At 41.2% G+C, this 144,179-nt stretch overlaps 3 protein-coding genes across 4 annotated transcripts in view; 1 reads left to right on the top strand and 2 right to left on the bottom strand.

Annotated features, from left to right (window-relative positions):
- Positions 1 to 41,780: 41,780 nt before the first annotated feature.
- SMIM20 (small integral membrane protein 20) lies at positions 41,781 to 45,657 on the bottom strand. Its single transcript, XM_063459902.1, has 3 exons — positions 45,484 to 45,657; positions 42,965 to 43,021; positions 41,781 to 41,936 (listed from the first exon to the last, which is right to left on the bottom strand). The coding sequence occupies exons 1-3, from the start codon at positions 45,590 to 45,592 to the stop codon at positions 41,893 to 41,895; spliced, it is 210 nt and encodes a 69-aa protein (XP_063315972.1). The 5' UTR covers positions 45,593 to 45,657; the 3' UTR covers positions 41,781 to 41,892.
- A 1,513-nt stretch (positions 45,658 to 47,170) lies between these two features.
- Positions 47,171 to 105,922, top strand: SEL1L3 (SEL1L family member 3). The gene is made up of 24 exons (XM_063457852.1): positions 47,171 to 47,369; positions 52,198 to 52,753; positions 59,078 to 59,207; positions 60,785 to 60,906; positions 62,332 to 62,447; positions 63,605 to 63,663; positions 78,631 to 78,763; positions 78,884 to 79,016; positions 80,540 to 80,680; positions 81,467 to 81,666; positions 82,067 to 82,243; positions 82,494 to 82,613; positions 83,132 to 83,272; positions 83,891 to 83,953; positions 84,515 to 84,691; positions 85,130 to 85,257; positions 86,365 to 86,448; positions 87,683 to 87,773; positions 88,788 to 88,869; positions 90,167 to 90,276; positions 93,253 to 93,380; positions 97,437 to 97,539; positions 99,341 to 99,413; positions 104,572 to 105,922. Exons 1-24 carry the CDS (start codon positions 47,310 to 47,312, stop codon positions 104,799 to 104,801), a joined length of 3,357 nt encoding a protein of 1,118 aa, XP_063313922.1. The 5' UTR covers positions 47,171 to 47,309; the 3' UTR covers positions 104,802 to 105,922.
- Positions 105,923 to 141,032: 35,110 nt separating this feature from the next.
- The window catches only part of SLC34A2 (solute carrier family 34 member 2), a 19,390-nt gene continuing 16,243 nt past the window's right edge, over positions 141,033 to 144,179 (bottom strand). For both annotated transcript variants that reach the window (XM_063459901.1, XM_063459900.1), the window contains 3 exons: positions 143,595 to 143,711; positions 143,382 to 143,506; positions 141,033 to 142,342 (listed from right to left, as the gene is read on the bottom strand). In XM_063459901.1, coding sequence (XP_063315971.1) covers positions 141,767 to 142,342; positions 143,382 to 143,506; positions 143,595 to 143,711 — 818 coding nt within the window. In that variant the 3' untranslated portion in view covers positions 141,033 to 141,766. The remainder of the gene's footprint in view (positions 142,343 to 143,381; positions 143,507 to 143,594; positions 143,712 to 144,179) is intronic.

Below are 144,179 nucleotides of genomic sequence, written 5' to 3'. Positions count from 1 at the left end.
CCATCCCCAAGGCATTAGCAGCCTTCCATGAGAAGACTTCTGCCGAAGTCAATCCTACCGCACGTTTGCTTTCTGACTCCGAGGACTCTCAGCCCTCGGATCAGGAGGTTACACGCAAGCGCCCTTGGAAAGGGGATAGTAGGTCTGCGGGCAAGGGTAAGGCTCCTGCCAAGTCCCAAAAATTGACTGCCACTCGCCCCGCCCATGTTAATTCCAACCCCTTAGAGGGTTCTACATCCCACACAGGCGACGGGGTTGAAGATTATTACCTTGGCTATTCTGATGAGGACCCCTTGGCGAATGCGCTAGGGGATACCCCATCGGAATTTTTATTACACAAAAGAGACTTTTATTACACAAAAGGACGCAGATGCAAAGATACCTATACAGAAAGGACCCGATTCAGACATACTTCTGGATGCTTCGGGTGTCCCTTTTTTCGACCCCAGGGTCATCAGGCATCTACGGTCGGCCGAATGGGCCCCACCAGACCATATTTCTAGCTTCTGCAAGATGTGGTTACGTAAACCACTTGAAAAAGAAATCAGGGCGAAACTCAGAGCCGAGTGTCCTCGACCAACCATTCCAAACAAGGTGGCTCTCACGCCAGAGTTTGACCCACTATTTGTGACTTTTCTCACCAAGACGGGGAAAGACCCTCGCAAGGGCATTGAGCAGGGTCTTAAGACAGCCCAGGATAAACTCCTGGACATCGCTGGCCCCATCATTCAAATTTTCATATTAGCAGACGAAGCCATAACTAGTGGGGAATTTGACCCAAACACAGTCAGAGAATGGGCCCAAAGAGCCTTATGTTTCCTGGGAAACGCAAATGTGGCAATATCCACTGAGAGACGCAGGGCGGCACTATACAAGCTAGATGCTAAATTATCCGATCTGAGCTCCCGAGAACTGGGACCAGAGGCCAATGGATTACTGTTTGGAGACTCGTTTATGAGGGAACTCTCCAAACATGTAGCGCTGTTCACTACCTCAAATAAGGCCCAATCCTCCTTGCGCAGGGTTTTTCGTTCCCAGTCAGCTCGTTTTTCTGGGAGAGCTAGACGTTATAGAGGCTGAACGAACAGCAGAGTTGCCTTTACAGGCTACAGGCCTCGCCCTTCGGAGAATTATTGGCACTCGGGACAACCCCGACCCTATCACAGGCAATTATTCACCAATAGAGGATCTATCCGGGGACGTGGATCTGCCTCCTTGCGCGGACGAACTGCTCCAGGTAAAAAATCTACCTTTTTTCAATGTACCTATAGCAGGTCGACTAACCATTTTTTTCCAACAGTGGGAATTGCTTTCTCAGGATCTATGGGTCCTACACACAGTCCAGGGGTTCAAAATATATTTCCTTTCCATCCCCTTCCAAGACACACCACCTACACCACTACAGATGTCTGCATCAGACAACCTGACACTACAAACAGAACTGCGCAAACTAGTAAAAAAAAGGGGCGATAGAAAAATCCCCGTTCCCACATACATTTCTTAGCAACATTTTTCTGGTCCACAAAAAAACTGGAGACCTACGCCCAATTATTAATTTGAAAGACCTGAATCACTTTGTCAGGTATCGTCACTTCAAGATGGAGGGCATCCATCTGCTCAGGGACCTCCTTTGCGTGGGAGATTGGTTCTCCAGATTCGATCTCAAAGACGCATATCTCACAGTCCCTGTTTCTCGCAACCATCGAGCATTCCTTCAATTCCTCTGGCAAGAGGAAATCTGGCAGTTCACATGCCTCCCGTTCAGGCTATGCTCCGCACCATGGTGTTTCACGAAACTGATGAAACCAGTGATGGCGCTTCTCCAATCACAGGGGGTTCGGTCCATCATATATCTGGACGACATCCTGATAATGGGTCAAGACTCAGACCTTTTACGCCAACACACGGACATGACGACGGCCTTACTACAAAACCTAGTTTTTGTAATACATTTTCAGAAGTCAGCTCTGGAACCTTCCCAGAAGGTTCAGTTTCTTGGTTTTCTAATAGATTCCGTGCAGGCGATTTTACAACTACCCTCCGCAAAAATCAAAATCATAAAAGAAGACATTCGCAAATTGTTATCAGCCCACCAGATTCGCCTACGCGATCTGGCCCATACCATAGGCCTACTGTCCGCCTCTATCCAAGCCATTTACCCAGGACCTCTACATTACTGATCCATGCAACGGCTCAAGACATATTACCTACACCGTTCCACCTCCTACGATCAGTACATCTGTCTAACAGACGAAGTTCGTATAGAACTTCACTGGTGGCTTCACAATATGAAAGCCTGGAATGGCAAAGCCATTTTCGGATCACAACCAGACTTCATTCTGGAATCCGATGCCAGTCTCCTGGGATGGTGCGCCACGTGCGCCAAAGGGTCCACCGGGGGAATATGGTCCCCCTCCAAACAGGCACTGCACATCAATTGCCTAGAATTGATTGCATGATCTTTTGCGATTCGCAGTTTCGCAAAAGATTGTTTCAATTGTTCACTAGTACTGCGCATGGATAACGTCTCGGCAGTGCGCTATGTGAATCGGTTAGGAGGCTCCCGATCCAAGCTACTGTCCGACCTTACCAAGGAACTCTACCAATTCTGCCTAGAGCGGAATTTATCCATCAGAGCGGAATATCTTCCAGGCACGGACAACCTAGTCGCAGATTGGTTCTCTCGCCATTGGAGGGATGTAAGCGACTGGCAATTGGACCCCCGCTTGTTCTATCAAATTCATTGTCTTCGCGGGCCCCTCACACTGGACCTGTTTGCATCTCGGCTGAACCGCCAGACGGAGGCCTTTATCAGCTGGCTCCCAGATCCCCAGTCCTGGGCAGTCGATGCCTTTCTACACATTTGGCCGGAGACAGGAGCTTATGCGTTCACGCCTTTCTCCATGATCCAACGCACCCTTTACCGGGTCAAAGCCCTAGCAGTGACGATAGTTATTGTCACTCCACTATGGAGAGCCCAGACTTGGTTTCCAACCCTGCTAGAACTGTCTGTGAATTGTCCAATTCTACTACCTCGATTCCCCGACATCCTCAGGAATCCAGCAGGGCACTGTCATCCACTCGCCCTTCAGGAACGGCTCCAACTTTTTTCCCTTCTAGAAGCCTGGCCCTCTAATGAGAATTTGACGCTACGCCAACTCCGCCCAGGCCCCCCAGCTTCTGAGACCTCTTTAGAGGTGGCCACAGGTGTGTATAAATAGGAGGAGTTTTATAGTCATGTCACTTTTATTATTTTCTTCATGCAGCACAGATATTATTTGCAAATGTGAGTATACTCATTCAAGCACCAACACTTTAATTGTTTAGTTGTTACACTGTTTTTAATTGCTTTTATCACTCTTTATTGTATACTCACTTTGCTCTTACAAAGAAATTAATTTAATACACTGTTGCTTATGTTTAGCACTAGTACTATTTAATTTATCTCCCACATTTTTGTTATTAGCGTAGGACCCACTGATATTGGGGTACTTTGAAGCAGTAGTGGGCTTAACATCATATGGCCATATGGTGGAACTAAATCCCCATATTTATTCTCTTAGATAGGCGTTTTAGAGTAGCCTTCTTAGTTGTGAATTTTTACATGTCTGAGTGCGCCGTAACTAGTTTTTCTGTATGAATTTTGGTCAATGCGGCAGCACCTTTCATGCATAATGCATCTTTCGGGTGTGCCCCCAATCTCTCCTTTGTGCAAATATATTTGGAATCCAGACCAGATTCCTTTGGGGTTAAGCACCCCGCCCAGGCCCCCCAGCTTCTGAGACCTCTTTAGAGGTGGCCACAGGTGTGTATAAATAGGAGGAGTTTTATAGTCATGTCACTTTTATTATTTTCTTCATGCAGCACAGATATTATTTGCAAATGTGAGTATACTCATTCAAGCACCAACACTTTAATTGTTTAGTTGTTACACTGTTTTTAATTGCTTTTATCACTCTTTATTGTATACTCACTTTGCTTTTACAAAGAAATTAATTTAATACACTGTTGCTTATGTTTAGCACTAGTACTATTTAATTTATCTCCCACATTTTTGTTATTAGCGTAGGACCCACTGATATTGGGGTACTTTGAAGCAGTAGTGGGCTTAACATCATATGGCCATATGGTGGAACTGAATCCCCATATTTATTCTCTTAGATAGGCGTTTTAGAGTAGCCTTCTTAGTTGTGAATTTTTACATGTCTGAGTGCGCCGTAACTAGTTTTTCTGTATGAATTTTGGTCACTGCGGCAGCACCTTTCATGCATAATGCATCTTTCGGGTGTGCCCCCAATCTCTCCTTTGTGCTACGCCAACTCTCGGCCAAACTGGCCTTACTCCTATGTCTGGTATCCTTCCGTAGGGTCTCCGATATTCGAGCATTTTATTTCCACGCAGTAGTTTTATCGCCTGGAGGCGTTAAGTTTCACATCACCAGACGAACGAAGACTAATTCTTCCTCTGTATTCTATCCTTACTTTCCGAATAGACAATCACTCTGCGTGGCGCTCTGCGTAAGGCACTATATAGATACCACAACCACTCTGCGCCCCCCTACAGGACCCCTTCTCGTGTCCTATGTCAAACCACACAAACCGGTATCCGCCCCCACCGTCACACGGTGGATCGGATGGATACTAGCACAAGCAGGTATTGACTCATCTTTTGGTGCGCATTCCGTCAGAGGAGCAGCCGCATCCTCAGCCTTTCGTGCGGGTAGCTCCCTCTCAAACATTTTGTCGTCTGCGGATTGGTCCAGAGAGTCTACCTTCCGTACATTCTATTTCAAACCTATGCCACATGCTGCATCTTCTATCATATAATAGTGTTAAAACCGCAAATATGAAGCCTCCTGTCTTGCCATAAAATTAGGGATTACTCTAGCTTTAGTGACTGAATAATCTAAATTTTATTAACGACAGGAGGCGAATATTTTCCCTCCCTTCTTGTTTTCATAATCATTCATACCCCCCCCCCCCCTTGGTAAGTTGCTACATATTTTTTCTAGCCGTTTTGTTTCAGACACATTTACACATCATTTATACCACAACACTCTAACCAAGAGTTTGATATGCTTAACAGTCGGCTTCAGCAAGAAAGAGGATTTGGGAGGAGCTTGATGACATCATATAATACTGTTATACACTCTGATTGGTTGAATTGTTTTTATACTATTGTTAACTATCTCTTTGCTGCTGGGAGGATCAGTAAAGAAAGATAAGCAAATATTCGCCTCCTGTCGTTAATAAAATTTAGATTATTCAGTCACTAAAGCTAGAATAATCTCTAATTTTTAAATCTAATGTTTTGTGTGATATATTTTATTTTTTTATTAATGTTTGCTTAACATATTATTGAGAACACCAAGATGGCATTGATTTGTATTCTAACCATATTGGGGGTGGCAGTGAACGCATCCAGTTATGACCATATTTAGTGATGGAAGTGTATACTTTTAACATGTTAATTCATGTTGATTGTTAATATTCATATATATGTTTTACTCTCAGTAATGAATGTATTAGCACCTGAGGAAAACCCCTTGAAGGGTTGAAACGTGTTGTGTTTTATTATTGAATGAAATTTACATATATTTCTTTTAACTGTGGAGGTCCTGATTTTTGGTGATACCAGCGGGTTCCTGAATATCTGGGAGTCGCTATCATCTACAGCTCCATTCGATATCTCCCGTGGAAGATGATTTACATCATAAGTCCTGAGCCTACCTCTAACTGGCTCTAAAAAATGTTGCTTGTGGTAAAGTGTTTATTTTTCTGGAGACTGCATGACCCTGCTCGTCTCCACGTTCCCCCATCCCCCACCCAACCAATTTCTGCAGGAGCCCCTGAGAGTATCCACCCTATATAGCCCAATTTCCTTCATTGGTTATTATGTGTTATTATAGGTTATTTCGTTTGTGTAGGATATGTGTCAAGTGTTGTGGAGGTATTGTTATTTGTGGTGTTTTTTGTTTGTTTTTTGTTTTTTATGTTTGTTTCTTTTTTTATAATTTCTTTTTTTGGAAATGCACTGTTGTGAGTGCCCTTGCCCTGGAGCCTGTTCCCTAGCCCTGTGGCAAGTTCCTGGCAGCCAATGTGGGACCCATTCGGTTCAGGGGGTGCTGTATGGACATGTTCCTCATCTCGTGGTCTGGGGGGGCGCTTACCCGATACCCCCAGGCCCAAAAGTGTGCGTTCCCATGTCCCTGCTGCCCCACAGTACCTGTTTGGCCCGCTAGGCCCTGGCTGTGTACAGGAAGTTCCCTTCATGTATACCTTGCTTAGGATATTCAGCCGGTCCCTGCGATGCTCAGTGTGGTTCAGTTTTCTCTGGCTTTGTACCATTTGCGTGGTAGAGCTGGGATATCTGCAGATGGTGCCGCTCTGTGTCGCAATCCCCAGTGTGTTCAGGAACTGAACTGGATCAGAGCCCGGCTGTAGCACGTGGGACCTTCCGTCCTTGAAGGCCAAGAGCTTGAAGGGATGTCCCCAGGAACTGCGTTGATGCAGAGTATTTGATGGTGCCTTCTCTGCTGCGCCATAGAACTGCTTCTTTCATGTGGTAATAATGGAACTTTATTATTATGTTCCTGGGCTGAGTGTTATCTGCCCTTCTTATGCGGAGTGCCCTGTGGGCCATGTCCAGCAACCATTGTTCATGCGGGATGTCAGGCAGTAGTGGCTTCAGTATGTCAAGCACCAGGAAGATTTTGGAACCCTTATACCATCTCTATGCCATCATAGTCAGAGCCTGCTATACGTGGCTCTGAAGATTGAAGAGTTGCTAATTGTCCTTCTCACTTTTAATATTTATTTTTAACTGTATTATGCTATGAAATTGTTTTTACATTTTCAGACTAACTGTGAAGTCGACCACCTCTAAGTGATGGACAAAAGAGATTAAGTATTTTTTGTCACATTTACTATCTATTGTGGTGTGTTATTGCGCTCCCTAATCTGGTTATAAAACTTTTTGTTACAAAAATTCCATAAACCATTAGCAAGACTGATGTTGGAAGGCAGCCATGCATCTGCAGAAAAAAAACTGGTATTGATAACTATTACTATTACAAATGTGATGAAACTTTTGTTTTTCCACAAATAAAGAACACACAGAAAAATATTCTTACATTAGTACATTTCTGGTAACTAAAATAAATCAAACACCATCACATCAAAAAGTTACGTTTTCAATAACTGCACCTGAATACGTCTGTTCCTTTATTTCGATCTGTCTGTGTCTCAGATTTATGAGGAGACTGCATTTCTCAATACGTATCTTTGATCAAACATCAGAGAGCTAAGTTATCCCACCTTATTGGTGGATACTCTTTCATAGCCCTTTTGGGCAAATATTATTTGGCCTGAATCAGCCAGTAAAGTGAGGTCAGTAGTGGCTGTGAGTTTTAGGCTGATGTGTTGAGTAAGAATAACAATATGCACAGGAGATTAGGCAAAGTTCCTGGCAGAGTCTGACTAATTGGTTGCCAAGATATTCTGTACGCAGTTTGTCTTTAATTCTTGAAAGCGTTGTTTGCAACAAGTACCAGTATTCTATTTTTTTAAAGGCCTCAGACATATGTAGTAACTGCATGGTTATATAGAATGGTAAGAGCTTTACTGTATCAGGAAGTTTGTAGAAGATCCAAATATTCCTATGGATCCTACTATGTATGAATTTGTTTTAATTGTGGCTTAATTTCCTCTCTGGTGAACCACAAAAAAACAACAACAAAAATTTCTCTGCAAACTACATTCCCAATCACCTAAGAAATCTGGCAAACAAATATATGTGCCTATTGTGTATATGTATTAATATTAAAGTAGAGATTGTAGCCGTATGTCACAGTTCTCACCGCGACATCCAGACGGCCTAGATGAGGTCGCCCCAGAAGTGCCCGATGAGGGACTTGAACCTGGGTACTCTGTAATCCTGGACCTGCTCTCTTGCCTCGGAGCCACTATACAGCTCTAGAAATTGCCTGAAGTATAATCTTGCCTTGTATCCAGCACTGGGGGCTGGACGTTATTCTGTGGCTGCTCCAACATTCTCAGCACACCTGTGGCCAGTGGCGTACATACCAGGGTCGCAGGGGTCGCGGCTGCGACCGGGCCCGGCCCACCAGGGGGCCCAGCCGCCCCTGCGACCCTGTATGTACCCACTGGGCCAGCCTCTTCTCCTGGGTGGCCCTGAAGCCGGCCACCTCCGGGCCCCCCGAGGCTGGCCCTGCTTACACCCGGTGGGCAGTCAGGCTGGCCGGTGCGCGAGGGAGCACTCTCCCCTGAGTGCTTCCTCTTCAGCTCTCTCGTGCACCACACTGATACCGGAGCCGGAAGATGACGTCATCTTCCGGCGCCGGCATCCCTACGCGGCGCGCGAGGGAGCTGAAGAGGAAGCACTCAGGGGAGAGTGCTCCCTCGCGCACCGGCCATCCTGTCTGCCCGCCTAGGAGCCCAGCAGCACCACTGGACCCCAGGGAATCCCCTCAGCACTCCAAAAGGTAGGAGGCTGGGGGGATTAAATTAAAAAAAAACATGTGTAAGTGTGTGTGAGTGTTAGTGTGTGTGTGAGTGTTAGTGTGTGTGTGAGTGTGTGTGTGTGTGTGTTAGTGTGTGTGTGTTAGTGTGTGTGTGTTAGTGTTAGTGTGTGTTAGTGTGAGTGTTGGTGTTTGTGTTAGAGTGTGTGTGTGTCTGCTAGTGAGTGTCAGTGAGTGTGTTACTGTGTGTGTCTGTTACTGAGTGTGTTTGTGTGTGTGTGTTAGTGAGTCTGTTTGATGTCTGTTAGTGAGTGTGTGTTTGTCAGTGAGAGTGTATGTTTTGTAAGTGAGTGTGTATGTATGTCTGCCGCTGAGTGTGTCTCTGTCAGTAAATGTGTGTGTCTGTTAGCTAGTGTGTATGCATTTGTTCGTGAGAGTGTGTGTGTGTGTGTCTTCAGCACTTACCTTTCTCCAGCGCCGGACTCCCATGGCGCTGGGGATCCCTCCGCCTCTCAGCTCCGAATGTGCATGCACGGCAAGAGCTCCGAATGTGCATGCACGGCAAGAGCTCCGAATGTGCATGCACGGCTCTTGCCGTGCACGCATTCCAACCGCCCATAGGAAAGCATTACTCAATGCTTTCCTATGGACGTTCAGTGTCTTAAAATGGCGGAAGCGCCTCTAGCGGCTGTCAGTGAGACAGCCACTAGAGGCTGGATTAACCCTCAGTGAAACATAACAGTTTCTCTGAAACTGCTATGCTTTCAGCTCCAGGGTTAAAACTAGAGGGACCTGACACCCAGACCACTTCATTGAGCTGATGTGATCTGGGTGTCTGTAGTGGTCCTTTAAGTGTGTGTGCATCTGCATGCACTGGCGTACATACCGCGGTCGCAGCCCTGCAACCCCTGCGACCAGGTGCCCGCCGCCATGTGTTGCTGCCCCGGCCCACGCAGTGTAAGCGCGAGGGGGGGGCCCACGGATCAATTTTCGCACCGGGGCCCCATGGGTCATGTGTACGCCACTGCCTGTGGCTAATCACCAATCAGCCAGGTATAAGACACTGCCTCTCCCTGAGGGCAGTGTCAGTTCATTGACTCTGGTTCTAGAATTGCTGTTCCGTGTTCCAGTGTGCTCCTGACCTTGGATTGTTACTTTGTTGTACCCTGACTTCTGGCATCCTCTGACCTCGGCTCTCTACTCGCTTATCCTGATTTCTGGCACCCACTGACCTCTGGCTTACCCACGACTATTCTCCTGGTTTATCCGTTTCTGTACTGCGACTTAGAGCATTAACCTGCACAGCCCCCGTGCACAGACTCACAGGCCAGGTGAGTTCTTACCTGACCACCTTGGCCTGTGTTTAATTGCAAGGGTGAGCATATATCTGCGCTTCAGACTCCCAACCAAGGTAAGCCGTTACACCGTATTAGTCCAGTGATGCAGATGTAAAATAACAGATAAAATTTGTATCTTGAAATACCTTTTTTTTTTTTTTTTTTTTTTTTTTTTTGGACTAACAGAATTTTGTAATGAATTTTCTATGTGTTGTCTTTGCTCAGAAATGGTTTAGGCTTGAGAAATGGAGATTCTCCTGAAAGCTTGTCATTACAAAATTCTGTTAGTCCAATAAAAAAAGGTATTACAAGGTACACATTTTATCTGTTATTTTACATATGTATTGGTATACATTTATACAAGTTTATAAAACGTAGGGAGATGTAGGTGGATGTGTGTGTATAGGAGAAGTAGTACAAGGGCCAGGGCCAAGAATTTGTGAAACAACTCAGAAACAGCAACCAGAAACTGCTTGCACCATTACTACTACAGTGTTCTGCAGTGGATATGATGCATAGCGTGCCACTTTAACATAATAACGATGACCACGGCCTCCAATGACTAGTGTTAAAGGGACATGCATCACTTGACATTTTTTTGTTAAACCAGTAAACAAACACTTTTATACAAATATAAAAAGCAAAATAAAGCAAGTAAAACTTGTAAAAGTATGTAATAAATATTTATAAAATTAATATAAACTTGGTCAGATTGCATTGTTGGACACGCCCCTCAGCTTGGGGAAATTCTTCAGCCTCACCCTTCTTCCTCTTACCCACCGATCTCAGTTTCCGGACAGCCCCCTAATGACAGAAACAGGGCAGCATTGTAAAAAAAGCTCCTCTTTTTCACTGCAGGGACTAACACAGCAGGGAAAGAGAAACCCAAAACTGGATCCTGCTTTGAATGAATCACACTGACCAGACTCCCCCTCTTCTCCCACTGTCAGGATGTCAGAAGGTGAATAGACCTTGCAGCTGGACAATGCATTTTTCCAGCATTCCTAGGGATGCCTAATGCATTTTTCCAGCATTCCTAGGGATAGGACACTGGTTTGTTTGATCAGTGTTTCCCCCAGAGTTGGTGTGGAAAGCATAAGAAAGAAGAAGCAAGTAAATATGAAAAAATAATTATATTTACCTGCTTTTACAGACTGCAGAGTGAGGCAACTGTCTCATTCAAAGCTAAAGCTTATAATTGAGAGCGTTGTCTCAGAATGATTCATGTCCCTTTAATTTACACAAAACCCACAAAAGTAAAGTGGGCATGAGCTCTGAAAGTGGATTCGTTTTAGTAATACATTTTCTCTAATGTTTTGGAATACTGGCACTCACTGAACATTTTGGATTAATATCAGTATTACATATCATGGCCACAGCTGCAGCTTGGAACTCGTGGTGATAATATTAATCTATTTTAGATTCTGGGCTTCTTTAAACCATAGAACAGACAGAGAGATAAGAAAGATAAACTGGACAGATGTTATGTAGTTCTGGCTCCCTTTCACTTTGAGAATCCCTATCTAGAAAGTTAATGCTAAGCAGTCATATTGGCAGAGTGATGAAAATACAGCTTTGTTCGCTTAGGAAAGTCTCATGTTTTTTTCACCATTTCAGAGAGTTAAAAATATATAATATATAGCACTTCCTCAGCTATTTCGTTTTAGTTCTAAAATGCCATTGAGGGATATCTGGTCGAATGATTGAAGAAGACAAAAAAACAAGGTTCATCCCCGTTGTAGTTCTAGATTCAGAATTGAGGACTATAATCGCACATTTTAGAAGAAATTGAATACCTTACCTTGATTCCCTTACCGCTTACCCTATTAGTACTAACCCTTTACTTCTCTTCCTTGACTTCCATCTACTCTACTTCTCTTTGCATTTTTGCTTGTTTTATTATAGATTATTATAGATTCCTAGAACAAATAAGAGTGGGGGGAAGAGGGGGTGATTTGTGCTATAAAATGAGCCCCAGTTATGAGCTGTGTTATAGCTGTGTTATAGGTATACAGCTATCTGATGGAGATTTACAAATGTGAAGCAAGTGTCAAAATAATACGTTATGTTTTTGGCCCAGCAAAAATATTCACATGATAGGTACATATGGATAGGTACTTATGCAATGGTTATCACTTTGCCTAAGCAGTTTTATTTCAATACCAGTTTGCTTTCTCTGAATTGATATCCACAAGGCTGTAAACAGTACACAGCTGTTTTAAGAGTAAATGACATATTTATAAAGCTTGAAAAATAGCCACAAGTTCACCAAGATCACACATCACTCTATCACACATCTATTTAAGGCAGAAAACCAAAAGCATTAAAAGTGATAACCATTGTTTGACAGGGACCCAATGACGAGCTGTAAGAGGAATAGGTCCAATGGTCTTAGGCTTGAGGACCTGAGCTGAACAGCGTTTGGCCCTTTTCCTTGTCTGCCATGGGTCTATGCAGCAACCTTCAGGTGTTCTTCTATTACCTTGTCCACCGACCCTCAGTCATTCACTTATCGGAGTGTTGAATAGATCTCCCCAAACACCAGACAAGACTTAGTGAAGGCAAGAGCACTGAATTTTATATTCGAATGGACATCCGTCTATAAGACTATGGTGCAAGATATTCTCCCAAATAAAATCAATAAGTTGTTTAAAGAAAATGTCTAACAGTGTACTTGTAACCAATGTGTAAAAACTATATTGTAGGCATTGTTGTATTAAAATTAGTCATTAGCGTTCAATGTCTCACAAATGTTAAAACAAAATCATAAAACCTTGGCTAGAACACATTGGGTTGACAAACCAAAGGCATTTCCATAGTTTGACATCCGAATCCATTTTCCTAATGTGAAAATATGCCAAAACAACTTAGTCAGGCAAATACAGTTACATTGTTCATTTCTATGGTTTGGTTTTTGAAAAATTTAGTTTTTGGTTTTTTTTTAAAACTCCTTTTAACAAGAGCAGTCATTTTAAAAGAATTTGACGGGGCATTTCCTAACAAACATGTACTCTTACAATTATATATATTTTTGTGTCTACATATAAAACATTTTAAAAAGAAAAAGAAGATTCACAAAGGAACAGCCCATGTGTTATTAATCAATTCTACGTTGCTTATAAGGAAATGGAAATTTTGAGGGCTTGGATCGTTCCAAAGGAAATAAGATAACTCGAACATGAGGCAAATGAATAACATTACTTAGAAGAGTCCATAATTGGTATTATTTTTTTTTTTTTTATTTTGCCAACTTTAAAACACAATACAAAATAAAATAACTGGGTCATCACTGATTGGTTTAAGGTTACAAATCTCCACCGAACAAATATTCATGGAATTATTCACTACCATTAGGAACGTATTCGGCAGAGATGATCTCACAGGAGAGTATGTTGTGGTCGGGGACTTACTGCCTTGTGTAGACCACAATGCTTGAGGGACCCAACCCTTTAAAAATAAGAAACGTATAAACGAGAAAAAAAATCCCAGAACAAATTACTAGCAATATTGCACACTGGAGAGCTATAGAAACAGAAATGTAAAATGAGATTAGATTAATAACTAACTGGGTGATATGTTTGGGGACAAAATACACCCCAAAGTTGATGAGTAAGACCAAGCTTCAAGGCTATTTAATTGGTTTCCTTTTACATTTAACCCTTAAATGTTATAACTAATTGATTTTTATAACCTTACATTATCATTCCTTCCTAGCATTTTGTATCTATCTTATAAAGCATTTGGCTTACATTCCCGTATGAAGAAAAGAGTGTATTTTTCTATTCTAATTTTTCTTTATTTGCCTCTATGTGGTATTTTGTTTTGGGGGGGCATTTTTGTGACTATTAACTTAATTCTTGGAGTTCCCACATGAGATGATAATGTATTCTTTATTATTTGTATTTCTTTCCAAAAAATATATATAGATTCAGCTTGTATCACTTTATTCAATACATTTATTTCTCTTTCATGTATTAACAAAATGTTAAAATAAAGATTGTCTAAAAAAAAAGACCCCACACTTTCACTCAAGGTGCCCCATTAGAAGTAAAAATGTGAAAGCATACATTTAAGGAGAGACTCTTAAAGAAGTTTAAGCAGTAGCTAGACATGTTTATCTCTCATGTTAAGATTATTGCACAACCCACCAATATTGGAATACTTTAACAAGGTAGTGGGCTCAAGCACAGTGAGATCATATTGTGTAAATAAATATTTGTTTGCTGTCATGGGTGATTTTAAGTAGTCTTGTGAGATTTTATACTGTAATTTTCTATGTGTTACTCCGTTAATGTGCATTTTTCATGCAGTATATGTTGGTAGTTAAAGCTGTAGAAATACATGTTCTCTGTGTGTCCCCGAATTCCCTTTTTTTTCTATTTTTCGAAGAATAATCTGGATCCTGGAGAGGAGATAAAGTTTCCTTCGATTAAACATAATCTGATATTCTGCCAGGTTCAACAGAAATACAAATGAGGTCATGAGCTTCAAATGAACCTACTGCAATGTTAGTCACATGATTTGCTTTTTTATTATTTAATTATATGATGTCAACTAACATCTACGACAGAGGTTAACCTGGTAAACTGACCCACAAGTATGAGGTATTCACAGCAAAACCATTATTTTGTGTTAGCAGTATAGGGAAGAGCAGAACTGCACTAGCAGAATAGAGACCTTATTCTGAAACATTCCGATATGTACTCGTGATATGAAAACACCATTAACACTCTCATTGCCAGATTTATGCTTTAACTACAACCAGTCAACTTGTAAATCTAGTTCTAGAACGTTAGCTTAACGGAGACAGCCAGGTAATATATGGTTCCATTTAGAAGGGAATGTTCATCAGTCAATCACATAACAGTTTTCTTCTGTTCCAAACTTTGACAATTGGCCTTAAAAATGGCTAAGTATCATGGGTAATGTAGTTAAAAAATATCAGTGGTATCAACGTCAGCCGCAATGGCTTTTATCTCACATAACGACCTTTCTAATATGATGGCCTTTTTTCTACTTTTCATTTCCGTTAACGATAACAGTGGATGGCTACAAGAAATGTTTGTACAAGCAATAAAATATTTTTCAGCTAACTGTATATTTTTCACCGTCCAGCTTCAAATAAAACTTGTGATAACTTTTGCAAGACATTTTACACAAAATATATAAAACAATAGTTGGTTGCCATCTGGTGGACAAAATATTTACTGCACCTATTGCTTTAAAGAACCTCTAAAGTCAGTGGTCCTGCCATTCGATAACCATTGAAGGGTTAAACACACCTCCAGTAGCTGTTAAGATTTTGTCAACTGACACAGAAACTCTCCTAGGACAGCATTAATTCAATGCTGCCCTGTGGGGAAGCTTGGATACACCCACGGCATATCAGGTCCCCAATTCTCCTTTATTAGGAGCATTTGATTGGACCATGCTAAAGGAGACCATGCCTTCTCCTTGATGTTGAGGGAGGGGAGGAGGTGAGCGGAGCAGAGAGAGCCTTTGCACTGGAAAAATATACGAAAAAAGCTTTTTAATATATTTTTTTATGGGACGCAACGGGTGGGAAAATCTTTATAACTATGGACAGGTTTTTATCTCTAACGATTTAGTGTTCCTTTGACCATAAGGTCTCACAATTATATGTGTGCACATTACAAGAACACAAAGTTAGTACAAGTGTGGAAATCACTGCCCAAATGCTTCAAAATATGATAACAGAATGCTATTTTCTGGAAGAATCTAAAGATATAGCTCTGAGAAAGGTCTCTAGAGCTATCAATTATCAAATTTTTATTGTAGAAGACTCTTGATTTTGTCCCCTCCATTCTGCCTTCTTTTCCCCTCCCCTCTGTTGCTGAGAGGAAGTGACAGGCTCTAACTTCCTCCCAGGCTGCTGATATTAAAACGCCCTGACCTGGCCCTTGCTAACACATGCCGACAGGGTGGCCTTAAGTGCATGGGTCCACCGATGGCCCCCCTTAGTGTGCAAGCCCCGGTGCACCAGCACCGGCGGTAGCTCCGCCTCTGTGAAAGAGCCCAGCCGACCTGATACCTGTCCCACAGTGTATACACACAATCCCTGGGTTCACATGCAAAGCCGTTTTATTGTATCAAATGCAAGAAGCAACATTCAAACCTAAACAACGTTCATGTCAGCAAATGTTAGCTTGACGAAGACCTTTGTTTAGGTCAAACTATTGCTCCTTGCATTATGATCCAATAAAACTACTGCATGTGTTCTCAGTTAGCGCTTGATGCTTATTTTTGGATATTGCTCATACAAGGGATTTCAATGGTGTTGACTTTTGAATAAGTGGTAAAGCAGAACTACCAGCACAGGTGACATTTATAAAGTTTTCTGCTGCACCAGAATCGATTAAGGCTTTAACTGGAATAGTAAATTGTTTAATGTTCAAAGTGTCAGGAACAAAAATTCTGGATGACCTAGGAGAATGAGATAGCATAATCACACCCAAGGCCGGCCATCTGATCGGCTTTAGATGCGAGAGTTTTCCTACAAGGTTCCTTTTTGAGATTTCCTTTTTGACCACAGTATAGGCATCTTTCCCTCTTTCTAAATGTTTTTTTTCTGCTTTTGATAGTTAAGTCGCTGCATGCGTTCAGTAGGAGGCAGAGCAAGGAGTTTAGTTGAAAAAGCAGGACATATTCAATCGCCTTTGTCTGTCTCTGTGTCAGTGTCTCTCCCTCAGGCAATTGTGTATGTGTAAGAAAAGAAAAAAAAAACATAAAGCACACCATATTTATAATCTAGAAAATATGGCATTTATACATCCTTTAACCAAAATTAGCACCAATAAAGTGCATATTACAATTTAGCACCTTATAGAGATCCCACATAGCCACTACGGTAACCCACACGGTTGCACGCTCTCAATATTTATGATACAAAAGTATATTAAACCATTTAGGTAATCAAGAATGTATTTTGCTGCTAGCTTATTCAAGATGCAGTCTGATAAACCCTCCTGTGAAGCGGTCACTAGGGAATTATTAGAACACTGAATCTCAGATGCTTAAGGCCCTTAGCTCAATAACATAATCAGAAACAGTACATGAGCCCTGCTCGTTTTTTTTATTTTTTTATTATTAAGGCTTTTCCTACAGAGCTAGCACGGCTTGACGTGTCAAATGTTCTTCTGCATGCAGTAAGAAATTCTACACAATTATAAACCATAGAGATGTTAGATTCACAAAGAGGATTGACTCTCCCCCACCCCCTCACCCCCCCCCCCCCCCCCCCCCCCAAAAAAAAGCCAGCTAGAACCTTTATTTAACAAGACCGTCTTAAATAAAATTGGTTATGCTCTTGGAATGGCACTTCTTTCACCATCGCTTTTGTGAACTGTGAGAACTTATGAGAATATCATGTGAGGAGACATGCTTATGGAATTCTAAAGAGTAGTCTTCTCGTATGTTTTTTTTAGTACCCACCAGTCTTGCATAATCTTTAACCAGTTTTCCAGGGGATAAATCGTCTTTCTCCTACTGGTCAAGTATCATAATTACTTTACTCTGTTATTACTGGATAATTTTTCCTTTTCTTTGGATTTTCTTGAAATCTTTATTTTCCTGCAAATCTGGGATAGTATCTCCGAAATTAGTTCTTCCAGTAGGACTTTCTGTTGGAAAATACATTTCAAGGTTTTCTTTTTCTTGTGGAAAAGCCTTGTTGCCATCTGTTTAATAAGTACATCCAAGGCTAAACCAAACAGAGGACATGAGGAGAAATATACAGATTCCAAATTTGGATTTTCAATCTAAAAATTTTCTTTCCTTTACTTGATGAAAAGGAGATATTTGGCTGTTGGGAGACAGCCTCTAAATCAAATAAAGAGAGAATAAATAAATAACTAGGCCAGGGGTCAGCCAGATCGAATGCTTGAAATACGCAACAAAATATTCAAAATCCCTAATTTTGACCAAATTTGATTGGATAAATATTCTATATCGACGAAGTTCAGTCGACCAAATTCAGACAGGAATTAGCTTCTTTAAAATGGTGGGCAAAATTAGCCTATCCGGGCAAAAGTTAAAATGTTAATTAGCGTAAATATATTTTTCCTTAGGATTAGAGGCGGTGCACTACAATAGGAATTTCCTCTAATCTGCATCAGAAAGGCAGACAACCAATTTTTTATTCAGTAGACTCCTCCTCCTACAGGTATAAAACCACATGGGACCCCCAAAACCCCAGAAAATACAAAAGCAAAATAACTACAAAAATATCTTTGATAAATAGGGTGGGAATTATGTGCACTGAAACAGAAACCTCAGAGCCTAGTACGTCTAACCTATAAATGTTTGGAGAAGGTATGTAGAGAAGACCAAGTTGCATTGCAAATCTGGGAAAGCGATGCCAAAGCTCTTAAGGCCCATGAGGCAGCAACAGCCCTTTATTCTTTCCCTGGAAAAGGACAAACAATCTGTAAGATCTCTAAAATGATTTAGACTGCTCCATGTAAAATTGTAGGCAGCGTTTAACATCCAGGCAATGGAATTTAAGTTCCACAGCATTCTGAGGGTTCTGGCAAAAAGTAGGGAGAACAACTTCCTAAATTAATTAAGTTGAGGTGGCCACCTTAGGAAGAAAAGAAGGATGATGTTTCAGGACTACTTTATTGAGATGAAACATCAGGAAAGGAGGAGAAGAAGCCAATGCCTTAAGTTCACCCAGTTGTTTAGCAGAAGTAATTGCAACCAACGAAACACTGTCTTCAATGTAAGAATCAACTTATAGTGCAAACAAACTAAATTGAGTCTTTCTTAGCTGCTAATAGGATATCCACTACATCAGGGCTGAATCACCTTGGTCTCAGGTCCTGGCGTTCAGATACCAGGCTGTTAATTGGAAAGTGTGTAAAAGGGTGTTCAGCGGAACCAGATTGTGTTCCAGAATTTTCTCCGACATAGGAATTTTGCAAAACACCTTGTTGGATAGGTGCAGTAGAACAGAGAACCAACTTCTTCGAGGCCTGAAGGGAAGTATTGCTATCACCCTTGATCTGTCCTGGAAGTTTTTTTGTAGAATACATGGGATGAGGATAACCTGGGTGAATATGTAAGCCAGTGGAAAAAAAAAATCACACTGAAATCGACATCGCATCAAGGAAGTCGGGCTTGACTGTTGAATTTATGGTCGCAAGTTGGTCCGTCTTCTTGTTTTCCCTGGAGGCCATGAGATCTATCACTGGAATTCCAAATTTTACCATAATTTCCTGAAAAATTAGAGGAGAAAGAGACCAATCTCCCGGTTTCAGAAGATTCATGCTGACAGCGTCTGCAAACGTATTTCTTTCTCCCTTTACGTGGACTGCAGATACTGATAAAAGGTGTATTTCTGACCAATGCATTATGTTGGAGCATAACTGTTTCAGAAGAATCGAACGTGTCCCCCCTTGACGGTTTACATAATCCACCGCGGTTGAATTGTCCGACCTTATCTGAGTGTGATGACCCATAAGATGTCTTTTGAAGGAGAGAAGTGCCAACCAGATGGCTTTTAGTTCCCTGAAGTTTGAAGACTTCCTTGCATCTTGCAGATTCCAAATGCCCTTTTTCAGCTTTGTACCGATGTGAGCACCCCATCCCATACTTGATGTGTCTGTTACAAAAACAACATTTTTTTAATTGGAAGGAAAGGCCTTCTGATAAGAAAATGTGAAGTCATCCACCAATGGAAGCTTAGTCGAGCCGAAGAGCTTAGATTTATGGACTGGTCTAGGGATGCAGTTTTCCTATCCCAGGACGAGAGGATATTCTTCTGCAATGGTCTCATATGTGCCTTGGCCCAGTTTACGATTGGAATTGTGGCAGTGTACAGACCCAGAAGTCTCATAGCTACTTTTGTAGTGCAAAACATTCTTTTGCAAGCTGATAATGGTGACATTGATGTTGTTTATCTTCTCCTCTGGAAAGAAAATCTTTATCTGAATAGAGTCTAAAATTAGACCCCCAAAAAAAAGAATAGAACGAGATGGGGTTAGTTCTGACTTGTCTTCGTTTATAATCCAACCAGGTTTTTTGAGCATGATAAAAGCCCTTCTGACGACCTTTACTAGTTGTATGCCTGAAGAAGCTATGAGTAACAAGTCGTCCAGGTACGATACGATGTTGAGACCTCTTTTATGCAATTCTGCTGTGATGACCATGAGTATCTTGGAAAAGACTCTTGGAGCCGAAGAACGGCCAAAAGGACAAGTCCTCGAACTTGAAATGCAGAATTTGATCCTGATCTTGTATAGCAAATCTTAAAAACCTTCTGCTGTCTGCTGCTATGGGTATGTGTAGATATGCATCTTGAAAAATCGATGGAACACAGCCATGAACTTAGTCGCATTATGTGAGAGATGGATAAAATAGTTTCCATGCGAAATTTCTTCTGAAGCACAAACCTGTTTACTAAATTTTAATCCAGAATTGGACGTAAAGAACCATCTGGCTTTTTTACCAAAAGTATTCTTGAATAGGAACCTCAGAAATACTTCCAAAAGGAGAAGAATTCAATCACATTTTTCTCCAAACCTCTTGGAAAGGTAATGACGCAATATTTGTGGAATGTATGGTTGAACAAAGTAATTTGCTTGTAGGAAAGTCTAGAAATTATATTCTGTAACCTCTTTGAACCACTGACAGGACCCAGCTGTCTTTAGTAGTCTTCTGCCAGACTGAACTGTATAAATGAAGTCAGCCACCTACTGGAATGGCATCATGGTCTTCTTTGATTTTTCTTATACGAGAACTTATATAAAAAAATCTCTGTAAGAATGGTTTGTTCCAATTTTTCTTCTTTTCATCAGGCAAGGCTTTCCTACCTTCCGCCACACGTTTTAGCAGGTCATCCAGTTGCGAACCAAATAGTCTACCTTGTTCAAAGGGAAGATCACACAACAAATTTTTAGAAGCAGAGTCAGCAGACCAGCTTCTGAGCCATACTACACGTCTGGTTAAATTAGCAAGCCCCATCACTTTTGCTGAAAATTACACCACCTCTGATGAAGAGTCAGCCAAAAAATCCGCAGCCATCTTAACGTTCCTCAAAAGTTTAACAGGATCTTCTCTGGATTCACCCATATAAACTTTTTCCAAAGTACCCAACCAATATCTTTGAGCTTTGGCCACTGAAGAACCTGAAATGAGAGCCTTACTCTGGGCCGCTGCAGTGGGAAAAAAAAGCTTTTTAACCCTTTAGGGACTAAACTTCTGCAATAAAAGGGAATCATGACATGTCACACATGTCATGCGTCCTTAAGGGGTTAAAGCAAGATTCTGCTTGTTTGTTCATAGCATCCTGGAGCCCTCTGGAATTGATACCGGAGAAACTGACGGAAGCAAAGCACAGAGAGATGGACACAGGTTTCTTCAGGAAGGAAGAGATTCTTTATTGGATCACCGATCGGGACTCAGAGGGACTAGCGTCACCAAAATACAGCAAATTCTGAGCCCCGGACAATAGTGCAGGCTCCTTATATAGGCACATAACTCCTCCCATATTAAGCTCCACCTGCACATTCTCTTAACCAATCAACACAAATAAGAATTAACTTCCTGTTTGACCGCATGGCTTGTCCAGCACAATGGAGGAGGGGAATACTATATCCTGTATTCTTGCACATGCTCCGTACACTACTGATCGTATCTTGCCTCGTGCAACCAACTGATCGATACGTCAGCATATGCACGTACACATGCCACGTGGTAATCTCGGCCTACTAAATTTATTTTTACCGAGATTCCACCACATTCCCCCCTTTGATGCCTCTTGATATTTTACAATTACTTGAGGCATCACTTAACCTTAGTTTGCTTACACCGCAAGTTACCTTGAACCAGACCAGACTTATCTTATGATGTGAATCTTTTAACACTCATCTTCCTGCATTGGTTCTCCCTGATCTAAAGCCTTATACTTATAAATCGCCATTATCTGTGCAGCAGCCTTCCTCTCTGCTATATTTTCTATCAGGCTTTGCACAGACCTAACTACTAAGGGTATAAGACACGGCAGGACTAGACACAACATTAAAATCAGTAGGACTCCACCTACCACTGCCTTAAGCCCTCCAAACCACTCATACCAGCTACCAAACCAACTACTTTGATTATACCCTTTCCATACCTGAGTAGGCACATGCGCTAGTTTAACCATATGGCTAGTAAGCTCAGCTATTGCTTGCCCTTCGTCATCTATTTGAAGACAGCAATTGCTCAGGTTAAACTTCCCACATACACCTCCCTCTACTGCCAAAAGGTAATCCAAGGCTAATCTATTTTGGTAGACTGCTGTCCTCATCCTGGTGTTATGCTTCGCTAGAAGATTGAGCGCTTGTGATGTTTCGTTAGTGATAATCTCAACCACCGCCTGTAATCTTATAATGCGGTTGAGCATATAAATAGGGGTTCTATAACCAAAGGTACCATCTTCTGCCCACGTGGCTGGCCCATAATAATCTATAATACGCTGGGGAGGCCATTCATTATCTTCACAGGTGCCTATCTCTATGGGTCCCCTTTTCTTCCTATGATTCACATCATACACTTTAACACCTAAAGTCTCACCTGTTTCAATAGGTAACAAGAAGAAGGATGGTTTGAGCATACCCAACACACATGCCCCTTCCCAGTCCTGTGGCAGCTCCGAATAGGCTTTCTTACCACAGATCCAATACAGATTTGCTGGGGCTCTCCAGGTAGATGTGATAGATCAAACCACACATCCTTTAAATTGGCGTATCTAGCAAACGGGTTAGATGGTTCTGAGACATTTGAAGCCGACCACCAAGTTGTATTTTTAGTATCATCATCATAAGCTTTTTGCCCTAGACAAGTTAATTCTCCTACAGAAGTATTATACATTATTCCTTTCCTTGCTATGCAAACATAACCTATGATGGAGGTCTTTAATCTCCACTCAGATTTACCTCTAACACTCATATGATAATCGGCTTGTGTAGATATTAGTTGGTCAACTGCCTCAGAACCGGACATTACCTCCTTTGCTTCCCAAGGCCATTGGTCTCCCATGTTAGTACCTCCACACACATAGCAGTTGGTAACATTAAGACTACCGGCAATACTTTCAGCTAGGTCAATGAACAGGTTTTTAGCATTATGGGGGATCTTATTATCTATACTCATCTCTTCATAAAAGGAATGATATACTTGATGAGTTTGGGAGGATACCGTATCAGTCTCTATCCCTATAAACAATAATGTCCCAGGATCTAAACCCGTCCCGTATATCTGAAACCCAAATAAATTGCCATATTTGTCTAAGAACTTATCGGGGTTATTTATAAGTATATGGATGGGATTACATTCCATAGACTTACAATATGGGCTAGTCGGCAACTTAGTCACTATCATGTCTTTATCTACTGTCTGTCCCCAAGTCGCCCACCCCACACAAGACCAATATGGGCAAAAGTTATAGTCTTTATTTGGGCATCTAGGACTCACATATTTATTTTTACTACTGGGACAAATATATTTATCGTTAGATCCATACGTCCTCTCCCATCTAAGATCCCCACATACATTCCACGGCTTTCTACCACTTGATATCGCCTTACATGCATCAAATAGCAGAACACCCGAAGAATATACGGATTCTAACACCGTCTTATTAATTAGGGTCCCCTGAGGATCTCCATTCCTGAGAGTCAACCAAATTGTACGAGGTTGATACTCCGGACTGAAGCACTTAGGTTCTCCTACTCTTAAATGGCACACACTATAGTCTATATTTAAGTATCTACATCTTGATACATCTCCTTTACACTCGTATTGTGAATGCCAAATTAGGGTTTGGGAAATATGGTTACCTGTTCTCGTAGTCTTAATGCATACCTCACAGCTAGGAGTGTCGGTACCTCTACCTTCCTGAATATAAAAACACACACAAATAAGCACAATCAAAAGCACATCTTTCGCCGTCATCCTCAGTCTTCGTCCGTGCGAAGGCGCCTCAGCTTCCAGGATGTGAGGGCTGCAGGGAATGGAGTTCTGCTCGTCTTCACAGGTGTCCCTTCGAGACTTTCCTGGCTTATAAACTATGTGTTGGTAAGCGGACAGGCTTTATTATGGCCTTCTCACTCACGCACCAAATCCCTGTAACAATAAAATTTGTAATCCACAATAATTCCTCGTTACTCCGACTGAGTAGTGCGTTTCAACCGGATCTTGCAGGGATTCTCTGGATCTGCTGTAACTTGCCAAGAATCAACTGCTGCTGGTTTAACCCTGGAGTGATGTATCCACGGAGTCACTTCGGCTACTTTTATCGCTGTAGGGGTAGACAAAAGAACAACATAAGGACCTCTCCACTTGGGCCCTAACGGTACATTATTCCACTCTTTAATCCACACTTGATCTCCTGGATGATAACTATGAACAGGGGGATAAATATTCACAGGTAATCTATCTTGTACCCATTTCTGTACCTCCTCCATAGTCTTACCCAACTCTACAACCTGCTGCCGGGTAATTCCTTCTCCCAACTGACTCAAATCCCCCCTTAAGTTACCAAGTACGGGAGGTGGTCGCCCATACATAATTTCAAAAGGAGAGAGGCCCATCCTTCTGGTAGGGGTACTGCGGATTCGCAATAGAGCTATGGGTAAGAGAACGTTCCACTTAAGTTGGGTTTCCTGACACATTTTAGCCAACTGGTTCTTTATAGTTCTATTCATTCTCTCTACCTTACCAGAACTCTGGGGTCTATATGCAGTATGAAGCCTCCACTTTATACCAAGCATATGAGTCAGTTGTTGTAGGCACTGATGAACAAAAGCTGGACCATTGTCCGATCCTATAGAACAGGGTAGTCCATATCGGGGTATTATTTCTCGTAGCAGGAATCTTACAACTTCTCCTGCTTTCTCTGTACGAGTAGGACATGCTTCTACCCAGCCTGAATAGGTGCACACAATTACCAGCAGGTAACGATGTCCACCCGATTTAGGCATCACTGTAAAGTCTATTTGTAGATCGGACATGGGGAGTCCCCCCATAAACTGGACTCCTGGTGGCTTTACTGGTCCTTGTCTTGCATTATTTTTAGCACACGTTACACATCTACGTACAATGGCCTGAGTCAAGTTGGACAATCTTGGTATGTAGAAATGTTTCCTGAGAGATTCTTCTGTACTGTCTCTCCCAGAATGTGTCCCGTTATGATAGTTCTGGACAATTTCTACTGCTAGTGATGCTGGTATGACTATTCTTCCATCTTCTAGCTGATACCACTTGTTCTCCAAATACTTTCCCGGTTCAGTCTTTAACCACTCCTCTTCTTGAGTTGTATAAACTGGAGTCCATTGAGACAGTGGGGTTGGTATTAGAGCAGCTATATGCCCCACATACTCCTGTCTTCCTGATTCAGCAGCACGCTTAGCTGCACTATCTGCCATCCGATTTCCCTTGGTTACATCACCATCTCCTCTCAAATGCGCTCGACAATGTATAATACCGACTTCTTACGGCTCCCACACTGCTTCCAATAGTTGTAGGATTTCAGCTGCGTACTTAATTTCTTTGCCTTCTGAATTCAGTAGTCCTCTTTCTTTATACAAAGCTCCGTGGGCATGAGTGGTTAAAAACGCATACTTGGAGTCCGTATAGATGTTCACTCTTAAACCTTCAGCCAATTGTAACGCTCGTGTCAGTGCTATCAATTCTGCCTTTTGTGCTGATGTTCCTTTTGCCAGTGGCCGAGCTTCTATCACCTTGTCTATTGTTGTTACTGCATATCCTGCATAGCGGATCCCTTCTTTCACATAACTACTGCCGTCGGTGTAATATTGAACATCGGGGTTCTGGATGGGAAAATCACGAAGATCTGGTCTACTTGAAAATACTTCATCCATTACTTCCAAACAATCATGTTGACTTTCAGTAGGTTGTGGCAAAAGGGTAGCTGTATTTAAGGTGTTTACAGTCTCTAAATGCACTCTTGGGTTTTCACACAACATTGCTTGATACTTGGTCATACGGCTGTTACTAAACCAATGATTTCCTTTGTAATCCAACAACGTCTGTACTGCATGTGGGACTCGTACATAAAGTTCTTGACCCAGAGTGAGTTTATCGGCTTCAGCTACTAGCAGGGCGGCTGCAGCTACGGCTCTTAGACAAGGTGGAAGTCCGCTGGCCACTGCATCCAATTGCTTAGACATGTAGGCAACAGGTCTTTGCCATGATCCCAAGTACTGTGTCAATACTCCCACAGCCATTCTTCTTTGCTCGTGTACATACAGGTAGAATGGTCGTGTGTGATCAGGTAGACCTAATGCTGGGGCACTCATCAAAGCCTTCTTCACATCTTCAAATGCCGTTTGCTGTTCTTGGGTCCATAAGAAGGGGTCGTGCTCTGTACCTTTGATAGCTGCGTACAGAGGTTTTGCCAGTATCGCATAGCTGGGAATCCATATCCTACAGAAGCCTGCTGCCCCCAAGAATTCTCGCACTTGTCTTCTATTCTTGGGTATTGGTATTTGGCAGACAGCTTCTTTTCTCTCTGGCCCCATAATTCTTTGACCTTCAGAGATATGGAATCCCAGATATTTGACAGTTGGCAAACACAACTGAGCCTTCTTTCTAGACACCTTGTATCCTGCCTTCCAGAGAATGTGTAGTAGATCGTGCGTTGCTTGCTGACAGATTTCTTTTGTAACTGCTGCTATCAACAAGTCATCTACATATTGTAACAATACACACTCTCCTGGGATGGACTCGAAATCCAGTAGATCTTGACTTAGGGCTGAACCAAATAGGGTAGGTGAATTTTTAAACCCTTGGGGCAGTCTTGTCCAAGTCATTTGGCGTTTTGAGCCCGTTACAGCGTTCTCCCATTGGAAAGCGAAAATACATTGACTTTCTGCGGCAATTCGGAGGCAAAAGAAGGCATCTTTGAGGTCTAAGACTGTAAAGTAGGTAGCCCCGCCCGGAATTAAAGCAAGCAGGTTATATGGATTGGGTACAACTGGATGTATACTAACAACCGCATCATTGACTGCTCTCAAGTCCTGCACAGGTCGATACTCATCTGTACCGGGCTTTTGAACAGGCAGCAATGGGGTGTTCCAGGGGGAAGTACAGAATTTTAGGATACCATACCGTATGAACTTATCCAGGTAGGATTGGATGTTCTTCTTAGCCTTCTGCGGGATGTGGTATTGTCTTAGGCTCACTGGATAAACCCCAAGTTTTAGTTCAATTTTTATAGGTGGAATATTGCGGGCCAGTCCTGGTGGGTTGTTCTCTGCCCAAACTCCTGGTATGTTAAATAATGTCTCATCACTCCTAGGGTTTTGGCTAGTCAACACTGTATAAAGTCGCCACTCTTCTTCCTTTGGTACGGATAATGTCATGATACCTGAAGGTCCATTAAACTTTAAGGATGTTGTTCCATTTGGTAGGAACGTAATCTGCGCTTGTAATTTTGATAGCATATCACGTCCCAGCAATTGGACTGGACATTCAGGCATATAAAGGAATTGATGTTTTACTACGTGGCCTCCCAATGTACAGAGTCGACTTCTAAGAACCGGTTTTTCAGCACTTCTTCCAGTTGCTCCTATCACAGTAATAGTCCTTCCAGATGGAGGAGCAACTAGATTAGTCACCACTGAATGTTCAGCACCAGTGTCGATCATGAACGCACTCCTTTTCCCCCCTATTGATACATCGACCATAGGCTCCGCTCGACCAAGGGGGATGGAGCCCGGTCGGTATCAATAGTCCTCCATGACCGTGTCAGCCAATCCTACGAAGTCCCTACCTTCTCTATCGCGGGACCTTTGCGCTGCTGGGATGTATCTATCTTCCCTAACACTTCCTCTGTTCCCATTACTCCCTCTATTACCATTACTCCCTCCGGGGCCTCCTCTACCTCTTGCTCTGCCTCTAAAGTTTCCGTAGCCTGCCCTGGGTAGGTCTCTCTCGTACTGCTCTCTTTGCGGACATTCGTTCCTCCAATGCCCTTCTTCCTTGCAATACGCGCACTGATTCCTACTCAAAGGCTCCCTACTCCATCTACTATCGCCTCTATCTGGGTCCCGTCTATCCACGCCTGCGATCGCTACCGCTAGCATATCAGCCTTTTTACGCATCTTGCGCTCTTCCTCTTTCTTACTTTCTGTATCCCTATTCATATAAACCTTATTCGCTACCTCCATTAGTTGGGTGATGGACATACCTGCAAACCCTTCTAACTTTTGTAGCTTGCGCTTAATATCTCCGTAAGCTTGGCTGACAAAGGCGGAGTTCACCATTCGGGAATTATCTGCGTCTTCCGGATTAAAGGGGGTATACAAGCGGTATGCCTCCAATAATCGGTCATAAAAGACACTGGGCGCTTCATCGCTTTTCTGAATCACCTCAACTGTCTTCGACATGTTAATAGCTTTCTTTCCTCCTGCTTTCATGCCAGTAATTATAGCGTCTCTATAGGCTCTGAGTTGAACCATATCAGCACCATTTACGTTCCAATCGGGATCAGTGTTGGGATAATGTGTTGCGGCCCATGCTGATGGATTGGCTTGGTTTAAAGTACGGGCTTTATCCTCTAGTGCTTTAATGGCTGCTTGATTTATTCTTGTCCTTTCCTCATTGTTAAATAAAGTCATTAATAACTGCTGGCAATCAGCCCATGTCGGATTATGCGTCTGTACTATTGAGGTGAACAGATCAGTAATAGCTTGTGGTTTCTCAGTATACGAGGAATTATGGGTCTTCCAGTTTAAAAGATCGGTTGTGGTGAATGGGACATATACGAAGACTGGGTCAGCGTGTGCCATTTGACCTGCGGCATCGATATAGGCTGACCCGGGATTCAGGCGAAGAGGCATCTGATAGTGCTTTAATTGTTGGGTACCAGTCAACTGTCGGGTTTGGATGGGGCTACGTAGAGGGGCGTCAGTCATGGGTTCCGGTCGGGGAGAGATAGGGTATGGGGATGTGGGAGCTGGGTTTTGGGAAAAGGTTGTAAATAAAACACTTCGAGTCGAGCTAGATGAAGCTTGACCGGAAGTCTGAAGTGGCGCCAAATCAGGATATTCGTTTCTAATGGGGGTTGGTTCAGATTCCGGAAGGGGAGATTTAGTACGAGGGGGGGTGGATCCTGTACTGGAGGAGGAAGCGGAAGTGGATGGGGGTAATGAGGGGAGGGTTGCAGGACTTCCTGCATTTGCGTCACTTCCTCTTAACGGAAAGTAAGGGGGCGGCAAAGGGATCTCGGACTCAGGGGGCGTGTCCAAAATGGGCCTAACACCAGTCCTAGTGGACGAACAAGTCCTAGCTACCATGAGGCGACATTGCTCCTCGTGGCATGTCCGGAGCCATTTTGGCGAGTCATTTACGGCCTGTCTCCAACAATCAATATAAGGAAACTGGCCGTAAAGTTCAGGCCTACCTGATACAACCACGTGTAAGCGCTGTACCAGAGTTGGATCCAAACTGCCACGTGGCGGCCATGCCGCAACCAAAGTAGGCCACTCCCTAGTACACAAAGTGACCAAACGTACAGGAGACATTTTAACCCCAAAATCACAAGTTTTGAATCCCTTTTTAAAATTCTTCACCATACAACCTAAGGGATCCGGAATCGTTGACTGCGACGCACCCATACTTAACAATGGAACGTCGTCGACAACGAATACTATACACGCGTACTATTCAACAGTCACACCCGTTTCCTCTGGCAACAGCACCACGTGGTACAGTTACCAAGTGAAACGTACACAATAATACAATGAACACTCAGGGAATTCCCGTACACACACAGCTGTTACACCAGTCACTAGATAATCAATATTATGCCCTTTGGCGTAACTATACAGTCACCCACGCTATAATTCTCTATATACGAATTACCCGTCTATAACACACCCCAGTAACATCGTCTTTTACAAATAGCGGTTACAGTACGGTTAGCATAGGTCAAAGCACAAGTTAAGGTCACAATACAATTATTAGTGGTTATGGTGTTAAACATGCAATGGACGACAATGATTAGTACTTATATACAGTGTCAGTAAATATACAGGGTTATGGTACCGTGCACTATAATACAGCAACACACTATTAACACTCTCGCTAGACGGCTGAGCTCGCGCTATCTAACAAGATATACACTTTACTAAACAATCGTTAACACATTTACAATTCCCAACTAAACTATTGGCCAGTACCTTGATGGACTACCTAAAACTATATACACCCGTTTTGGTTAGCCACACTGCCCAATCACCACATATAGCGAGCTAGAGAACCGAATTTACACAGGCGCCGCTTAATCTCCCGGTCCCTCCGACCTAGCGAACGTAATATACACCCTAGAACGCTAGTCTAGACAAGACACCGGTGTCCGGCTAGGGCTATTTACACCAGGACCCCGCCTGACTAACAAAATCAAACGGTCTGACTAAAGAGCGTTCGATCGAGCGGTGCGCCTTCGCTCCTTCCCTCCAACAGAGGGGGCAGATACACAGATTCAAAACCCCTTTGGGCCTACCGCACAATCGGTATACCCCTAGTGGGTCCTGCCGTCTAAAACAGCAGTTGTCTTACCTCCTCGTTCCTGAACCTGAGTTCACACTCATCGACGGGGACACCCCAGCACTTCTCACGTAGAGGCCGATGATCTCCTGGACAACGGCCCAGTGGCGCCGAGACGAAGGGAGGTCCACGCAGAAGTTCAGCGGTGCAGCCGTAGAGAACGTGGGCAAAGATAGACCGTCTCACGCCTCTGCCTCTCAGCTACCGTTGAACGATGAGCTTCCCGGCCAATGCACCAAATGATACCGGAGAAACTGACGGAAGCAAAGCACAGAGAGATGGACACAGGTTTCTTCAGGAAGGAAGAGATTCTTTATTGGATCACCGATCGGGACTCAGAGGGACTAGCGTCACCAAAATACAGCAAATTCTGAGCCCCGGACAATAGTGCAGGCTCCTTATATAGGCACATAACTCCTCCCATATTAAGCTCCACCTGCACATTCTCTTAACCAATCAACACAAATAAGAATTAACTTCCTGTTTGACCGCATGGCTTGTCCAGCACAATGGAGGAGGGGAATACTATATCCTGTATTCTTGCACATGCTCCGTACACTACTGATCGTATCTTGCCTCGTGCAACCAACTGATCGATACGTCAGCATATGCACGTACACATGCCACGTGGTAATCTCGGCCTACTAAATTTATTTTTACCGAGATTCCACCACAGAATCTCCAATAGGAAGTGTGATTTTATTCCCCAGTTGTGCAATTGGTATATCCATTTTAGGTATGATCTGCAGCTGCTTACCAGGTTCTTCTTTAAGTGAAATATTGGTTTTGAAATGCTTGGATATAAAAGCTTTCTTGGCCGTAAATTTCCATTTTCTAAGCATGAACTGCTGTACAGAAGAGTGAATAGGAAAAGACTAAAGCTTTCTCTTTTCCTGTGTACCTGAAGGAGATTTCGCCAAATCCATGAGGCTATAGACTTCCGTGATGAGTTTATGTGGATACTGTTCCTGAAAGCAATATCCCTCGTCAGAGGAAGCACTGGATTCTTCGGAAGACTATTCATCAGAAGATGATTCAGGGCTTATTTCCAGAATTTCACAACCTGACTTCTTCCTTTTAGAAGGAGAACTTGGTTTGGATCTTTTCTTAGGGTTTGACTGAACAAACAGAGCAGCTTCCTTTATATCCACGAAAGTTTGCTGCAGGCTATTCTGCAACCATGACACGAAGGATGAAACTTCTGTCTTTTTAGCTTCATCTGAAGACTCTTTATAGCAATTGGCACTCATTTTCTTTTTGTAGCCATCTGGTAAAGGCTGGGAACAAGTGGCCAGGGCCGCCATCAGGGGGTGACAACCATAACGGTTGTCACGGGCCCGGCGGCCCTGGGGGGCCCGGCCGCACGGGCCCCACGTGTGGGGCCCATCGGGTGGCCCACACACTTAGGGCCACGCTGTGGCCGTGGTATAGCGCGAGCAGGCCCCTTTTAAAAAAGAAAAAAAAAAAAAAAACGGCATGTGCTGCTGGGAGGAAGTGGTTACTTCCTCCCAGCTCACGCACGCCACTGAAGAGGGAGAGCCAGGCAGTGAAGAGGGAGCCGTGCCGACTCCCATCATCCCCAGCCACCCTCCTGCAAAGAAAAGGTAAGAGACAGGAGGGTGGCTGGAAAATGAGCTGTGTGTGTGTGTGTGTCTGTATGCATGTATGTCTGTCTGTTTGCATGTCTGTCTGTCTGTCTGTATGTGTATGTATGTCTGTATGCATGCATGTCTGTCTGTCTGTATGTCTGTGTATGTATGTCTGTCTGTCTGTGTATGTATGTCTGTATGCATGCAGGTCTGTCTGTCTGTATGTATGTCTGTGTATGTATGTCTGTCTGAATGCATGCATGTCTGTGTGTATGTATGTATGTATGTCTATCTGTCTGCATGCATGTATATCTATGTATGTCTGTATATATCTGTCTGTATGCATGCATGTATGTCTGTCTGTCTATGTATGTATATATGTATGTCTGTATGTCATTATATATGTATATATGTATGAATGTATGTCTGCATATCATTATGAACGTATGTCTGTGTGTATGGATGTCTGTATGCATGTATGTCTGTATATATGCATGTATGTCAGTCTGTATGTATGTATGTCTGTATGCCACTATGAATGTATGTGTGTATGGATGTCAGTGTCTGTATGTATGTCAGTATGTCTGTATGTATGTGTGCATGGATGTCAGTGTCTGTTTGTATGTCGGTGTCTGTATGTATGTATCTTTATGTCCTCATGCATGTGTGTCTGTATGTATGTTAGTATGTGTCTGTCTGTCACTATGTATGCCTGTGTGTATGTCTCAGTATGTGTGTGTCAGCATGTATGCCTGTATGTCTGTTTCAGTATGTGTGTCTGTTAGTATGTATCTGTGTCCTATTGTATCAGTGTGTGTGTTTGTGTCTGTGTGTGTATTCCTGTGGGCGGTATTTGGAGGCGGACTCAGTGGGCGGTATTTGGAGGCGGTCCCCAGACCCTGAGCTGGGTTAGGGGCCCCAAAATTTCTGGTGGCGGCCCTGCAAGTGGCACACACCAAATGCTTCGTTTTGGCTAAGCTTTTCCCTTTTTCTCCAGGTTTATCTGTCTGCTCTAAGTTAGACATACTGGAAAGAGAAAAAGAGAGAAAAAACCCAAAACATCTATAATAAAAAAAGAAATTAAATCAGGCAAGAGACATTAACTAGAAAACTAGAGCAGTCTTACCTTACTGGCCTCTGAGTGTGCTGGAGGGCAGATGAGAGCACACTGCAGCAGGACTGCGAGCACCTGGCAAACAGGGAGTTGCTGCTGGGATAATATAGTGCCTAGGTCCTGGAACGCAAGGTTTTTTAAAATGTTGTGCCTTATTTACAGATCGCAGAGTGCTCTGCGATCTCAAGATGGAACGCAACACAACCTGCGCAATGCATTCCATCTCCAGGACCTCCCAGCACGTGCGCAAAGCGCACCTCCGGCAACAGGCTCAGAGAATCGGCGGTATAAAACCTGGTGGAATGCTGGTGCCCGGCTTGCATTCCACCACAATTAGGACAGAATTTGCCCTGAATACTCCTAAGTAGTGATGTCCCGAACGGTTCGCTGGCGAATAGTTCCTGGCGAACATCGAGTGTTCGTGTTCGCCATTGACGGCGAACATATGCGATGTTCGGTCCGGCCCCTATTACTGTTAAAAAAAAAAAAAAAAGGGTCCACCCTCCCTGAGCGGGTGGGGCCCTAAAGTAAAAAAAGGGGGAGGACCTATTGTGGGTGGGGGCGGACCTAATGTCCTCCCCCCTGGCCTCCACCCCTGAGCGGTGGGTGGGGGCCCTAAATACCAATAGGGGGGGACCTATTGTCCTCCCCCTGGCCCCCACCCATGAGCGGCGAGTGGGGGCCCTAAATACCAATAGGGGGGGGCCTATTATCCTCCCCCCTGGCCCCCACCCCTGAGTGGCGGGTGGGGGCCCAAAATAACAATAGGGGGGACATATTGTCCTCACCCTAGGCCCCCACCCCTGAGTGGTGGGTGGGGGCCCTAAATACCAATAGGGGGGACCTATTGTCCTCCCCCCCGGCCCCCACCCCTGAGCGGCAGGTGGGGGTCCTAAATACCAATAGGGGGGGACCTATTGTCCTCCCCCCCCAGCCCCCACCCCTGAGCGGCGGATGGCAGCCCTAAAAAAAATGTCCCCCCCGGGTGACTAGGGGTCCCCAAACCCCTAGTCACCCCCTCCCCCCCCAAAAAAGTATCCCACCTACATACCCCCCTCACCCTAAAAATAATGAGGGGGGGACATTTAACTAAGAACCTGTAAAAAAAATAATAACTTACCATTCGATGTTTTCTTTCTTCTAAAATCTTCTTTTTTCAGCCCCAAAAAAGGCCAAATAAATATCCATAATAACCGACGCAATAATAAAAAAACAAAAAACGAGCGCAAAAAAAAATAATCCATCTTCACCCGGCGAGGGCTCCGCGCAGACTGAGCTCTGCAGGGCGGGGGAAGGCTTATAAAGCCTTGCCCCGCCCTGCAATTAGGCTCAGAGCACTCTGATTGGTGGGTTTAAGCCATCCAATCAGAATGCTCTGACAGGTAAATGAAGAGACTGACAGGAAAGTCTCTACATTTACCTGTCACAGCACTCTGATTGGTTGGTTTGAAATCCACCAATCAGAGTGCTCTGTGTCATTTTACACAGCGTGGGAAAGTTCTGTGGAATTTTCCCACGCTGTGTAATTTGACTCATAACACTCTGATTGGTGGATTAAGTACAGGGGAATATTCACTAAATACCAAACATTGTTATACAGGGGAATATTCACTAAATACCAAACATTGTTATACAGGGGAATATTCACTAAACACCAAACATTGTTATATAGGGGAATATTCACTAAATACCAAACATTGTTATATAGGGGAATATTAACTTAATACCAAACATTGTTATACAGGGGAATATTTACTAAATACCAAACAGTGTTATACAGGGGAATATTCACTAAACACCAAACATTGTTATATAGGGGAATATTCACTAAATACCAAACATTGTTATATAGGGGAATATTAACTTAATACCAAACATTGTTATACAGGGGAATATATATTAAATGCCAAACATTGTTATACAGGGGAATATTCACTAAATACCAAACATTGTTATACAGGGCAATATTCACTAAATACCAAACATTGTTATATAGGGGAATATTCACTAAATGTCAAGCATTGTTATACAGGGGAATATTCACTAAATGTCAAACATTGTTATACAGGGGAATATTCACTAAATGCCAAACATTGTTATACAGGGGAATATTCAGTAAATGCCAAACATTGTTATACAGGGGAATATTCACTAAATGCCAAACATTGTTATACAGGGGAATATTCACTAAATGCCAAACATTGTTATACAGGGGAATATTCACTAAATACACTAAATACCAAACATTGTTATATAGGGGAATATTCACTAAATACCAAACATTGTTATATAGGGGAATATTCACTAAATACCAAACATTGTTATACAGGGGAATATTCACTATGTACCAAACATTGTTATATAGGGGAATATTCACTAAATGCCAAACATTGTTATATAGGGGAATATTCACTAAATGCCAAACAGTGTTATACAGGGCAATATTCACTAAATACCAAACATTGTTATACAGGGGAATATTCACTAAATGCCAAACATTGTTATACAGGGGAATATTCACTAAATGCCAAACATTGTTATACAGGGGAATATTCACTAAATGCCAAAAATTGTTATACAGGGGAATATTCACTAAATACCAAACATTGTTATACAGGGGAATATTCACTAAATACCAAACATTGTTATACAGGGGAATATTCACTAAATACCAAACATTGTTATACAGGGGAATATTCACTAAATGCTAAACAGTGTTATACAGGGGAATATTCACTAAATGGCAAACATTGTTATACAGGGGAATATTCACTAAATACCAAACATTGTTATACAGGGGAATATTCACTAAATGACAAACATTGTTATACAGGGGAATATTCACTAAATGCTAAACATTGTTATATAGGGGAATATTCATTAAATGCCAAACATTGTTATATAGTGGAATATTCACTAAATGCCAAACATTGTTATACAGGGGAATATTCACTAAATGACAAACATTGTTATACAGGGGAATATTCACTAAATGCTAAACATTGTTATATAGGGGAATATTCATTAAATGCCAAACATTGTTATATAGTGGAATATTCACTAAATGCCAAACATTGTTATACAGGGGAATATTCACTAAATACCAAACATTGTTATATAGGGGAATATTCATTAAATGCCAAACATTGTTATATAGTGGAATATTCACTAAATGCCAAACATTGTTATACAGGGGAATATTCACTAAATACCAAACATTGTTATACAGGGGAATATTCATTAAATGCCAAACATTGTTATACAGGGGAATATTCACTAAATACCAAACATTGTTATACAGGGGAATATTCACTAAATACCAAACATTGTTATACAGGGGAATATTCACTAAATACCAAACATTGTTATACAGGGGAATATTCACTAAATACCAAACATTGTTATATAGTGGAATATTCACTAAATACCAAACATTGTTATACAGGGGAATATTCACTAAATGTCAAACATTGTTATATAGGGGAATATTCACTAAATACCAAACATTGTTATATAGTGGAATATTCACTAAATGCCAAACATTGTTATATAGGGGAATATTCACTAAATACCAAACATTGTTATATAGGGGAATATTCACTAAATACCAAACATTGTTATACAGGTGAATATTCACTAAAAGCCAAACATTGTTATATAGGGGAATATTCACTAAATGCCAAACAGTGTTATACAGGGCAATATTCACTAAATACCAAACATTGTTATATAGGGGAATATTCACTAAATGCCAAAAATTGTTATACAGGGGAATATTCACTAAATGCTAAACATTGTTATACAGGGGAATATTCACTAAATACCAAACATTGTTATATAGGGGAATATTCACTAAATACCAAACATTGTTATACAGGGGAATATTCACTAAATGGCAAAAATTGTTATACAGGGGAATATTCACTAAATACCAAACATTGTTATACAGGGGAATATTCACTAAATACCAAACATTGTTATACAGGGGAATATTCACTAAATGGCAAAAATTGTTATACAGGGGAATATTCACTAAATACCAAACATTGTTATACAGGGGAATATATAAGGGAATATTCACTAAATACCAAACATTATTATATAGGGGAATATTCACTAAATACCAGACATTGTTATATAGGGGAATATTTACTAAATACCAAACATTGTTATTTAGTGAATATTCCCCTGTATAACAATGTTTGTCATTTAGTGAATATTCCCCTGTATAACAATGTTTGGTATTTAGTGAAAATTCCAAAGAACTTTCCCACGCTGTGTAAAATGACACAGAGCACTGTGATTGGCTTAAACCCACCAATCAGAGTGTTCTTAGCCTAATTGCAGGGCGGGGCAAGGCTTTATAAGCCTTCCCCCGCGTTGCGTAGCTCAGTCTGCGCGGAGCCCTCCATGGGTGAAGATGGATTATTTTTTTGCGCTCGGGTTTTTTATTTTATTTTAAGTTCGTCGGGTATGATGGCTTTTTATTTGGCCTTTTTTGGGGCTGAAAAATGAAGATTTTAGAAAAAAGAAGACGTCAAATGGTAAGTTTAATTTTTTTTTACGGGTTAGTTATTTTATTCCTCCCTCACTATTTTTAGGGTGAGGGGGGTAGGTAGGGGATAGCTTGGTTTGGGTGGGGGGGGTGACTAGGGGCTTGGGACCCCTAGTCACCTTGATTGGGGGGGATTTTCATTTAGGGCCCCCACCCGCCGCTCAGGGGTGGGGGCCGGGGGGCGACATTAGGTCCCCCCCTTATTGTTTTTTTAGGGCCCCCACCCACCGCTCAGGGGTGGTGGCCGGGGAGGAGGATGGTAGGTCCCCCCACCATTAATATCTAGGGCCCCCACCCATTGCTCAGGGGTGGGGGCCAGGGGGAGGACAGTAGGTCCCCCCCCTCTCTTTATTTAAGGCCTCCACCCACCGGTTAGGGGTGGGGGCCAGGGGGGACAGTAGGTCCCCCCTTATTGTGTTTTTAGGGCCCCCACCCACCGCTCAGTGGTGGGGACCGCGGCAGGATATTAGGTCCCCCGCCTTAATGTTTTTTTAGGGCCCCCACCCACCGCTCAGGGGTGGGGGCCGGGGGGAGGACGGTAGGTCCCCCCACCATTATAATCTAGGGCCCTCACCCACCGCTCAGGGGTGGGGGCCGGGGGGTACAGTAGGTCCCCCCTTATTGTTTTTTTAGGGCCCCCACCCACCGCTCAGGGGTGGGGGCCGGGGGGGAGGACGGTAGGTCCCCCCCTCTCTTTATTTAGGGCCCCCACCCACCGCTCAGAGGTGGGGGACGGGGGGGACGCTGCGGCTACTTGCATGGATAGCCCAAGGGTCTGCAGAATATCAGGAATTTCGGCAATGACACTGATTTTCAGGTCGACCATGTTCCTTCGGTATGATTAGGCTACTTGGCGCTCCCCAGCGGTATGGTATTTTATGGGCAATGAGTTTCTTTGTCAGTGGGCGCAGAGATCGTCGCCCCTCCAAGGTAACTCTGGACAGGTCAGAAAAAAAATGAGTGTTCCTCAAATTGAAAAGGTGACCTGTTACGGATGGCCGCCATAAAGATCAGACGGTCTTGACTCTGTTGGAAGCGGACAATGGAGTCTCTGCTAGTGCCCAGGGTGTCTGTAGTTGGTTTGGGGATTCTATACCATCCATCTAGAGGCATCCCCTTAGCTTGTCTGGAGGAGAATAGCACATTGAGTAACCTGCGAAACAGGTGTGGTAATTCAGTAGGCTCTAGACTGTCAGGCATGCCTCTCATTTTGATATTTTTCCAGCGCCTTTTATCTTCCATTGCCTTTTCTTCTGGGCCGGTGTCTGAGTGCGCTGTAGGGTTGACAGCTGTTTCTCCAGTGACTGTATGCGGTTCTCTTGGTCAGCAGAGTTCAGCTCTGTATGGTGCAAGTGTGCTGAGACTTCATTAATTTCTTCCCGGAATCGCCAGATATTGATCACAATGTTCCGGCATAGATCGTCTAGGACAGTGTTCCCCAACCCCCGGGCCGCGGACCGGTACCGGTCCGTGGATCAAACGGTACCGGGCCGCCCAGGGGTGTGCGAGTCTGCCGGCTAATGCAGGGCTGGCATTGCCCAAGTGCCAGCCCTGCAATGTGCCTGCGGACCGGAGGGGAGATCAGAGATCTCCCTCCCCTGTCTGCAGGCACTGTGCTGACAGCCGGCAGGGGAGGGAGTGAGAGAGGACCCGGGAGCTCTTACCTGCAGCTCCTCCGGGTCCACCTCTCGCGAGATTTGGAGCGTTGCCGCGGTAACCACGGCAACACTCCAAATCTCGCGAGAGTGAACTCTAGCCCTGTAACTGGGCTAGAGTTCATCTCACCACCGCTGGGACCACCAGGGATTCCCCACCGGACCACCAGGGACTAAGAAATGTCCCCCCTCCTCCCAGTAAAGGTAAGAAGGGAGGGGGGACATTAATATATTAATTTTAATTAAATAAAAAATATATAAAAAAGCCTCCCTACCCTCCTTACCCCCCATACACACACTGCCCCATGCACACACTACACACATTGCCCCACAAACACTGCCCCCATGCACACACTACACACATTGCCCCACAAACACTGCCCCCATGCACACACTACAAACACTGCCCCATACACACACTACACACACTGCCCCACAAACACTGCCCCCATGCACACACTACACACACTGCCCCACAATCACTGCCCCCATGCACACACTACACACATTGCCCCACAATCACTGCCCCCATACACACACTACACACACTGCCCCACAAACACTGCCCCTATACACACACTACACACACTGCCCCACAAACACTGCCCCCATGCACACACTACTGGCGCCATAACAAAGGGCAGAGGAGACTTGTGATCGGGCACCAGAGAGAAGGGGCACTGCATGGAAGCAGAGGCAGCTTGGGACAAGGTAGGTAGGAGACTGAAATACAGCCTTGAGTTCCCAGCCACAGAAACTCCCCCAGTCTGTGACTGGGAAAGAAGCTGCTGAGTATAGGTGGTGTTACATCAGCATTAGTCTGCTGGTGTAACACTACCTACCTATCCTGTCTGTCACATACCCTCATATGTACCCCATTTTTATTAACTCTCACATGAACATGCTATATACATTCAGTCTGAGTATGTGTGGGACCCTGAACCAACAATTTTGAGTCTATGTCTTTATGTGACTGTGTTTGTGATTTTCTATGTATGTGTCTGTGTGTTTTTTTTAATATATGTGCTCTTTTTTTTTTTGTCTTATTAAATCAAAACAAGTGGGCCACGGAAAAATTATCAAAGTTTACCGGTCCGCGGCGATAAAAAGGTTGGGGAGCACTGGTCTAGGAGGCTCAGTAGCGTATCCTCTGACTGGAGGTTTTGCAGCTGGCGTTGGTGGTGGAAGCATGGGTCTGATTGGTACCCTAATGTCATAGCCCTCCCAGTCAGCAGAGATCTCGTCGCTGGATGAGTGCCAGTCTGACATTGGTGCCATTTCAGGCCTCCGGGTTGATTTCGGCCTTCACAGGAGCTCTCCAATGTCGGCGGTTGCAGGAGGGTATATCAGCTTTGTACAGAACACTGGTGAGACCTCACTTGGAGTATTGTACGCAGTACTGGAGACCGTATCTCCAGACCGATATTGATACTTTAGAGAGAGTTCAGAGAAGGGCTACTAAACTGGTTCATGGATTGTACGATAAACCAAGGAAAGGTTAAAGGAACGACGAGACAGGGGTGATTTGATTGAACCTTTTAAATACATAAAAAGGAATCAACACAGTAAAAGAAGACTAGATTTAAAAGAAGAAAAACTACCACAACAAGAGCACATAGTCTTAAATTAGAGGGGAAAAGGTTTAAAAATAATATCAGGGAGTATTACTTTACTGAAAGGGTAGTGGATGCATGGAATAGCCTTCCAGCTGAAGTGGTAGAGGTTAACATAGTAAAGGAGTTTAAGCATGTGTGGGATAGGCATAAGGCTATCCTAACTATAAGATAAGGCCAGGGACTAATAAAGTATTTAGAAAATTAGGCAGACTAGATGGGCCAAATGGTTCTTATCTGCCATCACATTCTGTTTCAAAGTTTGTATTTTTTTTTTTTTTACTACGATGCCCCATGCCTTCAGAGAGGTATATAGCAGCTTTGTGTGCAGTAGGTGATAAAATTCCTGTGTTAAATGCTCAATATCGGCGTTTTTGCTCGAATCTCGCAGTATGGCCGCTGGCTCTGCCCCCCAAAAGTTTCACTCTTTACTGGTTAGTGACAAGTGGAGATTTTGAGCCCTGAGGTCAGTATTAACATTTTTAGGACTTAAACAATGTTTCTCTTGCTTTTCATTTGTATAATGTGCTACGGCTGTGTCTGGACCAAACAGGATTGTGAAGTCATTTTCTAAATCTTTAATATAAAATGTAAAATAAAACAGAGCATCACATGGCAAAACAAGAAGCTAGCGCAAATAAATAAAAAGGTTCCTCTTGAAAACTCTTAAACACACACACACACACGCATACATATACGTATGTGTGTTTGTGTTTGAGTTTTCAAGAGGAACCTTTTTATTTATTTGCGCTAGCTTCTTGTTTTGCCATGTGATGCTCTGTTTTATTTTACATTTGTGTGTATATATATATATATATACACACACACACGATTGTAATGCTGTTCATATAATAAAGATAGAACAAATAAACCAAAGTGCTTGTTTTATTTATATTTTGTACAAAAGCAGACAAAATAAAAGGATTTTCCATAATTTAGCATTTAGAGGAAAGGATTTGTCTTTATGTAACGCAGATTACTTTTTACTTCCTGCGAATGGGTCAGACCATACTTTCAGACCTAAAGGAGAAACAAACAAAAAATTGAAGTAGATGAAAATGAATATAAAACACAATCTTAGAAGAGAAATTATGCCCAGATAAGACAAGAGAGAGAATTTGTATAAAGCACTCATATGACAAGTGCTTCTTTAAAGGAACACAAATAAAAAATAAATTGGCACTATCCCAAATGTATTATTCTCACAGAAAAGCATTCATAGTATTTAGCATTTTTCCTTTTCAAAGGTTTTCACAAGGAAGTGCATGTGGTGTCTGTTAGTCTGATATCATACCAACCTAAACTTTGCCATTTTTCTCAAACTGTAATGTTTTACAAGGTCCAAAAAAAAAAAAAAAAAAAGGGGACAGCTTTTAACCGAAAGCAGTCTGGTCAGCAATAGACTGGAACTACTCCTGAAGAAGCAGCTGGTAAACCTGCATTGCAAATTCAATTATCTTTCATTGTATATGGTTGGCAAGGACAGAGACAAAACAGACACCTTTCAGGTCCTTAAAAACGTATTCAGAACGAAGATGAGAAAATTATTGATAGATTGATGGTCAGCTGTCACCAAAGAGCATTTCCCATATTGGCAGTCCAAAACTTAAATACCAGCAACATCCCATCAGTAAGAGATATAGCTGTTTAAGACAACAGTTTAAACTGTTCATAGACATTATGAAACAAGTCAGTGCATTCAACTTTTACATTTATTTATTTATTCTCTTTTTTTTCTGCTTGTGTTTTTTTTTTTTTACTAATATAGTGTGGGAATTACTACAATTGGATATATCTGGTGTCCACCCTGAATACAGACTTGGAAACAGTGGTGAGGTTGCAAACTAGGAGAAATCCAGGAACCAAACAGAAGGATATCTAACAGAGTTTTCTAAAGTCTGAGCCAACTATATGTGGCTCAGAAATATGTGAGTGAGACACTCGACGTATGTGACAGCCCTTTCATACATAGATAGGCATCACTTATACTAAAATTCACTATTTTTTTTTTGTTTTTTTTAAGAAGAAAAAATACAAGAACAACTTACCTACTGGCTGCACGTCTTCCTGAACCACATCAGCCCGATTTACAGCTTGTTCTTTCTCTGGTTTTAAAAAAAAAAAAGAAAACATTATCAGTTCCAGTTATATTTACAGCTTCTCCAGCTCCTACACTGACACAAATGTGCATGAGGATATATATAGCTTGTAATTTACCAGTTACTATATCATTACTTCAAAACAAAAGTATTCCACAACAATTATATACGGTATATAAAAAAAACAAAGCTATTATTAGACATATTTAATCACCAGCTCTTTTCAACGTGTGATTACATTTCTACATTTATTTTAGAAGATAAATGTGAGCATTTTAGGAGGCTCCTGTGTGTTGAAACTAAAATGTAGTTGTGGTCACTGCTGCTCCACCATTTTAGACAATGGTATAGTGCCACCATTTCATGCTAATCCATGCAGCCAGACAGGTCTCATTTATTAAACTTGTTATATGGAAGACCATAATGCGTGTAAAAACAGAGCAATGTGTGAAGCTGCTATGGTCATCAAAATCCCGGGTACATTACCAAATTATGTCATGGATGTTGAAATGATATAGAATTAAAAATAAATCTACTTGAACTGACACAAAACAATTTGAATTGATTAAATTTGAATGGATACCTTTATAGCTCAAAACTCAAAATCTATTAATTTGCTAGCATTTCTTGATGCTCACTTGGCTTTAAACTGTAAGCTTATTTGGTGATGGATTTTGTTAGAATTAAATGTTTGTTTTGTTTTACGCATTGTACAGCGCTTCAGAATAAGTTGGCGTTCTATAGATAATTGTATTTGTGGTGCTCACTATTCATCACTTTTATTGAATTAGTTCTTGGAGTTGCAGTTCAATTGTCAACTTTTGACGGTCAAAGCCAGCAGATGAACTACAATTCCTAGAAACCTAAGGAATGACACGGACAGCATCACTTTGAGCTAATACAAAAAATTGTAGGTTAGGGGAAGCAGCATAGAGGGTGGACTTTTATTAAGTTAATGTAATTTTATTAGAAAGAAAAAAAAAAGAAATTTCTTTGGACCACATTTAACAAAGTGTACTGTATTATAAGAGGTTGTGACTATATCTTGATATAATTATTTTGTATTGCTATTTGCTCTATTTTGTATATTTTTATATTCTTACAACTTGCCTCCACACCCCCCGCCCAAAAAAACAAACAAAAAAACAGCACACTTTTTTTTTTTTTTATTAACAATACAGTAATTATGCAGTAAACACTGTGATAAATAGAACTCTACATTTTTTGTTATTACATGATGTTGAAGTTAGCTTCTTATTCAGTGATAGCTTCTTATTAATCTAACGTTTTTATTCATTCAAAATGTATGGAAATATTATGAACTCTGCAAAATAAGTATTACTTGATTAATACAGTATTCATATGCAAGCCATATTTCTGATATAATAATAATGAAAACAATAAAATGAATAATCAATGTTATTAGCTACATAAATTAACTTCACTCATTCAAATTGGCTCTTGTTTCAGTAAATTAGTACATTGTACCTTCCGCCTCTAAAGCATCAAGATGCCACCTTCAAATCAATGCCATTTAAACTAAATCCATCTTGGATACGTTGGCATTGATTTCTGTAAACTGGGGACCCCTCTTGTCATACAAGAATATTTAGCGTGAACCAAACCACAATTTTGATTAAAAACTGGCATCAAAGTGGCACCATTAACTCAATGCATTTCAATGGGGATTTCTGAATAAGTAACCAAGGTTTCCCTATATGAAAACCATCTTGGCTCACCCAAAATTCTATTGATTTCAATACACTTGGGGCCCCTCTACATCATCCAACGACATTTGGCCTGAGCCAAACCACATTTCGTATCAAAATCTATCACCAAAGTGGCACCATCGATTTAATGCGGATTTCTGAATAATTAACAATTTTAATGTTTTCATTATTATATCAGAAATGTGTAAAAATATGGTTTGTAGATGAATACTGTATTAATCAAGTAATATTTATATTGCACAGTTCATAATATTTACAAACATTTTGAATGAATAAAAAAGTTAGATGAACAAGAAGCTATCTTCCATCACTGAAAAAGAAGCGAACTTCATCTGTATTACTACATCCTTTAGAGGTTGGATGGCAATATTTTAAATTTAGCTCCTTAAAGGAGAAGTTTGTTCACTTACAGAAAACAGATTACACATGCTGGTGTATCAGTTATTTAATATAAATTATTAAGATGTAACGTTTTAAGATGTTATGCAATTTTAAATATAAACAACTATTGAAAAAAAAATCTGTGCAGGATTCTATATTTTGTATTTATTGGTACATACTCAGAGTGACCATGCAGCTCTTTTAGCAGGAGATATTATTATTACTATTATTATTATAACAATAACCCCCTCCCAAACAGCAGTAGGGGGTTATATAATGCAGTGCAACCCAAGCCCTTCACCACCACTGCTGCTGCTGCTGCTGCTGCTGCTTTACATACATCCCAATTCCACTTACTGTATTCATCTATGTGCTTCATAGGGTAAAAATATATAGGGTAAAAAGCTGCTGCCACTGCAGTGATAAAACCCCCGAAAATGAGCACTATTCTGCTATTTCTAGACATGTCTGTCAATGGCTGCAGAGGGCACAGACCACGTGATTCCAACCAGGAAGTAATCGACACTCTGTGTTTAGAACCTCACCGGTGTATGATTGGCTGCTTAAAGAGACCCATAAAAGCCGTCCCCTTTTCGGTGACGTCACAAGGTTCTGGAATCTCACCCTTGCTTTACTCATGGCTAACATTATGTAAATAAAGCAGAAGTTGCCAGAGTTCCATAGAACCAAGAGACATACATTGCTATGATAATTACATTGCATGTTTTAGAACTACAACAGAATGTAAAAGAGGTGTTATTTTCTTTCTCTGTTTTTGCTTGTTAAATATGTACTAAAGGCTACATTTTAAGCGAGTTTTAGTGGAAATTCATCTTGAAGTGTAGTAAACACAAATATGAATAGTAGAATTTTGTCTAAAATAAATTATCAGACCATTTCTCCAACTCAGATGTGTGCCCTGACTGTGCCAGGCATGTACTGGATTGTGATGTCCTTTGATAAATATTTATTACAACTAAACCAATTTACCAATAACTACAGCAGAATTTCTATTGAAATGGCAAATTGAAAAGCCTCCATATAAAAGCCCCAAGCTATGCAATATGTCATGGCAGGTTGATAAGTCCCCTTTTGGGCTTCTGTTTTGTCCGAAATGAGACATAAGCCAGGTAAATGAGTTGGTGAATATGGGGAATTGGAAAGCTTGGCATGCCTACAATGTGATACTATAACTACATTCAGGCTGTTCTCATGGCTGTGGCAGAATGAAATGACTGTGTTTACTGTAATGAGACATACATGGTTTGACTTTGTGACATCTGCCATGGAAATTAAACCTAATCAGCAAATTTGGAAGAGGTTGGTGACAAAATTATTTAAAAAGTGTCAAAATCATCTTAGTTAAAGGACAGCTGTCACCAAATGTTCACTTCTCAGGTTTTTTTTTTAATTGTATGACATGTATTGAAACTTAATTACATTTTTTTTTGCTCATGTTAGAATAGATTCCACTGTTATGTGACCAGCTGTCATGTAGCTTTTAGAGTGCTGATGTGTACGCCATCTTCTGTCTAAAAAGTGTTATATGACCACATAAATGCCTGGGCAATGGACATTCCTTCCCTAGTTCCATGTACACGTATATCCTCGCACTTTTGGCACAGTGGAGGGATGGGGGTTGAATTAATTTACATGGTATGCCCTCGCTGTGCCAGGACAGCCAGGCAAGCTGTGTAAATTAAAACTTAAAAAAACAAATGCATATTTTTTAAAGCACAGCACCTAGCAATTTTAAGTACCTACCAGTTTATGCAAAACACTCTCAAGTGCCAGTTCTGCTTAAAAAAAAAAAAAAAAAATGTAAAACGTAGCAAAAATGGTAAACATTGGCCTGGCTTCACAAGCACAGTATATTAAAAACTACACTGGCACACAAAGAGTTCAAGCATTTATACCACCCTAGTTCCTGTTTAATGCATTCTCAGCACCCATCTAAACAGGTTTTTATCATTCTAAAACATCTCCTTTGCAGGGGGAGGAGCACTGACCATCCCTGGATCCCTGTGACTGGAGGAGGAGGAGGCTGAGACACCTGCCTCAGTAAACATACACGTCTCTCAGTCAATCTCCCCTTCCACCTGGCAGGCTGTCCCCGCCTCTATGCAGAATACTGAGACAGAGAGAAGTGTGGCTGTGCATGTCTTAGGAGGGAAGCACTGACTATGGAGATCCCCTGTACACACTGGCTGGACCCCAGAACCCCTCTCTTCCTGCTTTGCATGGTGAGAATGTGATACCCTTTGTCAATGTCTGCATGTTCCCCTCACCTGGCATGTATTGTATGTGCTTGGCACCCTGTCAGACACTGCATCTGCCTTACATGGAGCACAGACAGCCTGACCTAAATATATCTATCTACCCAGGGCTTAACCATGCAGATCCAATAGCTTGCTGAGCTGCAACTGCTGTCTGAGATGGCAACAACGTATTATATTATACATTGTCACTCCAACACAAATCTACAGTCTCTGTAATATGTGCCCAGGGCAGGTCTGTTACTATCTGCCTTTCTTCCTGACTCACCTTTTCAGGTAACACAGGTATACTATAGGGAGGGCCATTACTGGACTGCTACTGTATAACCTGGTTCTGGGATATCTGTAATTCTTAATGCAATACAAATACTTTTATCAATTGAAACTCGTAGTGAAAGCTAAACAATAATTTCCATACAGGGTGTCTTACTGCCTAAAGTCATAGTGTATCCATTTTTCATGAGAAGTATATTCTAATCTGTTTGATAGCTGAATAGATGGACATACATCATATATAAGCCAGACCCATAACTGCAGGTTACATGTTTATTGTAATTCCATAACACTCTGATTTTATAAACATTGCAGCTAAATATATGAAAGTATGTAACAGCCCATATAACCTAGAAATATATATAATATATATGTTAGGTTCAGTTTCACACAAAACAAAGGGATTACGAACACCACTTGTATTGAGTGACAGGGTAACTTGACCATCAGAGCTATCGGCATAGCCTTGGGGTGAGCACTTAAAGTAAATGACTTACTATATATAATTATTTTACTCTAGTGATGACCAGGTGTCAGATATAGATATTGTTTTTTTTTCTTCAAAAAAGTATAGTTAACAAGTATCAGTTTTGGTTTAGAGTCACTTATAGTGAGTGGCTCACAACCACTGTGGCTGTGAAGATGTGCATTTTATGCTAATTGCCTGTGAGCTTAATTTGTGCATTATTAAAGGGGCCTGGCATTCAGCATCTTGATAAGTGAGCTTTTAGGTACCTCGGTATACTGTTGGATTGTGTTCAGTTACTCTGTACAAAGCATTCATGTAATTCCTTTTTAATGTTTTCTTTGGGACTATATGAAACCTTGATTTCAATAGCTGCAGATATTGTATCTGCAGCAACTGTAAACCTTCTCACATTTACCATGACATAGAATTTCCCATCTGTGCTTCTCATTGAGAATCCTTGTAGGCCTCCTGCTTGTGCATGCCCCTGTCCAATCACAGACTTCTCGGAGTCCATTAAGAAGTCTTTTTTAAAGGCAGGAGCGCAGAAAACTCTGGTCTTGATTTCCCAGTGTGATGTTCCCCATTTTGAATTTATTTATTTTTAAAATGAAGAAACAAAGTATTGCAATTGTATTTATCTAGGAGAGTCATGCAGTATTCATTTGGCATTCTCCATGTGATTCTGACCAATATTTACATCTCAATGAATAAGCAACGCTAAACCTCACTCCATCAATTCCTCTTTAAAATTAGACCGTGATGTTTATATATATATATATATTTATTTTTTAAAATATATTTATATTTGGACTACCTGTACCATAACTGCAGAGTCTGTTATCCAGCCTCAATGCTGCTCTTGTCTGTGAAATTCCCTATGAAAATAAAACACGTGTGAAAAACACAAAAATTAAATATAACTGACAGAATAGATTGAGGTTGGTGCTGAAATGGTTAAATGAAAAGTGTCAAAATGATCTTAGTTAAATATTCATGGGGAATTTACTTTCTACAATATATACATTTGTGTTTCAGTTTTATATTCTGGGGCTACTTTTAAAGTGGTAATCTCAGCATACCAGATTTTGCAGAGGTCTAGCCTAAAGAATACAATTTACTCCTTGCAATATTAGTTCTATAATTTCCCAAAAATTATAGAAATGCTAGACATGTTGGCCATTTAAATAATCAGGTGAATCTATTTTGAGTTATTTTTCTTTAATTGCATTTATTTTGTGGAAATTATTAAACGCAAAACTGAGAAAACATATTTTTCCTTTCATTTCTAAAAAAAATATTTTTTAAAGGGATGCTATAGTGCCAGGAAAACAATGCCGTTTTCCTAGCACTATAGGTTTAATAAGTCCCCCCTTCCCTCGCACTCCCCCTCCCGCGCAGCTGAAGGGTTAAAACCCCTTCAGTCACTTACCTGAATCAAGCGCCGATGTCCCTTCGGCGCTGGGTCAGGCTCCTCCCCTGCCGCCATCATCCAATGACGGATACCTAATGTGCATGCGTGGAAATGGCCGCATGCGCATTAGACTTCCCCATTGGAAAGCATGATTAAATCTTGTCTTTTCCCATCAATTGTCACATGCCACATCAGATAGTAAAACGCAAGGGCGGCAGAGATTAATCAATATCTGTGTTTTACTATGTTTTGCTTTTTCTGTATGCGGCATGTATACACTCATCCAGAATTAATCTTGAATTCCAATATAACTCCAAGCCATGTATAGGAAGTTTTTCATAAGGGTTCAATTGTTATGAAAAATCAGGAGTGCCAGTTCTACATTTAAAAGTAAGGTGCCTGGTAGAGAGATTGCCAGTGTTTTGGCACCCTTAAAGGAACACTATAGTCACCTAAATGACTTTAGCTAAATAAAGCAGTTTTAGTGTGTAGATCATTCCCCTGCAATTTCACGGCTCAATTCACTGTCATTTAGGAGTTAAATCACTTTGTTTCTGTTTATGCAGCCATAGCCACACCTCCCCTGGCTATGATTGACAGAGCCTGCATGAAAAAAAAAATGGTTTCACTTTCACACAGATGTAATTTACCTTAAACAATTGTATCTCAATCTCTAAATTGAACTTTAATCACATACAGGAGGCTCTTGCAGTGTCTAGCAAGCTATTAACATAGCAGGGGATAAGACAATCTTAATTAAACAGAACTTGCAATAAAGAAAGCCTAAATAGGGCTCTCTTTACAGGAAGTGTTTATGGAAGGCTGTGCAAGTCACATGCAGGGAGGTGTGACTAGGGTTAATAAACAAAGGGATTTAACTCCTAAATAGCAGAGGATTGAGCAGTGAGGCTGCAGGGGCATGTTCTATACACCAAAACTGCTTCATTAAGCTAAAGTTGTTCAGGTGACTATAGTGTTCCTTTAATGAAAATACAAATAGCAACATTTGGTGACTATGCTTGGGCACCTGTAAAGAGGAGATATGTGTAGAGAAAATTGTCTTATAGTATATCCAACAAAACAGCCCTTGCTGCTTTAGAAAGACTGAGCACCACTAGGCAGACTTATACGGTATTATACAGGTATTAGGTCATTCATTCCAGTAGATAGCAAGATCCTGAGAACGCATACTTTATAGTAGTTAAGAGAGCAGTCTGTTGAGTCAGACAAGGGTGTTGGTGAACGATAGGATAAATATTAACAAGAGGAATAATAAAGTCATATAAGTCATGTAACGATACATTGCCCTGTGATTGTAAATGGAAAATAAAGCAAACACATTGAACCATGGCTCAGAATTGCAAGTCCTATAAGTAGCGAGTCCTTCTGTGCCACTAGCCCAACTGTCCATGCCAGTAGCCCAGTTAATTTCTTATGCTACTGTAACAACCCCTTAATGATGCCCCTATCACAATTTTTTAATGCCAGTAGCCTGGCCCATCTCTTTTGCGACAAGCACAAATCATCCCCTGTGCCATTAGCACCATACCTCCTCTGTGCCACTAGAAAAAAAAACACATGACTGGAGCCCAGGTTTTCACTCTGCACTACTGCAATCCCCATGTCCTGTCCCAGGTGCCAGTCATTCCTGATGTACAGTGGTGTTAGTGTGGCTGGCTAAACATTCCATACATGTTACTGTGATCAGAACAATGCAGCACTCACATGGCTAGCAATGTATTTATACATGGTGACGAGTCTAAAATTCACCAACTCATTCAAGCTGAAGATTCCTTTTCCAGTTTATCCATTTTACCTTCTTTTTGCAAGTAGGGTCTTAACTCGCTTTTTTTTCTTCTTTACATTTTTTTTTTTAATTGTTTTAAATAATAGAAGAATATCATGGGTGTTGGGGTTCCATTTCCAAACACCATTAATTTTTTTTATTTAGAAAAAGAAAACTAAATGTAATGATAAATTAAAACAATATTTAATTTGTACGATATGTAAAAAAAATACTTTTTGTTATGGTGCCTAAACTGTCCCTTTAACTAATACAACATTCATACTATCTGTACCATAGTTGGTTCTGAATGAAATGTGCAAAATAAAGTTAATAAGAATCCAGAAAATATTGCAGTTGAGGATTTTATGTTTATGTTTCAACAAAATGTATTCTTCGGGAAGCACATTTGTAACATATTTCATAAGGGATTTTTTTTTTTTTTTTAAACAATGAATCAATATTATTAGTTCCTACCAAACTGAAACATTATTTTGTTTTTGCTTAAAAAATACAAAGCTATAAATGAGGGACAAGTTATCAATATTCTGATCTTTGACAACAAAGTTTATGTAAAGTCACTGGCTAATAGTGAACAGCTAAAATTGATGCAGATTAGACCAGCAGTACGGAGTTCGTGAACACTCCCTACACACACCTTGTGTACGCCTATCTTATTACCAGCATTTAAGTAGAAAATCAGTAATGGTAATGCAATTTAAACAGCTTAACATTTAACCTTTACAGTGCCTGAGGGCTATATATTATCTCACCCTCAAATTCAAAGGATTCATTGTCTCGTTAAGCAATTCAATAGCATATTAAAACAGACCGAATTAAAATTGCTTTCTCTCTCCAGGTTCCATTGCTGTGTTTCGCGAAGGAGACCACATCCATTTCCAAAGAAACCAAGCAACCATTTTTGTACGAGGATTTTGTTAGGCTTCACAACTTGCCAAAATATGCTGCTGACTCAGACATTTCTGTGGAATATATGTGCACCAGGCCTTGCACGATCCACGTCGATATCATGGCTTCGTCCGAATTCAAGACAGGAATTCTAGTGTTCAAAAATCGTTGGAAAAACAAAAAATATCTCAGAGAGACGCGGACACGTACAGTGAGCTTGGTGTTTCCGAGCATCACGGTTTATCGTAGTGACTATTTTTACAGAAACTCCATTGATGTATATTACTCGGTTGTCAGAGCCTGGGTGGTGCACAATGACAATGTAAGAGCAGGTGCAAAATACAGCGAAAATATTTTAAACGCGACAGCGAAAACCTTTGCTGTGTTAGAACAAATTCCACTTCTTCAACGTCCTTACAGAGACCACCAGATATGTTTATCATGGTATTTTGAAGTTACATGGATGAAAAGAGAACACTCATTTTTTACCTGCCCGTATGAAACTGGTGGGTATGAAATGAACGTCCGTTTTATGTAATCAATAATGTATTTGTTCCTGGAGTGATTTTTATTAACTTTGCAATAAAATGTATAAAGAGCAATTTGAGGCATAGTTTTAAGGTGGAGGAATCCCTTTAGAAAACAAGAATATTTCTGCTGATAGCTTCACTTAAAGAACATTTCTCCATAATTGTTCTTTCTCTATAAGCGCCAGTGTGCCTTTAAGTGGTTTTGACATCTGTAAAATTGAGGTTATGTATAAAGAGCTATTCAGTGAAGCTTTTAGCATGGACATACCATTAGTTTCCATAGTGATTTGTCCACTAGAGATGTCCCGAATAGTTCGCTGGCGAATAGTTCCTGGTGAACATAGCTTGTTCGCGTTCGCCACGGCAGGCGAACATATGCGATGTTCGGTCCGCCCCCTATTCATCATCATTGAGTAAACTTTGACCCTGTACCTCACAGTCAGCAGACACATTCCAGCCAATCAGCAGCAGACCCTCCCACCTCCTGGACAGCATCCATTTTAGATTCATTCGGACGCTGCATTCTTAGTGAGAGGGGGGACAGTGTAGCTGCTGCTGATTTAATAGGGAAATCGATAGCTAGGCTAGCGTATTCAGTGTCCACTACAGTCCTGAAGGACTCATCTGATCTCTGCTGTAAGGACAGCACCCCAAAAAGCCCTTTTTAGGGCTAGAACATCAGTCTGCTTTTTTTTTTTCCTGTGTAATCTAATTGCAGTTGCCTGCCTGCCAGCGTGTGTGTCAGGCTCACAGCGTATACTGTGCACACTTGCCCAGTGCCACCACTCATATCTGGTGTCACAATAGCTTGCATTTAAAAAAAAACAAAAAACCTTTTTTGACTGTGAAATAATAGCAGTCAGTTTCCTTCACGCGTGTGCATTTCAGGGCCTGCCAGGGCACAGTGTCACACCAGTACAACTCATATCTGGTGTAACAGTAGTGTACATTTAAAAAAATAGAATTTTGACTGTAATAGATTGAATAGCAGTTAGTTGTCTGCAAGCGTGTGTGTCAGGCCTACAGCGTCTACTCTGCCAACTTCTGCCAGTGCCACTCATATCTGTTGTCATGGTAGCTTGCACGCATAGTACCACTAATTGAAAATAAAATGACAGGCAGAGGCAGGCCACCCCGCAGGGGCCGTCGTGGTCGTGGTGCTGTGACTTCCTTTGGCCTTAGAATAATGCTCAGTGTTCAGAGGCCACGTACCCTGAACTCGAAAAGTTCTGAGGACATAGTTGACTGGCTAACACAGGACACCCAATCTTCTACAGCTTCCTCTCGGAACCTTAACGCACCATCCTCCTCCAGCTTAGCTTCGGGCACCTCTCAAGTTACCACTCGTCCGCCTGCCGCCACCACCAACACTAGCACCACAGCCGCTTCACTTGATCTGTCAGAGGAGTTATTTACACATCAGTTGGAAGAAATGAGTGATGCGCAACCATTATTGCCAGATGATGTAGATAACAGGGATATGTTTCAGTCAGGCAGCATTACACACATGGACGTACGGTGTGATGATGATGATGATGTTGTACCCACTGCTGCTTCCTTTGCTGAGTTGTCAGATACAAGTGAAGCGGTTGATGACGATGCGTCCGTGGATGTCACGTGGGTGCCCGCTAGAAGAGAAGAAGAACATGGGGAGACAGAGAGGAGGAGGAGACGAGTTGGAAGCAGGGAGAGGTCGTCGCAAGGAGCTAGTGGCACAGTCAGACAGCATGCATCGGCACCCGGGGTCAGCCAGACAGCATGCCAATCAACGCATGCTGTTGCCACCACCAGAATGCCGTCATTGCAGAGCTCAGCAGTGTGGCATTTTTTTTGTGTGTCTGCCTCTAACAACAGCGATGCCATTTGCAACCTGTGCCAAAAGAAACTGAGTCGTGGGAAGTCCAACACCCATCTAGGTACAACTGCTTTGCGAAGGCACATGATTGCACATCACAAACACCTATGGGATCAAGAGATGAGTACAAGCAGCACACAAACTCAAAGCCGCCATCCTCCTCCTGGTCCAGCATCTTAAGCCACATCAACCACTGCTGTCCTCCTTTCCCCCTCTCAACCATCCACCACTCCGTCTCTCGCCTTGAGCAGTTCCTGCTCATCTGCCCACAGTCAGGTGTGTGTCAAGAACATGTTTGAGCGTAAGAAGCCAATGTCACAGTCACCCCCTTGCCCGGCATCTGACAGCTGGCTTGTCTGAACTCTTAGCCCGCCAGCTTTTACCATACAATCTGGTGGAGTCTGAGGCGTTCCAAAAATTTGTAGCTATTGGGACACCGCAGTGGAAGGTACCCGGCCGAAATTTCTTTGCACAAAAGGCAATCCCCAACCTGTACTCGATTGTGCAAAAGGAAGTAATGGCATGACTGGCACACAGTGTTGGGGCAAGGGTCCATCTGACCACTGATACCTGGTCTGCAAAGCATGGTCAGGGCAGGTATATCACCTACACTGCGCATTGGGTAAACCTGCTGACGGCTGCCAAGCATGGAATGCGTGGCTCTGCAGAGGAGTTGGTGACACTGCCACCACTTGCAGGCAGTCCTGCTGCCACCTCCTTTACTCCTCCTACTCCATCCTCTTCCATAACCTCCTCGGCTGAGTCCTCTTCTGCTGCTGCGTCTTGCTCCACATCAACGGCACCCCCCCCATCTCCCCAGGTACTATTCCACATCCCGGATATGGCAGTGTCACGCCGTCTTGGGGTTGACTTGCCTGAAAGCAGAGAGTCACACCGGACCAGCACTCCTGTCTGCCCTGAACGCACAGGTGGATCAGTGGCTGACTCCGCACCAACTGGAGATCGGCAAAGTGGTTTGTGACAACGGAAGAAATTTGTTGGCGGCATTGAATTTGGGCAAGTTGACACATGTGCCGCGCATGGCACATGTGTGTAATCTGATTGTACAACGCTTTGTGCATAAGTACCCAGGCTTACAGGACGTCCTGAAGCAGGCCAGGAAGGTGTGTGGCCATTTCAGGCGTATCTACACGGGCATGGCGCACTTTTCAGATATCCAGCGGCAAAACAACATGCCAGTGAGGCGCTTAATTTGCGACAGCCCGACACGTTGGAATTCAACACTCCTAATGTTCGACTGCCTGCTCCAACAAGAAAAAGCCGTTAATGACTATTTGTATGACCGGGGTGCTAGGACAGCCTCTGCGGAGCTGGGAATTTTTTTGCCACGTTACTGGACGCTCATGCGCAATGCCTGTAGGCTCATGCGTCCTTTTGAGGAGGTGACAAACCTAGTCAGTCGCACCGAAGGCACCATCAGCGACATCATACCATTTGTTTTCTTCCTGGAGCGTGCCCTGCGAAGAGTGCTCTATCAGGCCGTAGATGAGCGTGAAGAGGAAGAGGAAGAGTTGTGGTCACCATCACCACCAGAAACAGCCTTATCAGCATCGCTTGCTGGACCTGCGGCAACGCTGGAAGAGGATTGTGAGGAAGAGGAGTCAGAGGAGGAATGTGGCTTTGAGGAGGAGGAGGAGGAAGACCAACCACAACAGGCATCCCAGGTTGCTCGTTGTCACCTATCTGGTACCCGTGGTGTTGTACGTGGCTGGGGGGAAGAACATACCTTCAGTGAGATCACTGAGGATGAGGAACGGAACATGAGTAGCTCGGCATCCAACCTTGTGCAAATGGGGTCTTTCATGCTGTCGTGCCTGTTGAGGGACCCTCGTATAAAAAGGCTGAAGGAGAACGACCTGTACTGGGTGTCCACGCTACCAGACCGCCAGTATAAGCAGAAAGTGCCTGAAATGTTACCGAATTACCGCAAGTCGGAAAGGATGCAGCAGTTGCAAAATAAATTAAATAGTATGCTTTACACAGCGTATAAGGGTGATGTCACAGCACAACGGGAATCTAACAGGGGAAGAGGTGAAAGTAATCCTCCTCCTCCCACGACCACGCCGGCAAAGACAGGACGCTTTACAGACGTGTTGTTGATGGAGGACATGCGGAGCTTTTTAAGTCCTACGCATCGCCACAGCCCTTCGGGGTCCACCCTCAGAGAACGACTCGACCGACTTGTAGCAGACTACCTCACCTTAACTGCAGATATCGACACTCTGAGGAGCGATGAACCCCTTGACTACTGGGTGTGCAGGCTTGACCTGTGGCCTGAGCTATCCCAATTTGCGATAGAACTTCTGGCTTGCCCCGCTTCAAGTGTCCTGTCAGAAAGGACCTTCGGTGCAGCAGGAGGTATTGTCACTGAGAAGAGAAGTCGCCTAGGTCAAAAAAGTCTAGATTACCTCACCTTTATTAAGATGAATGAGGGATGGATCCCGAAAGGACTGACAGTGGGCTATACATTCGACTAAAAAAGGCCTGATGAGGGGGACGTAACAGGGATTAAACTGATAAGAATAGTACTACTTAACACACCACTCCTATCTGGTGGCACATTAGATTGCACGCGCAGTGCCCTAAATTTGAAGTAGGAGGACCGACCAAGCATCTTTTTCCATCTCCCGGTTCCTAAAATCGATGCCATATACACGTCCCCTGATAGGGGACGTAACAGGGATTAAACTGATAAGAATAGTACTACTTAACAAACCACTCCTATCTGGTGGCACGTTAGATTACACGCGCAGTGCCCCAAATTTGAAGTAGGAGGACCAACCAAGCATCTTTTTCCAACTCCCGGTTCCTAAAATCGATGCCATATACACGTCCCCTGATAGGGGACGTAACAGGGATTAAACTGATAAGAATAGTACTACTTAACACACCTTATAATAACGCAGAGAGAGGCAACGCAGAGAGAGGAGTCTGAAGAAGAGGAGTCAGAGGAGGAAAGTGGCTTTGAGGAGGTGGAAGACCAAACATAGCAGGCGTCCCAGGGGGCTTGTTGTCACCTTTCGGGGACCCTTGGTTTTGTACGTGGCTGGGTGGAGGAAGAGACCTTCAATGACATCAGTGAGGACAAGGAACGGGACATGGCTAGCTTGGTATCCAACCTTGTGCAAATGGGGAGTTTGCGGTTGTGCAAATGGACTGTTTGCGGTGCGTTAAACGGGGAGTTTGGTCTGTCACTGTGAAGCGGGCGTTACCCTTACACTACCTGATCAATACAACATCATACCTGATGTTTTAAAGCACGTTATTTCAAACATTTTAGGAATGTTAGGTGATTTATGCCCTTTATGGATTAAAACCAGACTCTGCATCAACTATGTAATTTTCCATGGGAGTTTTGCCATGGATCCCCCCTCTGGCATGCCACAGTCCAGGTGTTAGTCCCCTTAAAACAACTTTTCCATCACTATTGTGGCCAGAAAGAGTCCCTGTGGGTTTTAAAATTCGCCTGCCTATTGAAGTCTATGGCGGTTCGCCCGTTCGCCGAACATTTGCGGAAATTCGCGTTCGCCGTTTGCGAACGGAAAATTTTATGTTCGCGACATCTCTATTGTCCACTTTAAAACTTTCCCCTATAATTGGTTTTCTTGGTGACTGTTGCACATTTAGAACGTTGATCAGTAACTTTCTACATATACATAAAATGCATGGATTGCAAAGTCCACTTAGGGGCAGCAGATATAGTAAACATTGATTCCTTTACCTAAAAGTTACAACCAACAAACTATATCGTTCTGCATTCCTGCACTTTTATTATGCAGACTGCACCATCACAGCTTGCCACATGTGCATCAGCATGCAATACAGAGCTTCCCATATAATCCACATGTTGCAGGTAAAAAACAAAGTCCCTCTGTGTGCGCGTTTTAGGGACTTTGTTTTTTTTGGCCTGCAACATTTGGATTATAATTGTTCTTTAGTTTGTGTTGGCTTTTATAAAATGTTGCCTATTTTATGTGACAGACGATTTAGACGTGTGTATTGTCAGATTTTTATTACAGTGCAATGCTATGCGAGATGCCATCACCCCACATATATTTTGAGGGCATACTCTGTAAGGGGTGATGGTGCTATTTTATAGCAGAAGAACCATATAGATGGGAGGGGACATTGTTCCTCTTATGTACCAGATGAACTTGCCATTCCTTTGACACTTTTTAGCAGGATGATGTTTTTATGGTTGGTACTATGTAGAACTAGAGGAATCTTGTTGTATTTTCTCAAAGATATTTGCTATTTTATCTTGGAATGAATGATTCTCTGATAAAAAAAAAGCTTTCAACTCGCCATGTTCTCGCTAGATAAATATACCAAGATACTATATAATGGCGCATCACAACATTAACTGATACTGTAATGCATAGGGTTAATTTGGGTTGGTTATCTTCATTCATTTATCTCTTTAGATGCAGTGAAAGTGCTTGATTTTCCACTTGCATCCAGCAGTGAGCACAATGGCATTATCATGATGTTCGATAGATTTAGGAACAGGGAGCTGGAGTTAAGAAGACAGCAGCTCACGGACAATAATGCAAAGTAAGAACTTCCATATTCAATCTGTTTCTCTTTCCAAACTGACTTTTATCCTAAAGTTTGCAACTCAATTGTAAACTCACTTCCTAGCGAATTAACCCCCTAGTGATAACTCCAAACCACAATAGTAGCTCAACGTGCTCACTCTTTTTCACTTTTTGTAAAGTGACAATCAGACAGGTGAAAGGGTGCTTTTCCTGATCACTTACTCAGTGATCACAAATTCAGTGCTTCTCATTGACAAGTATTGTCAGATGCGGCTGTGTCCCAATTTTTCCATATGCGAAGCATCAGATAAGATTGGTATATCAGCAGTCTTATTGAACTTCCAGAGAATGGAACAGAATTGGGGCAAAAGCCTTCTCACTAAAGTTTATAAATATATATATATATATATATATATATATATATTTATATTTTACAGGAGGTTTGGGGCAAAGGAAACTCCCCAGCAGTGCAGCATTATAAACAAATTTATTTTATATAAATCTCTAGTGTTCCTTTAATATTAGTGCCAGGTATCGTTTTTGTACATATTTACTTTTGTTTCTCTTTCCAGGGAAGAGAAGGAGCTTAGTCCAAATTGTGTGTTCGTTAAATGCATACTGCACATACAATACGGCAAAAATTAACACAGTAGCCTTTAAAGGAGCACTATACCATTAGGAATGCAATCCTGTATTCCTAACTCTATAGTGCCCCTGTCCCTACTTATTTGCAGGTTCGCCTTCACATGTCCAATAAAAGTTAATAAATACAATGAATAATTAATAAAACTTCCACTCGCAATTTTTCAGCGCAAAGGCTCCCTCCGTGCTGCTCACCTCTCCGCTTCCTGTAACATCATTAAGGAGGCATGACCTCATCCAGCAATAGTCCAATTATTATTATTATTATTATTTTATTATTTATATAGCGCCAACAAATTCCGTAGCGCTGTACAATGGATCCAATGCTCCTCATCGAGAAGCATTGTTGACTTGATGCGCATGTGCGGCAAGTGCCACGTGCGCATCCAAGCTTCCCCATAGGAAGGTATAGTATTCAATGCGTTCCTGTAAACTTACGCATCACGTGACCGAGTTGTAGTCAGTCAGTGCAGCAGAAGCGCTTCTGCTGGCTGTCAGGAAGACAGCAGCTAGAGGTGGATTTAACTCTGTAATGTTAACATTAAACTTTATAACAACATGTAACGTTTTACATTGCAGGGTTAAAAGGACAGGGGCACTGAACCCAGACCCCTTCAATGAGATGAAGTGGTCTGGGTGACTTTCGTGTCCCTTTATCTGAAAGTTCCACCTGACTGACTCATAGGTCTTAGGTGCTGTCCTATAGCTGCAATGATCTCAATGATTCTTGCAGCTATAATGTAGTGAGAGAGCTGACTGTAGGTACAAGGTACTCTGACAATCATGCACATTTATTATAGTGCTAAGACCCATTAATCTGCTCATTATTTATGTTTTCGGCCTGCATGCCCATTCCGTTGTAGTCCAAATTAAGACATATATTTCATGAAATAAATAAAAATGGTCATGTTAATTAAATTTAATTTGTTTTTCTTTTTTTTTTGTGTGCAGATTTACATTTTCAGCCTGGATCTTTTTGTTAGATTTTTGCCCTAGCAAGGAATGTGGAATCATCCACCACGTTGATTCTAAAAAAATGTACACCACCCCCTTGTTGTTTCTAAATGAAAAAGGCAAGTAAACGATTCTTTTTAAAGCTGGAGGTATGTGATAACCATGATCTTTTTTTTTTTTTTTTTGTTAAACTGAAAATGTTTCACTTACACTACTCTTGGAGTAATACGTGATTTTGTTATATAATGTTTAAATTAGATAATAACTTTCTTAGCACTACAAATATTTCTATGAAGCTTCAGTGTCACTGATTAACTCATTTCTGAACTATTGCATGGGATGTTCCAGCAGTGCGAATATATTTGTGGAATATAGTTTAAAAAGTTGAGACTATCTTCTACATGTGTTCTAATTATTCAATGAGTTCTTTTGGGCTCATGGAGTGCAAACAATTTGTCCACTTTAATTCCGCCATAATAAGTTTCTTACATTTTTCAGCATGATTACTCAAAAGTAAAATTCACTCTAATTCCATGTTGAGCCTCTCTCCCACTCGGTTTTGGGGAGACCAGGTACAATTCCACATAAAGTGCAGTGTGAGCAATTCCTTAGCATTCTACCAATTTGGCTGTCAGATACGCCATGTTGGCACACCCCTTTGCGCTTGTGTAATTTGCATGCCCTCATGCTGATCCTGCTTATTCCGACTTTGGTAACTCACATGATGCCAGTATTGATAAGGACGCTGATAGCAAACTTTTAGCTGGACATTAGGATGTACTATTACTTTCAAAGTGCCAGTTCCTGTTTTAAGAAACACTGTTGCAAACTGCCTGATGGTGTTTTATGCCATTTCTGCAAAAATTGAATATTCAGTTACAATTGTTGAAGAGAATTAACAATACATTGATAATCAACAACAAAAGCTACACGGAATACAGAGATAATATCTGATTACAGAACAAATTTAAAGCATTACTCCAAGCACCATGACTACCTCAATGATTTGAATTTGTAATGGCGGTACGAGTCAGTATGCGCAGTGTTTCTGCTTGAAACATAGCACATACAGATATTTTGTCATTGTGTGATGGGGGCTAGTTGCACCCTACCACACATGACTTAGGCAGCTAAAAAAACATTGTTCCGGGCTGCCTAATGTCAATTCTGTGCATATTTAACATCTGTCATCAGCACGGCTGCACACTGCTGACAGCTGTGAAAATCTTACCCTTGCAAGTCTGAGTGCGTGAAAGTGGAAGCTAACTCTCCCCTCCCATCCACCAATCCACATCGCGCTCCCTCCCGCCTCCCTCTGTGCACGCATGCACTCTGAACCGGGGAACTGGTCGAATCACAGGCTTCTCGTAGAGTGAAACCTTTTATTTGTAGGAATTACTGGAAATTGAGGGGGGGGGGGGGACTCCCCCTCTCAAAAGTGTTATAGTAACTCTATATATATAAAGAAATATATTTATATATTTATGTTATGCAGTTTATTTAAAAATGTGTAATGGTATTTACCTATTCTTCTATTGTACCAGGTCAAGTTCATGTTCAGGTACAACTTGTTACTGGAGTCGATGTAGCCATGTTGGCCAATCTCCAGATTCCTCTCTATGAGTGGTTTCGGCTTGACATGACCGTTTACGGAAGAAAGGTATTGCATTGTCTTATATTTTTATTAATACGTTAACTACTTGCTTTTTTATATTGTTTGGATTTAAGTTTATTTAGTTTCACTAATATATTCTTTTTTATATTTGTTTTTTGGGGGGTTTTATTGGGGTTTTTTTTTAAATCCATTTTCATGCCAAACACTTTTCAATGTTCCTCTGAGTAAATTATATTATATTTAATATTACTAGTCTATTGCCTGGTTTGCCAAACTTCCTTTTACATATCAGAGCTGAATATGCTATTCTCAGCCACAACATGGAAAAGAGCTATCTCCTGGGGCTTTAACCACTCCAGGAGAAGTAATGCAAATGTTGTGTTACATATGTATTATGATAGTTATAGCACCTCAATTGTCATGAACTGAGTTAATAGGATTTAAAGGCGTGATGCATTCACCAGTGGCAACAGACTGATTCTCCACCCCTTGTAAGGGTTTAACACTTGATCCTTTGCTGTTAAGAGGGAGGAGTGCATGCATTTGCACAGGTACAAAGTATACTATAGTAGTGTAACGCCCCTACCTTGCATATGGACATAGAGTTTTCTTTCCCCTTACATCTCTTGTCAGGAGTCAGAAATATAAACCTATTTATACATGTACAGATCAGCTGGATCTGTCATAAGGTCTATTTGTTATGCAAAAAAAAAATTGGCAATTGCATTGGCAATACTAACAGGTGAAGTTGAACTAATCTATTTTTTTTATTTTAGTTTTTTTGTGCCTATAACATGCTAGCATTTCACATTGTCTAGAGAGGTCACCTGCACTCTAGGCATTGTGTGATGCTGCACAAAAGAGGGAAGCACCTGTTATCTGCTCGAAGCAATTATTAAAGCCATTATGGTAGATGTGGAAACTTGCTTTAAGTAAAAATAGCTTTAAATCTACATTTTTGGGGGAATTTTTCCAGCATAATGTGTAGATTAACTTTCTATAATTACCTGAAGGGGATGTCTGCAGTTACACATGTGCCGTGTCACATGTCATGTTACACAGACATGGTTAATCAGGGGACATTCCTTTAAGCATGTACTACATTTTTAAAATGTAGCTGGTTTAAACATCTTTCTCCTTTTATTATTATTTTTTCCCCCTTTAATGTATTTATATTCTTTTTTTTTTTTTACTCTTTTTAGATAATGATGGCAACACATACAGGAACAGACCTGCAACGTAATAGTCATCAAACCTTCAAGTAAGAAACCAATAACTAGTTACATGTTATTTTTCAACAAATTTACAAATAAGTGTATTAATGTATTGCCAGGAGATCTCCCCTGCTCTCTAGACTGCTACCTGAAGGAGACACAGTGGCCAAGAACTGAATAGGGCACCATGCAGCAGGGCATTGCAGGGGTAGAAAAGTGCAGCACACATAAATACATAACTAACAATTACATTTTGGCCTCTATTTTGCTCCTTAATAAAAGGACCCTATAACCTGCCGCTCTGTTTCACAATGGTTCGCATGTGGCTGACTACTGGTGGTGGGGGAGGGTTGTCATTATTGTGTAGCACGCAGGTGGATGAAATCAGGAGCACAATCATACAATATTTCTATACAATGTATAGATTTAACTTCAAACTTCAACAGCTGGTGTTATTATTAAAGATAATGTCACTTCCCAGGAGTTTTAACTTTATCTTTAGTTGTACACCGTTAGGGTTATCCACTTAAGATAGAATTCAAAGTTAATTTCAAATTTAACGTCAAACTAAGTTTACTATGCTTTCCATTCCGCTGCACAGGCCTTCAATTTGAAATTCACATTGAATTCACCTTAAATTCTCACTTAAGTAAATAACCTTGTATGTTTACAAAAATATGTGTTTGTGACAGAGCACAATGAAATCTACAAATCTGTACATTCATCCTGGACCAGAGTGCCTCCATCTTGGCCTTTCTGTCATCATGTGCCTAGCGGTGCCCTGATCACGCTGGATTGTGACGTGAATTACTCAATTTTTCAATTACATTTAAAAGAAAACAGAAAAAGAGCCATACTAATGGTCCAAAATATACCAAGCAATAAATTCTAGAGATTATTGCGGGGATGTTGGAACATTGCTACACATCTGGTGGTCAAAACCGAAAATCAAACCTTACTGGGACAGGATAACCAACCAACTTAAAGCAGCAACAAATAACATACACGCCCCTTCAATAGAATCTTTTATATTATTGCTCTTTCCGAGTCAGCTGTCCAACAAAGTAAAAATAAATAAATAAATAACATACCAAGTGCTAATTGCGGATCTGTTACGGATAGTCAGACACTGGGCATCACAAATGATCCCATTCTGCAGAGATATGATACATTAAATACCGATCAACTGCTCGTATGAAAAAATGGCAACAACTCAACTCCATAACAATACGGCCACAAAAGAAGCATGCAAGTTGTGGGATTTTGTTCTACTCAAGTCAACAAAACATAACAAACCCACCACAAGTAGTAACACATGGTTCGCATTTTGAAATCCTAGTCCCCAATTACCAAACAAGGCAGACATCACAACACATATTATTAGATTTGACCAGAAGGTTGAAACAAAAGAAAGGAAACTAGCGATAGGTAACTCAAAATCATGTTTTTTAGAGCCACCCACAAAATTTGGGGAATCACTTCACTACCACTCACGACTCTTCTTTTATTTCCTTATTTTCCTCTGTATTCATCACTACCCACTTTAATATTTCTGTTCAGTTAACGTCATGGACAGAATCCGGTATAGTTTTTTCTTTTGTAACTAAATAACAATGAAAGTACGTTTTCATGAGCAATGCTGTAGCTCATTTGGAAATGGTTGACTGTATTTGGTCAACACTTCTGTCTGTGATGTATAAAACAAAAAACTTCAATAAACTTTCATATTGAAAAAAGAAAACAGAGCATTTAATGAAAGAAAAGAATACCACACGTTATTGGTGTCTTTCTGTTTTATTCAATGATATAATTTCCACAAGTGGCAGTTTCCTTTTAAATATAAAGTGGTAAAGAATTTGTTTTTGAACTCTCATATATCATACCAATCTACGAACTTTAGCAAGTGTTTGCTCGAGAGTAATAGCGTAGAATAGGTGTTGTGTAGATAATGTTTACGCATGTTGCTGTATCTCTAATATCAGGGTCGGAGAATCGCAAAGCGGACAGGAAGCCGAATAGAAGTGGTTATGCTAAAAATTTAACCAGTCTACTAATTAATTAAAGAGATTTCATACTATTGTACTTTTTATATTCAAGAGGAATAGTGTGGATTTTTTTTTTCATTCTTTTGTATCAATAGCAGAACAAAGACATTTGAAAGACTAAACTTGATAGACTTAATCCTTTAAATACTTTTGTCTACATAGCAGGATTTCCTTCCTGGTTTCTGTTCCAAAATGGAACATTCCATTCAATTAAAAAATCCAATGTTCAGTTAGCAGCACCATTCATTTCGGCATAAGGTCTTTGAGGATCAGATATCGATGACGCTAATATTTTTTTTTTTACTTGATACTGGGATGGAGTTGCAATGTTGTCTTTTTGCTTGTTCCCATTAAAAGTTGCTTAATTCCACGGTGTGTGCCCAGACTCTTTTTTTTTTTTTGTAAATATGATTTTTATTTGTCATTTTCAAGTTTATCAATAAGCAAGGAAATATATGTTGGGACTCGCAGGTCCTGTCAATAACTTATGGTATCATTAGCATCAGTAGCGTATATTCACAAAGTGACACGGACACATGTGCCCCTTCTTACCGAGGACTCGCAGGTCCATTATTGAATACATTTTTGCAGTTGTCTATCAAATATCCAAATATCGTGCTCATTTTGTACATACATATAGGTAATGTGTGCTCAATACCTACAGTAATTTGTACCTTCCGTATTCTTGTGTGTGGATTCGTGGATCCACCGTGTCTATTGTTTCCCGTGTCTCTCTCATTGTGTCTGTGTGTTGACTTATGTGTGTCGTGTTATCGCGTGTAAATGTGGTGTGTGGTAGGCCCTAAGGCAGCCGTGGCCTCTGCCAGTTCCGCTCCGTTTCTCCATAGTTCTCGCATGTCTTTTACCTTTGAGTATTTTGTATCATGAATGTAGGGGTCGTATCGACCACCCCGTCGTCTTGGGGGTCTAATCAGGGCCCCCTTGTGGGTATTCTACCTCCTCCCTCCAACCTCCCTCCTGAGGCTGGATTCATGCCTGTCTAAGTGACGCCTGTAGTAGCGTCCCTGGCATTTGTGGTGCATGCGGGGTTGGGACGTCCTCCAGGTCCCCTAACCTGGTGTATGTTGTAATTGGCAGTCCTAGTACATGTCTGCTGGGGTTGATGTGTGGTGCCTCTGTATTAGGTGTTTATTGGTGTTGAGAGCAGGTCGTTAAAGACTGGGGTGTTAGTCTTTAGTATCCAGTGCGTCCATGTGTTGAGGTATTTTTGGTAGGTGTCGTTTGCTGAGTTATGGAGTTCTTCCAAGGACCGCAATTCCTCCATGTGTGTAAACCATACCTTTAGTGGGGGTGCGACTGTCTGTTTCCAATATAGAGGTATCAGTGCCTTCGCTATGTTCAGTATGCGGATAGTGAGTGATTTCTTATATGCGGACCTGGGGGTTTGGGTATGATGTAGCAGCATAGCTGCCGGTTGGAATGGTGGCGGGTCGTCTGTGTATTGGCAGATTATTTTATGTATTGCTCTCCAGTATGGGGTTATCTTATGACACTCCCACCAAATGTGTATGAGAGTGCCATGTCCCTCCTCACACCGCCAGCAGTGGGAGGGGTGAGTTGTGATTCGTTCATGTAATGACGCAGGAGTGTAATACCATTGAGTCAGTAATTTATAGGCTGTTTCTTGGGTTCTGCTATAACTGGAGCAATGATGTGTTAGATAGCATATCTTCTCCCAATCTCCTTTGTCTAATGAGTGACCTAGGGCCTTTTCCCACTTCCCCATGAATCTCGGTTGTTCCGTTGGTGTGAGTGTGAGAAGCATGTTGTATATGATGGATACCCCGTGTGCCAACGGACCGGAGTCTAGGCATATATTCTCGGATGTGGTAGTCGCCCTCGTCAGTATTGGGCCTTGCGGGAGGGATGCTATGTAACTCCTTATCTGTCTGTATTTGAGATGTGTCATAAGGGTGTGCTCAGGTTGCCCCCGCAGATCGTTTAGCGTCCTAGGGCCCTCCGGTGTGAGTGTGTGCATAAGTCTGGGCAGTGGTTCCCGAAGTAGGTCTTTGAATGCCCTCGGGTCTATTCCCGGTGGGAAGTTAGAGTTATATGTAAGTGGTAGTAAAGGGCCAGGGTATGTGGTTAGGCCATGCTTCCCTTTTGAGCGGTTCCACTCCTGTAAGGTCGCTTTCGTGTAAGGAGAGTGTGCGGCGTTCCCTGTTGATGCCCCTGGCGGCAGCCAAGGTAGCACCGCAACCGGGGTACCCGCTTCGTGTTCCTCGACCTGTTTCCATGGCTTGTGGAAGCCCGATTTAGTCCATTCAACTATCCTCACGAGGTGGCATGCCCTATAGTACAGGGTGAAATCTGGCAACGCCAGACCCCCCCCTGTCTTTCGGCTGTGTCAATAAGGCGTGGCCGACCCTAGGTTTTTTCCCGTTCCAAACATATTGGATCAGAGCTGTACGTATCGCTGCGAAGAATGAGCGTGGGATCTGTATTGGGATAGTTTGGAACAGGTAGAGAAGGCGCGGGAGAAAGTTCATCTTCGCTACCTGTATCCTGCCTAGCCACGAAATGTGGGGGTGTGCCCATTCCTGCATCTCTGCTCGCAGCTTCGCTAGTATAGTGGTAAAGTTTTCTTTAAATAGGTCCCCCTCCCTCCTTGTTAACCAGATACCCAGATATTTAAGTTTCTGTGTTGCCCATTGAAACGTGTAATGTTGTTTCAGGGGTTCCGCCCTACGTTCTGGGATGCTTATGTTTAGAATGAAATATTTGGTTAAGTTAATCTTCAAATTAGATAGCCTCCCGTATTCCTGAAAGGCTTTCAATATGTTTGGGAGGGATATTTCGGGGTTAGTCACATAAAACAGGAGGTCGTCGGCATATGCCGCGACTTTATGGTGGGTCTCCCCCGTCGTCATTCCCGTAATATCTGGGTTGTCTCTAACGGCCGCTAGCAGTGGCTCCAGAGCTAGAACGAAGAGGATCGGGGATAGGGGGCATCCCTGACGCGTGCCATTTAGTATGTCGAACGGCTCCGATAGGGCGCCATTGACTATTACGTGTGCCGAGGGTTGTGTGTACAGGGCCTCTATCCACCCCCTGATGCCCGAGCCCAGGCCCATGTGGGTCAAGGTCTGGAACAGGTATCTCCAGCCCACCCTGTCGAAGGCCTTCTCCGCGTCCGTGGATAGCAGGAGAAGGCCCCCGGCAGTGCGTCTACCCCTATTCATCAAAGCGAGGGTTCGTATTGTGTTCTCGCGGGCTTCTCTCCCCGTCACAAAACCCACCTGGTCTGGGTGCACCAGGGTGGGTATGTGTGGCTGTAGCCTGTTTGCCAATATTTTGGTCAGGAGTTTGAGATCACTATTTATTAAAGATATAGGACGATAACTCCCGCAATGTTCCTTATCTTTTCCATCTTTAGGCAGAATAGTGATGTGAGCTGTCAGGGATTGTTTAGGGAGTGAGTGACCTTCCTTGATGGCATTAAACGTCGTGATGAGTGGGATATATAAGATTTCCGCGTACGTTTTATAATAGCACAGAGGTAGGCCGTCTGGGCCCGGGCTTCTACCCGCCTTTGTCTGTTTCACTGCTTGTGTTAGTTCATCTAGTGTTATTTCCCTGTCCAGGAGTTCAGCTGTGTCCCTGTCTAGTGTCGGCGTCGGATGGAGTGTGAGATAGTCCCTTACTGATTCGGTCAGTCGAGCATCCGCTTGCTGGGTGTGTGGTCTGGGTAGTGCGTAGAGGTTCGCGTAATATGCCCTAATCGCCTCCTGTATCTTGCTTGGCTGTCTATGTAAAGTGTTCCTACTGTCCCTAATACGATCAATGTACGTCTGCTGTCTGCGTTTGGCTAACATGCGTGCCAGTAGCCTGCCGCTCTTGTTACCATGCAGTGCGAAAAAGGCTTTATGTCGCAGCGCGTCCCGGTGGTATTTTGTCTGTAATAGTTTAGTCAGTTCCCTCCGTAGTGAAAGTAGTCGGATTTGGTGTTCTGACGTCTGTTGGGTTTTGTTCATGTTGTCTATCTCCCTTATTTTTGTCAAGGTGTCTGTCATAGCCCTCTCCCTTTGTTTCTTCAGTATGGCGCTTTTCTGAATGAAGTGACCCCTGATCACACTCTTGTGCGCCTCCCATAAGATCGTCGGGGTTGTTTGGGATGGTGTGTTCGTGGCAAAGTATTCTCGGAGGGTTGTGTCTATGTCCGATTTTACCTCCGGTACGGATAGGAGGTGTTCATTAAGCCTCCATTTAGCTACCCTAGGCCTATAGAGTGGGGACGCCATCGTGAGCGTGACTGGGGCGTGATCCGACCACGTGGCCGTGCCGTGTTCCACTTGTAAGATGAGTGGGAGATGGTAGTGCGTCAAGAAAAAGTAGTCTATTCTGGTGTATGAATTATGAGGGTGAGAGAAGAACGTATAATCCCTCTCGTCTGGGTGGTGGGCTCTCCAGCAATCTACCAGTTCGTGTTTGGACATGAGGTGTCTGAGCGTGGTTAGGTGTTGTGATGGTACCTGTGATGTGCCCGTGGATGTGTCCCATTTCGGGTCAAAGGCTAGGTTAAAGTCCCCTCCCAATATTAGTGTGCCTTCCGTGAACCCTCGTATCCTACGGAGTATTCCGGCGAGGAACTTGTGATGTCTCTGATTGGGGGCATAAATATTAGCAAAAGTGTAAACCTGTCCTGCTATCGTCCCCTTCAGGAGTACATATCTGCCTTCCCTATCCGTCTGTAGGCCCTGTTCTTGGAATGGGATACCCTTGCGTATCAGGATTGCCGTCCCTCTTGCCTTACCCCCGTGATAGTCACTGTAATACCCTGTGGGGTAGTGGTGGTTATGTAGCTTTGGTCTGGCCCCTTCTTTGAAGTGCGTTTCCTGAATGAAAATTACGGATGCCCTAGCGTCTTGGAAGTCTCTCATGGCTGCTGCTCTCTTTTCGGGTTTGTTTAGGCCCCGTGCATTTATAGTAACCAGCGTGAGGTTAGCTGGGGTCAGTGACATTTTGAGCGGAGTCTTTGCGGTCCCATGCCCCGGCTGCCTCGGGTCGAGTGGGGATATGGGTTTGTGTTGTGTCAGGTGCGTGTATGTGAGTGTGTGGTGTAATGTGTCCGCCGGTTATTCGGCGTTAGGGTTGTTGCGTCTCAGTGGTCGTGAGGGCCCTCTACCGCCCTTGGGTTTTTTATGTCGACCACTGGTTATTGGCGCCTGACCCTCGTGGGAGTGGTTGGAAGGCCGGAGCCTCTGTCCGTATCTATATGTGTTCGGTGCAAACCGAGTTGGTCGCGGAGCGACTCACTCCTAGGTGTTACCTTGTGTCTCTACCAGAGTCCCGTGAAATCCCCCCTGGGCTCCATGTGATGGTGTGAATGTTGCTCATCCTCGCCATTGTGTATGTGCCTTACCAATTTGGTATCGATACCTCATTTAGTGCAATCGAACAATGAACATAAACAGTAAAATCAAAGCATTAACATTAATAATAATAATACTAGCAGTAGGTTCAGCCATCTATGAAAAAATCTGGCTTTTTAGGCTCAATCGCCGTTTCTTGGAATTACCTATCAAATATAGTACTATATACAGGTGTATAGCAACTAACCGCATGGTTTCCGTCCCCTCCAGCCCCGCTCCCTCCGGTTCCGTCCCCCCCCCCATAGTTCTGTCCTCTCTGGCACTCCCATGTGGTAGTCCTGTATGAGCACCTCCTGTCCCTCCCGTCCTCCCATAGAGCTCCTGAGCTGTCAGTATTTCGACTCCCTTGTCACCCCCTAACCGGTATACCTGTCCATTTTCCCAGATCCCCCCACCAAAATCGTGTCGAATACCCCATGTTGTAGTTGGGTCTGGTCCTATATATTATCGGGAGCTCAATGCCCGAGCGACGCGAGCCCTCGCCCCCCCGGCCTGCTCCTGAGTAGGTCATCACTAGGCCATCAAGGGAGGGGCGGTTGCCCGCGCCGGTCGCCCACCTATCCCGTGTCTCTCCACACTGTCAACCCTGTACATTGAACCTTTACGTTCTTCCCCCTCCATCCACCTCCCGCCTCTCATTACCCCACTGTATTAGGATACCGTGAACAGGTAGCATCTTGGGCAATAGGTCCCACATTAGAATTGGGAGTCTCTCGGGCCTATCGGCCATTGAAGTGTGGTACTTGCGTGCTCTAGGACGGGTAGTGATACCCCATGGATAGTGTCCGCATGCTCCGGCTCCGGTGCCTCCAGCGTGTGCTTAACAGGTGCTTCTCTGTATACGGGTAAAATGTCCTTGGGTAGCGTGGAGCATCGTGTCCCTCATAGTCCAAGCAAGTGTTCCATGCGGTCTGTGCTCCGCCGGTGCCAGTGATGACTTGGGTGCGGTGAGGTCAAGGTGTGGAGCCGGTGGGAAATGTCATGTTGAGTCAGGTCCAGGCTGTGTCGTCGGCTGCTTCCCTTTCCTCTTATAGGCCTCGTGGGCCGATCGCCTGTTGGCGGGTGATCTTCGGGGTCCGGTTGTCATCCGTATGAGGTCGAGGGCCCTGGGGGGGGGTGTATAGGGCCAGGGGGTCCGGCCATTGTAGCGGGGCCGGTGTGATCTGTAGTTCCCTCCCCAGGGCATCCAAATCTGCCATGTCCTTAACCATGAATGGGCCTCGAGGTGTGTGGGCCTGTAATCCAGTCGGAAAGCACCAGCGGTATTTAATCTTATTGGCTTGCAATTGCCTGGTGAATGGGCGTAGTGCCCTGCGGTAAGCTAGCGTGGTGGGAGAGAGGTCTGGGTAAAGTTGGACCTCGGTGTTGCCCAGTAGTACCCTGTCCGTCCCCCTGGCATTTCGTAGGATTTCTTCTTTTAACTGGTAGTCCGCCAGGCAGCATATAGCATCTCTGGGCAGGCTCCCCGGGGGGCCTTTCGGTCTAAGCGCCCGATGTGCTCTCACCATGACTATAGGGGTTTGCGGGGCGCGGCCCAGTATCTTGTTGAAGACCCCCTCCAAGGTGGTCTGGATCGGGGTAGTTTCGTCCAGGTCCTCTGGGATCCCTCCAGGTGGTGTGCTATCTGTTGTAGCCGTTGGGTAGTAAGCCGGAGGGCCCCTGTGTTTGCAGACTGCGCCGCTTGCATGTGGTCGCAGTCCGCCTCGAGCTGGGAGACCCGTTGGTGTAGGCCGCTGAATTCCTCCTGCATGGCCTGCAGTTCTTCCGTGATGGAGGCCCGGAGGCTGTTGTTCGCCTCCGCCAGGTCCGTCTTGGTGGGTAAGTTGCGGAGGATGCTGATCCATTCTGGGCTCGGGTCCGGGGTCAGGTACGGCATCGGCGTCCCTGCTAGCGTTTCCTCGCCATGTAGGGAGGGTGGCGAGAGGGCCCCTCTCGAGGCCGTCGAGTCGTTTGAGGCCTGTGTTTCCTCCCCCGCCTGGGCCGTTAAGAATCGCCGCATGGAGGAGGTCGATGCACCCCTCGGGGTGTCGGCGGGCTTGAATGAGTGTGGTATCTTGTTAGATTTGCCCATTTTCGGGGCAATTACCGGTAGGTGCTATTGGCGAGGTTTTGCTGAGAGCCTTGTGGGGAGCTCCGGGTTTACGCCGCCATCTTCTTCGGCTTCCAAGCCACGCCCATCGCCCAGACTCTTTTTGATATTATCTACTACTGGGAGTGTGACCTTTCTTTGAGTGGGGTACCAAGTGTGGATCTTCATTTCATGAGTGGGACCCCTTGTTGTTTATTTGGAAATGTAATATTAGGTCCTTAAGTGGTTGAAGAGTCAGTTAAGGTACCAAAACCATGTCAGCTTAGTGACAAAGGTCTTTGTCAATTTGAAAGTGTCCCTTTAATGAAGTGGTGTTGATGTATAGATCACACCTCTGTAGTTTCACTGTTCAATGGTTGTCCATTTAGAATTTAAATTACTACAGTTTTGCAGCCCTTTCCACACCTCACCTGATTGTGAGTCACACATCCTCCCTACACACTATCTGAAATAATATATCCATAGAGACCCTATCTTTCTTTCAACACCAACTGAAAGAGCAGGGTTCTTTTTTTTTTTTTTTTAATACCTGTTCAGAGCAGCGAAGCTCCCAGATACGACCAACATGACCGCGAAAGCAAGCAAGGAGACGATTCACTGACCAAACTGCTAAAGGAGGAGAATATATTTAAAAGAAGAAAAACTACCACAACAAGAGGACATAGTCTTAAATTAGAGGGACAAAGGTTTAAAAATAATATCCGGAAGTATTACTTTACTGAGAGGGTAGTGGATGCATGGAATAGCCTTCCAGCTGAAGTGGTAGAGGTTAACACAGTAAAGGAGTTTAAGCATGTGTGGGATAGGGATAAGGCAAGCAGGGACTAGTGAAAGTATTTAGAAAATTGGTCAGACTAGATGGGCCGAATGGTTCTTATCTGCCGTCACATTCTATGTTTCTATGTTAAGCAGCTAAAGGATTTGTCTGCAGGTTGTTTACTTTAGGACAGTGGTCAATCCGAGACCACTTTGGTACACATTGTGGGTCACACAAGAGACCGCTCTTACATAAATGAAATAGTAATGAAAGTTTAAGGATATTATGCCACGAGAAAAAATGCAGAGGTGAAAAACAAAACTACTAAAAAGAATGGAGAATTTTAGTTATGAAGAAAGGTTAACACATTTAAACATCTCTAGTTTAGAAAAATGGCGATGATATATTCGGGCCGATACAAGCCATTAAGACACAAAACAGGAGATAGAGCAGCGCTAAACAAACTTAATACAATAGGGTGGGAGGCAGCACACCTGTGAATAAGGGGATCCCTCCAACCCCCAAAGAAACTAGAACAAGTAAAACAAGGAATACAGGTAGCGCCAAGGATAAGATATTAAAAGTAGGAACAATAAAATGTATAAAAGCAAGAACAATAAAATATATAAAAAAAAGAGTCCAAAAAATAAAAATACCAAATGGTAAAGCACGGTCTCGAATGTAGTTGTAGATCTTCTTATTGAAGTATGGAGCTTTATGGGTAGCTTCGCTTAGTATCAGCATATGAAACGAAAGCAAAGACAAAGGTGGACCAATAGTGCAATAGGACAAACAACATTGAGAATAGATGTCAACTCACATATGGTAGAGCTATATCCAGCTCTAAGTACAACAGCATGTAGTGGTTTTCAATCCCCACTCATAGGATATCCCTCTGATTATGGTACACAGTGGTAAATCACAGCTGAATAATGTTGAGGTAAATCATATGGAATAACAAAGGAAGCAGCCAATAGTGCTCTGTATATAAGTAAGTAATAATACGATAAGTGGAAATATACTTACAATAAAGTGAACAGACTGACCGCTTTATGATTCAGGCCTGAGTGGTATAATCTCCACCAAGGATTCCTTTAGTCACTTATCTTATTATTACTTACTGTTGGCTGTCTCCTTTGTCATTCCATATGATCTACCCAGGGGTCAAGTCCTGGGGAAAAAAGTGTGGGAACTCACCCAAGATATACCCCCCCACCCCCCAAAAAAAATAATTTTACGCTTGTATGCATATATATTGTAAAGTGCCAGTTTACAAAGACAAGTATATAGAGATATTCTCTCCGGAGTACGTCCAAGGTATCCGTGCTCATTTATTAATGCCCTCAGAGTAGATGGCCCTTTTTGTAGAGTATGATTGATTTGGGGTTAAAACTCAGCTAAGCCTGACAAACTCAGTTTAGACAGAGCAATTTGTCATTTGGCTTACTGCCAGAAAGAACGGGTTAATAGAGTGCTCCCAGACTGCCAGGCTTTCACCGTGTAAGAATTGGGTCTCTACCTGATTTTATTTATCATTTGTGTATAAATGTATTTTCCCTTTTTTCTTTTGTTTTAAGTATTCTATTTTTATCACGCATATGTTTCTTAAAAGTTAAGTTTTAACTTTAAGTTTTAACTACTACAAGTCCCAAAGGAGGACTTATATCACTTTTTTTTTATCATAAGGGCACTTTAATATTACTTGTCAGGATCTACTCGGCCCCTTTAGAGGTGCCCACTCCCATAGGGACACTATACTTGATTTCCCATTTCTCCTATATACTGTGCTTCAAGGTTAGACACATACAATCACACACACACTTACTGGCAGACACACACTGACAGACTTACTGACAGACACACACATACTGACAGACACACACACTGACAGTCACACTGACAGACACACACACTTACTGATAGACACCCTTATTGACACACACACACACACTTACTTTCAGACACATACACACTTACACAGTCTTGCACACACTCACAAATTAATTGTATTGCTTGTTTCTCCTACCTTTAGGAGTCCTCTGACTGGTGTCCAGTGTCTTCGAATCTCTTCCTTCTCCTCTCTCCTCGCTCGCGCTGTTTAGTGATGCTGGGTCGAAATTAAGTCATATTCCGGCTCCCGGCATCACCATAGAGGGTGCGCGAGGGAGCAGGAGGATCATCAGCTAAGACAGCCCAGTCCGGTATATTGCTGCAGAGTAGGCACCTGCCTCTGGGACAAGCAGGTGCCTACTCTGCATTGCTAAATAAGCGCCACTCTGGGGGGCGCCCTTAGGTGGCCGACTGGCCACCTGCTGGGCTCCCTGTGACAGGCCATTGGCCTGCCCTGCATGGCACCCCCCATCTTTGGTGCGGTGCACCCCGTGCACCAGTCCTGGAACAGTCTGGCATAACTACTAAGGGAAACGGCGTTCCTGCTGTGGATAAAGTGCAGGAACGCCGTTCCCACGCGTTCCTGCAGGACTCGAGCCCTGGCTCTACCTCAATGTTATCCAACTGTGATTTATTACTGTGTACCATAATCAGAGGGATATCCTACAAGTGGGGATTGAAAACCACTACATGCTGTTGTACTTAGAGCTGGATAAATGTGAATCCATGGAAGTGAATAAATGCATAATAAATGCAAGAACTTCGTTGTTAAATTCCATTAATATATAACACTGTCATGGCCGCATTTGTTTTTTTTTTAACCCCCCTCCCGACTAGAATACATCTAATAGCCCCCCTGGTCGCCCCCAAGTGCCCCTAAGCCCCCCATATTACCTATATTTACTGTTTCTCTTCTGCCTGGACCTAGATCCTGGGCGCCGCCATCTTTAGGTAAGTAGATGAAGTCCCTGCGGGCGCTCTCCTGAAGTGTGTGGGGAAGGAGCAGGCGCTCGTCCAAGTTCAGCGGTGTTTGGGAGTTTCAGTGTCCAATTTTAGTTCCACGCAATCGACGCCCAAACACCGCTGCCTGCATTCTCGTGCACAATTAAAATCAACACTGATAGAACTGTCAGGAGAGGTTACCATAGTTCGTGGGTTGGTTTGGTTCCCGAACGGACCATAGGAATCCCACAAACCCAGTCTTTCAATAGCCTTTTCGCATGGCCCATAGTCCTGAGGCAGGAGGCTAGGAAGCAGGCTCCTCTAGGAGCTTGTTGCGAGGGAAAGTCCACCACACCATGCCACTGCTACTAGGCCTTACCTGTTTCGAGCACGCGGCAACATTCCTCTCCTGTGCCCACCGACTACTCCACACTAACGACCAAACATGATATAAGGTTCCTGCTGGCAGACATTCACAAATTGCTGGCTGTGGATGTGTCTCTAATCAAAACCAAGGTGCAAGCTGTGTCAGATTGAGTGAGGGCTTCTGAGGAGGACATTATCGATGTGCAGGCTAATCTGACATGGCTCACTACAGCAGTTTCAGACCCATCAAAGGACCCTAATGGCACAACTAACAGTAACGGAGGGCAGCAGTGCAGAACCCATATGAAGATTAGGGGCACCCTTGCTGCAATTACTATGGAGGAACTTCTTCATTAAATACGGCGACTGTTAACGGCCAAGAAGATATCCATAGATGGAGTTTATCGGGTATCTGGACCTACCAAAACACCATCTGCCATGGTCCAAGACATCATCCTCCGATGCTTGAAATTTCAAGATAAACATTTTTTCATGTCAGCACTGAAAGGTAAAACGCCTCTGACTTTTAAGGATTCACCTCTCTCCTTCTTCCAAGACCTTTCCAGAACCACTCTCTCACGGCGTAAATCTTTTGGCCCAGTCACCAGTCAACTGTGTGCCGCTGGCTTGACCTACAGGTGGAGGGCTACAGGCTCTCTAGTGGTGCACCATAATGGGACTACCCATACAGTTCCTTCAATGGTGGAGGCATCCACCCTTCTGGAAACACTGGGACTGTTGTCCTTGACCAAGAGCCAGAATGCTGGTCAGACTACAGAGATTTTCCACGGGATGGCACCTCCTGGAACCCAATGCCATGATCGCTATAGGTGACTGTTGTACCACATCCCTCATATCTGTTCACAATCTACTTTAAGTTGTATGTTTGTAACTCGTGCTAGTTTTACGTTATTGTTCTTTTTTCTCAAGTTGACTCTCGTTTATTAATATATGCTATGTGAAATTCTTGGTCCTCACTTAGTACAAGCAAAATAGTGCTCACATGGGGGCACCCCAGACCAGACTGCTTCCATGTCGTTGGGCAACACAGCCTTATTCCACCCTATAAATGGCGATTCTAATTCTCCCCACGCCTCTCCCTCGGTTAGAGGTGACTCACACAAGATGCATGGAAACTTTTCTTAGTTCATGCTTACCATACTGTTTGCCATCTAACTCGTTGTCGATTGAGCCACTAGGCGCTCTGCCCAAGTGATTAATCCACGTTATGCATTCTCTATACGACTGTTTCTCCTATGTTGGCATGTTCCACACCAAGGTTTTAGGGACAGATGAATATGTGCCACTGTGCCACACAGTTCTTTTTAAGTACAATTCACCCTTCATCTACACCTAATTTAGTGTAATCCTGTTATTATTATAAAAAAAATGCACTGTCACTGGCATATAAAACTTCTTGTTGTCATTCTTCTTAATATGAACATTTTGTGAAATGTCGATGCTACCTTGTTTGTTCTGCAATGCTCAAAATAAATTATTTTAAAATAAATAAATAAAATGTTATTTTCCAGTGTGGCAGACGACATCTATTTCGATGATACCTCTGGATTTATGGTTCTTGGAGGAAGCAAGTACGTACTTGGGATTGATGGTTTCTTTGGACCTGTCAAATATTATCGTCTAAGGAATTTGGAAATAGATGAGGTAAATATAATTGTTATACTAATCCAATTTTCTACTGGAGATTGTTCTTACTGTTCAACCAAAGCCTTCCTAATTTCCTGTTTATGCTTCCATTGTGAATATTTGTTTTTAATTATTTAGATTTCAAACTCACTACTACAAGAAGGTATTTATCAACTGATTGCTGGATATTATCAGAGGTGCGCTACTGCTCAGGACATTATGAGATATTACTCCGATGTAATATGGAAGACACATGAATCTCAGACTGAAGGTGAGTACCCATTAAAACAGACATAGACATATGCCTGTATACCAGTCACCACCTGCTGTCTACAAATGATCAAGTTTAAAATAATATGAAGCTTGCCAGTAGTCTCAGAATTTTAACAATTTAGCAATAGCCATAGTTCACACATACTTAAAGAAACACTATAGCGTTAGGAATACAAACCTGTATTACTATCGCTATAGTGCCCCTGTCCCAGATTCATTTTAACGCATGGCATGCTGGGGCATCTATGAGCATAGGAGCTCCATAGGCTTGCCAACTTCTCAGTATACTATTATTCAGAGAGATATATTCAGAACCTTCAAACCCTCTTTATTGAATGTTTAGGTGAAATACTCACCTCATTATCAGCTGTTATCTGTACTATATCAAAAGTAAGATCTCCGATCTTGCTGTTGCGAATATGTATCTTGACCTTAACAAAAACAATGTAAACGTACTAATTGTACATAAGCAAGACAAAACCAACACACATCATTTTTTGAAGATGTAAAAAGATGATAAAATTCTTCTAATATGTTTAACAGTCCATGTTGGTTTCCTTCTCCTGCTACCTACTAAATGTAAATACTTAATAAAAATAAAAATGGAACAGAGCGCAATGAAGTTTCAAGGCTATGGCACAACAATGGCATCCGTTTATATATAATTACATTTTTTCCTGTAAGTGGTTGCAAAGGAAGGGTCCTAGGGCACTGCTTTGCCTGGGGGCCTATGATGCTGTAAAGATGGCCCTGCCCTGTCACTATTATTATATAGGCCTTTTTTCCATAACAATTATTAAATAAAGGTTTTACTCCTTTTTCCAATGTAAAAACTCCCTCAGTATTGCTCACCTTTCCGCCTACAGCAATATCATCAAAGTTGATGACCTCCTCCATTATTGGTCCAATCCTATGTTCCTCACGGAGGAGCACTGAGGACCTGATCTGCATGCATGGCAAGCACCGCACGTGAATCCAAAGCTTCTCATCTTCCGATCCTGGGATTCCACCAGATTCCCCTTTTTATTTTCTTGTTAACGCAATTGAAAACAGTGCTCAAGGACTCCTTGCATATTACCCATTACATTAATCTGTAGTGTTCTCAGTGATTACAATGTAATTTGCACAATTCATTTAAAAAGATCACAAAATAACTTAAAATGTTCCTTATCCCTATGCGTATTAGCACTGAAAACTGCCCATCTTTTGTCAGTTTAAAAAATTTGTGGAATATATGCAGGTTTATCAGTTAAGTGTGTCACTTAAGTCAAGAATTCAAAGTGAATTTCTCATTACAGGCCAAGTTTTTTTCCAAGGCACCAGTTAATTTGGAATTTTATTGGGAGTTCACTTTGAATCCCCTGATGGTGTCAGATTATAAAGTGAATAAATTTGATAGCGTCAAGTGATAAAGTTCACGTTGCCAAATTCATGTCCATTCATTACTTTTACTGCCCTACCATTGCTCAGATACAAGTAAAAACACTGGCTGTTGCAACTAATGGCATTTTGTTGTTACAGATACTTCGAAGAACGATTATATTGAACTCTATTCTAAACATGGACGTAAAACCACCTGCCCTGGGATACCTTGGAAACAAGAGGAACGACAGCAATTTAGCCATTTCATTAACTTCCTAAAAAGCATAGATTTATCAGCAGGTATTGCATATTGTACAAGTAACCAGTACCAGTGATAAGTACATTTTATGTGAATGATTTGGTTATAGCTAGTATAGAGTTTTTACTGTATAGTTTTCCAACACTCCCTTCTGTATTTTTGCAATATTAATGTCCCATTTAATGTGAATGAAATATACTGCCAAAAATACGAAATCCATTAAAAAGTGATATTCGTGCATTGATCAGCGTATTTGCCTTATCCTTTAAATGTCATGTAACAGATCAATATTATATGTTCTAAGAACATTTTACTCGATTAAGCAATCATTGATCACTCAAAATAGGATACGAATAATGCTCCTAACACAACGTCATTTTTAAAAGTTAGAAGTGTGAAAAAGTCAAAATTTCACACAGAAACTGTTTTTACAAACTATGGGATTTAATTTAAACTAAAATTAATATTTATAAACATTCATGCAAAACTATAAATATTCACAATTCTTCAAGCCCCCATAGAAACTGCTTATTATAGAATATTCCTAATATGTAAGTGATGACTTTATTGTAGGATGTTGGATGCTTCTACTTTGTCTCTTTTACAGTATATATTAATTACTGTTATCTTGTTTCATAATCTAGTCAGGTAACTTGGAATGAATGCTAATGTGCCCCATAATCCCCTTTTTCACAATAGCCATAATTTAAAAGAACGTTCATTTTTATTAATTTTACTAGTTCATTTTCATTTTTGCCTTCTGACATATGTATATAGTATTTTATTAGACACCTGAATGATCCTAAGGGCTTCTTTATTATTTCCAGATTCTACTACTGACATTTTACTGGATTTGGGGAGAGATCTGTATGAAAGTAGCTTAAATAAGCTGCCATTCGGTGTCCACCATCTTGGTACTGCTCTTCCTTCCTTAGTGGATGCAAGCTGCTTGGGCTATCACAAAGCTTCCTACCTCCTGGCTGTGATGAATGAATTAGGCCTCGGTGTGCCTATAGATCCTGCCCAGGTACCATACTAAGTTATATCTTATCCCATTATATAAATATTAATTGTATCCCTTGCAACCATACCTGGTATTACAATTTATTCTGTGCATGTGCTAATTCCTACACCCTGGACCTATATACACATATAACAATCCTTTACTCTGCATGGCTATTAACTTAATCTGTTACATGTATAGCAGCTAAGGATTATAGACCTAACGAAGTTAAACCATTCCATTGAAACAGTTCATCTGCCATTTATATTGTCTTTTCTGCTCCTAAATGTCACAGATTTCTCTATAATCTGACGTCAGGCGTCATTGTAGTTCAGCACATGGATAGTACTGTAAAAGAAGGGCTGTAGGCTAAGTTGTTGAAGAACATGATTGTATGATTTATCCTTTGCTTCTCTCTGTCTAGGGTTTATTATATAGCCTGGTCGGAGCACAAGCTAGTGATAGGCTTACTTTACTCAAACTTGGATACAGTCACTTCCAAGGTGTTAATAACTATCCGGTGGATTACAGCGTTTCATATGCTTATTACATGAGTATCGCAAAGAAAACCCCAAAAGATCGATGGACAAAACATGAACAGGTAAACATTTTGCTTCTTTGCTGTTTAACAAGTCCATCTCAAGTATAGGAAGGGATTTAAAATGTTGCGTGTTTTTAAAAAAAAATTTGGAATGAAGATAATAGTATAATAGTATCAATATCACGTGTGTGTGTATATATATATATATATATATATATATATGTATAAGAATTCTGTTTTTATGTAAGTGGTAAACATTGACTGTCTGAATATTTTAAATACCCTATTAATTCATCTGGTTTCTTTCCAGGCATATGTGGAAGCCATAAGACTAATGGACGATGATATGTTGAAAGAACAAACCAGAGAAGATGATGATTTATTCTTGTGGCTTAAACAGAACGCAGAACGAGGGGATGCGCGGGCTCAGGTAGATCATACTGCTTTATAACATGTTTGCGCCATGTAGTAGGTCAAAGAACCTGATTAATGGAACATTGTATCAATACACTGCGATGTCCATAAAAAAGACAATACAGTACAATGTTTGCTCCAAATTCAGATATGCACATCTGCAGTGTTAAATGATTGATATTAAACCAGATAATGAATTAACAGCAATCTCTCAGTTGGAATAACCAATTTTCTACTGACTTGGGCTTTATAAAATGTTAGAGTTGTCAATCCAGTTGGAATCCACTGTCAAAATTTGGTGCTGTGTGAATCAACCACTTGTTTTTTTTTAATTTTCAGCAATTCAGAGCTTAGTGAATAACAGTTTTTAAATTTTTTTTACCTTGAAAATAATTTATTGTGATCTGTATTTACCCATTAGATGGGGCACTAAATATACAGCTCTTCCCAGCTCAAATTGTGCTCTCATGGTACCTATTTATTGTAATGGCAAAAATGGCTGTCACTGCTAATATACCTTATATTGTCCTCTAGCACAGATTGGCACAAATGTATTTTTGGGGTCAACAAGGTGTAACTAAGAATACTGATGCAGCCGTACAATGGTATGAGAGAGGCGCACTGGAGAATAATGATCCGGTGTTAATGTACGATTATGCAATCCTCTTATTTAAGGTATGTGTGTTTTATTTCCCAGTAGTAAGTTTAGATGCTATGCTCCGTACTGTATTTTCTGGTTTTATTTGATAATTTCTATTTTTCAAAGTGATATTCAACCAGCTTTTATATACCGAGTTTTAAATCCCTCCCATCATAGTTTTAATGAAGAATGTTGCTAACCTGATAATACACAGACACATCCACTAGATGGCAGAAGAATCCTTTCTAGAAAATGTCAATTTGTATTTTACAAGCTTGGTTTAAATGCTATAATATTGGTTATTGTATCAAGAAAGTAAAGGACCAAAAACCTATGCTGTTACGCACAGTATATATAGGGTACGAAGGAATCTGTGCAGAACAAATTTTTATTTTAGAGGACAAAGACTGAATAAATAACATCCAACTGGATATAGCCACCTGCTCTCCATAACCATTGACCGAACTAGGCCAAAGAACTTGACAGCAATAATGTAGTGAATAATAGAAGTTGATTTATCAGATGGATTTACCAACTAATATTGGAACCCAAAGTATAGATATCCTTTTTTGTAGGCGACTAGTGCCAGTAGTTTATTACAAATAGACATCTGCCATGAAGTGTGATTTACCGATTTCAATTATCTTTGATAGGGTGATGCTGTTCCGAAGAACAAGAAACTTGCTTTGAAGCTGATGAAGAAATCGGCTGCTAAGGTGACCGTGACTTTCTATTCTTTATATTAAATACCTTGGAAAAACAAATGTCAATTAAATAAAACATAATTTAGCATTGCAAAATAAGTACATTAAGTACTATTAATATTTCCGCCCTTTTTATGTGTTTTTAGCAGGGGTCAGATGATTACATGGCAAACTATTTCTACTCCTTCATTTATAATAATTATTTTCATTTGTTTATAAAGTGGCAGTACATTTCTTAGCTATGCATTCATTTAGTAAATGATCTAATAATAATAATAAATTGTTATTCCCTCTTTATTAACCACCAAAGCAACAGCCTTATTGCATTTAAATGTCCTAATTCAGCTTACAATTGTAAGTTTAATATATTCAACTATTTACAATAAGCAATCATTCTGTTATTTCAGCCATACTTGTATTTCAATTTGGCTGCAACCTTGTTTAACTGTTAAAAAATAGCCAAATTGAATAGAATTCCAAAAGGAGGAGGGGAATAAAATAACAGATACATCAAAATATCAGTTATACCAGTTGCATTTGACCCTGTTTCCTATTTAAATCCACAACAAACAGGGACAGAATGAAGCACTTAATGGGCTGGGATGGTATTACCATACGTTCAGAAAAGACTATGTGAAAGCTGCCCGATACTGGAAGAAAGCATACATTATGGGCAATGCAGATGCAGCATTCAACCTTGGAATTATGCACCTCAATGGCATATATCCCGGAGAACCTGAGATCAACGAAGTACGTATAGCAGTAGCTCTATCGTGACCAAGCTTTGTCCACGGCTTAAAATAAATGGTGCCTTTTGAAATGCGAAAACAATAATGACTGTTATAAAAGTATTTAAAGGAACATAAACACCATAACCACTGCACCTTGCTGTAGTGATAATGGTGCTAGGATTGCCTTGGCGCCATCCCATAGTAAGTAGCCAAACCAATTAAAAACACTATCTCTTCAGCCGGAAGCTACTGCATTTCACTCCCCACCAATGAGTCAACCCTGCATGGCCAGACCTATCTTAGTAAGAGGGGAGCGCTTGCAAAGGCTGCAGACAGCAGATCTGCAGCTTTTTGATGCTGTTTTCATATATCCCCAAAGACAATCTGTAACAGTATAGCACAATATTAATGTGAAATTCAGATGAAAGTGAATGTAAACTAAACTTTCCCTTCACAGACGCGTGCTTATGAATTAATAACCAGAGCATCAGAAGGGGGACATATTGAAGCAACTATACACTTAGCACAATATTTATTCACTGGCAGCTTGAAAGGTGTTGCGAGAGATCTCGAGGCAGCCATACGGTAAGGAGTGTTAACAATAATAGTCTAAATACAAAATTACTTGATTTGTCTGCATTTAAGCATGTAACCACTAGAGGTCAATGTAATGCTTATGTCTATGGGCATCATCCATTGAATTGTTTTAAACTATTTTTTATTAGGTCGCCAAAACTGGAGCTCTTCCAGCACCTAAGACTATTCGCAGTAGTGTAAAACTGCTAATAGGAGATAATAGGCTGGAAGGTATATTCTTAAATTCCACTGGTCATGTAGTTGGAGATTACAATTGATCGAACCACAATCTGCAATTTCAAGCCTAGTGGCCATTTGCTACCTATAGGCCACCACTTGGGTTGCAGTGACACACTGTATCCACTATACAGACACACATGACATCTCTTACACACACTGCATCCATGCGGGCAGGCTCAGGAGCTGGCCCTGTGGGTGGATTTGGAGGTGTGCCCTGTGAGCTGACTCGGGGGCTCTGAGGCCTTGAGCTGTGTAAGGGGTTCAAAAATTTCTGATGGCAGCCCTGTGCTTGGAGCAAAAAATGTATGGCGTAAGTAGTAACAGGGATGACGAGGGTAGAAAGAAGGTAGCTGGTAAAGGGGACAAGAAGGAAAGCGGACACAACCTGAAGATGCAACAATGATAATATTTAATAGAAAGAGGTGTTAATGCTTGGAAAACTCTAGCAGAAACGAATTCAATGGAAAGGACCATGAGGACTTGAAATAGACACAGCACTGTTTTTCTTGGCAGGATACAACATCACAAATAAAGCCAGGAATTTGCACTGGCAGACTAGATGGGGTCTGGTGTCATAAACATATCACTTTGTGTTCTTTTGTGCTCATGTGTTTGTCGAATAGTAATAAGTAATACAATTGTAATAAGTAAGAACTACTTTTGTGATCATTCTTAATTAAAATATCCGGCACACAATGTCGATCTACTATGTGGTTGATTATAACTTACTGTATGCAATAGCATTGGTGCCATTCATTGTTTATAGTCTGTCAGGGTCATATTCATTTAAACAATGCTTATATTTTAATGTTTGTTCACAGAAAGGGCTACGGTTAGCTACTGCACAGAATAATCATCTCCTTTTGATTTTTGTAGGTGGGCGAAGATTGTGGCCGAGCAGAATGGACTCATCGGGCATGTCATTAGAAAAGCTTTGAACGCCTATCTGGATGGGTCTCTGTAAGTTCAAGCAGTCTGTTTACTTTGATTACACGTAGCTACTGACTTCTTATGCGCATTATATAGTTGAGCATTGAGATAGCGTGACCTGTGTCATATGAGCTTGTCATGGTGAACACAATGCAAAATGCATATTCTCACTGTCTAGTAGTTTATCAGCTATTGATGTGTCAAAATATATCTTTGTCCCTGTTTTGTATTGCTCATGTCATTTTCAGCAAATACAGCAACATAGGAGTTATTGATTATGTCAGACAAAATACCCACATATTAGTCCGTTGTTAATGTCTTCTAAGGGTTAGTTCTGACTTGGGTGTCACTCCCAGTCGACAAAAAAGCTGTGAACCCATAAATATACCCAAATGGCTCCTAGAATCCAGATGGGCTTATCTCAGCTGTCTTCACTTGAATCGTATCAGTGTTTGATCAGGAGATACTTACAGTAACATAAGCACTGGCTTAGAGTAGTATTAAAACCCTGATTCCACTCCGGGGATTCCTTATGAAGATATCTAGTGAATGGGCTGGTCTGCCAGGGTGCAGATATGTAAGATGGCATCTGATACAGAGTTAAAATGTGCATTTTGGAATCCTCTAGTAGTGTTGGATAGAGTGCCCCCTTTAGGCAGGGTAGCATTTATGGGTTTATTCTTACCATGAATGGGGTGTCTAGAACAGGAAAAACATATCTTTGCAGTTCAAGTATGAATTTAGGAATTAGACTTTTGTTAACAGTTTTTGTAGACATTATTGTTATTTATTTCTAGAGATATTATGATAGAAACATACAGTATTGAAAAGACAGTTTATACCAGCAGAATTTGCCTTAAAATAAGATGAGAAGCAATGCAATAAACTACATAATTACTAAAAAAAAAAAAAAAGGCTGCAAAAACAACTTTAAATTTTTTTGGGGGTATAATGAATTACCTCTAAAGACTCCAATTGTGTTTTCATTTATTTACTTGTTTTTTTAAAGATGGGCTCTAAGCCCGTTTGAATCACTAACTCTACACTTGCTATTGTGAGTAATGTTTGTTCAGTGACCTCTAAAGATCTCTGGTCTTTTCCCTACAACCCCTAAAGAGCACATAACTAGCTGAGCAAGCTGAAAATAATGTAAATAACCCCTTATAAGGCAGAACATACATTGCTTCCCGTGTACTTGTAAGACTTCTTGGGGAATGTTAGAATTCTAACTTATATCTCACAAGAATTTTCATTATCTCTTCAGAAATGAAGCGTTTCTTTATTATGCATTAACTGCCGAGGCTGGCATTGAAGTGGCGCAGACAAACTTGGCATATATCTGTGAAGAAATTCCTGTAAGTGTCTTGGCTGAGTACTTGTTACATATAGTTACATAGCTGAAAAGAGACTTGCGTCCATCAAGTTCAGCCTTCCTCACATATGTTTTTGCTGTTAATCCAAAAGAAGGCAAAAAAACCTAGTCTGAAGCGCTTCCAATTTTGCAACAAACTAGGACAAAAATTCCTTCTTGACCCCAAAATAGCAGTTGGATGTCTCCTTGGATCAAGCAGCTAGTACCCCACTAATTAGAAATTATATCCCTGTATGTTATGTTTTTGCAAGTATTTATACAATTGCAGTTTAAACGTCTGTATGGACTCTGATAAAACCACCTCTTTAGGCAGAGAATTCCATATCCTTATTACTATTACTGTGAAAAAAAAACTTTCTTTGCCTTGGATTAAATCTCCTTTTTCCAGCCTAAATGCCTGACCTTGTGTCCTATGTATAGCCCTGTTTATGAATAGATTTCCAGATAATGGTTTGTACTGGTCCCGAATATATTTGTATAATGTTATCATATCCCCTCTATACGCAGTTTTTCCAAACTAAAGAAATTAAAATCTTTTAACCTTTCTTCGTAACTAAAATGCTCCATTCCTTTTATCAATTTTGTAGCTCGTCTCTGCACTTTTTCTAGTGCCATGATATCTTTCTTTAAAACAGGTGCCCAAAATTGCACAGCATATTCAGATTTATAAATCTTACCAGCGATTTATAAAGAGGCAAAATGATATTTTCATCCCGAGAATTTGTGCCCCTATTTATGCATGACAAAACCCTTACTGGCCTTAGCAACTGCAGATTGACATTGCATATCGCTGTCTAATTTGTTGTCTATAACAATTCCCAAATCCTTCTCGTGTGTGGTTATCCCTAATTCACTACCATTTAGGGTGTAAGTTGCTTGTGCATTCTTGACCCCGAAGTGCATAACTTTGCATTTCTCTACATTAAAAATGTTGAATGTTGAAAATTAAATAATTTGTTTACATGTTTAGTGTACTAATAAATGTGTTTTACTCCAGGAACTGACAAGACTACATGCGTCTAATTGTGTCTGGAGATACTATAATTTTTCAGTACACCAGAATAATCCTTCATCTTTTGGTAAGTGTCTTGATTTAATTTTTAGCAGTGTTTTCGATTTTTCACATTTACAGTTTGTTTGTTTTTATGGTACGGTCTTTTTTATTTACACCTCCAACATGTGCATAGATTATTTAAATGTCTTAATTACAGCAATTCTCTGCCAGAACAACTTCAACTCCTGGATCAGAGCTGACAGTGATAAGCAGGGTCGGACTTGGAAAAAAATTTGGCCACGTCATTTTTTTTATCACATCGGACAAGCGTGAAGGGGGCAGGGCCAGAGAAGGTGGGGTTGTGTCATCATCAATGGGCAACTCTTGAGGATAAGACACTTAGCGGGTTAGTGACAATTGTCATCAATTCAAAGTGAATTTCAAATTTAAGGCTAAAAATAGCTGAACTGAAAGTATTTTTGGCATTCATTTTGAATTCCCTTTGAATTCCTGGCAATTCTCTCGTTGGTGAATACTGGCTCTGTGAGTATACACAGTATATAGCAAAGGATGAGTCCTAGTTATGCTAATACAAAATGAAGCTGAAAACGGTTGTGATTCACTGATTTTCACAGGTTTGACATTTGTGCCACTCTGTCGTGTATGTGGGTTTCAAGGCTTAGATCAATGCAGGTAATAAGATGTATGGCTGTCTGGTACCTCCTACCAAAGCACATCATTTACTTCCAACTCAGCCTAGTCTGAATTACACCTGGAGCCTGCACTCTGGAATCCAGAGGTTCTGGCAGAGTAGCCTGTTTTAAAGGTTCTGTTACATTGTGTAAATAGAAAACTACTAATGCCACTGCTGTCAGGCCCACATTAGTAGAAGTGTCAACAGATACAATAGAACTCAATGTCCTAGAACTTCCCTTCTGATTTCATAACCCGTTTCATATCTGCATTGGAATGTACCCCGCAAGCTCTCTAGACCTGAACAAACAGACATTGAACAGTTAGTTCTCAGGCCTCCTGATTAGGTTTGTTTTTCAAAACCTGCAGTTTGCTAACATTGATTTGGAAAAACCTAGTTCAGTATTACGTCATTGGAAGAGCATGCTGTTTTTATGTACATAGAGTATTATGTGTCCTAGAGAAATATAACGTTTAAAATGAATACCAGCGACACTGTATCTTCTGTGAGGGTTAGTGAATAGTTTAATCTTTATACATTTTAAAGTGTGCTTGAAAGAGCTTTACTTTCATTTGATATTTTATGTCTACTTGTCGGCATTTGCAAATACGTGATCTATTACTGTCTAAAAACCAGCCTTTCTGTTTCATTTATCAGTTTATATTTTTTGTGTATGTGTCTCGTATAGCTTTATTGAAGATGGGAGACCTGTATTATTTTGGTAGCAGAAATCATCCCAGAAATGTAGATCTATCTGTAAGGCACTACACAGAAGCCGCCCTGCAGGGTGAAGCCCAGGTATGTTCCTTTAACTACCCTTTAGTATGCAAAATGCTTATTGCTGCATTGGTAAACAGTACCCTCAACAGATAATAGCTGTTCAGCTGCCTGATTATTTTGTATAGAAAAGAATATAAGGATCTGTAAAATTAATCGGAATATCCTTCAAGGATTTTGAGCCCATTGTTTGCTAATTATATTAACTTTCCCAGAGCAAAAGATTAGGAAATGTATATATGTATTTTAAAAGACTCATCTGTCATTGCTAATTAGATGTCAATTTTACCTAATGTTGTGCTGTTTGAGGTTCCATTAATCTTTCTGTCATCCAGTGAGATCTTATCAACCCATAACATTTTTGCTTATACAGATCTGTTTTCATATTAGGTATAACATAGGTATGGCTGTGTACATAGATGTTGATTTGTGCTTTAGACCATGGTATTTAGTAGGCATGTGCATTCGTTTTCGAACGAAAGTGTTTTCGGCCGAAATTCCTGTGGTTTTCGTATTCGTCAGCAGAAACGTAAACGAAAGAGCAACATACGATAATGGAAACGAAAGGAAAGAGGAAATGCCGAATGATTACCTTTTCATTTCCATTTATGTTTATTTAATTAGCCTCCATGCTGCGGGATCATTATGAGAGAGTACATGTAACAAAATGTTATAGTAAAACTATAACAATGGTGCAATAGGAAAAAATAGCTATTTAGATCTAAATAGCTACTTTTCCCACAGTACTCTTACCAGCTCTCTCACTTCTATGTAAGTTTAAATGACAGCAAGCAGCCAGTGTCTGCTAGCTGTCATAAAACTAAATATAAATCAATATGGGTGTCAATAGGACCCCCATATTGATAAAAAGGAGGTTAAACCCTCCCCAATGTCCCTACTTGTGGCATGCCGCGAGTAGGGGCATATCGCCTAAATTGAAATTTTAAAACATTAGTGACTGGGCGGCTAATGCCGCTAGTTAAATAAGGGGGGACCTGACTCAGGTCCCCCCTTCCCTCATGGTGAAGAACACACAAGTTAAAATGGGGGGGACATAGTGTCCCCACCCATTGCCTGCGGGTGGGGACCCTAACACAATAATGTTAGGGGGGACCTAATGTCCCCCCCGGTCCCCACCCACTGCCCGCGGGGTGGGGACCCTAACATAATTGTGGGGGGGACCTAATGTCCCCCCGGTCCCCACCCATTGCCCACGGGTGGGGACCTTAAAATTATAATGAGGGGGGACCTAATCTCCCCCCCCCGTCCCCACCCATTGCCGGCGGGTGGGGTCCCTAATATAATAATTGCAGGGGGGGTAGTAATATTTTTTTTACAAGGAGGGAGCTGGTAGATATGCCGGCTCCCTCCTTGCCTTTTTTCTTTTTTTTGTGCACGCGCAGTGCTGTTTTCGTCCTAATGGATGAAAACGAACACATTTTTTATGATTTTCATCAGAAAACGAATGGTTTGAAGACGAAATTCGGGATTGACGAATGACATTTTTATTTAAAACGAAATATTTCGTAGAAAACAAAAATTTCATTTGTGCACATGTCTAGTATTTAGTTTCTGAGCAAAGAGGATTCACTAGGGGGCAGTAGTAAGCCAAGTACTCTGCTCTGAGATTTTACCTCTGCAGTAAGCACGTGTAGACAAAATGGCTGGCCCCAAGTATGATCAAATGCATCTTGTCTACCATTGGCTTTACAATTTTACATCCACATCACAGGTTTAATAAAGTCTGATAAAATGAGATCTAATTAGGGTTTTTAAGTTTTACATTTCCTTTGTTAATGGTGGGAAACATGTAAAATAGGGACATTTTGCTTTCATAACTTTTGTTAACAAAACAATTACCGGTAATCTACAATAACTGATTTTAAATTCCCTCTGTGCATTTAATGTTTATATCTGTGCTGACAATTATTTGCTTCCAGGGAGGAATGAGTTCCCCAAATGTTGTTGTACTCTCAAGCCACATAAAATCAAGTTCAATTGTATTTAGAGGAATTTACAAACACTTGCGTTTTTTTTTTTTTGTATTATACAAAAAGTTAAAATTTCAATAGAACTTGCACTTTTTTATAAACTTTGTTTTGGAAATCTTTATTTTAGTATCAATAAAGAGACAATGTTTAGAAAGGTACAAGGAAGTCAGCAAGTACATACAGATAACTGCAGAGCTAAGAGTTTTTATTACACTGTACCACATCATGCATCAGATTAACCATGATTATGTCCATCTGGGCTCAAGCTGTGAATTGTCCATTTGAAAAGTAGACACAACAAAAGCCATCTTGGAGTTATTCTGCGTAGTGAACTGATTGAATGAGTAAAAGAGAAGAAAGTGGAACATAGCTGTCCCAATATATGTAAGGGAACCCAAACACACAGACTCTAATCTGCAACAGAGTATGCTACAATCTGTATTATTGGCTTAACATATAAATGGTCAGAGAGATAGCCAAAACCAAGAGTAGGATAAATGAGAGTAAACGTTAGACAAGCCAAATATCAGGAATACAGAGAACAGAATAAACTGTAATCAAGCCAAGGTCAGTAACAGGAGATCAAAAATATCACAAAAGCACTATATGGCTAAACAAGAGCCACAACAGGGCTATTGGGATGAGAAAGGCCGGGGTTTAAATACCCGTGGCTCTATTAGGATTGGACCATTTCACAGATGAGCTCCATAAGATGTGAGGCTGGTGGACTGCCGATTTTTCGTCATTCGTGTGCGCCGAATAGTCGTTTTGGGGCACTCCATTCAGACATGGGTTCCCTTGTGCGTTTTCACATCAATTATAATTTCACACCCCAAGAAATTGTACAAGACATTGAACTTATTATGTTTAGGCCTCTGTTTATTATTCAGTTGGTAGCATTCCTCGATTTGTTTGTTAGAACAATCAGTCTCAGGAATTATATCATCCGTAAAGTTTCCCAGTTTATATTTGTGACTTCATTATTTTTTTTTTTAATTTCTTTTAGGGATATTATAATTTAGCACAACTTCTTCAAGAAGGGATTTCTATACCTGAACGCTTTTTACAGTATTTGGAGATTGACCAGTCTTTTTATGGAAATAATGAATCTCTTGTGATGGAATTGTATGAAAGGTAGAAATTTTAACAATTATTATTTCTAAAAAAAATGTGTAGATTATATGTTACCTAATAAACACTACCTAACCGCTATAGCAATATGTAGCTATTGAAAGGGACATACGTATTAAAATTGTCATATTAAAGGGCTTCTCCAAACTTCCTAAACAATGTTGCCTTCTGTTGTGGTGATGGAGCCAGGAGTACCTTATGAATACTTTGACCTGATTCCCCTGTAATGGGGCAAACCGATTTAGGAATGTTTGCCACCTTATCTGCCTGCTGGGTTCCTGGTCTGCCCTGAGCACTGGTAACACACTTCCTGCAAACTGATCCAGATGCCATCCATTTGCAGACTCAGCTAACCACCGGTGAATGGATTTATAGGCATGAAAATTCTATTCCAGACTGGTTAATGATGTCCCGGTGAAACTGACAAACATGGAGTTATACCTCCGGCAGCAGCGGGGTTTCACAGCAAAGAGCTACACATACAGACTCCAGGCACCATGACCACTTCAAATGACTGAAATGGTTGCAGTGTTTGGAGTAACTCTTTAACTATTTTCAGAAAAAAACATTATGTTCTGAACATTATGAATTAAAACAAGACATTCTCTACATATTTAATGTGCCTTCTGAAAAATCATGACTGTACACGTACAATACTTCAACTCCTAGAATGTGCACTCAAAACCTGACGCACTGAGAATGACGACGATTTACTGCGACCATGGTATTTTTTAGAATGCATGCAATATAACTACATGCTTGCTATGAAACAGAGATTTAATGTCAGGCAAAAACAGGAACTTTGCAGGACTTGTGAGCATTTCAGATAGTTTGTCTATCAAGCCATACACAGTAGGTAGTGACGTCCGCAATTGCGTTATAGTTAATAACTAAAAGTAATGTTTTTATGCCACACTTTACTGCTCCTAGTGTGAAATGCACTTTTGTGCATTCTCTCAGATGTCTGCTGGTAATTGATAAATGTTTAGTTTGCCTAAATTAAACTGTCACTATGAGTGCAATAGCAACTTGGAATTGTTGCATAGTTGATGCAGTGAAGAGTACCCTGCACCTGTTATCTGATCTATGACTGCAGAATTAGTAAGTCAGTCTGCACAAGTAGGAAGGCTCTCTGTTTCCTCTAAGGAGGGAAAACCAACCTGGAACTGGGGAACATGTATGGTGTGAATCTTTGACAATCACTAAACAGTTAGCTATGCTGTGTGTACACCGAAAGCAGCCACAGTGTGACTGTTTTCAGTTTAGAAATCATTTCTATACATCCTATGTAAAGAGGGGATCTCGAGCTTGGCGATAAACTGCTTATCCTGTGATCCCTGTGTAGCTCAGAAGTTTATGGGAATCCACGCCATACACTAGAATGAGAGGCTACTGAATGGTGGTGAGGAGGTCTGTACGCTGTGCATCTTCTGATCAAATAAAGTATGCATTTTTTTATTTTAAATAGACGAAAGTATAGGATAACTAAGCGGTTCCTACCCCAACACTAAAAACAGTAGTGTTAAGGTAAAGCCGGCTATCCTAAGCACCTATATGAGACTCCAGGGGTCTCTCAGGGCTTAACCCTATAATAAACTACACAAGAAAGAGAAAAGGGTGTATACAGAGACTCTCATCAGAAAAAGAATGAGAATCACTGTATTACCTGGATATATCTGTAGTCTTAAGGGTAATGGTAGAATGCAGTAATAAGGTTAAGATCAACAATCTTGGTAAGATAAAGTACACCAACAAAGAAACTAATGAATAACCACCTAATAAAATGAACTCCTATGTCTGCAAATATGTATCAGCTCAGAGAAAGGGGACTATGTCTAAATAGAGTAAAAATCTATATAATAAAATGAGCTTTAATACATTGGCTCAAAAAAATAGAGACTCTTCTAGACCCCCAATAAACTGAAATCAGTTACATAAAAACACCAGATTATCCCAGAGACAGATATAGGCTATGTGGTATAGTCTCTGCCCCAATTGAGGGAACAGAAAACAGATTGTGTTCCCTAGATGCAGGCAGGATAGCCAAATACTGCCCAATTACCAAAAACATATATGAATACAATTGGAGGCATTAGTCAGATCTCTCCAATAGAAATACATATACTGTATGTATACCAATGTCATTAACATAAACCTAGGAGACAGGTACTAGCCATGTATAAAGTATGGAGGAGGATAGTAATGAAAAGTCTTATGCCAGGCAAAAATTGAACTGGCAATAGTTAACTTGCAAAGCCTCTCTCCCTGTAAAACTGGCTAGATAGGAATAGGAGGAATACATAATAAGAAAGAGTTGCATATTATTAGTCAAAACGTGCTTAAAGTAAACAGTGCAGTGCCCAGTGCCCATAACCCACCCTTCCTCTGAGCTGATACATATTTGCAGACATAGGAGTTCATTGTATTAGGTGGTTATTCATTAGTTTTTTGTTGGTGTACTTTATCTTACCAAGATAGTTGATCTTATCCCTATTACTGCATTCTACCATTACCATTAAGACTACAGATATATCCAGGTAATACAGTGATTCTCATTCTTTTTCTGATGAGAGTCTCTGTATACACCCTTTTTTATTTTTATTTTACTAGATAAGTGAATGAAAAGTTAACCAAGGGATACGTCAAGGTGTCTTCTACTGGCTAGAACCATAAGCCCGGGAAGACCTATGACCATACCCCCTGTCAAGCAGAGAGGTCACCTAGTTGTAATTGTAGAACAGGGGATAACCCTAATTACTAGAATTAGAAAACTAATTTATTTGCATATTTGTGATTCATGTAATTCAGTTTAGTACCTATAGGGAAATATTTTTTTCTCTACTCCAGTTAATTGACTTAAAAAGCAGCAATAAGGAGGGTAACGTGCACACTGTCAGCTTTAATGTGAGGGTAATTACATGTGCAGACCGTGTGCCTATATATAGACACTCCAATTTAGAGAACCATAAAGTAATTGGACAATTGGTTGCTCAGCTTTTTCTTGGCCAGTTGTGTGTCAGATTGTTAGTAAATATACACAGAAGCTTAAATAAGTCATAGAGGGGATTCTATGTTTGGTTTTGCACTGGGAGTCTTTTCTTGTGCTTCATTTCTCTCTTAAAAAAGGGACTAGTGCCATTGAAGCAGACCCGGGCCTCGTGTGTCCGAATATTCAGAAATATAAGCTAAGTAGAAACAGTGATACCCATGTCTGTCAAAGCCTTTTACTATCCAGTTTCCTACACAATTATGGTTGCCAAGACAGCGCATACAGTGTGTATGGGATGCTTATTAGTATGGCGCACATGTACATGGTCACTCACATTTTCCATGATCATTGAATGCAGCACAGCTTCATCTGGTCAAAACAGAACTAGCTCTTCATTGACATAAAGCTCCAGTGTGGTCTTGCTACCAGACTTCTAGTAGAGATGCCAGTGTACCAGTTTACCATTCTGCACTGATTGATTTGCATTGTTACTATTCTTAATTCTCTAATAATGATTTCTGCTTGTTCCTGGCTAGTCTTGTTTACTACATGTTCTGAGCCTTTGTCTGTTCCTATGCATCCTTCTTGCACCTACCAGTGACCTGATTATGTATTATCCATATCTGTCTGCCAGGGTAGGTGTCTGCACAATGTCAGGTGATGTCCATGGATTAGAGATTCTGGGCAGTCATCCAGAAAAGTACTGAACATAACTTTGTATAAGATTATCTTCATTCGTCCAATTACTTCTGATCTCCTAAAATTGAGGGACTATGTGTATAAAAGGCTGTAATTTCTTCATAAATCACAGTTTGTGGATGTATTTTACCTTCTCGGGCATTGTTTATCTTCTCCCTGAGCAAAGAAAAAAAACACCACAACAACATAAGTATTGGACTGTATAGGAGTATATGACAACTTGTGGACCACTAAAAGTGGAGATGGACCTCTCCTTAATTGATATTGTTTTTCTTACACTGTGTGCATTACACTCACAGAGAGAAAATAAATGGAGTGCACTCCAGCTATGGATTCAATGTTCACTTTGTGGTTTTTTTTATATTACTCAGGTGCCAGAGTCACAGTAATGAGGAAGTGATAAGCCCGTGTTCATTGGTGTTACTTTATCAGCACGTTACTGCTGCATGGAAACTGATCCTTCACTCAGCCATGGTATGTTACGTAAATTATATGCTACAATGACATGGTGTCTGTTACTGGAAATTCAGTTTTATATGGTGTGCGCTAGCCAAATTCAAAGTAATTGTATAGATTAAAAGTATGTATGAAACAACATTCCATGAGCACCAACCCTGATCTCTTGCTGTATCCCCCTCTTCCACTTTCTCTCTCTCTCTCTCTCTCTCTCTCTCTCTCACACACACACACTCACATTGCCTTGCATTGTTGAAAAATACAAGACATTTACCAGTACTAATATACCATTTTACATTAGGTTGTTGCTAGTTTCCATGTGTGTTCTATGGTGTACATGTTAGAGTAACCTTCTTTCATTGGCCCTTTAAAAATGAAAGTCATTGACCTTGCTGAGAATTGATCCTGTGACTCATAACTCTTTGATACATATGTATGTCTTTATATGTATTTTTATCTTTGTATATAATGTATTTAATATACATTATACACTGATCAGCCACAACATTAAAACCACTGACTTGTGAAGTGAATAACGTGAATATCATGTGTTGGAATCAGAGAAAAGAGCTGAGTGGCTTTGATAAGTGCCAAATAGTGATGGCAGATGACTGGGTCAGAGGATCTCCAAAACAGCAAGTCTTGTGGGGTTTTCCCAGTATGAAGTGGTTAGTACCTACCAAAAGTGGTGAAAGAAAGGGCAACTTGTGAATCAGTGTCAGGGTAATGGGCCCATTCAGACTTATTGATGCACATGGGGAGCAAAGGCTAGCTCATGGTCTGATCACATAAATTAACTATAGTAGCTTAAATTGATTTAAAAAACTTAATGCTGGCCATGCTGTTAGAACACACAGTGCAGCACAGTTTGATGCATATGGTGCTGCAGAGCCACAGACTTGCCTATGATGACCTCTGTCTGCCTTCAACGGGGACGTAAGTGTAAAAGCTGGACCACGGAGCAATGGAAGAAGGTTGCCTGGTCTGATGAATCATGTTTTATTTTAGATCAGGTCGATGGCTGTGGGCGCATTTACCTGGGGAAGAGATGGCAGCAGGATGCATTATGGGAAAAAGGCAGGTTGGTGGAAGCAGTGTTATGCTCTGGCCAATGCTCTGCTGGGAAACCTTGTGTACTGGCATTCATGTGGATGTAACTTTGACACGTAACACCTACCTAGAGGTTATTGCAGACCATGTACACGCCTTCATGACAATGCTGTTCCCTGATGGCAGTGGCTTCTTTCAGAAGCATAATGCACCCAGCCACACTGCAAACATTGTTTATGATTGGTTTGAGGAACATGACAAATTACAATATGGTGCTTTGGCCTCCAAATTGCCCAGATCTCAATTTGATTGGGATATACTGGAACAACAAATCCAATCCATGGAGGCCCCACCTCGCAACTTGTAGGCCTTAAAGGATCTTGGTAGCCAGGTACCACAGAACACGTTCAGTGGGCTTGTGGTATCCATGCTTTGAAGTATCAGAGCTGTTTTGGCAGCACAAGGGGGACCTACAAGGTATCAGGCAGTTGGTTTTAATGTTGTGTTCTGATCAGTGTTATATGTACATGTATATAAAGATATGCTTTGTGTATACTATATGTATTCTGTGTTAGAATGTATCCTCTTTAAAAGTATCTATGAATGATCTCCGATTTAAAGACTCACATGTAATGCCTTTCAAGAAGTAAATGTTTTTAATGAAGTTACTTAAATATATAAGTATAATTTTAATCAGCTAGTTTCTTGATGGTGTCAGTCATTGCTGCGTAAATAAAATTCACCTATCTTACTTTTTATTTTTCATTAGATCTATGTGTTGGGTTCTTTTATTCTCTCCCTGGCAGTTACAGTCTTTGTGCGATGTATTCATGTTGGACAAGGTAAGAACAATAAAAAACAAAACAAAAAAAAAACTATTATGTAAGATCTTATAGTAAAGATTGTGTAACCTGATAATGAGTAAACTAACATTAAATGCCTGTCAGATCTAGGACAGAATCCTCAGATGTTTTTTTTGTGTGATCTTTTGTTTGTTTGTGATCTTTGTGTGGGAGCTCCGTAGAGGTCCTTTGACAGCTCTAGGACATTAATAGAAATATACACTGCTCAAAAAAATAAAGGGAACACAAAATAACACATCCTAGATCTGAATGAATTAAATATTCTTCTGAAATACTTTGTTCTTTACATAGTTGAATGTGCTGACAACAAAATCATACAAAAATAAAAAAAAATGGAAATCAAATTTTTCACCCCATGGAGGTTTGGTTCTGGAGTCACACTCAAAATTAAAGTGGAAAAACACACTACAGGCTGATCCAACTTTGATGTAATGTCCTTAAAACAAGTCAAAATGAGGCTCAGTAGTGTGTGTGGCCTCCACGTGCCTGTATAAAACTCCCAAACCTCCCTGTGCATGCTCATGATGAGGTGGCGGATGGTCTCCTGAGGGATCTCCTCCCAGACCTGGACTAAAGCATCTGCCAACTCCTGGACAGTCTGTGGTGCAACGTGACGTTGGTGGATGGAGCGAGACGTGATGTCCCAGATGTGCTCAATTGGATTCAGGTCTGGGGAACGGGCGGGCCAGTCCATAGCATCAATGCCTTCGTATTGCAGGAACTGCTGACACACTCCAGCCACATGAGGTCTAGCATTGTCTTGCATTAGGAGGAACCCAGGGCCAACCGCACCAGCATATGGTCACACAAGGGGGTCTGAGGATCTCATCTCAGTACCTAATGGCAGTCAGGCTACCTCTGGCGAGCACATGGAGGGCTGTGCGTCCCCCCAAAGAAATGCCACCCCACACCATTACTAACCCACTGCCAAACCGGTCATGATGGAGGATGTTGCAGGCAGCAGAACGTTCTCCATGGCATCTCCAGACTCTGTCACGTCTGTGACATGTGCTCAGTGTGAACCTGCTTTCATCTGTGAAGAGCACTGGGCGCCAGTGGCAAATTTGCCAATCTTGGTGTTCTCTGGAAAATGCCAAACGTCCTGCACGGTGTTGGGCTGTAAGCACAACCCCCACCTGTGGACATCGGGCCCTCATACAACCCTCATGGAGTCTGTTTCTGACACATGCACATTTGTGGCCTGCTGGAGGTCATTTTGCAGGGCTCTGGCAGTGCTCCTCCTGTTCCTCCTTGCACAAAGGCAGTGGTAAGGGTCCTGCTGCTGGGTTGTTGCCCTCCTACAGCCTCCTCCACGTCTCTTGATGTACAGGCCTGTCTCCTGGTAGCGCCTCAATGCTCTGGACACTACGCTGACAGACACAGCAAACCTTCTTGCCACAGCTCGCATTGATGTGCCATCCTGGATGAGCTGCACTACCTGAGCCACTTGTGTGGGTTGTAGACTTTGTCTCATACTACCACTAGAGTGAAAGCACCGCCAGCATTCAAAAGTGACGAAAACATCAGCCAGGAAGCATAGGAAGCATAGGAACTGAGAAGTGGTCTGTGGTCACCACCTGCAGAACCACTCCTTTATTGGGGGTGTCTTGCTAATTGCCTATAATTTCCACCTGTTGTCTATCCCATTTGCACAACAGCATGTGAAATTGAGTGTCACTCAGTGATGCTTCCTGAGTAGACAGTTTGATTTCACCGAAGTGTGATTGACTTGGAGTTACATTGTGTTGTTTAAGTGTTCCCTTTATTTTTTTTGAGCAGTGTAGATTCCCAGTACACTACAGTATAAATTACTTCAAGTGTGCTGCCGTTTAATTAGGGCATTTTTTTTCCAAACCTGATATTTACTCAGCCATAGTAAAGCTATATTCTTAAGAGCAGGAGAGATAGGAATTTCAGACCCCACCTATAATATAGGATTTTATTTCAAGCATAGTAAGGTCATAGGCATACATTACTGTGCAAACCAACTACAAGTACGAACAACAAATAATCCTACTTGTTATCAAACATAATATTAACTAATGAGTGTTAAAACCAAGCAGCGCTGCATAAAAAATACATTTTAAATAAAAGCGCTGTTACCAAAGTTTGTCATTATCCACAATGTGTACAAAAATGCCAAGATATTTCTTAGAAATTTAGGCCTATTCTTTTTGTAAAGCAGATATGAAGATGAATTTTGCTCTGCACGGATATAAAGAATTATTTAAAACCCTGCTCCTGCAGATGGAAAGATTAACAATGTATACTATGCTCTATATATTCATGCTATGTGCAGAAATAAATATTGTGTACATTTGTTTGTACAGCAATAAAGATCGATTACGGACACTGCCACAACAAATGAAAAATGTGGTGTACGGCAGTTTTAATAACTGATTGCATACACTGCAGTTATCCACTAATGTCTGCCCATCGATCTGCGTTATCTTATAGCTAAACTGGAAGGGCTTAGTTGGTGAAATCTCCCCTTACATCCAGCATTTTGCATTTATGTTGGCACGTTATTAACAGCCAACTACATTTATTTTTTTAATATCCTTCCAAATTTATGTGTTAGCGTAACTTAAAGTGTTAAGCAAGAATTACAATTGCTGTCAGTTTTAAACGTTAAGTAAATTAACCTTTACAGAAATAAAATCTTAAATAAATAAACCTTTTATAGAATCAACATTTAAATCGCACCGGTCATGACTATATAAAGATATTAACTTGTACCTGGATTAGCCTCACTATACAACCTCACATCTCGTGTTACAAAGAATGTCTGCTATAGACACACAGGGCAAGTTGCATGCCTTAGACACACAGGACAAGTTTTTGAGTGCTTAATCATTAAAGTTAAAAACCTTTTTCACCAAACCCCCCCCCCCCCCCCCCCTGAATAAACAACTGACAAAATATTTTTATCCATCAAATTGTAAACACAGGATTAGTTTTGCTTCTGTTAGGTATTGAGATCCACCACCTAGTAAAAAAACTAAATTTGCCACGTCGGACATTTCTCTCAATGGCACCAAAAAGACTTCTAAAATTTCTCTAAAATGTAAAAAGTGAAGTTTTATAAAGGATTTGCCACAGCACCGATCATGTTCTCTCTGAAATGGAGCATTAGCCAACATTAGTTACTTAAATATTTAAGTGCATTATCTGGGTTGATAGAGATTTCATTATCTTTGTTGATATTTGTTCCTTTATCAATGTTGACACTAAGCAAATGTTTTTGGTAAAAGCTTGACATTCACTTTGATGAATCAGAAGGTCCTAAGGAGAATTGATGTATATTGTAACAAGAGATATATCTACACTGATTTAAACACCGAGTATCGCGTATCACATAGACCTAATGATTTCGGATTGGTTTTGCTCAGTCAATTGCTATAAATCTTCCTCTGCAGCATTTCTACCTTGTGAATCTGACATTCTCTCCTCGTGCCCACCATACCTTTCAGAGTACTCAGTCTGCCATCATCTTATCTCCTAGATCTCCCACTCATCCTTCCGACCCCAACTCCCTTTGCTGGACCACCTTCCATCTCTACGTGTATACACATTGATATTTTTTCCTTCTGCAAAATCTCTTCTCACACTCCTATTCAGTCCCCCCACACCCAGTTACTGAGCCAGTATTTATTATTATTATTATTATTATGTAGCGCAGAATTATTTTCCTATGTACTTTACAATTATAGAATGGGGATAATTTCATTGACAACAGGTCATTGGCATACAAAATATTAACAGAGACAAGAGGTGGAGAAGGCAAGAAGAAGAAGGCCCTGCTCAAAAGCTTGCAATCTATAATGTGTGAATGCAATTTAAGGTTTAGTGGCCACACATTAGTGACTTGGGATCTATTATTTTGGTAGCCATGTTAACTTGATCTACCACCATTTGAGCAGAGTGTTAATGGCCCCCTGTTAATGATTACCTATATAAATCATCCCCTTGGTTATGCTGGGGTATGACCGGTGTCATTCAGTTTGCTTTGTTAATAGTCCCTGAGTAGAAATGACATTATTTACACAACTTGGCTATCTACAAAGGTCCTCTCCATAAAATAATTTCCCTACCCTGTATATTTACAGTACGGCCGTTAGCCCTCCTTCTCTGATGTCTCTTATGACGCGTTTCGCCCAGTCTCACACCCCCAACCCCAATCTGCATCTTTAAAGATATTTTGTAAAGAAGCAGATTGGAAGCATTTATATTGTGTAACAAAAAGGGTAATTGATTAATTAGTCCCAGAGTTCTGACCAATGAAGATGGAGTAAAGGCAATCCTGTGTGCTATATAATGAGAAGGGATTAACTAAGATGTCATTGGAAGAATCCCACGTAATTGGGGCAAGAATTGTCAAAGGACATCAGCGAAGGAGGGCCATAGGAAACCCCTTGCTCGTATGTCTCGGTGTATAACAAGCTGTAGGCTACTACACTGTCAGTGCTCCGGTTCCCCTATATCCATATGCTTTCTATGAGTTGCCTTTACCAAGAGCTAACATTGTTTTTAAGTAAGGGTTTCACTTATTGTTATAGAATAACACAATTGGATTTTTTTCTGTGTTTCTATCCCCATTGTTGGAGTGCTACAGCTGTGGGATTCCTATAAGTGAGGCTAACCCTCTTCTGAATACCGTTAAAATAAAAAAACAGTCCAGTCCCAATCATAGCCACATTACACCGTGCATGCATATCGACACACACTTACCCACATTCATACATATGTACGGACAGTCTTACCTACTTTTATATATACGTACTTACATTATTTTCTGCCAGTGACCACCTTTCTTCTGTCCCTCAATCCATTAAAACTATTAATACATTTACTGAGGTAAAGTGTGCCATGGAGGTAAGTAACAAGCATACTTACCATGCTCAACGTTCTGGCAGCTGACACCACCTGTGTTGATCTGCTTGTCTGAGAATAATAAGAGTTACACTCACACCTAATACATTTAAAATGGCTTCATTTTGAACACTTATAAGAGCAGCAATATTTCAGTGGGTGTGTGTGTGATTTAAAAGACTGTGAGCATTTAAAACAATGTCTTAATTGCACGTTAAAAATTTAGAAAAATAAAATAACCTTTTTTTTTGTTTGTTTTTTGCAGAAATGTCTGAATCATCCGAAAATTCCAACAATATGTCTGACGGGGAGAACAGAGGATCTTCTGCCTTGGCACAATCAAATTTAGAACTTGCAGGTTTACAGAGATGGTATGTGCATCGTTGGATTCAGACCATGGAGCAAACCCTAAGAAGACACAGAGAGTGGCTAATGACAGCATTGGTTGCAAGCATTTGCATGGTCTATGTGTCATTTTTAATGCAGTCCGTGTGAGCAAAGAAAAGACGCAACACAATTACTTTCTAACAAACCTCTGTGAATGTGACTTTATGAAGATTCAGAAGTTCTGCTTTCCACAGGAGGCTCTGTCCTACAAAAACTGACATTTCCGGCCCTCCGGAAACAACTTTATATAGTTTCATTTTTATTTATGCATTTCAGTGTGGTCTCTATGCTGCAATTCTTGTGGAATGTTATATTTGTTTTGACTCTTATTTAATACCAGACATTGTTGCAGGTTATGTAAATATGCAGGTTAAGTAAATATTTAATAGGCAGAATTGTTAAAGGACACTAATATGATTATCACATTTTTGAATAATGATTTACATAATTAAACCATCTAATTCGAGCAAATTAATTTTTTACCAGTTCTAATTTTTAACCAGGACTACTGGTTCTTGTTAGACCATAAAAGATAACACACCAAAACGCCATGCACAGTAGAGCAAACCACTAGCACTGAATTTATCATGTAAAATGATAGGATACCTTTGTATGTGTCATGACTACAGTACAAATCGCCCCTTGGCCTGAATATCAAAGTACTTAGTGGCTCACTGTACACTAATTGTGTAACTAGCTAAGCTAATAAAGTATATGGAACAGAATTTACACATGGATAAATTCTTCCTACGTGGGTGTTGTGATTATGGTTTACTGGAATCTTATCTCTACATAATCATTTATGATTTAACATAGTAATTTAGACTGAAAAAAGACTTAAGTCCAACAGGTTCAACATTTCCATTAGTGATCTAACAGAAAGGGTGTTTAAAATATTGGTCAATTATTTTAGCTCTAAATATTTTAGCTGGGCCAAAAAAAATACATTGTTTTAATTTCAAGAAAGCAAATTCCATATCTTTATTGTTCATTCTGTAATGATTTAGGTAAAATCTCTTTTCATTAAGTCTTCGTGGATGATCTCATTATCTCCTTCTATGCAAAATTGGAAAGGACTCCCAGGGTCCCAATCTGATTCAATGACCACTGTTCAGACCTTGTTTTACATTATCCTCTGTGGAAACTCTGATAAGAAATTCAAAGATCATTCTCTTACACAGCTTACAAGTTAACCATTTACATGCTGCATGCAAATAGAAAGTTGATGTTGTGTAGTCCAATTAGCTACACTAATTTATTTAGTGCTGCAAGACTGGAAATGCCTAGATCCCGGGGATTAACTTTTCTATAGAGAATGATGGTGAGAGCACTCAAATTGAAAGACAGATAAAAAATCAGATAATATTACCCACTTGTATGATACACTAAAAGGGAGAGAGAACACAACATAGGGTAATAACGTCAGATTAAAATAAACTTAGAACAAAGGAGGCAAATTGCACTCACAAACAGGGGGCCAATTAGAAGCTGGCCCAAGCTACACGCCTTGAACAGAAGAAATCTCCCAGAGACTGGAACAGGGACGAATTGTAGAGGGTGTCTTCCCAGGGTAAGTGCAACACACAGGAACGCAGGTTGTAGATTGCACACCAAATTTAATATAAATTACAAACAAAATAGACGAAATAATTAAAACGGAAAGTCCCATAAAACTTGCAGTAAATGTCCCAAAAACGTCCTCCGGGTCCACCTTACGCGTTTCGGCACAAAGCCTTCATCAGAGGTGCTATCTTCTGTTCTGTCACATAGTCCTTTATAAGTCCTATTCTTGGCGCCGTTTTCGCCGGTCATCTGCATTTCTCTTCCGGGTTCCGGCGTCAGGACGTCCTGCGTCATCACGTCCTGACGCTGCTGCTGGTTTCGGCGAGAAGGACGTGTAGGAAACGTCCTCCATTAAAATCAATACAATTACAACTAAAACATCCCTCAATTTATAAAAAAAGTCCCTCAAACTTCAAAATAATGCAGGGGGGGGGGAAGAGAAAGGGACATATATACAAAAAATTATTACATACAGCTTACGTTAAAAATGAATATAATATATATATTACTAATGAATAAAACTATATCCCTAAAAATGAAATAAAATCCAAATCACATGGGGAAAATAAAACAAAGGTAGAGTTAGTGCAAATTGGGTACAAATATATAAAACACATTAAATATGTTTATGGACCATGGTCCCCCAAAAGATACTCAGATGTATTTGTTAATTTCAAAATCGATATTTAACCCATTGGGAACCATGGTCTCCATTTCAAACATCCATTTCATCTCAGCATATCCTAAATTATACTCTTTGTCTCCCCCTCTCCAATGTGCTGTGATAATATCAATTCCCATAAACTCAATACCTCTTGGGTCCCCATTGTGTACCTCAGCAAAGTGTTTTGATACATTATGATTTAAAAATTTGCGTTTTATATTGTATATATGTTCTCTAATCCTGGTTTTAAGGTTACGTATGGTCTTGCCAATATATTGGTAACCACATTGGCACGTAAGCAAATAAATTACTCCCTTACTCGAGCAATTTATAAACGTATTTATTTTATATTCTTTTTTCGTAACTAGTGAGGTAAACTGAGAGATTTTTCTATTTTTATTTGTTCTAAAACTACAACCTTGACATGTACCACAATAATGAAAACCTTTACTCCCCTTTAAAAATGATTTGTTTTCTGCTTTTTCTTTATCTAAAAAACTGCTTGTTAATAACTGTTTAAAATTGTTAGCCCCTCTAAAAATAAATTTTGGTTTAAAACCTAAAAACGGAACTGCATCTGAATCTTCTTTTAAAACATACCAGTGTTTTCTAACTATTTTTTGTAAAATTCCATTATTTGAGCTAAAATTAAAAATAAAAGGGATCACCTCATTCTGATATTGTCTTTCATTAGGATCTTTTTTCTCTTTATATTTTAGTAGAGGCTGTCTGTCTCTTTCCGCAATTTCTCTTTCAATGGTGTCTAAATCCTCTTTAATGTACCCTTTCTCAATAAATTTTGTCTTTAAGATTTTGGCCTGGTTAAAAAATTCCTCTTCTTCTGTGCAATTTCTCTTGAGTCGCAAAAACTGGCCTTTCGGAATATTAGTTAACCAAGGTTTAAAATGGCAACTTTTTAAATCTATAAAACTGTTAACGTCCACACTCTTAAAAAATGTTTTACTTTTAATCTTGTTATTCTCGATGTAAATTAAAAGATCTAAAAAGTTGACACTTTTCCTACTGATTTCATGTGATAGGTTAATATTAAAGGAATTACAGTTAAGAGTGAGGATAAAATTCTCTAGGGATTCCCTATTCCCTTTCCAAATTATAAAAATGTCGTCAATATACCTTTTATAGAGGACCAGATTTGCCCCGTGTTCTGATTGGGAATAGATATTGTGTTCTTCCCAAAAAGACATAAAGAGATTTGCATTATGCAAATCTCTTTATGTCTTTTTGGGAAGAACACAATATCTATTCCCAATCAGAACACGGGGCAAATCTGGTCCTCTATAAAAGGTATATTGACGACATTTTTATAATTTGGAAAGGGAATAGGGAATCCCTAGAGAATTTTATCCTCACTCTTAACTGTAATTCCTTTAATATTAACCTATCACATGAAATCAGTAGGAAAAGTGTCAACTTTTTAGATCTTTTAATTTACATCGAGAATAACAAGATTAAAAGTAAAACATTTTTTAAGAGTGTGGACGTTAACAGTTTTATAGATTTAAAAAGTTGCCATTTTAAACCTTGGTTAACTAATATTCCGAAAGGCCAGTTTTTGCGACTCAAGAGAAATTGCACAGAAGAAGAGGAATTTTTTAACCAGGCCAAAATCTTAAAGACAAAATTTATTGAGAAAGGGTACATTAAAGAGGATTTAGACACCATTGAAAGAGAAATTGCGGAAAGAGACAGACAGCCTCTACTAAAATATAAAGAGAAAAAAGATCCTAATGAAAGACAATATCAGAATGAGGTGATCCCTTTTATTTTTAATTTTAGCTCAAATAATGGAATTTTACAAAAAATAGTTAGAAAACACTGGTATGTTTTAAAAGAAGATTCAGATGCAGTTCCGTTTTTAGGTTTTAAACCAAAATTTATTTTTAGAGGGGCTAACAATTTTAAACAGTTATTAACAAGCAGTTTTTTAGATAAAGAAAAAGCAGAAAACAAATCATTTTTAAAGGGGAGTAAAGGTTTTCATTATTGTGGTACATGTCAAGGTTGTAGTTTTAGAACAAATAAAAATAGAAAAATCTCTCAGTTTACCTCACTAGTTACGAAAAAAGAATATAAAATAAATACGTTTATAAATTGCTCGAGTAAGGGAGTAATTTATTTGCTTACGTGCCAATGTGGTTACCAATATATTGGCAAGACCATACGTAACCTTAAAACCAGGATTAGAGAACATATATACAATATAAAACGCAAATTTTTAAATCATAATGTATCAAAACACTTTGCTGAGGTACACAATGGGGACCCAAGAGGTATTGAGTTTATGGGAATTGATATTATCACAGCACATTGGAGAGGGGGAGACAAAGAGTATAATTTAGGATATGCTGAGATGAAATGGATGTTTGAAATGGAGACCATGGTTCCCAATGGGTTAAATATCGATTTTGAAATTAACAAATACATCTGAGTATCTTTTGGGGGACCATGGTCCATAAACATATTTAATGTGTTTTATATATTTGTACCCAATTTGCACTAACTCTACCTTTGTTTTATTTTCCCCATGTGATTTGGATTTTATTTCATTTTTAGGGATATAGTTTTATTCATTAGTAATATATATATTATATTCATTTTTAACGTAAGCTGTATGTAATAATTTTTTGTATATATGTCCCTTTCTCTTCCCCCCCCCCTGCATTATTTTGAAGTTTGAGGGACTTTTTTTATAAATTGAGGGATGTTTTAGTTGTAATTGTATTGATTTTAATGGAGGACGTTTCCTACACGTCCTTCTCGCCGAAACCAGCAGCAGCGTCAGGACGTGATGACGCAGGACGTCCTGACGCCGGAACCCGGAAGAGAAATGCAGATGACCGGCGAAAACGGCGCCAAGAATAGGACTTATAAAGGACTATGTGACAGAACAGAAGATAGCACCTCTGATGAAGGCTTTGTGCCGAAACGCGTAAGGTGGACCCGGAGGACGTTTTTGGGACATTTACTGCAAGTTTTATGGGACTTTCCGTTTTAATTATTTCGTCTATTTTGTTTGTAATTTATATTAAATTTGGTGTGCAATCTACAACCTGCGTTCCTGTGTGTTGCACTTACCCTGGGAAGACACCCTCTACAATTCGTCCCTGTTCCAGTCTCTGGGAGATTTCTTCTGTTCAAGGCGTGTAGCTTGGGCCAGCTTCTAATTGGCCCCCTGTTTGTGAGTGCAATTTGCCTCCTTTGTTCTAAGTTTATTTTAATCTGACGTTATTACCCTATGTTGTGTTCTCTCTCCCTTTTAGTGTATCATACAAGTGGGTAATATTATCTGATTTTTTATCTGTCTTTCAATTTGAGTGCTCTCACCATCATTCTCTATTTTACTAATCGTGTTCTTTCTAGTGGTTTATTGTGGCCCACTAGGGTGATTGTAGCACCAGAGTGCAGATTATTTTTTCACCGTATACTTTTGTATTTTGTCTATTAACTTTTCTATGCTCACATTTCCAAGGTGTTGGTACTGACATGTAATTACACCTTGTAGCCAAAAGGAAACACTTTTTTACACACATCAACTTACTGACAACAAAATACATTTTAATGGGGCAACTGAGGTCTAGTAACATATAATACACTGAACACTACCTGCCTGTATTCTGGATGTTGCAGCTCTGAAAAACTGTGTTTCTACAATCCTCCAAGATTACAGTGCTGAATATTCAAATTAAAATATATAGATTCCATCCCACATTTCTGCAGGTCCCGGAGCAATAGCATGTTGTTTTCAAACAATATTTTTATGCCAATACATGGGTTATGATTGTAATGGACAAAGAGCTAACCATGGATTGCACAATGTTATACTTTTGGGATTCGCAGCATAAATATACATATTCAATATACATATTCTAGTCAATTTCTGTTCGACAATATTTCAGGTCAAACATGTACTTTACTCTAAGCTGTCTCCCTGGTTATGCTTGAATGTTATGTAGCATTGTTCTCTTATATGGTGTATGTATTTCAGGTTTTGTGGATATATTTCTCCATTAAATAGATCATCAGGTTGTGGTCCTTCCCGTAGGTAGGTCATTTAAAGGTTCTAAAGTATTCTACAGCTTTTATTAACAGTCAAACGTGTATATATATATATATATATATATATAAATTTGTGCGCACACACAAATGGTGTTGCACTGGAGAGTTAACAGTGCAATGCCATTTGTACCTGCTGAGCACTCGACTTGTCCACCTGTCTACATATATCCTAGATAGAAATATAATCATTAATAAAGTTTATTCATTACTGATGTACAAAAACGTGCTAAAAGACGTTAGGTCAAGGAATATGTGCGGCAATGGGTTCATTGGGAAAACACTATCCCATTCACATGCGTACTCCTGCACGGTCTGCAGGCCAGCTTATAGGCATGTCTTAAAAGGCTCATAAAATCAACATTCTTTTAGAGTTATGGTGTTATCGATTTTCAGAGTAGCATTTGCTATTCGTACCTTGAATCCAATGTCAGTAGCTAGGTGTTTGTTATATACTCCTTCAGGGGTAAAACAGTTAATAGTTCCTTCGCTTTACTGGCTTAATAATACGTATCCACGTCCTTGTCATATACTGGTTTAGTTTAATTGCTTTTACTAATCTTGTTCTTCAGCGTTCCCCCAGTCTGCTACTGTATTAACCCCTCAATTGTTTGCAAGGTTTGTTTCATTACAACAATTACCTTAGTCATCGTATGGCTCACGTGTATGGCAGATTCCAGATTATCAATATACACAGTATTCCTTACATGTTATAAGTTAGTTCAATTTGGACCCTTAATGGTCTCACCTGACATCTTTTCTAACCTGGCCACCCCAAGCACCAAAGCAAAGAGTGACAAACCAGTCAAGGATAAATTAGGACGTCCAATTGTGTATATGGGAATTCATTAATATGATATAAATCCAACAAAGGTACTTGTGAATATAGTGCTTGCTGCTTGTTGTATGTTTGTTCCCACTGCTACAGGGCACATGCAAAATCTATGTGCCCTAACAAAATGCACTCTAAACATTATTTGACCTCTCGGAATGTTGGTTCTGTAGTCAGCCTTTTACCCATCCACCTGTCCAACGACTTGGCTGAATTTTTAATAACAGATTTCAAACCTTTAACCCCTTAAGGACACATGACATGTCTGACACGTCATGATTCCCTTTTATTCCAGAAGTTTGGTCCTTAAGGGGTTAAACTACTACCATTCACCCATCTCTAAGGCACCTGCACGGTATTACATGGAGAAGCATGTATTAATTTTCACAAGACTTACTTTCGATTCAAAGCAGCCAAAAATATTCGACACATTTGTAGAGACCTTGTACTTGTGACATACAATCGGTTTGGTAACTTTAAGGATTTACAATCTCTTCTAGACTCCCTTAATTTTGCAATGAGAATCATCCCACTAGGTATAGCCTCCATATCGAGACTTCTTGGCTTACTCTCCGAATTTCCCAACGATATCAGTCGTATATAGCTAATCACACATCCCACCATCGACCTTCTCAGGTGGCGCATATTCCTTTTAAATTGGAACAGAAGAGTATGTTTCTTCCACAATTATTTATACATTCCCCCGTCATCTAGACAGATGCAGCAGCTACCACCGGGCTCACAGTCATATTCGGTAACAATTGGCTCACAGGTAGTTGGCCAGAAGAGGTTCTAAACATAAGAGGGTTTATCGCAACTCAGCATTATTTGAAGTATACCTAATAGTAGCTGCTGTAGTGGCTTGGGGCCAATTATGGGTCGGTTGTTTCCGTACAATGTTTTCTGTTAATCATGCAATTTGTCATGTTATAAATAAAGGATGTTCATCTTCATTAACCATAAGGAGATTTCTTAGGAGACTGACTTGGTTAGCAGCCTGTAAACAATTTTACTTTAGTGTGTTGTCATGTTCCAGGTATATACATTACGGCAGCTGACCAGTTATCTTGCTACAATTCCAGGCATTCCAGTAAACTCTTCCTACTGACTCATGACTGGCTACAGCCGCCCCACCATTCCAAGACCTAATAATGGATTAGATGAATAGTTGAACCATAGCGAAGTATTGACTAAATGACTCTGTCACTTAATACTCATCGATCCTATGTGGACGCCGGGTCACTCCACTGCTTCTTGGGTCCTGTTAGGTCCACGAACCGTGAGACTGCCTGAAAGGGTTACTACACACACGCACACGAGTGTCGCACAACTATCATATCTCACGTATCGTTCATTTGGGACTTTGTATACAAATTCACAACTACCCACCTCACTATTCTTGGTGTCGTATCCCATTCGGTAATTGACTATTTTGACTGAATACAGCTGAACAAGTCGCTCTAATTCAGCTTTCTTTTTCACACTGACCTCTAGCGGTCACCACAATTGTGACACCATTCAGTAGATGGAGTTCACTTAATTTCAACTGTTTCAGCCACTCGAATCATGCTATTTGTTTCAATGTTATACAGCCCCTTGAGGTTATATTTTATGCAAACTAAACTTGTACCCTTACTGTCTTTTCAATGTCGCTAATAGTGCACTAAGCATGTCAGACAAGACAGGGGAACAATTTGAGATTTCACTTTATTTAGTAAGACTAGGATTTCAAATGCTTAAGTTTTGTTTCCAATCAGTTCCCTTGACAGTACATGCAGGGCCGGATTAACATAGGGGCTAATGCAGCTGCAGCTCCAGGCCCAGGCCCATGGAATAGGCCCATTAAAAAAAAAAATATATATATATATTTTTTTTTACACACTACTCTTAGGTTTGCCACCTGACTGGTATTTTAAGGCACAGCCGGTATTTGAGGCTGCCTGGCTGTGCCGGTATTGCAGTAATACCGGCAATACAAATGCAAATATTTTTCTCAGTATAAACTGAGATTACTCTGCAATACCAGCACCGGCCAGTAGGGGTCACTGTGTATGGAGAGAGGCAGGGATAGGAAATCTCCCTCCCTGCCTCTCTCTAATCACTGATCCGCAGAGGAGCAGCTACAGAGCAAAGAGAGTCTAGACAGCAGCTCCCAGCCTGCAGAGACAGACTACAGCTCAGGTATGTGAAGTGGGGGAGGGAGGCAGCAGGGAGACATAGGGACACTGAGACACTAGGGGTCACATGGGGATACTGAGACACTACACGTGGGAGTGTCGTGGGAGACGTGGGGACGCTGGGACACATGGGGACTCTGTGAGACATAGGTAGACACATTGGGACACAGCAACACTAGGGACACAGTGTCTCCATGTCTCCCAGTGTCCCCATGTCTCCCAGCCAGTGTCCCCAGTGTCCCCATGGCTCCCAGTGTCCCCATGTCTATGTCCACAAGTGCCCCCATGTCTCCCAGTGTCCTCAAGTGTCTGTATCCCCATGTCTCCCAGTGTCCCCTAGTTTCCCAGTGTCTATGTTCCCATGTCTCTCAGTGTCCCTAGTTTCTTAGTTTCCCCAAATGTCTGTGTTCCCATGTCTCCCAGTTTCTGTGTCCAGATGTCTGTCTTCCTAGTGTCCGGGACCCCATTTCTCTCAGTGTCCCCAAATGTCTGTGTCCCCATGTCTCCCAGTGTCCCCATGTCTGTATCCACAAGTGCCCCCATGTCTCCCAGTGTTCCCAAGTGTCTTAGTGCCCCCATGTCTCCCAGTGTCTCAGTGTCCTCGGGTCTCTCAGTGTCCCCATGTCTCTCAGTGTCCCCTAGTATCCTAGTGACACGGGACACACTGAGACATGGGGACACAGACACTGGGAGACTAGGGGACTGGGCGACATGGGGACACTGACACTGTGATACATAGGGACACTGATGCCAGGCTGGCCTTCCAATTCTTTGGACAGACATGCCCCTCTTTACCCCGCCCCTTGACTTCCTGCTTCACTGGACACTGCTGCTAGTGGGTATGGATTTACTTGAAAAATGAAAGCATTAATTAGAAAGAGATTAGCATAGAGTATGTGTTTTCTCATAGCTGCATCCTTTGAGTTTCCCTCTAACGCCAACTCCATCAGATACATGAAGCTTGAGAGGTATGACTGTTTTAGTATTTTTGGTTGATAAGATTCTGTAATTAGGCCCCATCATAATTGTCAGCACCAGGCCCACCAGGCTCTTAATCTGGCCCTGAGTACATGTGGTTTCTTCTATATGTGTGCCTTCTCCATAGGCAAGAGATTTATAGCAGCACATATCATAGCCAATATGTTTAATTTAACATCTCAGCTAACCGCAAGGTTAGTCTCCCATTTCCCCTTTAAGAACATGCTCGCAACGTGAGCAGTGTTCCCAATACTGTACGGGCCACACACGTGGCCTGCCAGGAGGCAGAAGTTTTCCAGCTGCACGCCGCTTGTCTGGAGGCAGTAATGCTCGAGCCGCATGCGGCTTAAGTAGAAGACCTCAGCCGGCACAAGGACCGGGTAACTACCGCTACACCTAGTGCCCATAGCACACTGCAACCATGTCTAGTGATGTGCCCGCACTGTACTGCCTAGGGACACTATGGAACTAACTCAGGATGGTGGGACAGGATCCTAAAATATGGACTACCCCCTATAATCAGAGCCGTTAGTTCCCCCTCCTTCTCATAATCAGAGCAAGGTCCATCCCCCCATTTTCAGGGCAGTTGGGAGACCTGGTAAATTACAGTAAAAGAGTGACAGTGACAGTTTTGCCCTTAAAACAGCCCTCTCATATTTTTTCCCTTTGTTTTTCTTTTGTATGCCACCTGTACCCCAGGCCTTTCTTTATATTTATTATGTTTTCTTCCTTGTGTTAAATCTCTGTATGTGGGTGCAGCCATTTTGTTCTCCTCTGCCCATGACAACTGCTGTATACCCTTCTGTGGGATTGATTTTATTGATGGCCACTGGGGAAATCTGATTGGTAACTGAATCTTAAAAGAGAACTTATCGAATTATTGAATTAATGTATGAGTGCTCAGGAAAGAAAAATAAAAACAGATTCAGGCATAGGGGCTATATATAAACAGGTTAGGTGTTTCGTTTATATTTGGTGGAAGAGCCACTTGATTTGGAGTAATGAACTGGTTTTGCCCTTGTCGCACCAAATACAATTTAGATATTGGTGTCATGCGTCTGAGCAAGTCAGACAGGAGACTTATGCCGGGGTTTACTGCAGGTAGTTTATTTGATTTTTCAGGCATGGTTCAGACAAAGGAAACAATATAAATAACAAGATAAATAGAGAATAATAAAGATAAAGGGGGAAAACAGAATTACAGGTGAGAAAGCAGAAGGTGAAATAATAATAGAGGTTTCGGCAATATGCCCCAAAATAGAAATACAGGAAATAGGAAAACAATTAGTAAACACTAAACAGCAATATAAAGGGATACATTATACCAGGTTGAAGCAAAGTAATGGAGGTGATCAGCCTCTTTGGATTATAGACAAAACTGTAGATTCAAGGTGTTTGTGGACACTTGCAAATAATAATGTCCATAATATCCAGGCAGGTTGGGAGGAAAAACAATATAAAACCAAGGTCCAGTTTAGAAATAAAGCACGGTAGAATTGGATGAATCAAGATGGTTGCAGTAAGTAAGTAAGGGTGGAGCAGGTTGTCAGGATTCAGTTGAGTTAGGAACAGGTCTTTATCAGATTATAACAAATCTCAGTAAGAGCCAGGAGCAGAGCACAACTTATCTCTCAATGTCAAGGCCCTGTTCAAAAGCCTCTTCAAAAGTCCAGGCAGGTGAGGATGATACGGTGACTGAGAAGACTAGTGACTAGGGAGGCCACTAGAGGCGAGAAACAAGTATTGCATGAAATAAACAGAATAATAACTTGGTTGTCAGGATAGGATCATGACAATTGGCCAGGAAAGTGAAAATTGGAGGTCTCAGCACAACTGACATACTCACTGCTTACAACCTTCCTCGACTGTCTCCCGTCTACTTTGCTCCCTTCTCCAAAACAGCCTACCCATCTTTGGATACATTCAGATCACTTGATTGCCTTACTTCCCTTTGTGTCCTTACTGTCCCTCATTGCATTAGATTGTAAGTTTGTTTCGGGAGGGTCCTCTTGACTTACTGTTCCCGGTGTCTTACGTTTGTCTTGTTTCCTATTGTACAGTTATATCAATAATTGTAATTTAATTTGGCAATATCTATCTGTGGCAGGTCATAGTCTATACCACTTGCCCTTGGTGATCCTAAACTGTGTCATAGTTAATTTAACAGTAGTGCATAGAGATATTCCAGTTATTTAACTAGCTCTTAATAAATAAAGGTTTAGGTTACATTCTATCTCTGTATCTACGTGCTCAAATATGAGCAGTACGTTATCATTGACTTTTATTATCACTTTGTGCTACTTTGAACAGTCTGCCTAATGAACATGCACTTTATATAAATATATCATTATACTCCTACTGTAAAGTATGTCACACATTAGCTTGTAGCTCAGGTGACTGATGGCTCCGATGAACTGCTTCACCTGGGAGAAGGTAACCTTTGTAATCTGCGTTGCAAAACATTTTTCCTCCAGCATTCCAATGGTACATGCTTGGAAATATGGTTATTATGCCAACAGCATGCTTTATGGTTCATAGTAGTGAAATAACCTTTACCTCAATTGTAATCCTCGAAATGTGTTCCAACAGAAGGGGCATTATGCGAGCATTAGAATGTTCTTCTACACATTGTTTTGGGCCATCTCTAACTACTGGACCATAACTTCTCCTACTGTTCCATAGGAAAAGGGAGGGGAACCAGATTACTACTAGTATCTTTTAAATAATACAATTACAGAAAAAGATATTTAGAGGTAAAAAAATGACTTGCCCAAACAAGATTACAATCTATGGGCATTTGAGGATCACTGGATGTTTTGCATCCACCATTAATAGGGTTATTTCCTAAAGTGAGGATTGTTGGGAATTCAAAGAGAATTTTTAGATTTTAGACCAAAATAGCCAAAAGTGAAGTATAGCTGATTTGGTGAATTTGTCCAGTTTGATTTGAATTTGAAATTCACTTTTAATTCCCAACAATTCTCACTTAGTGAATACTCCTGTAAATGACCCAAAGACACAAAACGTATATGCGATTATTTATAATGACATTTTATTTGTGCAGTTGAATGCAGGGTGTTTAAAAGTAAAGGGAGCAGGTTGGCAATGCCATCCAAAGTGCAAAGAGCTGTGCCAAGCCTGCAGTGCTTATCTTATAGGAACACTATACTGTCAGGAAGACAAACATGTATTGCTGACACCATAGTGCAGGAATGCAACATTAGGTCCCTGGCCCTCCTGTCTCGGAGATTAAAGAGGATTTTACTCACCATTTCTCCAATGCCACACTGTGCTCGCCACAGCTGGCCCCAGTTTTGGTGTTTGTGTGTCAGTCTGCATGTCTGTATGTATATCTGTGTATCTGTATGTTGTCAGTATGTGTATCTGCATGTGTTTCATTGTGTGTCTGTGTATCTGCATGTTTCTCCGTGTATGTATCTGTATGTGTGTTTATCGGAATGTGTGTCAGTTTTTGTATCTGTGTATGTGCATGTTCTCAGTATGTGTATCTGTGTGCCTGTATGCGTATCTGTATGTATGTGTATCTAAACTGGTTTAGGGCTACTAAACTGGTTCATGGATTGCAGGATAAAACTTACCAGGAAAGGTTAAAGGATCTTAACATGTATAGCTTGGAGGAAAGACGAGACAGGGGGGATATGATAGAAACATTTAAATACATAAAGGGAATCAACACAGTAAAGGAGGAGACTATATTTAAAAGAAGAAAAACTACCACAACAAGAGGACATAGTCTTAAATTAGAGGGACAAAGGTTTAAAAATAATATCAGGAAGTATTACTTTACTGATAGGGTAGTGGATGCATGGAATAGCCTTCCAGCTGAAGTGGTAGAGGTTAACACAGTAAAGGAGTTTAAGCATGCGTGGGATAGGCATAAGGCTATCCTAACTATAAGATAAGGCCAGGGACTAATGAAAGTATTTAGAAAACTGGGCAGACTGGATGGGCCGAATGGTTCTTATCTGCCGTCACATTCTATGTTTCTATGTTTCTATGTTTCTATGTATCTGTGTGTGTATGTGTATCACAGTGTGTGTGTGGCGGTGTATGTGTATATGTGCACACATCTCTGCATTCAAATGTCAATACAACATTCAAACGTCAACACTACATATGAAGTCACCTCTTTATTAAAACATCAACATTATACAAACACACACCTACATTCACACACACACACACACATACTCCATACAAAAACATGCTTACATACAAACAGGCAAACACTTTCTAGTGCTAAATATGGGAAAATGGTAGAACCCCAGCTGGCAAAGCATTATGGGAGTTGTACGACAGATGGTCATCTACCTTTTGTCAACCATTGTGATGAGGGGGGTGCAAACAAATTCTTGCACCAAGGCCCTCTCTGTGCTAGTTTCGCCATTGGGAAGATACTGTCACTAACAGGTTGTATCAATTGTTCCCAGCAGCACCCTTATAATGTATGGATGTTTATGTGCAGCTTTTCGGGTTTTATATATATGTGTGTGTGTGTGTGTGTATATTGTGTGTATACATGCATCTTGGTCTTGATAAAAGTCTGTAACAGACTGAAACATTGACCTGTATATGTCCAAAACTGCACAATAAAACATGATTATTTTAAAGACATCCTTGAGTCTACTATCAAGGTATTTATAATTTGATACTACAGGCTATGTTCAGAGGCCTGGTGAAGTTCATGCCTCGACGTATCAGAGCTGTTTTGGCAGCACGAGTTGGGCCCACATGTTATTAGGCAGGTGGTTTGTATGCTGTGTCTGGTCAGTGTAATTGTACCCTTGCTGTGAAAGCAATGCCATGATGCATTAAAATATCTGAAGTTTAAAGGACAACACAGGGATTGGTCAATATCAATCCTTTAACAATCTCACACCCATATATCCTCTCTCCTTCCTAGATACATCCACCTACATTATTCCTTCCTCAAATCAGTGTCCTAAATAAAGCAAAACAACAGTACTATAAAACTTAATTACAATGTCTGCTTCCTACTGTATATAGCAATTTATAAAGATGATAATGAATGTTTGTATGATTCAGCATGCTGTACCATGATAATATTGGCAATTATATGTTAAGCTTGTAATTTGCCGGATAGTGTGGGGGGTAAAACTGAAATGGAGAATGACGGGCTAACGAACCTTAAAGGGGCACACCAAGCACCATTACCTACTATGCTTTTTTATAGTTAATTGTGGACTCTAACTACAGAGATATGTAAAAATAAAACCTCAGGAGCTATAAGCACACACCCTCAATTAAATGTGCAACAAGGAAACAGATCTTGTTTAGATCCATGCTAAATGAGATCATGCAAATCAACACTAACTAGTGTGCAGGAATGTATTTGTAAGGTTCAGACTCAGCACTCCAGATAAAATAATGAGTGACGCAGGATTCTAGTCCGGAGTGGTCAACCAGCAAAAGATACAAATTCTCATGGCATCATGATAAAGAAGAGGTCTTGCTAGGTGACAAGTTATCCAGGGTCTTCAGCCATACGATAAATCTTATGGGTCCTCCTCCCACATATAGTGACTGAACTCCCTCCTATACCACACCCTAAGTCCCACCTGATGGCTGAATATATAAATCAAGCTGTCACAGGGTTGTTCACTAAAGTGACATGAATTTGAAATTTAAGTTCAAAATTGCCAATTTAGAAAATTCTCCAAGTCAGCTATGCTTTCAGTTCAGTTGAAATTCACTCACTGTTGTGAATAATCCTGTAAATTCATTTCAAGCCATGCTATGCACCCCATTGCATTAAAGCACAGCACCCTAACAACATCACAATGTGTTGCATAATTGACTTTGAATATGGTGCATGAGAAGGTGTTGTCACAAACTGTGTAATTTGAAATGTTATTTCTCTCTCAGTATCACATGGTACTTGGAACTAACACCGCAATTAGTCCAAAACGAGCCCTGTGAATTATTAGAACCCCTCTGGGCGCTACAGCACCTAGCAGTCTGGCCCCTAGAAAAACCCTGCTGTAAAAGCAAGAACTTTGTAAGTGAGTTTCTTTTTTAATTTTTTTAATTGTGTACATGTTTTTTCATCCATTAGCGATACAATAAATGACTGTTCTGGTCAACTCCAACATTGAGTGTAGAATCTCTTTAAATGAATGAAATGGCACAGGTAGAATGATCCTAACTTTGTTTTATGAACTCGGACATGTACTGTTGGCCTTGTTTATTATGCACCATATAATATTTTATTTTCTCTATTGGTAACAAACTGCAATATGATGATTTTGACTCTTAAAGTAATAAATGATAAAGAGTTATTTTCATACTATGAAACTATTGTATTTCTGAAAACATTTAGATATATTTAAAGCTGCTTACAAATTAGGTAATCCCTTTTACATAACTAGCCTACACCTAGAATTTATGCAAAATACTTTATATTGTCCTACCAGTTCTTCAAGCCAATTAGGGAAACTCCCAAAATAAAGAAATGTTTTGTGGGATTCTCAGATGCAGAAGCATTTACATTTTGCAGAGTAAATTAGGCAATAGAGCAGATTTATTTAGAAAAACCGCTGTAGATTATCGTTTTAACACTGTGCACAATGAGAGCAACTATGCTCCTAAAGCACCCATCATTAGTCAAAGGCAGAGAATTATAAGTGAAATAGGTAAGACGAACTAAACAGAAATGATAGGTTTCCTACCTGTAATTTAAAACAGGTAATTTAATTACAGGTACACCAGACAACTGGTAATGTTTTTACATCTATCAAACTGTACTTACCTGTACAGAAGACATCCGGTACAGGTAATTCCAGACATAGGGATAAACAATGAACCCAATTAACAGACCACACTGTCTCCCTAATTGTGTACAGAGGACGTGTCTGCACTGCAGGGGGCAAACTATCAACCATTGTCTGACTCGTTGACTGTGACATAATGTAATCCTGAAGAGTCTTTAGAATCATGCATTGTACATAAAGCAATAGGGGAACGTGGTTATCACCCCTGGCATCTTTGGCAAAACAAGGGACAACATAGACATGACATGATGACAGACCAGTGACAGAGTTATTGTTCTGTTACAGTTCTGTTCGTCACAATGAGTTTGAGGGAAGTAATCAGAAACACAGTACGGGTGTCATGGCACAAATGTAAACCTAGGGACAGAGTTTGTTTATATGTACTAAATTGTTTATTTTCTAAATTACATCTTCAATAGACTGTTCCTTTAAGGAAGCAGGTACGTTAAGTGGTTTGCTATTAATATATCAATCATAACAATGGCTAAATAAACCGAAAGATTCTCTTCCTTGTTACTCTTTAGGTGTCACTTTTGCTTCCTTAATTCCTACTTGGTTAAGTGCAAACTATTAATTCAACAATGCTGAGATCCAGCCAAGAAATGTGGAAATATTTGCATTGATCATGCTGTAGATAAGCTCCTGGGTATGGACACAGAAATAGCAATGTAATCCAAAGACATATAAAGTATTTTATTAAGTAATTTCTCATATAATAACAAGTGGAAATGGAAATAACTGTGAGAATGGTTATTAAAAATATCGTGGGCATACACACTCTACAAAATCTACTTTGGGTGGCCAAGACCCTGCACCCAGCCAACATAACCCCTTTGTCCACTCCAAAAATCTCACTGACTATATGGAGCACACGGGCGGCAAAATTACTAAAACAACGCAATCCTCTATGGTACGCACACCTGACGTGCCTGCAATTTTACACTGTAGACCTATCTCTAAAGGTGTGGCATGACGCAGGTCTAACTCGAATTGCCCACCTGGTGAACCACATCGGGATGCTGCCATTTTCAATCTTACAGCAACAATAATATATCACCAAAAGAAATATTTACATATATTAGACTGAAAAATATAATCTTAAAATTAGGTATAAATCCAGTTGCAAGTCATATTTTATGGTCCTGTGCCCAGCTCTCAAGTTTCTGGGACGGGATAGCCCACCTCATAAAAGTCCTCTCGGGAAAGGATCTTTCACCCCAGATAGATTCATATTTTATTACACATATTGCCCAATTCCTTATGAAAACATGAAAGATCTATTATCATACATATACTTATTGCTGCCAAGAGTAGTTTTGCGGGATATTGGAAGATGAAGGAACCACTGCCGATGGTGCTGGTCTTAGAAAAACTGCGCACAGTTAAAACTTTTGAAGAAGTTACCCATAGTATAGTGGGTACGATATACCAATATGACAAGATATGGGTACACTGCCATACATTGTCAGACTCTGAGTGGCAAGATTGATTTATTGACTTAGTGACTTAACTTAAAACATTAGCCTATGTGACTATGAACCATATGTTGACTTTGACAACATACCCCTACACTGCTATAATCTGAACAAGAATAGCTAATTACCCACAAAAAGAGTTCCTTACCCACTTAAGTAGACCTTATGTATAGTTTTTAAAAGGGACGTAATCTCTAACCATTCAGGTATGTATCCCTAAAAGGGAGTGCTATGCAAATTAGACAAACCAATGGTATTATTGCAGCAGCACAAATGTTTGGGACATAATGTTACTGTTACTTTACTTTTCTCCGGCCTTTTAACCTTCCCTTTATCTCTTTGTATTTTGTATCCCTGCTGTTTTCTTCTGTTATTCGATGCCAGGAGCTATAAATGGTACATGTGTATGTTAGTTAAAGAACTGTACATGTGAATGTAAAATGTCATGACAAGGGTTGTTAATGCAACTACAACGTTGTGTTATAAGTATGCTTTTTATTTGTTTATTATGCAAATGTGTTGTAAACACAAGAACCTCAATAAAAAATATCCATTGGAAAAACATTGTGGGGACTTTCTGGGGAACAGCTAATAAGGACTGGGACACACGGTGAGATGTTGAGAACCATATCACAGACAATTAAGACCCCTTGCTTTTCAGATGGAGGGGATACAAAGTGGGGCTGAGGCATATGAGATATTATTATTAAACCCAAGGTCATAAACCTCCAGTCAGGTCAAGAAGCAAGGAAACTTCAGATAGCAACTCATAAAACACGCAAAACTATGTAACATCTACATAGCCACAGGGGCTGCAAGGTGAGAGGGGGTGGCAGCAGCGGCTGGGTGAGAGGTGAAGAGGGGGGTCTTGGTGGGAGTGCTGGGTGGGACAGAAGCTTCTGGGTTAGAGGGGGAAATAGAGGATGCAGGGTATGAGAGGGGGAGACAGGAGATGCAGGATATAAGAGGGGGAGACAGGGGATGCTGGCTATGAGAGGGGACATGGGGCTGCAGGCTAAAAGGGGAAGACAGGGGTTTTGGGTGGGGGGACAGGTGCTGCTGGGTGGGAAGGGGAGACAGGGGATGCAGGGTAGGAGAGGGGGAGACACGGGAAGGCTGCGTGAGAGGGGAAACAATGGATGCAGAGTATGAGAGGGGCAGGGGCTGCATGGTAAGAGGGGGGCAGGGGCTGCAGGATAAAGGGGGGGCAGGGGCTGCAAGATAATAGCAGGGGCTGTAGGGTAAGAGGGGGTGAGGGGGCAGGGGCTGCAGAGTAAGAGGGGGACAAGGGCTGGATGGTACGAGGGGGGCAGGGGATGCAGGGTGAGAAGGGGACAGGGGCTGTAGGATGAGAAGGGAAGACAGGGGCCAGGGTGTAAAAGAGGGAGGGGCAGGGACTGCTGGGTGAGGAAGGGGGACATGGGGCAAAAAAAAACCTTACATACTCCCCCATCCCTCTTCCTTACCTTGATCCTTGGCAGGAGAGAATGCTGGGTTGGAATTATTTTCCCTGGTGATCCAGTGGAAGAAGCATCTGGTCTACACCAGGGCCAGATTAAGAGCACAGTGGGCCTGGTGCTGACAATTATGATGGGCTTAATTACAGAATCTTATTGACAAAATAAAAACACTAAAACAGTCATACCTACCAAACGTCATGTATCTGGCGGAAGTGTTGCTGAAGGGAAACTCATAGGATGCAGCTATGAGAAAACAAACACTCTATGCTAATCTCTCTCTACTTTATGCTTTCATCTTTCAAGTAAATCCATAACCCTAACAGTAGTGAAGCAGAAAGTCAATGGGCGGGGTAAAAGGGTGGGCCACTGACGCAAATCATGTAATCAGAAATGCTGAATGAGGCGTACATGCCCATAAAGGGGGCGTGTCTGCCTAAAGAATTGGAAGGCCAGCCTGGCATGAATGCATGTCAGGCTGCCTGCCAATCACGCAAGCTGGCCAACTAAGGGCATACTATACAGGCAGCACCCTGAGCTTGGCATAAATGCGTCTTATGAGGAGTTTGCTCCACGCTTTCTAAGGACTGTCCTCTAGCACTTGCTGGTCCATTCCTCTCCTAACCTTCTTACTAGCAGGCAGAAGCTCCTGGTATAGAGTCTGTGACAGAGAAAAGCTGTATGTAGTGAGTGTGGAAGAACGGGAACATGTCACAGTGTTAGAGAGACTGAAGCAGCAAGATCATTTGCATTGTGCACAAAGTCAGTTTTGCCTTAACTAATTTCATTGTCAGCCAGTCCACACACGTTGAGTTCCCATACATCCCTCTAAAGTTTCCATACTTAAGCAAGAGTATGTGAAGGATAGTTAGGGTTGCCACCTTTCTTGGAAAAAAATACCGGCCTTACAAATTTGCATAATTATTTATGTATGCCTGTAAATCACAAGGAGTGACCTGAGAGATAATTCTGTAAAATCACCCAAAAACTACTTACATTTATTCTGCTGAATAAAAGATGGATTGTTCCCAGTGTCTCCCGGTCTTCCAGTGTCTTAGTGTCCCCTAGTTTACTCGTCTTCCGGTGTCCTCATGTCTCCCAGTATCCTCTAGTGTCTGTGTCTCCTATGTATCACAGTGTTTCAGGGCCCCATATGTCCCATTGTCGCCTCATGCACCCATGCCTCAGTGTCTTCTATGCATCACAGGGTCCCTATGTATCACAATGTCTCAGTGCCCCATTTCTCCCAGTGTCCCCTCATGTCCCTATGTTGCCCAGTGTCACTTGGACACTAGGGGACTCTTAAGCTACACGGGAACACTGTGAGACATTGGGACACTAGGGCACACTGGGAAACACTGAGACATATGGACACTGGTAGACATGCGGACACTGAGACACTAGGGACACTAACTGGGAGATATGGAGACACAGAGATATGGGGACACAGACGCTAGGGACACAGTGTCTCAGTGTCCCCATGTCTCCCAGTGTCCCCAAGTGCCTAGGGTCTCACAGCGTCCCCTAGTGTCTCATTGTCCCCTGATCTTCCAGTGTTCCCAAGTGTCTCAGTGTTCCCAGGTCACTCAGTGTCCCCTAGTGTCCCCATGTCTCCCTGCAGCTTTCCCCCCATCCTTCACATACCTGAGCTCTAGCCTGTCTCTGCAGGCTGGGAGCTGCAGTCTGGACTCTCTGTGCTGTGTAGCTGCTCCCCTGCGGATCAGTGAGTAGAGAGAGGCAGGGAGGGATATGCTGAAACTTCCTATCCCTGCCTCTCTCCACACACAGTGACTCCTACTGGCTGGTGCTGGTATTGCAGAGTAATATTAGTTTATACTGAGAAAAATATCTGCATTTGTGTTGCCGGTATTACTGCAATACCGGTAATACCGGAGAAACTAACGGAAGCCAAGCACAGAGAGATGGACACAGGTTTCTTCAGGAAGGAAGAGATTCTTTATTCGGTTCACCGATCGGGACTCAGAGGGACTAATGTCACCAAAATACAACAAGTTCTGAGCCCCGGACAATAGTGCAGGCTCCTTATATAGGCACATAACTCCTCCCATATTAAGCTCCACCCGCACATTCTCTTGACCAATCAATACAAATAAGAATTAACTTCCTGCTTGACCGCATGGCCTGTCCAACACAATGGAGGAGGGGAATACTACATCCTGTATTCTTGCACATGCTCCGTACACTACTCGTATCGTATCTTGCCACGTGCAACTAACTGATCGATACGTCAGCATATGCACGTACACATGCCACGTGGTAATCTCGGCCTACTAAATTTATTTTTACAGAGATTCCACCACATTCCCCCCTTTGATGCCTCTTGATATTTCACAATTACTTGAGGCATCACTTAACCTTGGTTTTGCATACACCGCAAGTTACCTTGAACCAGACCAGACCAGACTTGTCTATGATGTGAATCTTCAACACTCATCTTCCTGCATTGGTTCTCCCTGATCTAGAGCCTTATATTTATAAATTGCCATTATCTGTGCAGCAGCCTTCCTCTCTGCTATATTTTCTATCAGGCTTTGCACAGACCTAACTACTAAGGGTATAAGACACAGCAGGAGTAGACACAACATTAAAATCAGTAGGACTCCACCTACCAATGCCTTAAGCCCTCCAAACTGCTCATACCAGCTACCAAACCAACTGCTTGGATTGTACCCTTTCCATACCTGAGTAGGCACATGCGCTAGTTTAACCATATGGCTAGTAAGCTCAGCTATTGCTTGCCCTTCGTCATCTATTTGAAGACAGCAATTGCTCAGGTTAAACTTCCCACATACACCTCCCTCTACTGCCAATAGGTAATCCAAGGCTAATCTATTTTGGTATACTGCTGTCCTCATCCTGGTATTATGCTTCGCTAGAAGATTGAGCGCTTGTGAGGTCTCATTAGTAATAATCTCAACCACTGCCTGTAATCTTATAATGCGGTTGAGCATATAAATTGGGGTTCTATAACCAAAGGTACCATCCTCTGCCCACGTGGCTGGCCCATAGTAATCTATAATACGCTGGGGAGGCCATTCATCATCTTCCCAGGCGCCTATCTCTATGGGTCCCCTTTTCTTCACATCATACACTTTAACACCTAAAGTCTCACCTGTTTCAATAGGTAACAAGAAGAAGGATGGCTTGAGCATACCCAACACACATGCCCCTTCCCAGTCCTGTGGCAACTCCGAATAGGCTTTCTTACCACAGATCCAGTACAAATTTGCTGGGGCTCTCCAACTAGATGTGATGGATAGATCAAACCACACATCCTTTAAATTGGCATATCTTGCAAACGGGTTAGATGGTTCTGAGACATTTGAAGCCGACCACCAAGTTGTATTCTTTGTATCATCATCATAAGCTTTCTGCCCTAGACAAGTTAATTCTCCTACAGAAGTATTATACATCATTCCTTTCCTCGCTATGCAAACATAACCTATGATGGAGGTCTTTAATCTCCACTCAGATTTACCTCTAACACTCATCTGATAATCGGCTTGTGAAGATATTAATTGGTCAACTGCCTCAGAACCGGACATTACCTCCTTTGCTTCCCAAGGCCATTGGTCTCCCATGTTAGTACCTCCACACACATAGCAGTTGGTAACATTAAGACTACCGGCAATACTTTCAGCTAAATCAATGAACAGGTTTTTAGCATTATGGGGGATCTTATTATCTATACTCATTTCTTCATGGAAGGAATGGTATACCTGATGAGTTTGGGAGGTTACCGTATCAGTCTCTATCCCTATAAACAATACTGTCCCAGGGTCTAAACCCGTCCCATATATTTGAAACCCAAATAAATTACCATATTTATCTAAGAACTTGTCGGGGTTATTTATAAGTATATGGACTGGATTGCATTCCATAGACTTACAGTATGGATTGGTAGGCAACTTAGTCACAATCATGTCCTTGTCTGCTGTCTGTCCCCAAGTTGCCCACCCCACACAAGACCAATATGGGCAAAAGTTATAATCTCTATTTGGGCATCTAGGACTCACATACTTATTTTTACTACTGGGACAAATATATTTATCGTAAGACCCATACGTTCTCTCCCATCTAAGATCCCCACATACATTCCACGGCTTTCTACCACTTGATATCGCTTTACACGCATCAAATAGCAGAACACCTGAAGAATATACGGATTCTAATACAGTTTTGTTAATTAGGGTCCCCTGAGGATCTCCATTCCTGAGAGTCAACCAAATTGTACGGGGTTGATACTCTGGACTGAAGCACTTAGGTTCTCCTACTCCTAAATGGCACACACTATATTCTATATTTAAGTATCTACATCTTGATACATCTCCTTTACACTCGTATTGCGAATGCCAAATTAGGGTCTGGGAAATATGGTTACCTGTTCTTGTAGTCTTAATGCATACCTCACAGCTAGGAGTGTCGGTACCTCTACCTTCCTGAATATAAAAATACACATATAAAAACATTATTAGAAACACATCTTTCGTCGTCATCCTCAGTCTTCGTCCGTGCGAAGGCACCTCAGCTTCCAGGATGTAAGGGCTGCAGGGAATGGAGTTCTGCTCGTCTTCACAGGGGTCCCTTCGAGACTTTTCCTGACTTATACACTACACGTCGGTGAGCGGACAGGCTTTATTATGGCCTTCTCACTCACTTACCAATCTCTGAAACAATAAAATTTGTAATCCACAAGGTTCCTCGTCACTCCGACTGAGTCGTGCGCTTTAACCGGATCTTGCAGGGATTCTCTGGATCTGCTGTAGCTTGCCAAGAATCGACTGCTGCTGGTTTAACCCTGGAGTGATGTATCCACGGAGTCACTTCGGCCACTTTTATCGCTGTAGGGGTAGACAAAAGAACAACATAAGGACCTCTCCACTTGGGCCCTAACGGTACATTATTCCACTCTTTAATCCACACTTGGTCTCCTGGGTGGTAACTATGAACTGGGGGATAAATATTCACAGGTAATCTATCTTGTACCCATTTCTGTACCTCCTCCATAGTCTTACCCAACTCTACAACCTGCTGCCGGGTAATTCCTTCTCCCAACTGACTCAAATCCCCCCTTAAGTTACCAAGTACGGGAGGTGGTCGCCCATACATGATTTCAAAAGGAGAGAGGCCCATCCTTCTGGTAGGTGTACTGCGGATTCGCAATAGAGCTATGGGCAAGAGAACGTTCCACTTAAGTTGGGTTTCCTGACACATTTTAGCCAACTGGTTCTTAATAATTCTATTCATTCTCTCTACCTTACCAGAACTCTGGGGTCTATATGCCGTATGAAGCCTCCACTTTATACCAAGCATATGAGTCAGTTGTTGTAGACACTGATGAACAAAAGCTGGACCATTGTCCGATCCTATAGAGCAGGGTAGTCCATATCGGGGTATTATTTCTCGTAGCAGGAATCTCACAACTTCTCCTGCTTTCTCTGTACGAGTAGGACATGCTTCTACCCAGCCTGAATAGGTGCACAAAACTACCAGTAGGTAGCGATGTCCACCAGATTTAGGCATTACTGTTTAGTCAATTTGTAGATCGGACATGGGGAGTCCCCTCATAAACTGGACTCCTGGTGGCTTTACTGGTCCTTGCCTTGCATTATTTTTAGCACACGTTACACATCTTCGTACAATGGCCTGAGTCAAGTTGGACAATCTTGGTATGTAGAAATGTTTTCTGAGAGATTCTTCTGTACTATCTCTCCCAGAGTGTGTCCCGTTGTGATAGTTTTGGACAATTTCTACCGCTAGTGATGCTGGAATGACTATTCTTCCATCTTCTAACTGATACCATTTGTTCTCCAAATACTTTCCAGGTTCAGTCTTTAACCACTCCTCTTCTTGAGCTGTATAAACTGGAGTCCATTGAGACAGTGGAGTTGGTATAAGAGCAGCTATATGCTCCACATATTCCTGTCTTCCTGATTCAGCGGCACGCTTAGCTGCACTATCTGCCATCCGATTTCCTTTGGTTACATCACCATCTCCTCTCAGATGCGCTCGACAATGTATAATACCGACTTCTTTCGGCTCCCACACTGCTTCCAATAGTTGTAGGATTTCAGCTGCGTACTTGATTTATTTGCCTTCTGAAAATCAATAGTCCTCTTTCTTTATACAAAGCTCCGTGGGCATGAGTGGTTAAAAACGCATACTTGGAGTCCGTGTAGATGTTCACTCTTAAACCTTCAGCCAATTGTAACGCTCGTGTCAGTGCTATCAATTCTGCTTTTTGTGCTGATGTTCCTTTTGCCAGTGGCCGAGCTTCTATCACCTTGTCTATCGTTGTTACTGCATATCCTGCATAGCGGATCCCTTCTTTCACATAACTACTGCCGTCGGTGTAATATTGAACATCGGGGTTCTGGATGGGAAAATCAAAAGATCTGGTCTACTTGAAAATACTTCATCCATCACTTCCAAACAATCATGTTGACTTTCAGTAGGTTGTGGCAAAAGGGTAGCTGGATTTAAGGTATTTACAGTCTCTAAATGCACTCTTGGGTTTTCACACAACATTGCTTGATACTTGGTCATACGGCTGTTACTAAACCAATGATTTCCTTTGTAATCCAACAACGTCTGTACTGCATGTGGAACTCGTACATAAAGTTCTTGACCCAGAGTGAGTTTATCGGCTTCAGCTACTAGCAGGGCGGCTGCAGCTACGGCTCTTAGACAAGGTGGAAGTCCGCTGGCCACTGCATCCAGTTGCTTAGACATGTAGGCAACAGGTCTTTGCCATGATCCCAAGTACTGTGTCAATACTCCCACAGCCATTCTTCTTTGCTCATGTACATACAGGTAGAATGGTCGTGTGTGATCAGGTAGACCTAATGCTGGGGCACTCATCAAAGCCTTCTTCACATCTTCAAATGCCGTTTGCTGTTCTTGAGTCCATAAGAAGGAGTCGTGCTCTGTACCTTTGATAGCTGCATACAGAGGTTTTGCCAGTATCGCGTAACTGGGAATCCATATCCTACAGAAGCCTGCTGCCCCCAGGAATTCTCGCACTTGTCTTCTATTTTTGGGTATCGGTATTTGGCACACAGCTTCTTTTCTCTCTGGCCCCATAATTCTTTGACCTTCAGAGATATGGAATCCCAGATATTTGACAGTTGGCAAACACAACTGAGCCTTCTTTCTAGACACCTTGTATCCTGCCTTCCAGAGAATGTGTAGTAGATCGTGCGTTGCTTGCTGACATATTTCCTTCGTAACTGCTGCTATCAACAAGTCGTCTACATATTGTAACAATACACACTCTCCTGGGATGGAATCGAAATCCAGTAGATCTTGACTTAGAGCTGAACCAAATAGGGTAGGTGAATTTTTTAAACCCTTGGGGCAGTCTTGTCCAGGTCATTTGGCGTTTTGAGCCCGTCACAGCGTTTTCCCATTGGAAAGCGAAGATACATTGGCTTTCTGCGGCAATTCGGAGGCAAAAGAAGGCATCTTTGAGGTCTAAGACTGTAAAATAAGTAGCCCCGCCCGGAATTAAAGCAAGCAGGTTATACGGATTGGGCACAACTGGATGTATACTAACAACCGCATCATTGACTGCTCTCAAGTCCTGCACAGGTCGATACTCATCTGTACCGGGCTTTTGAACAGGCAGCAATGGGGTGTTCCAGGGGGAAGTACAGAATTTTAGGATACCATACCGTATGAACTTATCCAGATAAGATTGGATGTTCTTCTTAGCCTTCTGCAGGATGTGATATTGCCGTAGGCTCACTGGATAAACCCCAAGTTTTAGTTCGATTTTAATAGGTGGAATATTGCGGGCCAGTCCTGGTGGGTTGTTCTCTGCCCAAACTCCTGGTATGTTGAATAAGGATTCATCACTCCTAGGGTTTTGGCTAGTCAACGCTGTATAAAGTCGCCTTTCTTCTTCCTTTGGTACGGATAATGTCATAATACCTGAAGGTCCATTAAACTTTAAGGATGTTGTTCCATTTGGTAGGAACGTAATCTGCGCTTGTAATTTGGATAGCATATCACGTCCAAGCAATTGGACTGGACATTCAGGCATGTAAAGGAATTGATGTTTTACTACGTGGCCTCCCAATGTACAGAGTCGACTTTTAAGAACCGGTTTTGCAGCACTTCTTCCAGTTGCTCCTATTACAGTAATAGTTCTTCCAGATGGAGGAGCAACTAGGTTAGTTACCACCGAATGTTCAGCACCAGTGTCGATCATGAACGCACTCCTTTTTCCCCCTATTGATACATCGACCATAGGCTCCGCTCGACCAAGGGGGATGGAGCCCGGTCGGTATCAATAGTCCTCCATGACCGTGTCAGCCAATCCTACAAAGTCCCTACCTTCTCTATCGCGGGACCTTTGCGCTGCTGGATAGTACCTGTCTTGTCTTACACTTCCTCTATTCCCATTACTTCCTCTATTACCATTACTCCCTCCGGGGCCTCCTCTACCTCTCGCTCTGCCTATAAAGTTTCCATAACCTGCCCTGGGTGGGTCTCTCTCGTACTGCTCTCTTTGCGGACACTCGCTTCTCCAATGCCCTTCTCTGCAATACGCGCACTGATTCCTACTCATGGGCTCCCTATTCCACCTACTGTCGCCTCTATCTGGGCCCCGTCTATCCATGCCTGCGATCGCTACCGCTAGCATATCAGCCTTTTTACGCATCTTGCGCTCTTCCTCTTTCTTACTTTCTGACTCCCTATTCATGTACACCTTATTTGCTAGCTCCATTAGTTGGGTGATAGACATTCCTGCAAACCCTTCTAACTTTTGTAGCTTGCGCTTAATATCTCCATAAGCTTGGCTGACAAAGGCGGAGTTTACAATTCGGGAATTATCAGCGTCTTCCGGATTAAAGGGGGTATACAAGCGATATGCCTCCAATAATCGGTCATAAAAGACACTGGGCGCTTCATCACTTTTCTGAATCACCTCAACTGTCTTCGACATATTAATGGCTTTCTTCCCTCCGGCTTTCATGCCAGCAATTATAGCGTCTCTATAGGCTTTTAGTTGAACCATATCTGCGCCATTAACATTCCAGTCGGGATCGGTGTTAGGATAATGTGTTGCGGCCCATGCTGCTGGATTGGCTTGATTTAAAGCACGGGCTTCATCCTCTAGCGCTTTAATGGCCGCTTGGTTAATCCTAGTCCTTTCCTCATTATTGAACAATGTCATTAATAACTGCTGGCAATCAGCCCATGTCGGATTATGTGTCTGAACTATCGAGGTGAACAGATCGGTCATAGCTTGTGGTTTCTCAGTGTACGAGGAATTGTGGGTCTTCCAATTCAAGAGATCGGTAGTCGTGAACGGGACATATACGAAGACTGGGTCAGCATATACCATTTGACCTGCGGCATCGAGATAGGCTGACCCAGGATTCAGACGAAGAGGCATCTGGTAATGTTTGGGTCGTTGGGTACCGGTCAGTTGTCGGGTTAGTATAGGGCTACGTGGAGGGGCGTCGGTTAGAGGTTCCGGTCGGGGGGTGGTAAGACATGAGGATGTGGAAGCTTGATTTTGGGGAAGGTCGGTGAATAGAATATTCCAAACCGAGCTAGAAGAAGCTTGACCGGAAGTTTGAAGTGGCGCCAAATCAGGATATTCGGATCTAACAGGGGTTGGTTCCGGAAGGGGAGGTTTAGTACGACGGGGGGTGGATTCTGCACTGGAGGAGGAAGCGGAAGCGGATGGGGGCAATGGGGGAAGGGGTGTAGAACTTCCTGTACTCGTATCACTTCCTTCTACAGGGAAGTAAGGGGGCGGCAAAGGGATCTCGGACTCAGGGGGCGTGTCCAAAATGGGCCTAACCATAGTCCTAGTGGACAAACAAGTCCTGGCCACCATGAGGCGACACTGCTCCTCGTGGCATATCCGAATCCATCTTGGCGAGTCGTTTACGGCCTGTCTCCAACAATCAATATATGGAAACTGTCCGTAAAGTTCAGGCCTACCTGATACAGCCACGTGTACACGCTGTACCAGAGTTGGATCCAAACTGCCACGTGGCGGCCATGGCGCAACCAAAGTAGGCCACTCCCTAGTGCACAAAGTGACCAAACGTACAGGGGACATTTTAACCCCAAAATCACATGTTGTAAATCCCTTTTTAAAATTCTTTACCATACAACCTAAGGGATCCAAAATCGTCGACTCCGACGCGCCCATACTTATCAATGGAGCGTCGTTGACAACGAATACTATGCACACGTTCTATTCAACAGTCACACCCGTTTCTTCCGGCAACAGCACCACGTGGTACAGTTACCAAGTGAAACGTACACAATAACACAATAAACACTCAGGGAATTCCCGTACACACACAGCTGTTACACCAGTCACTAAATAATCAATATTATGCCCTTTGGCGAAACTATACAGTCACCCACGCTATAATTCTCTATATATGAATGACCCGTCTATAACACACCCCAGTAACATCGTCTTTTACAAATAGTAGTTACAGTACGGTTAGCATAGGTCAAAGCACAATTTAAGGTCACAATACAATTATTAGTGGTTATGGTGTTAAACATGCAATAGACGACAATGATTACTACTTATATACAGTGTCAGTAAATATACAGGGTTATGGTACCGTGCACTATAATACAGCAACACACTATTAACACTCTCGCTAGACGGCTGAGCTCGCGCTATCTAACAAGATATACACTTTACTAACAATCTTTAACACATATACAATCCCAACTAAACTATTGGCCAGTACCTTGATGGACTACCTAAAACTATCTACATCCGTTGTGGTTAGCCACACTGCCCAAGCACCACATATAGCGAACTAGAGGGCGGAATTTACAACAGAACCCTTTTAGTCTTTCTACTCTATCAGTAGTCTAGTGGGTTCCAAATTTACACGCCTTCCCACTTAGCCAAGATAGGTTGAGATCTAGCAAACGATAATGTACATCAGAGTCTGCTTAGTCTCCCGGTCCCTCCGACCTAGCGAACGAATTGTACACCCTAGAACGCTAGTCTAGACAAGACACCGGTGTCCGGCTAGGGCTATTTACACCAGAACCCCGCCTGACTCCAAACCAAATCAAACGGTCTTACTAAAGAGCGTTCGATTGAGCAGTGCGCCTTCGCTCCTTCCCTCCGACAGAGGGGGCAGATTCCATACACAGATTTAAACCCCTTATGGGCCTACCACACAATCGGTATACCCCTAGTGGGTCCGCCGTCTAAAACAGCAGTCGTCTTACCTCCTCGTTCCTGAACCTGAGTTCACACTCATCGACGGGGACACCCCAGCACTTCTTACGTAGAGGCCGATGATCTCCTGGACAACAGACCAGTGGCGCCGAGACGAAGGGAGGTCCACGCAGAAGTTCAGGGGTGCAGCCGTAGAGAACGTGGGCAAAGATAGACCGTCTCACGCCTCTGCCTCTCAGCTACCGTTGAACGATGAGCTTCCCGGCCAATGCACCAAATGATACCGGAGAAACTGACAGAAGCCAAGCACAGAGAGATGGACACAGGTTTCTTCAGGAAGGAAGAGATTCTTTATTCGGTTCACCGATCGGGACTCAGAGGGACTAATGTCACCAAAATACAACAAGTTCTGAGCCCCGGACAATAGTGCAGGCTCCTTATATAGGCACATAACTCCTCCCATATTAAGCTCCACCCGCACATTCTCTTGACCAATCAATACAAATAAGAATTAACTTCCTGCTTGACCGCATGGCCTGTCCAGCACAATGGAGGAGGGGAATACTACATCCTGTATTCTTGCACATGCTCCGTACACTACTGATCGTATCTTGCCACGTGCAACTAACTGATCGATACGTCAGCATATGCACGTACACATGCCACGTGGTAATCTCGGCCTACTAAATTTATTTTTACCGAGATTCCACCACACCGGCACGGCCAGGCAGCCTCAAATACTGGCTGTGCTGGTAAAATACCAGTCAGGTGGAAAACCCAAGAGTAGTGTGTGTAAAAAAAAAAAAATAATAATTTTTTTTTTTTTAAATGGGCCTATTCCATGGGCCTGGGCCTGGAGCTGCAGCTCCATCAGCCCCTATGTTAATCCGGCCCTGGTCTACACCCCTTGACAGGTGTAGACCATGTGCACAAGGCCTGCACTGTGCATCAGTGTGCAGAATAGTGAGACAGATCTTTGATCTCCCCACCACACAGAGCTCCCTCTATGGGCCCGAGGCCAGGCAGCAACAGCCCTAAAGGGGCAAGCCTGGGAGATCCTTTGATCTCCACTGTCAGCCTTGGGCCATGGCCATCGCGGCCCACCAGCCTTTGCCCAGTTTGCCCTATGGCCAGTCTGGGCCTGGTTTTAGCACTGCCAATAGCATATTCTAAGCTCTGTGTGCATTCTGGGGACTGTTTTGGATAGTTTTTTTGTTCATCCTATTTTCTGTTTCTCTTACCTCGATTTGTTTACTTGTGTGGATGAATATGTCTCTTGAAATCAGCCAGTTACTGACTATTCTTACCCTGTCAGATATCTGGATTACATGGTTTTGTAGATACTATGTGTTTGAATAAAACCCAGGAATTATGTTTTCATACCAAAATATATCACAGGTATCAGAGTATTTTATATTTTTGTCAAGGGAAAATATACCCTACAATGTCCTAAGCTAGATTTAAGAAATTCTGTTCAATCTGCTAATAAATATTAATAGTTACATTTAGTTCTCAACAACATAATAATCATATAGTCGTTTGGCATTTTGCACTTGTTCTTGGGATCAGTCTAATATACAAATGTACATGTTCTCTCTGTAAAGGCACAAGTAGCCTTAAATGAAGAGTAGTAAATGAAGGGCACACTATTCGCGGTGATTCACTATACCTAGACACTATAAGCACCAAAACTATTTTACGTAAATGAAGCCATTTTTGTGTATAGATCGAGCCCCTGCAGTCTTACTGCTCAATTCTATGGACTTTAGAAATTAAGTAAGTTTGTTTTTTTAGCCCTAGTCACACCTCCCTGCATGTGACTTGCACTGCCTTCCTAAACACTTCCTGAAATGGAATCTAGGTGTTTTAGGATCCTGTATTGCACAGTCTGTTTAATCTAGAATTTCTTATCTCTGTTCTGTTAGCCCTAGACTCTGCAAGAGTGTATGTGAGAGTAAAGCTCAATTTAAAGTTCAATTTACAGAACAGGACATTATAACTTTTTAAGCAGGACTTAACTTATTAAGCAGGACCTCAAGGCACCATATTGACTTAATTAATGAAGTTGTTATGGTGGCCAGACTGTGCAACTTTTTGTCATTTGTGTTCCTTTAAGCAGAGACGTTTAAGTAGGTGATGGTGTATGGAATGGTTTAAATGAGATGGTGGGGTTTTATTTATGTTTACATCTACCATGAGCAGAGGAACACTTATGAGGGTTTTTTTTTTGTGTGTAGATATGTTTTTTGAGGGTGTAGTAATACATTTATTTATTTTTTAAATAGTAACTTTATTTGACATCAGTTTTATGGCTTGTTTTGTATTTATTAACAGCTATATGACAACTAGTTAGGCAAGTCCATGCATATAATGCCATTCCAGAAGGCCTTTAAATGGACACTATAGTCACCTGAAGAAATTGAGTTTAATTAAGCAGTTTTGGTGTATAGAACATGCCCCTGCAGCCTCACTGCTCAATCCTCTGCCATTTAGGAGTTAAATCCCTTTGTTTATGAACCCTAGTCACACCTCCCTGCATGTGACTTGCACATCCTTCCATAAACACTTCCTGCAAAGAGAGCCCTATTTAGGCTTTCTTTATTGCAAGTTCTGTTTAATTAAGATTTTCTTATCCTCTGCTATGTTAATAGCTTGCTAGACCCTGCAAGAGCCTCCTGTATGTGATTAAAGTTCAATTTAGAGATTGAGATACAATTATTTAAGGTAAATTACATCTGTTTGAAAGTGAAACCAGTTTTTTTTTTTCATGCAGGCTCTGTCAATCATAGCCAGGAGAGGTGTGGCTAGGGCTGCATAAACAGAAACAAAGTGATTTAACTCCTAAATAACAGTGAATTGAGCAGTGAAATTGCAGGGGAATGATCTATACACTAAAACTGCTTTATTTAGCTAAAGTAATTTAGGTGACTATAGTGTTCCTTTAAGTCAAGCCCAATTCCTTTGAAATGTCATGAGACAGAAAGCAATTAAAGCCTTTACAAGTAGATTATAGTATGTTGGACTTTATTATTTTTATATGTACTTGTGGTATGATTAGCATGACTTAGCAGGTACAAAGAGAGAGTATGTACACCAGTGCTTGCACTGTTTAATACTTTCTAATAGTTGTATTGCCACTTGCAATGACAATGTATTACCTTGACAGACATTTCAAATGTATTTCAAATGTTATGCCAACATGAAGACATAACTGACTTGGATATTTTGGTTTTCAATATATTGATATTTTGGACTAAAAATGAAAATTCACTTTTACATTTCACTTAGAGGGACGCTATAGTCACTCAAACAACTTAATCTCAATCAAGTGATCTGTGTGCAGTTTCTCTGCCCTGTAAAACCCTACAATGTTAAACAGTGCATTTTGTTTTTTAGGAACTACAATGTTTACATTGTAGGGTTATGTTCATCTCTAATGGCGGTCAGCATTTAGGCCTACAGCACACTTCCACTGAAGTGGTACTTACAGTCCTGCAAGATGGTGGATATCTTCCCCCTGCATGGACGTACGGCACAATCAGAACAATCTCAATACTAGCTGGACAGTTTTGACCGTATCTGTGTACACTTTTGGGAGTCCTGCTGAGAGAAATGCTAAAGTCCTTACATGTTCTAAAGGACATGTCAAGCAGGGAGAGAAGCCGTTATGCGGCACTCTATGCCTAGACCAACCAGCACATCTCAGCCCCCAAAGCAGATCCAGTGGACTAAGCTGACACATCATCCTCCTTCCAGGAGTGCTTACCTTCACCATGACCATCTTGCAACTGCTGGATGCTCTCTGAACTTTACATTTGTTTTGACTTGGGCACACCGAATCAGAGGTATAGAGATGCCAGCTTAACTTGGAGTCAGTGATGGAACTCTTCAGCAACTTCTAAGCTCTAAACTCTGTATCGCTTAATATGCTGATTATTCCAATGAAAGTACATACTGTTTATTAAATGCCAGGTCTCTCATTTGGGCATTTGATCCCTCACTTGATCTCTTCACGTAATGTTGCAGTATGTCGATGTGTTTTGTTAGAATTTAGTGTTTGTCTTGTTTACCTACTGTGCAACTCTGCAGAATATGTTGGCGCTATACCATTAATTGTAATTGTAACTTGACGATTCCCGACGTTAATTTCTGGGTCCCAGTCATCTCCTCATAGACGGTATTGGATGACTTTGTTCCCTGAATATGGCCCCTACTGTGGCCAAGCATTCATCTACCAGTGTTTCTATTGTTTATATGCTATCATTTAATGTCTTTTTATTTTCTTCGCTTGCTCAAAGTTCCCGAATTGCTTACCTTTGCTTAGATTTACAATATAAAGGCCACCTATGTCTCTTTTATAGAAATCCAATGTGTCTTGCTATATTTTCATATGTATGCCTATCTCTCTCTTGTCTGTTTTGGAATCAGGACTTGATTGACAAAGAAAAAACTATTGTCTAAGAAAGTAAAGAAATAAAACCACTAAGGAATCTCATTTTCTAAGTAAAATACCAAAAGCATCATATGTGGAAATAGTATTATAATACAGATTTATTTCATATTTACAATAATAATGGCTGTCTTGTAATGCATAGTATACATTTTTATTCATTGGCATCATTGGCATTTTCTAAGTACTGAATAATGCTGAGTTAGACCTTTCCTAAAAGAACATTTAACAAACAAAATGAAAAGGAACCATACAAAATATATACAAAGTTTAAGAATAAGAACCATTATATGTATTGCAAATCCTTAGTTTGCTTTTATTATATATACATATCAATATATTAAGATGTACATAGTACACAATAGGCTGACTTTAACAACCAGATTCACAACATGATGCAACATATATCCAGAGGGTGTCGGGTTAATTCGTTATGACTATAAATCACCAATAACAGATTGCTTAAAATGTTGGGACAGAATTGTTGGAACGCAATGCTTTTTTTTGTTTAATAAATTACAAAGTGCATGAATGCAATTAATATGTAATAATATTTATTCCGTACTTTAGTTACTGTAAGAGTTAACTCTTTATAAAAAGGAGTATTAAAAAATATATATATTTTTTTTTTTAATATCACTAGGTTGCTTTCTTTTTTTTTTTTTATGAGCATTTTCTTTCTTTTGGAAGTTTAATAAAATCAGGTATGGTCATTTCTATTGGTTTACTGTTTCTAATGAGTCCAGACAAGTATGGAGGTGTGAAGATTTACAGAGCCTTTACTTCTTTAAGACAGAGTTCTTTACTGATACTGGCAAGTCAATATGCTGGGCTAGGTACATAGTTGTTCACGCCTTCACTACAGGCTATATGCAGGGAATATATGTCCGTGCTATAGTCTAGTTATCAAAGGCAAGGGATTTTTATAAACACAATAAAATTTTAAATTTTTACAGTGCAATATGTTGTTTTTTATTGTATTTAGTTATTTATTTTTCTTTAAGCTTCATATGAGCACTATACGAACAGTTTCACTTTTAGATACAAATATGGATACGAGTGACTAAATATAGATTAAAGTAAGGTTTTTTCCTCTTTATAAAACTGTTCAGTTCCTATATCTCTGGCACCCTGAAATTCAATAAAGGGACACATGCACCAGGCATAAGTAGACAAAGAGACTTTCTTACAGTCATAAGTATTCCTATCTGTTTCATTGACTAATGACACAATGTCTGAAAGAACACACCTATTTTCATTGCGGTGGAAAGGTCATTATTTTCAGAAGATGTTATTTAAAGTTCTTTGAATGAAAAGATAGATTCCGCACAGAAAACAAGTCTTACTACACAGTTTTTTTAACTGGGAGAGCAATGATCAATGTCTATTTAAAATGTTGTGAGATCCTGAGACTTTGCTTGCTCTTGGTTTGAAGAACTTGAGAATTCATCCGTAAGATCGACAACATTATCATGACCTTCAATTTTTTGGGGATTATCGTCTGAACATTCTTCATCCTTCTTGTCTTGGCAACACTTACAGCATTTACATTTTTTACAGCAACAGCAGAGATATCGCCCACAGAACACTGAGCTGACACGCATCCAGGAGTCCCAGGGCTTCATCGAGTGCATCCATTTGGGCAAAAATTCCCATGTTTTTAAGAAGTTGGGCAGAAATCGTGGACATTTTTTTTGCATAAGGTTGACCACAATTGCTACAATAATGACAAACACAATTGGTACAGCAACTCCTACTAGGACCTGCCATCCTGCAATTGATAAGCCAAATACCAGCAATGGCAACAAGAAGAAGCACAAGATTAGATAGACGACAGCAAACCATCTGTATTTGGCAGTCTTGTCACCCAGTCCTTTAGCTAATCGAATAGGAATGCGCATGAAAGGGATGGGATACCAAATAAGGATACCAGATATATTGAAGAAGAAATGACATAACGCAATCTGTAAAGAGAGAAATACAAACCCAACATGTAAGTTAGAAACATGGATTACAAAAGTCATTTTTTTTCCATAGTTTGCCCTCAACTAATTTAATTTCAGTTATTTGCTTAAAGTATGTTTGTTTTGGACAATAAGGAATTATGTGAAGAACGTAATAGGAGGGTAAGTGCTAGAAGACATGGGACATAAATGGGTACAGCTTTGAGAATTGACCTTGTGGCTATTTTACTTTATATGCGGTTGGAAATAATCACCAGCTGCAGGCATCATGATGTACAATGCAATAATTACATGGAGTACAGACAGCATTGACCACAGTTGAAGAAGAAATTATCATAGTGTGTTTCATTGGTGGACACATGGCTGGAACAAAAGACGAAGATGAAAGAGGAAAGACAGGTTAAAATAAAAGATGGCAAAAATGTGGAGTGAAGAGAACAAAAAAGGATCCCGCAAATGGCAAGAAATACATTGTTAAAGACTGATGAGAAGAGATTGGGAAGAAACAGGAGAGGAGAGGAACAGGAGAGGAAACAAATAAAACACCGGGTATACGAATGGTAGGGATAAAAGGGAAATTTATAATAATAGGGGAAAAAAACATGAAAAAGTTCATTCAATTCATAAAACAGAGATACACACCTTGCTAACTTTCCACACTTAGTAATAATTAATGACGTTCGGAGACTAACAGAGTTGTTCACTATAGTGAGAATTCAAGTGAATTTCAAATTTAAGGCCAGAGTAGATGAATTGAAAGCACGGCTGATTTAAAAAAAAAAAAAGATGTTTCCAGTTTGGCTTTTTTAGCCTTGAATTTAAAATTTACTTTGAATTCACCTTCAATTCTCACGTTATTGAATATCCCAGTATGTGTTTTTTTTTTTTATTGAATAATTTATTGCATTATATTTCATGATGTGTACAAATCTTAAAAAAAAATAATGGAAATAAATTAAAATACTCTAGAACAACATGTGTATGAATGCCCTTTAATTCAAAAATTTTAAAAATCCTACAAAATTTATTGTATACCAACCTGCACGGAATTTTGTAATGTTGCACCCGAACTGGCCAGGGCAGCTAGTAGAGCAGTAGTTGTTGTTCCAATATTAGAACCAAGAGTCAGTGGATAAGCTCTTTCTATACTGATAACTCCAATTCCTAAAGGTAAATATAGAACACAATGTTGGACGATGCTTGTGGAACATACACTTAGCAAGCAGTTCAAAATAATTTTTGAAAACCTTACCTATAAGGGGAGTTAACGCAGAGGTAAAAACAGAACTACTCTGAACAATAAATGTCATTCCAGCACCAACTAACATAGCCAGGTATCCAGTTAACCAGGAGAATGGGAAGGGAAAATCTATGTAGAAAAAAGGAAAAAAATATATACATATATTTGTTAATAATAAATCATATGGTAAAGATTAATGTAAAAGCAATCAAAATAAGGTATAAGAAGAGTTTACATGAATATCAAGATTAAGTTATACTTTTAAAACAATTTTCAAACTTTCCATTGTTAATAATTCAATTTTAATACTGAAATGTCATTAAATCCACCTCTTACTGCAGTCAGTTCTTAAAGGCACTGTTCAACCTTAACATTCAAAATACCTTTTTTTTTATATAAATAATAGATGTTATTCCGAAATTATATATAAATATCCAAAACGTGGTAAAAAAACAAAAAAAAAAACAACAATCACTTCAAATGTTAGAATATTAAAATTTTTATGTGGGATTTATCAATTGCATCCTGTAGTCATGTGACACGCTGAGAGGATACTGATCATTTACAGGCTTTGTTGTTAATACAATGAGAAACCAA

This window comes from Pelobates fuscus, chromosome 6 (assembly GCF_036172605.1).
Source record: "Pelobates fuscus isolate aPelFus1 chromosome 6, aPelFus1.pri, whole genome shotgun sequence".
Taxonomy (NCBI): Eukaryota; Metazoa; Chordata; class Amphibia; order Anura; family Pelobatidae; genus Pelobates; species Pelobates fuscus.
Note: the sequence above shows the minus strand (reverse complement) of the source record. Positions and strands in the feature narration are given on the sequence as shown.

Excerpts from the sequence above, each read along its gene's own strand:
- SMIM20 (XM_063459902.1), bottom strand. The coding sequence starts at position 45,592 with ATGTCTAGAAATAGCAGAATAGTGCTCATTTTCGGGGGTTTTATCACT. Across the intron at positions 43,022-45,483 it reads GAAGCACATAGATGAATACA|AGAAAGAACAAGCTGTAAAT; the intron begins GTAAGTGGAATT and ends TTTTAAAACCAG. Across the intron at positions 41,937-42,964 it reads GGAAGACGTGCAGCCAGTAG|GTCTGAAAGTATGGTCTGAC; the intron begins GTAAGTTGTTCT and ends TTTCTCCTTTAG.
- SEL1L3 (XM_063457852.1), top strand. The coding sequence starts at position 47,310 with ATGGAGATCCCCTGTACACACTGGCTGGACCCCAGAACCCCTCTCTTC. Across the intron at positions 59,208-60,784 it reads CTCACGGACAATAATGCAAA|ATTTACATTTTCAGCCTGGA; the intron begins GTAAGAACTTCC and ends TTTTGTGTGCAG. Across the intron at positions 90,277-93,252 it reads CCCTGCAGGGTGAAGCCCAG|GGATATTATAATTTAGCACA; the intron begins GTATGTTCCTTT and ends AATTTCTTTTAG.